Source organism: Aulonocara stuartgranti (assembly GCF_965226115.1).
Source record: "Aulonocara stuartgranti genome assembly, chromosome: 22".
NCBI lineage: Eukaryota > Metazoa > Chordata > Actinopteri > Cichliformes > Cichlidae > Aulonocara > Aulonocara stuartgranti.
This window is the reverse complement of record NC_138957.1, coordinates 24,216,605-24,357,595: the sequence shown is the minus strand read 5'-3', so window position 1 is coordinate 24,357,595 and position 140,991 is coordinate 24,216,605. Positions and strand designations below refer to the sequence as shown.

At 41.1% G+C, this 140,991-nt stretch overlaps 10 protein-coding genes and 7 long non-coding RNA genes across 30 annotated transcripts in view; 8 read left to right on the top strand and 9 right to left on the bottom strand.

The window, feature by feature from the left end:
• The window catches only part of chrna11 (cholinergic receptor, nicotinic, alpha 11), a 20,431-nt gene extending 12,978 nt beyond the window's left edge, over window positions 1–7,453 (top strand). For both annotated transcript variants that reach the window (XM_082520980.1, XM_082520981.1), the window contains exons 9-10: window positions 102–211; window positions 1,579–7,453. In XM_082520980.1, coding sequence (XP_082377106.1) covers window positions 102–211; window positions 1,579–2,313 — 845 coding nt within the window. In that variant the 3' untranslated portion in view covers window positions 2,314–7,453. The remainder of the gene's footprint in view (window positions 1–101; window positions 212–1,578) is intronic.
• A 17,014-nt stretch (window positions 7,454–24,467) lies between these two features.
• Window positions 24,468–39,041, bottom strand: snx27a (sorting nexin 27a). The gene is made up of 13 exons (XM_082522504.1): window positions 38,573–39,041; window positions 35,415–35,640; window positions 34,791–34,983; window positions 34,485–34,549; window positions 33,674–33,778; window positions 33,499–33,577; window positions 33,051–33,214; window positions 31,506–31,595; window positions 30,676–30,825; window positions 29,881–30,009; window positions 29,557–29,616; window positions 29,334–29,382; window positions 24,468–28,869 (listed from the first exon to the last, which is right to left on the bottom strand). Exons 1-13 carry the CDS (start codon window positions 38,881–38,883, stop codon window positions 28,799–28,801), a joined length of 1,692 nt encoding a protein of 563 aa, XP_082378630.1. The 5' UTR covers window positions 38,884–39,041; the 3' UTR covers window positions 24,468–28,798.
• Window positions 39,042–45,316: 6,275 nt separating this feature from the next.
• On the bottom strand, window positions 45,317–47,394 carry LOC309699021 (ictacalcin-like). The gene is made up of 3 exons (XM_082521844.1): window positions 47,282–47,394; window positions 45,835–45,980; window positions 45,317–45,624 (listed from the first exon to the last, which is right to left on the bottom strand). Exons 2-3 carry the CDS (start codon window positions 45,970–45,972, stop codon window positions 45,484–45,486), a joined length of 279 nt encoding a protein of 92 aa, XP_082377970.1. The 5' UTR covers window positions 45,973–45,980; window positions 47,282–47,394; the 3' UTR covers window positions 45,317–45,483.
• Window positions 47,395–48,801: 1,407 nt separating this feature from the next.
• LOC309698042 lies at window positions 48,802–51,038 on the top strand. Its single transcript, XR_014273992.1, has 3 exons — window positions 48,802–49,132; window positions 49,865–49,960; window positions 50,217–51,038. It is a non-coding gene; the product is annotated as an uncharacterized lncRNA (long non-coding RNA).
• An 11,515-nt stretch (window positions 51,039–62,553) lies between these two features.
• LOC309698224 (uncharacterized protein) lies at window positions 62,554–70,966 on the top strand. The gene is made up of 16 exons (XM_082520523.1): window positions 62,554–62,717; window positions 62,816–62,928; window positions 63,917–64,020; window positions 65,951–66,025; window positions 66,397–66,613; window positions 66,925–67,000; window positions 67,205–67,516; window positions 67,647–67,728; window positions 67,811–67,905; window positions 68,160–68,357; window positions 68,440–68,526; window positions 68,687–68,940; window positions 69,165–69,293; window positions 69,358–69,495; window positions 70,236–70,338; window positions 70,611–70,966. The coding sequence occupies exons 1-16, from the start codon at window positions 62,669–62,671 to the stop codon at window positions 70,826–70,828; spliced, it is 2,250 nt and encodes a 749-aa protein (XP_082376649.1). The 5' UTR covers window positions 62,554–62,668; the 3' UTR covers window positions 70,829–70,966.
• Window positions 70,967–71,568: 602 nt separating this feature from the next.
• On the bottom strand, window positions 71,569–75,062 carry LOC309698223 (uncharacterized protein; the record flags this gene model as incomplete). Its single annotated transcript, XM_082520522.1, has 6 exons — window positions 74,555–75,062; window positions 74,305–74,350; window positions 74,139–74,230; window positions 72,710–72,820; window positions 71,838–72,114; window positions 71,569–71,763 (listed from the first exon to the last, which is right to left on the bottom strand). The coding sequence occupies exons 1-6, from the start codon at window positions 75,016–75,018 to the stop codon at window positions 71,569–71,571; spliced, it is 1,185 nt and encodes a 394-aa protein (XP_082376648.1). The 5' UTR covers window positions 75,019–75,062.
• A 21-nt stretch (window positions 75,063–75,083) lies between these two features.
• On the bottom strand, window positions 75,084–76,788 carry LOC309698187. Of its 2 annotated transcripts, none has more exons than XR_014274021.1 (3): window positions 76,638–76,788; window positions 76,425–76,537; window positions 75,084–75,192 (listed from the first exon to the last, which is right to left on the bottom strand). It is a non-coding gene; the product is annotated as an uncharacterized lncRNA (long non-coding RNA). The 2 variants fall into 2 exon arrangements; XR_014274022.1 differs by having other exon boundaries at window positions 76,425–76,482.
• A 1,038-nt stretch (window positions 76,789–77,826) lies between these two features.
• Window positions 77,827–79,193, top strand: LOC309698041. Of its 2 annotated transcripts, XR_014273991.1 has the most exons (3): window positions 77,963–78,438; window positions 78,512–78,601; window positions 78,679–79,193. It is a non-coding gene; the product is annotated as an uncharacterized lncRNA (long non-coding RNA). The 2 variants fall into 2 exon arrangements; XR_014273990.1 differs by having other exon boundaries at window positions 77,827–78,601.
• A 3,986-nt stretch (window positions 79,194–83,179) lies between these two features.
• LOC309698554 (ictacalcin-like) lies at window positions 83,180–85,253 on the bottom strand. Its single transcript, XM_082521077.1, has 3 exons — window positions 85,133–85,253; window positions 83,701–83,849; window positions 83,180–83,487 (listed from the first exon to the last, which is right to left on the bottom strand). The coding sequence occupies exons 2-3, from the start codon at window positions 83,839–83,841 to the stop codon at window positions 83,347–83,349; spliced, it is 282 nt and encodes a 93-aa protein (XP_082377203.1). The 5' UTR covers window positions 83,842–83,849; window positions 85,133–85,253; the 3' UTR covers window positions 83,180–83,346.
• A 24-nt stretch (window positions 85,254–85,277) lies between these two features.
• On the top strand, window positions 85,278–88,684 carry LOC309698555. Its single transcript, XR_014274127.1, has 3 exons — window positions 85,278–87,008; window positions 87,745–87,840; window positions 88,095–88,684. It is a non-coding gene; the product is annotated as an uncharacterized lncRNA (long non-coding RNA).
• Window positions 88,685–89,304: 620 nt separating this feature from the next.
• LOC309698552 (uncharacterized protein) lies at window positions 89,305–98,151 on the top strand. The gene is made up of 2 exons (XM_082521075.1): window positions 89,305–97,709; window positions 97,964–98,151. The coding sequence occupies exons 1-2, from the start codon at window positions 95,906–95,908 to the stop codon at window positions 98,062–98,064; spliced, it is 1,905 nt and encodes a 634-aa protein (XP_082377201.1). The 5' UTR covers window positions 89,305–95,905; the 3' UTR covers window positions 98,065–98,151.
• A 232-nt stretch (window positions 98,152–98,383) lies between these two features.
• On the bottom strand, window positions 98,384–101,378 carry LOC309699590. 2 transcript variants are annotated; one of them, XR_014274406.1, is made up of 3 exons: window positions 101,228–101,378; window positions 101,015–101,127; window positions 98,384–99,783 (listed from the first exon to the last, which is right to left on the bottom strand). It is a non-coding gene; the product is annotated as an uncharacterized lncRNA (long non-coding RNA). The 2 variants fall into 2 exon arrangements; XR_014274407.1 differs by having other exon boundaries at window positions 98,385–99,783; window positions 101,015–101,072.
• A 1,038-nt stretch (window positions 101,379–102,416) lies between these two features.
• Window positions 102,417–103,781, top strand: LOC309699581. Of its 2 annotated transcripts, XR_014274400.1 has the most exons (3): window positions 102,475–103,028; window positions 103,102–103,191; window positions 103,269–103,781. It is a non-coding gene; the product is annotated as an uncharacterized lncRNA (long non-coding RNA). The 2 variants fall into 2 exon arrangements; XR_014274399.1 differs by having other exon boundaries at window positions 102,417–103,028; window positions 103,102–103,781.
• Window positions 103,782–107,956: 4,175 nt separating this feature from the next.
• LOC309698553 (ictacalcin-like) lies at window positions 107,957–110,032 on the bottom strand. Its single transcript, XM_082521076.1, has 3 exons — window positions 109,927–110,032; window positions 108,478–108,623; window positions 107,957–108,264 (listed from the first exon to the last, which is right to left on the bottom strand). The coding sequence occupies exons 2-3, from the start codon at window positions 108,613–108,615 to the stop codon at window positions 108,124–108,126; spliced, it is 279 nt and encodes a 92-aa protein (XP_082377202.1). The 5' UTR covers window positions 108,616–108,623; window positions 109,927–110,032; the 3' UTR covers window positions 107,957–108,123.
• A 5,408-nt stretch (window positions 110,033–115,440) lies between these two features.
• LOC309699610 (protein S100-A10-like) lies at window positions 115,441–117,031 on the bottom strand. The gene is made up of 3 exons (XM_082522717.1): window positions 116,899–117,031; window positions 115,832–115,981; window positions 115,441–115,697 (listed from the first exon to the last, which is right to left on the bottom strand). Exons 2-3 carry the CDS (start codon window positions 115,958–115,960, stop codon window positions 115,551–115,553), a joined length of 276 nt encoding a protein of 91 aa, XP_082378843.1. The 5' UTR covers window positions 115,961–115,981; window positions 116,899–117,031; the 3' UTR covers window positions 115,441–115,550.
• Window positions 117,032–118,794: 1,763 nt separating this feature from the next.
• LOC309699476 lies at window positions 118,795–136,304 on the bottom strand. 5 transcript variants are annotated; one of them, XR_014274363.1, is made up of 4 exons: window positions 119,852–119,866; window positions 119,621–119,707; window positions 119,378–119,537; window positions 118,795–119,036 (listed from the first exon to the last, which is right to left on the bottom strand). It is a non-coding gene; the product is annotated as an uncharacterized lncRNA (long non-coding RNA). The 5 variants fall into 5 exon arrangements; XR_014274364.1 differs by having other exon boundaries at window positions 119,634–119,707; XR_014274361.1 differs by lacking the exons at window positions 119,621–119,707; window positions 119,852–119,866 and adding an exon at window positions 136,282–136,304.
• trim46b (tripartite motif containing 46b) lies at window positions 121,871–137,484 on the top strand. Of its 5 annotated transcripts, none has more exons than XM_082522500.1 (12): window positions 121,871–122,840; window positions 125,285–125,546; window positions 125,651–125,840; window positions 126,520–126,718; window positions 127,267–127,413; window positions 128,146–128,241; window positions 128,581–128,834; window positions 129,659–129,780; window positions 129,970–130,308; window positions 133,709–133,938; window positions 135,715–135,782; window positions 136,107–137,484. In XM_082522500.1, the coding sequence occupies exons 1-12, from the start codon at window positions 122,748–122,750 to the stop codon at window positions 136,528–136,530; spliced, it is 2,424 nt and encodes an 807-aa protein (XP_082378626.1). In that variant the 5' UTR covers window positions 121,871–122,747; the 3' UTR covers window positions 136,531–137,484. The 5 variants fall into 5 exon arrangements, 4 of the variants coding, with proteins under 4 accessions (XP_082378626.1, XP_082378629.1, XP_082378628.1 ...); XM_082522501.1 differs by lacking the exon at window positions 121,871–122,840 and adding an exon at window positions 122,872–123,640; XR_014274360.1 differs by lacking the exon at window positions 136,107–137,484 and having other exon boundaries at window positions 133,709–135,189; window positions 135,715–135,757.
• The last annotated feature ends 3,507 nt before the right edge of the window (window positions 137,485–140,991 follow it).

Sequence of the window (140,991 nt, the reverse complement as noted above, 5' to 3'; positions counted from 1 at the left end):
AAATAACAAGCTGTAGCAGATACTGTGAAGCTCAGTGAGGCAGTAGGAAATTACGGTGTGACTTAAAAATGAAATATTTTACTCTCTCCCACTCCTCCCAGGTCAGTACTTTGCCAGTATAATGATCATCGTTGGGATGTCAGTCATCGCCACAGTGGTGGTTCTGCAGTATCATCATCACGATCCGACCGGAGGAAAAATGCCCAAATGGGTGAGCCTAACTCCACAAACATCATCACTTACGAGTCTTTCTAATTCACGCAGATATATTCAAATGAATCTTTTTGTTAATCTCTGTTCAAGCTTCAGTATAATTCTTCTGCTCTGCCATTTTCAATAACATGTCATCCATTTGTTAGCTCTATACCTGTGCTCCTCTGCCAGTTTTCTTTCGCTTTTTATTCTCCGACTTCCTCGGCTGTGACTCATCCAGCAGTGTCAGTCTGCCTGAGTGTGTTCATCAAATGCCTCACCACAGACTTCAACAGGAGTGCATTTCAAAGCACTCTGGATGTGTGGGAGGATTTGATTTGCCTCATTCCTTCTTTTTTTATTTTCCTCGCCTTTTTAATGATAAAAAATTCATCAAGCTTTGTTTTAACAAAGGTTTTGTCATAACGTGAATTTTTTAAAACATGAAAAATGTTGAAAGAAGGTGTGAAATGAAAATAAATGTCATGTAATGTAATATTAACCAACATCTTGAGATGTATTTATCCGGTGATTTATGTGTGGACTGCAGAGACGAACTGACAGGCCTGCAGTTTTCAATACATGTGCATCAGCTTTACTGCATGACGGCGCAGATGCTCGATGTATCGACACAATTCAAGGACGCTTTGTTGATGAATGGCTCGTTCAGACAGTCCAATGGCCAATTAACAGGCTAATTGATGTGGTTCAGATGAGGGCATTGAACCAGCGCAGTTCATAATTACAGCCCTTGAAAAAAACCTACGTCAACGGCAGCAGCAACAGAGACGGTTACCTGGCTGGTAAACATACTCTGTCGAGTGTAATTGAGCAGTCATCTGGACATTAGCTGCTCATTAGATGCCAGACACCCATCTGGACTCTGCTGGGCCAGAATGACTTTCAGGGGACTTGGAGTCTTTTTTGTATTTTTTGGGAGAGCAGAAGCGAAGGTTTCAATTTGAATAAGGTCTCTATTTAAACATTGTTTAATGAAACATTACAGCAAACTTGTTAGAGTCATAAAACAGTAATGTGAGCACTGCTCTCAATATTTCCACAGTTTGAATGTATGCCTATTTCTAAGTTTCCTCTCTGTGGGGAATGCAGTCAAAGAAAAAAAAATCTTTTCCTCAGGCGACCCTGGTGAGGATCTCATACTTCTACAAGTGCAGCTGCAGTTTGAAAGAGACAAATAACTGCCTATTAGCCCAGCTTAACTGGCGTTAGGTGCAGGTCAGGATGTGTAGCTGCTTTTAGTGCTTTGTGGCTGCTTTCTTATGTTTTCTTTTACTTCTTTGAGTGCTTTTATGCTCTGTGCTCCCTCGAGTCCCCCGCTCTCATCTCTACATATCTCAGTGTCCCTCTCTCTCTCTCTCTTACTAGGTGCGGCTCGTTTTGCTGCAGTGGGTCGCGTGGTTCCTGCGGATGAAGCGCCCGGGTGAGAGTGACGACCCAGAGCGGCCACCTTGCGCCCCCCACCTGCGCCGCTGCTCCTCGGGGTCACAGAGCGGAAGCATCCCTAACCCTCCGGACTCCCTCCACCCGCTGCACCCACAGAACCTGGCTCCCCTCCAAACAGGGCCGCTTCATGCAGGGCACCCTCACCTCCAGGCTCAGACGAGTGCTAACAACAACGGGAATCTTCTATATATGGGTTTTCAGAGCATGGACGACCCCTCGGTGCTCCCGGAGAGCATCCAGAGAAACAACATCTCCGCTGGGCCTCTGCGAGTGGCGGGAAGCCCACCTCCACACCTGCCGTCACAATTTTGCAGCTCCCCTCCACCGCCTACCCCTAATGTGGAAACTGTAGGATGTCCCAGCACTGTCTCCAGTGGTGGGGGCTTTGGAGGTGGGGCGGGAGGTCTTGGAGGGTGCTCCACTGTAGGGATGGGAGACCCCCAGCTCCAGGCCATCCTGGAGGAGGTGCGTTACATGGCGGACCGCTTCCGGGAGCAAGATGAGAACGAAAGCATGGCGGAGCAGTGGAAATTTGCAGGCGCTGTGATTGACCGCCTCTGTCTGGTGGCATTTAGTGTTTTCAACATCATATGCACCATCTCAATCCTCATGTCTGCTCCCAACTTTGCGGACGCTATTTCAAAAGACTTTGTCTGAAAACAAAGAAAAAGAAAAAAAAAAGAGGAGGAGAAACGTGAAGGAAAGGATGAAAGAAACTAAATATGGGATAAAAGATGAGTGGGCCCCGATCCAAGGAAACCCAATTTCCAGTGGACTGTAGGCTCTATGATTTGTGATTGCAAAGCAATCGGAAACAAAAAAAAAAGGTTTTCTTTGCAATACATTCTGTTTTGGAACTGAAATAAAAGAAGAAAACAGATGAAGAAGGGGATGGAGAGTGAAGGTAAAATGAGATTACGGCAAGCAGGGTGCTTTATCAGATTCTTGAAAAGGTGAAATGGATTCTTCTGGTTAATTCAAAGACTTTCCTCCAAAATTAGGGTGAGCGCTGAGCCAGAAATGGATAAAGAAAGGGAGGATTATCAGTGTAATCCAACCTGGAGTAAGAAAGCTCTTAGAGCAAGAGAGAGAGATTGAAAGAATAAGGGTGGAGAAGAGAGAGGCAGATAGATAAATGAGGCAGACATTTTACTGTTTTATTTTCTTGAAGAGAGAAGACAGCCCCAGACTCCCACATGTTCAGAAAATACTGCATCATTTAGAGTGATGTGAGGACGAGAGGGCGGGGAGAGGAGACAGAGACTTTTACAAGGACAGACAACAAAGAGCAGTCGTGAAGGAACGAGACTGCCTCTCCCACGGCACTGGCACAGTGAGGCGCAGTAAGCGGCTTGTTGCTGGATACGCAAAAGTGGACTGAAGAGCAAGAAAGCACAGAGGAACAGGATCTCATCTATTATTCAATCGCACCCATCTAATGACCGTCAAATTGAAAGACCTCGGATAATCTTCAAGACTAATAAGCTTTTAAAAGATGAAGTCCCTCCACTGCTCGCGAGCCACTTTAAATTTGCGAGGCCTTATCTCTTTGAGACGATTGCCAATCTGCAACAATCAGCAGAGATCAAAGCTCCTCAGCAGTGTGCACAGTGTGCGGCGCTAATCATGACTGGGAAACTGAATTAACTGGTCATCAGTGATGCAGTGGCCGGTAGCTGCACCACAGCGGAGACCTGAACCGATAATAACTTACGAGGCAGTCATCTAAGTGGATCTGGCAGCTCGTAATAGACCAGCGAAACTCATTGGATTTCGTATTAAAAGGTTTAATAACTCAGAGGGGAGGTCAGGGTTTTAAAAGGGCACGAGAGGCAGAAAAATAGGGCTAGGGCATTCTAAATAAAAAATATATATTACAGCAAAAAAACATCCCATCAAATTTCTGTACGATCTATTGAAAGGTTTAGAGTCACCTCAGTGATCTAAAATGAGATAAGAGAATTTAATAGGATCATATTTTCCATGAAATACACTGCAGTGGCATTTTGAAGGTTTATGCCAACACACAGACTACTTATATGGACAAAAGTAATGGAGCACACCTCTTAATCTTTGAATCCAAATGCTTTTAGTCCCATTGCTGCAGGTGTATAACAGCAAGCACTCAGCCATGCAGTCTGCATTCAAAAACATTTGTGAATGGGTGAGCGAGTGAATTACAGCGTGGTACTCATATTCAGTTTGTGAAGCTTATATTGATATTTAAAGATCAGCTGTAGCATTGCTGCTTTCAGCTGCTACCCTGTCACTACAGGGTCGCTGCAGCGGGTAGCTCCACGTTTGCCAGATGTCCCGCAAGGCAAATTAAAAACAACAACAACAGCAAATAGTAAAATGCTGCAAAGGCGACCAATACACAACGGAAATAGAAAAAAAAATGCAATAAAAGCTCACAAAAAACCAAAACAGCTAATCCTGACAGCTAATGATGATAATATCATTAGCAGTTGTCTTTTTCTGCCACACAGCACAGATGAAGCCTCTGCTTCCTTTAAGCGTGTCTCAGTACAGTTTGCATATTTTGGTTTCTGTCACATCTGCAGCTGTTCCATCACACTTCTGTTGGGTTTCGTGTGCTTTTTCCTATTTGCTGGTGGGTTGTTTTTTTTATTTTAGTTGGAGTGCATGTGAACCCTCAGAGGCACCATACGGATGCCATTCCTGAAGTAATTTGTATTATTGTAGTGTAGAAGTGGAAGGAAACACAGCAACTCTGACACATGAAGTTACAGAGCGGTGTTGTTGAACGCTGAGGTGCATAGTCCGTAAAAGTTGCCAATCCTCTGCAGAGAGATAAACCTCCCCTGACGTTAATATCAGCACAATATCTGTTCGCTGGGAGCTTCATAGCATGGGTTTCCATGGCCGAGCAGCTCTTGTAGAGGCAGTGTGCCAGTGCTTTTGTCCATACAGTGCAAGTCCAGTCAAACAAAAAATGAATTGTCTCTGCAGAACGCATATAAAAGATTAATGTAGTAATCGTGATGTCAGCGATGGTTAGCAAAGTCCCCATCCCAGTCCAGAGCCTGAGCTGAGCATGCTGGCTGTTTGCCATCTTGATGATTTAAAACTGGAAACGATGAGGAGGGAGGATGTGACTGAGAAACTGAGGGATGCTGCATGCTCGTAGGGTAGCAACTTGTCAGTCACAGGACAGGCACGCCCTAATGCACACACACCCTGCTTTATCTACCTTTAAGGACAGTGAGGAGATCATATTTTACTAAATAAACATCGTATTATCCAAGAATTGAAAGTAGCAATCACAATCATAAACTCATCAAGAGTGTTTATTGAAATCAAAGATAAAGTGAGTAGGATATTTGTTTTCCCCATAGACTATTTTTGGTCTGAGACAGTTATGTATTGGCTGCACCTTTTAGACTCTGTAGCTTTATCTACCTTTTATATATGCTTTATATTTGGGTGTCTGCAAACAGTTTGAAGGTATGCAGAATGCAAAGTTAGTCCTGTTTACAAATATCTATGGATTAATGGAGCTTCTCCACTCCGGTCTCGACAAAGTTAGACTCGCTTCCCTAACTTTGAGTGTTTCTCAGCAATTTACGGTAAAAAGAGGAGGAAATTGTAAAAAAAAAAGGTCCAATGTGCTTTCATTGTACTTGCACAGGATGTATCTAAAAGTGTTCCCTCGTTGTTATATAACACAACACGAGTGCACTTAACAAGTCCCAGAACTGAATGGAAATGTAACATTGTGAAAAATACTAAAGTCGTGCGACCCTACATTTAGTCAGTGACAGCGGAGATGGGAAAGGAGAATTTATAAGTGTCTGAAATCTCAATTTGATCCTCACTATGGAGTAAGCTATACTGAAATAATGGGAGTTTAATGATGCGGGGATTTTGAGCACAAAGATTATAAGGGAAGGATGAGTCATTGAAACAGCTAGGATAGAGCCCACCTTTAACAGCTCAGAGTCTCCCAGTGTTTCACTGATGCTATTATCTGAGCATTTCAATGTGAATTTCTATGTGAGTACAATTCTAGTGCACAGCTACTAAAAAATGTTCAAACTCCCACACAAATCAGAATTGGATAAGTGGTTAAAAAAGATGGAGGGATGAATGGAAATTGTTCAAACTAGTCTGTGTGTTGCTTTTGAAAGAGATAATACGAGTGGTTGTCTATTAGGATGTAATGCAAATACAGCAAAGTCCATCATTTGATGGTCGAGACACAACTGTTATAGTTTTGCGTCTATACACCACTACAGAGGATTTCAAATCAAACAATTACAATGTGACAACCACTTTTATACGTATTCCCCCATTTTTAGACTGGACGTGAGTCTGCAGCATCCTAGAGAAAAAAAACATCTTTGAACAGATGAAACTAAGATGAATTTGTACCAGAATGATGGGAAGAAGGAGAAAAGCAGCTCATAATTTGAAGCCTACCACATTTTCTGCCAAACTCAGTCGAGCGCTTCACAGTGCAAATGGCCAAAGGCAAACTGCAAAAGTCAGTGACCTGATCTCAGCCCCAAAAAGCATGCTTTTCACTTATTAAATACAAAACTGAAGAAAGTGAGACTCATTTCAAGAGAGGAAGCCCAGCATTTGGTGATATCCATGGGTTCTAGACTTCAGGCAGTGACTACAAAAAACTTTCATACAAGTGCTTAAAAATAAGTCCATATATATTTAATAATATGTTAGTAAGTCCAATTAATTTTGAGCCTCTGGAAATGGGGGAGTGCGGATGAAAAAGGCAGTAATTACTAAGCAGTAAATTCAAGCAACACTTGAATTAAAACTGCACTTTAATCACATATTCAGTGTTTGCTTTAAAATCCACTTTGCCGGCGTGCAGAAGTACAAAATATGCCGTGTCTTTCCAAACACGGAGCCTTAAACAGCCCACAGAGGTCTGTTTTAACATTAAACTGTGGATAACGTGTGTTTTCTTCAACTATGTGGCAGGTGTTGGATCTCACTAAGCTCACTATTGGACCATACCTTTAAACTGTAAGCAGAGACATAAATCACTTTCATTCAGTTTACCTGACTGCTGTGTGGGAGAATATCCTCAGATACTAAACAACCCACTGAAGGATAAAAGCAGAGTTTCTCTGTATTTTTCAACAAATCCCAAGGTTGATGCTATTTTTCTTCTTTTAATTTGAAAAAACAGCTAAGCAGTGCACTTTCTAGCAAGCGTTTTACACCGTCAGACGCACATTTGTTGCTGTTCTTGCAGCAACAGAACAATGGCTGAGGGATTTACCCTGATAAAATACAACAGAGCCCGTGTTCATCATAACAGAGGAGCATGACACTCAGTGTGAAGTGTGGCTCATTAATGCGTTCCTCAAAATTTTATGACACAAAGGAAAAGGAAGCTTTGACCACACAGGCAGTCATTTCAGCAGATTTGTTTTAGTTTTAATGGGACTTGATGATAATAAACAAAAATCTCCTACTTTACTCCTCTAGGACAAAATATGTTTACTGCATTACATTCCTGACCAGCACTGTCTGTGCACATGTATTTTCTCACTGTGAACTGATAGAGTGTAGAGACAGCTGTACAAGTCCTTTATAACTCCTCTCTACTTGCCTTCATCTTTTGTCTTCTCTCTCTTCCTCTTTAAAGCAAAGTCCTCTAGCAAGGCAGAAGGTAAACTTCCTGCCAGAGGGTTTACGAAAGGATGTTTTCCTTCGAGCACATACTGACACCTGAACACTCACATCTCTGTACAGAGCATTTCTCATCCTGAAAATAAAAGATTCTCTCTTTTTGTTTTTCCTACTGCCTTTGGTCTTTTCTGCTCCCTATCCTGTCGTGTTGGTGGTGGCTGGCCCAACACCCGAAAAGAAGAAAAAAATGACAGGGAGGGGATAAGAGGAGGAGAGAAAGTGCTGACGTGCACTGAGCGCTGGACAGGGCCTTAATTGATCACTCGTTCAGGAGGGAGAGAAGAGGGAGGTGGGCAGTAGGGGAGGGTTAATGGAGGAAAGAGGGGGGATACTGGGTAATTCATTGGATTTATGAAGGACAGCGGCAGGGGAAATAGGCTCGCAGACAAGTATAGCTCAGTCACAGACATTAGACGAAAGGCCATGCACTATATCACACCGCAAGGGAAAATATATACATATTTAAATTGAAGATTCACGGTTCACAACTAAAGACAAACACTTTCTCACTAAAATCTATTTATATAGCACTTTTTAAGACAGGAATCTATTACAAAGTGCTTTACAGGGAATATAATAATATCTTTATCGACACTAATCGTTGTCGGTAGAAATATTAAGAGGAATTCTTTACAAACGACCTCTCCAGATCTCCAGCCAGGAATTCCAGTAAAAGTGTCTGTTTCAAAGCTGTCAATCTTTAAAGGCACAGTGTTTAAAATCTCACCACTAGATGTCAGTAGATTACAGTCAACTGATTCCTGTTTTCTTACCACTCCTCCTAGCGACGGTGGTCGCTATAGGACAAACAACTCTGACTATCATTCCTCTGTAGTTCAAGTGTAGGCTCTCAATCTGCTGTTTAGCTGGTGTACACGCCGAGGCTGTAAAACTGTGTGAAAGGCGTTCAATACAAAGTCAATGAGTCTGTGAAGCTCACTTCTGTCCAACGACAGCGATACTGAAAGAAGTTGTTGTGCATATCCTGAACTTTTCTATTGGTAACGCCTGCTGTTAGCCTCTGTTAGCTGCTATTAGCCGGTGTAAGTGAAACTTTCTTTGAGGTAGACTTTGACACTTAGTGAATAAACTCTCATACAATATGAGAATTTAATCAAACTGTTAATCAGAGGGAAAGTGTAATTGTTAGGACACTGGAGCCTAACACTAGCTGGCATAATGTTAGCATATAGCCAGCTGTTTTTACTGTTTAGCCAGTTTGTTGTCAGCTGTCCAGAGACAGGAGGTCACATGTCCAGTCCGCTGACAATAAGTAATTGTGATAATATTGGGAATAAATGAGCAATCTGCCCAGGTTTTTTTTGTATTAAGTGTCCTGACATCGATTGAAGAGATCAGGCTTGAAGTGAGGAGGAAGACAATGTGTTATCTAAATACTGGTTGCATTCTCTCTTTCCTTCATGTTTTTGCCTCTTTGGTGAAGTGGACCCCATCTTACGTGACAAAAAATTATCCCTCATATGGGTAAATTTAAATTTACCTCCATGGCGTCTGAACGCCTCCAAGTTCCCTCCTCCTCCTGTCACGGTTAGTGGTCAGAAGGACTCATAATGCAGACTCTCGAATCCTCCGTACAGTGCATTTATTTACAGCGACAAATGATTACACAGAAGAGCAACAATTTGGTGTCTGGGTTCTGAGCCAGCTGGAAGTCCTGAAGGCTCCAAGCCTCATTCCAAGCCAGAAGCAACAGCAGAAACAGGTCCACAACCCTTGACTCAAAGTCCAGAACACTCACTCTTAAGTCCACTCTTACCAGGGTCCGGGACTCAAATTCAAATTCAAATTTTATTTGTCACGTACACAGTCATACACAGTACGATATGTAGTGAAATGCTTGGACAACTGCTCGTGACCTAAAGAAAACAAAAAAGGAAAAGGCTATGAATAAGATAGGAAATAAATATGAAAAATTAAAAAGGGTAAATTTAACTAGGAAGGAATAAAATATAAATTAAGGTTAAAAATGAAATAACTGTACAACACAAATTAGAATGAAGGGTAAATTTAACTGGGAGAATAAGATAAAATATATAAATTAAAGTTGAAAATAAAATAACTGTACAACAAATACACAATATAGAACTATATAAGAATGTATGAAGAAATATAAATAAATATATACACAATAACAGCAGCGTGATTTAAGTAATGAAGTGAAAACAATGTCCAGAATGTCCAGTGTGTGTGTGTGTAAGAACTGTATGTGTGGGTCAGTACTGTGTGGTGGTGTGATTGAGAGACCGTATCGCCTGCGGGAAGAAGCTCCTCCTCAGTCTCTCTGTGTTGGTCTTCAGGGAGCGGAATCGCTTTCCTGACCTCAACAGAGAGAACAGTCCGTTGTTGGGATGGCTGAGGTCCTTCACGATCTTCCTGGCCTTGGTCCAGCACCGCCTGCTGTAGATTGAGTGCAGGTCAGGGAGCTCGGAGCGGATGGTGCGCTCAGCTGACCGCACAACCCTCTGTAGAGCTCGTCTGTCCTGCATGGTGCTGTTCCCGAACCAGGTTAAGATGTTTCCCGCCAGGATGCTCTCTATGGTGCAGGAGTAAAAGTTCCTGAGCACCTTGGAGGGCAGTTGGAAGTCTCTCAAGCGTCTGAGGTGGTAGAGACGCTGACGGGCCTTTTTCACCACGGTGTTGATGTGACAGGACCATGACAGGTCCTGCGTGATGTGAACTCCGAGGTATTTGAAGCTGTCCACTCTCTCCACTGGGCACTCGTTGATGACGGGGGTCTGGTAGTTCCTCTCCTGCTTAGTGCTGAAGTCCACTATCAGCTCCTTTGTCTTACTGACGTTTAGAAGGAGGTTGTTCCTCTGGCACCAGTTCTCCAGATTCCTAATCTCCTTCAGGTAGGCCGTCTCGTTGTTATCAGAGATCAGGCCCACCACGACGGTGTCGTCAGCAAACTTGATGATGGTGGTGGAGCTGGTAGTGGCCACACAGTCATATGTGTACAAAGAGTACAGCAGGGGGCTCAGAACACACCCCTGGGGGGCTCCAGTGCTGAGAGTGGTGGAGGCTGAGACATGTCCGCCCATCCTTACTGCCTGTGGTCTGCCAGTTAGGAAGTTGGAGATCCACTGACACATAGATGAGCTGAGTCCCAGATGCTCCAGCTTGGTGGTGAGTGTGGAGGGAATTATGGTGTTAAATGCAGAGCTGTAGTCTATGAAGAGCATTTTAACATAATTCCCCCTTCTAGTGTCCAAGTGAGTGAGTGATGTGTGGAGGAGATGAGAGATGGCATCGTCTGTGGAACGATTTGGACGGTAAGCGAACTGTAGTGGGTCCAGTGTGTCTGGTAGTGAAGAAATGATGAAGTCTCTGACCAGGCGTTCAAAGCACTTCATCACTACTGAGGTGAGGGCTACAGGGCGACAGGACTCTAGCTTAGTCAACATTCTGGCAGTTAATGAATATCTTCTTCTGCTTTAAATGGAAACTGGCTGAAGACCAAATCCCTGGCAGGTGTGGTATTTAGCCCAGGTGCAGATAGGCTGGGACCGGTGGAAGACACACCTCCACAAAGCAAGGTATGTTTAGTGACAACAGACAGAGAGCGAGAGAGTGAGAGATATGCAAGGAAACCAGTAGACTGGAGGACCTTCACACCTCTGCCTTTGGTGTACTACATATGTGGCTGGTCTCAAGCAACATACATAAAACACAGTTAGGCAGATGTTAAGATGTTCATCTTGGCCACCGTATTCATGATGGCAGGGAAACATGGGAGCTCCAAATAAACTGAACCTGCTCTTTTTTATGTTTGCTAGAATAGTTAGAAATCTGTGAGAACACATCAGGTGATGGAAAACATAATTACATGCTAATCAGTGTATATTTATGAGCACAATATTCTGTTTTTCTGTCAAATAACCTCAAAGCAAAAAATAAAAGGACTGACTTTGCCTTCAAAGTCTGCTCTGCTCCTGGAAGACTGTTCGTGTGAATCAATGCTCTATCACAGCAACTTTCACAGGACCTTGGTATTGTACAGATGAACAAAGCAGGAAAATGCTACGAAAACATTTCTAAAAACAAACAGAGGAAAGTGTGAGCTGCTGCTGTTGTCGCTCAGAGTGGGCATCCTGCAGAGATCACGCCAGGACCATGTGCACTCCTCTTAGCCAGGAATAACAGCAAAGCACCTGCAGAAGTTCCAAAACCCAGCTAAATCCTGTGTTCATGTGTCCACTTTGAGGAATACCAAAGGAAAAAGCTGCTTGTGTTAACTTTGTGAAAGACCACCTAGATCACAGATGTCAAACTCATTTTAGATTGTGGGCCAGACATCAGCCCACTTTGATCTTGTGGGCTGGAGCAGCAAAAACCATCTTTCTCTCAGTGTTAAGAAGTTTAACTAGACATATAATCCTTGAGATATCTTAATACAGCATAAAAAAGTGCAATTTCAACAGAATGTCTCAAATTTTCTATGAAGAAAATGAATGAAATCTGCCAGCACGACTCTGAAATGACATCAAAATACAGTTAAACGTCTCAAATTTATGTCCTCTGGGTTCTGGTCCTTATGCTTGACACCCCTGACCCAGATGTGTCCTGGATTGAAGCATTTTAGGAATAAAATAAATAAATAAATCAACAACATAATGTTTGCAAAATACACAAATTCATGTTTTGGAAAAGGCAAGCCAAATTCTTTACTTTACCCGAATTGAGATGCTGTGGCCTGAACTGAAGACTGCTGTTCAGTCAATACATGCTCAAAATATTGATGAAATCAGACAGTTTTTTTGGGAGGAATGATCCAATATCCTCCCTCATCTCCTCAGACATCTCATTAGCAGCTACAGGACAGCTACAGGGAATATCTGCTAAATAAGATCACAAGTTACTGAATTTCTGCCTGGATTTAGACCTCGAATCAGTCCACTCCACTGGGTTAATGATTCATCTGCCATCCTGACATTAAACAGAGGCTTTTCGATCAAAGCGTTAATCGGTCCTATGAGCACAGCAGGAAGACTAAAACTCGGCGCCACGGGTGGGATTATCATCATTGTCAAGCTGTGGTCAAACGATGGAGTGAGACAGGCATCTTTTAAACAGCCAGTGCTCCCCCTCCACACGACAAATGAAGGAACAGGCTGTACAGCTTTTACTTCTTCTTTGCTAAACCCTTTAACGCCTGCTAAATCCAGCTTTTTTCTTTTTTTTTTTTAGCTTATTAGTGCATCAGTATAGACTTTAAACGATATTAGACTCTTGTAAATATGTTTGTTCTCTAGTAATTATCTGGGAAACCTCTATAGGCAGCAAATTGGAGTGAATGTAATATCAAACTGAAGACAGAAGAGAGGATCTGAAGGATTATTTTGCAGAAATCCTAGTAATTCAAAGGATAGTGCACCAAAAAACAAAACCAAAAACCACTATGTATTTTAACACATCGATAAACCCATCAAAGGGGACTCTGAGTGTTTATGTGTGGCCTTCACTGTCACTCAGTCAGTGTGTCAGACTGAGTAAAGAGTCAGGGAGTGTATTTATAGTAGTATTCTGGTCCTTATTCAGCCAAGGCAAGGCTCCCTGCTTGATGAGCCAACTTGAGGGTCGAAAAATGTGCAGCGCTAGCAATCTGGCAGCACTTAGATTTACTGTGTTCACTCAGATGGAATAAAAGAAGAGCGAGTGTGCGAGGACTGTGTGTGTCCATGGGGAAGATGAGCCTCAGGGTTCGGGTATATGCACAGAATCAATCGTGTTTTTTCCCCCGCTTTTTGTTTTTTTCTCTCCTGATTCTCATTTAATAAGGGCGCACAGACCTAAAGGTTTCTCTCAGGCTTCAGATTTTATCAAATGGATGAGTCAACTAAACCTCACTAGAGGCACATGCAGCCAGCTTTATGTAAGCTAAAAAGATGCAATTACTGCAATGTTTATAAATCAAACAGAAAGAAAACAAGTTAAGCTAGAAAAAAAGGACTTAAAGCATAAGGACATCTATTGCATGAGCTAAAAGCAAACTACAACAAAACTACTGACATTTGCGTGGCTATAACACATTAATTACATGTGTAAACACATGCAAATGCACCCACACATGAACAACCACACCTGTTCTTTCTGAGCATCCCACTGCGCTGTGCTGCTTGACTGCATCCCAGCATCTTGCGGCTGAAGCCAATCAATGCCTTTTAATTACCAAGGGCCCAAAGCACTGGTCGATGCAGCAGAGAGAGAGAGAGATGCTCCAGACTTTGATTGATGCTCACTCTTCCCAGTGAGCCTACCTACAGATGTGTCGTTAGACTTGATTAATCCTGCCAAGCCACATCCACTCACTTTACAGACCGCCGTTTAACCAGCCTGGGCTGCTGCGGTCACAAGGTTAAGTGGACATGAGGTGTCTGCACGAGGAACACGGACCCCTAACAAATAAGGCAGGGGTGGCTGACTGCGCTTTACATTACTGGCTAGTTGCCTGCTATATTCTAAGCTCACTGACTAGCGGGAGATACTCTCAGCATGCCAAAACAAAAATCCTTCCAACAAATATATACTCAGTGATCATAGAGCACTGGCAAAGACATGAATCCTTAGAAGTTTTTACTCCACTTTTAAACAGAAATAATGGACTGAGACTAATCTCTTCAGTCATCTTTTTCAGTGTGCTCTCCATTGATGTGACATTTCACTTTGATAAAGTTGGGAAACCAATACAGAAAAGAAATTAAACTTAAAGCAGCAGAAGCAGAAATATTCTGACCTAATGTTATATGATTAGATCTCCCACCTATTCGACAGCTCCTGGCTTTTTAATCTCATTTGAAAAAAAACCCCTACAATGCATGATTCCTGTTTAAAAATATCCTGCATTTAAGTTTTGAGTTAAATCTTCAGAAGACCACTGTAAGCATTGGCGTCTTTTTGTGACATGTAAACTAAATAATGGTGTGATTTGTGGGATATATTTATGCAATAACAGACTGTCTTATGTTTAGTTGTTGCTCTCTGGAAAATCTGCAATTCACTGCAAACCCAAAGCAGTGTGTAGTGACCTGATACTCCAACTACTTTTAATTATGCATTTCGTTATTATATAACACTATTTACGATGTCAAACTACAAAATAAGAAGAGAACACTTAAATTAAAAAAGCTATTTGCTTCACACATTGAAAAAAATACACCAGAAAGGACACAGAAAGAATCAATCAAGGAGTAAAGATCCTCTCAGATGGCTCTGTGTTAAACTGAGAATGGCACATCGAAAAGACTCCCACACTGTTTCACTGTGACTTCGACACAAGTGGACATTAAGTGGACTCAACACATTTTCCCTCAGGTGTGACCACAAGATAAGCAGCCACTCTGTGGGTCTGAGGACATTGTTCCAACCTGACAGATAAAGTGGCTTGACTGTTCGGCAGACAGGCCTTCTTGTTCCTCCTCCTCCTCCTCACCACCACCACCACATCTGATCGATCAAACAGTTGCTGTAGCTCCATCTTAGCCCTCAACTCTGGTCTGACTCTGGACTGTTTATACTACTTATTGATTGGTGAATTTCAGTAAACAATGGTGGAAGCAATACTGTAATATTGTACTTGAGGATCAATGGTCAGTGTAAAAATACTGCACTATTAAAGGTCAACTGCTAGCCTTTTATTAAATATACTTAAAGGAGACTCCCTTGCTCACTTAAGGAGTCCCCACAGTGGCTCAGTCTGGCTCCATCCTCTTTTCTTGTGTGAAACCAGCCCTCTACATCCATTAATCTTCTCTGTGGTCTTTTCCTCCTGCCTTGCAGCTCCATTTTCAACATAATATCCCCAGTATATCCACTATCCCTCCCCTGCACATGTCCAAACCATCTCAGCCTGGATTCTCCAATTTTGTCTCCATCCTGTGCTGTCCTTCTGATGTACTCATCTCTAATCTTGTCCATTCTGGTCACTACCAATGAAAATCTTAGCATCTTCAACTCTGCCACCTCCAGCTCAGCCTCCTTGTTTTTTTGTTTTTTTTGTTTGTGCCACCGTCTCCAAATCACACATCGTAACAGGTCTCACTACCATTTTTTAAAACTTTCCTTTCACTCTTGCTGATGCTCGTCTCCACCCTGCCTGCGCTCTCTTTCTCTCTCATGAGTCTGTTGCCTTACATGTTTGACCACATCGGCCTTCACTAGCTCTACTCCTCGCATCTTTACCTGTCTCCATCTTCATGCATCATGTATTCTGTCTTGCTTCTCCTGACTTTTACTCTTGTCTTCAGGGCATACCTCCACCTCTCCAGGCTCACTTCCACCTGCTCACTACAGATCACAACATCATCTGCAAACTCCACAGAGCAGAGGTGGGACCAAGTCATTGTTTTGCAAGTCTCAAGTAAGTCTCAAGTCTTTATCCTCAAGTCTCAAGTCAAGTCTCAAGTAATGTCAGGCAAGTCAGAGTCGAGTCTCAAGTCACTGGTGTAAAAGTCCGAGTCAAGTCACAAGTCTGAAACTTTGAATTTCAAGTCCTTTCGAGTCTTTAAAAAAAACAAACGAAAAAAAGCATGTTGCAGTTATATGCTAAATGTAAATATTAGACCATGTAATTTTAAAATCTGTGTTTTTCTCAACACATGACAAAATAGTGAACTTAGAAAATATACACAAATTGTGAAATTGCACCTCTTTAAAATGCAGCTCAATTAAACCTAGCTCCAAGAATAATTTTCACCGACAGTTCTGAGATAAGCTGCATGTTATTCTTGGATGCGGTTGTAGGACCAGCTTTAAAATCGCATGACAAAAATATCATACACATTAAAAAAAAACTGTATCACCAACGTAGCCTGGACAACATTTGCTAGTTAGATGAAGTCAGCTATCTCATCTTAGCATATTTATATGCATATTTATAATCATACGGTTCTTGGAGTGAGCGCACACACTCATGAAGTTTAGTAACTTCAGGTCACTGCAACAAGCCCAGGTACAGTTTACCGACGGATGGGTGCAGGACCTTGAAATGCACCGTGTAGAACGAAAGACCATCGTACGTATCATAAGTTTACCAGTCTCACAAATCGTCGTCATAAATACACATTCCTTAACCGTTATTAATAGGACCTTTGAGCTCAACGGTAATTAATTAGCAGTGGAAATAATTTCTGGTAGCATCACAGAAATGTAGCAGTGACAATAATACTGTATGCTGTAATCGTACTGGGCAATTAGTGATACAAAAAACCTGTTTTATCCTGTGAATAAAAGTATATGTTTTTGTCAATGTACCATAATAACAGAAGCGAAACGCAATATTGTGTCAGGACAATTCACTATTTATGCACAATAAATAAAGGAGCATAGCGCGACAATTTCTGTTCAGCGCCAGACTTGCTTGTAACCTATATCACTAATTATGTTGTGAAAATGACGTATTAACTACAACAACAGACTGACCTTCGTGTAAATGCTTGGAGCAGACTAACCTGTGAGCTGGAGTGTTCTGGGACGTTATATTTGATCTTTGAATGGCTGCAATCCAGACCATCCGTCGCCTCTTTGTTACTTCGGAAACATGGCTCGAACAATTTCTCTTCAACGACGTAATCCGGTAACAACCGATCTCTTTACCCGTCGGCTTCCCGTGGCTGTCATGTGACCGGCTATTGTAGTTAATAATACAACAGCTTCTTGACATTTTTGTGTTTCTTTTTATCGCTGTATAACTGATTTTAATTGAAAGCCTGCGTGCGCTAGTACCGCTTGCCACGAGTTCCCAGAATCCTTTGCGGTTCTACCCGTGAATGACGTCACATTTTCAATCTCTATATAATATGCATGTTAAATTTTATATTTGGGGTGAAATATCAAGTCTTTTCAAGTAAACCGGTTCAAGTCCAATTCAAGTCCCAAGTCATTGGTGTAAAAGTCCAAGTCAAGTCACAAGTCTTAGAACATTTTTTCAAGTCAAGTCTAAAGTCATAAAAATTAATGACTCGAGTCTGACTCGAGTCCAAGTCATGTGACTCGAGTCCACACCTCTGCCACAGAGACTCATTTGTTAACCTATCGTCACTACAAACAGTAGCAACTGTACACAATTATACCATACAACATTTATAGCTATAAACACAGATGCCAAACCCAGCAGCAGTTTAAACTTGGCTTAATCGGGGAGGAGCTAAACTGCTTATTTCACACAGTAGATGAAATGAAGGTCCACAAAAGGCCCATAAATGATGATGTACCATGAATAAAGCAAAGCTTCTTTGGCAGAGTAAAATATATAGAGAAAAATATCGAAATTGTTCTAGACTCTTTTGAGTTTGTGTTAAGCTAAAGACCAGTACATACAGCCGTGCATTTGTTTATATCAAAATATTATTTGCTCACCTAAAGCGGAGTTTTTAATGGTCAAATGCAGACCTTATTATCTCCCCAGAGAACTCACTTCTATCATACTCACTGCAGTGTATATCCCCCCTGACTCTAATGCTAGGTTGGCCATGAAAGAACTTTCTGCAGCCATTAACAAACACCAGAACAAACACCCCGAGGCTGCTTTTATAGAGATTGAAAATGTGACGTCATTTCCGGGGTAAAACCGCAAAGAATTGTGGGTACGAGTGGCGAGCGGTACTAGCGCACGCGGGCTTTCACATGAAAACAGTCACGCAGCGATAAAAAGAAACACAAAGAATGGCAAGAAGCTGTTGTATTATTAACTGCAATAGCCGGTCGCATGACAGCCACGGGAAGCCGACGGGCAAAGTGATCGTTTTTTATCGGATTCCGTCGTGGAAAAGAAATTGTTCAAGCCGTGTTTCCGAAATAACAAAGATTGCAGCCATTCGAAGACCAAATATAACGTTTCAGAACACTTCAGCTCACATGTTAGTCTGCTCCAAGCATTTCCACAAAGGTAAGTCTTCTGTTGTAGTTATTACATAATTTATCACAACATAATTGTTGATGTAGGTTACAAATAAGTCTTAATTTTAATTGAATTTGTTGCACTATGCTGCTTTGTTCGCGGTGGCTTTGCGGGCTAATGTTTGTTGTGTTTTGTAGGACAACCAGCCTACAAAATGCTGGAATGCAATCCAGACTGGACGCCCTCTATCAACCTGGGTCATACCGAGTTTAAAGCTGCTACCACAGTGAGATTTAATCGGTTAAGAGAGAGAGCGAGATCAAAACAGACACGAAAAGTCCCGCATATATGTGCTCAAGTGTTGTATTGAAGCAATCAGCTGAAGAATAACTGTTTTCCAGTATGCTGTTTTGCAATGTTGTTGGGGTTTTTTTGTTGCATTGTTGATTTGTTTTTCACCGAAGCAGCTAATAAAGCACAATGGAATACAATTTTGCGTCTTTCCTGTAAGATTCTATAATAGAATGAAATAATAATGCCAGTTATAAATAAAGACAATAATTGAATGAATTACGAAACTCTTTTTTTTTTTATTAGATCCGAAAATGTTGTGTAACACTACAACCTGAAACGACAATTAGATTGCGTTGGCCTGTACAGGAGATAAAGAAAAAAAATCTAACAACAGCTGTGAAATGGAATAGTCCAAATCACCAAAGTAAACTGGACCTGGGCTTGTTGCAGGGATCTGAAGTTACTAAACATTTTGTGAGTGTATGCACTCACACTTAGGACCATATAATAATAATAATGTGCGTGATGAAAGTTGGGCAGCACGCTAACGTCCTTACTCCACTCTGTATGCTTGTATGGGTCTGACCCTTTCACTCCTTTGATTTTTTTCCTCATACTTTTTTTTGCCTTTTCGTCAAGTCTGTCTTTGTATGGACCTGCCGTGCATCGTTTTGTACATAACTGTTTTTGGGGTAAATAAAATGCAAGTAGGGATTAAAACTGCAGAATTAATGATTACCGGTGCTGGAAATGCTAGCGCTTGATGCAGTGTTTTGATTTTGTTGCCACTTGTACCTACAATGCAATGCGCGAAAGTCACGTTGTCTGTCAATCTCTATTGTTGCTGGCGACTTCAACCACACAAACTTAAAGACAGTCCTCCCCAGATTCCACCAACATGTCTCCTGTCACACCAGAGGGGACAAGACTGTAGACCATGTTTATTCCAACCTGGCTGGAGCCTACAAAGCAACACCCCTCCCCTACATTGGACAATCGGACCATCTCTCCCTGTTCCTCACACCTTGGTATTCACCACTCATCCAACGTGTGAAACCTGCTGTGAGGACAATTAGAGTGTGGCCAGAGGGGACAGACGCAGTTCTCCAGGACAGATTCAAAAACACGGACTGGAATACGTTCACCCACACAGACCTGGACCAGTATGCCTCATCTGTACTGGATTACATCTCCAAAACTACAGACAGTGTCAGTGTCTAGCGCCTGGCTAGCTCAGTCGGTAGAGCATGAGACTCTTAATCTCAGGGTCGTGGGTTCGAGCCCCACGTTGGGCGGTGAAATTTTTTTGAGGGTGGCTGTAGCTCAGGTGGTAGAGCAGGTCATCTACTGATTGGAAAGTTGGTGGTTCGATTCCTGGCTTCCCCTAGTCTGCATGCCAAATATCCTTGGGCAAGATACTAACCCCAAATTGCTCTCCGATGCATCCATCGGAGTATGAGTGTGTGTGAATGTTAGCTATAAAGCACTTAGAAAAATGTGCTTGTGTGAATGGGTGAACGCCCAAGTTGTATAAAGCGCTTTGAGTGCTCAGATGAGTAGAAAACAAATTTCCCACCTGTTGGACTAATAAAGCTTATCTTATCTTAAAAGCACTATATAAGAACCAGTCCATTTACCATTACCATTTACCACCCAGAAACGGATCACCATGTACCCCAACCAGAAGCCTTGGATGAACCGGGATGTTTGTCTCCTCCTGAAGGCCCGCAACACCACCATTAGGTCAGGAGATGCACACGCCTACAGCACAGCCAGGGCTAATCTAAAGAAGGGCATCAAAAAAGCCAAACACCATTACAAAAAGAAGGTAGAAGAACACTTCTCCCACTCCAACCCCCGACGCATGTGGCAAGGACTCCAGACCATTACAGACTACAGGACCACCAAACCCTCCCCCGCATCCTCTGATGTCTCCTTTCTCAGCGAGCTCAACAACTTTTATGCTCGTTTTGAGCGAGGGAACCCCACAACCACAACCAAAGCAGACATGACACCAGGCCACCAACCTCTGACTCTCTCCCCCACCGATGTAGGAGCGGTGCTGAGCAGGATCAATGTCCACAAGGCTGCAGGTCCTGATGGCATCCCCGGGCGTGTTCTCAGAGCGTGTTCTGGGGAGCTTGCAGGAGTGCTGACAGACATATTCAACCTGTCCTTGGCCCATGCTGTGGTACCGGCCTGCTTCAAATCCACCTCCATCGTCCCGATACCCAAAAACTCCAACCCATCTAGCCTCAATGACTACCGCCCAGTAGCACTCACCCCCATCATCACAAAGTGCTTAGAGCAGCTGGTCCTAGCACACTTCAAATCCTGTCTCCCCCCCACCCTGGACCGCCACCAATTCACATACTGTCAGAACAGGAGCACAGAGGATGCAGTCTCCATCGCAATGCACTCTGTCCTCTCACACCTGGACAACAACAACACATACGCCAGAATGCTGTTTATAGACTTCAGTTCAGCGTTCAGTACAATCCATCCCTCGCAACGCATCAGGAAACTGACAGACCTGGCCATCAGTTCCCTCATCTGCAAATGGATACTGGACTTCCTGACCAACCGCCCCCAACATGTCCGGCTGGATAACCGCTGCTCATCTACAATCCCACCTGTCCTCAGACATCCTGGTGAAATCGCTGCACTATCGAGAGCATCCTGACCAACTGTATAACAGTCTGGTACGGGAACTGCTCTGCCTCGGACTGGAAGGCGTTGCAGAGGGTTGTGAAAACTGCCCAGCACATCGCCGGAGAACCACTTCCTGCCATAAAGGACATCTACAGGAAGCGGTGTCTGAAAACGGCTGGGAAAATCATCAAAGACCCCAGTCACCCATCACATGGACTCTTCACCCTCCTGCCCTCTGGGAGGCGCTACAGGAGCCTCCAGACTAAGACCACCAGGTACCGGAACAGCTTCTTCCCCACAGCTGTCAGACTCCTGACATCTGACTCACATTAAACACATGGACTGGACATACAAACACCCACAACCACCTACACACACACACACACACACAATGGACAACTGTACCCTCATACACACAATAATAACATGGACTGAACCACCACTCACAACCACTCTGTAGAAATTATCCACATATCTCACTTATCTTAACTGCACTACTGTATAATTCTGTATAAATAATCATTCTGTACAATACGATAATTTTTAATTCTACAACTGTTTATAACTTGCATAGTTCACATTTCTGTATAGTTTTTCATATTTATATCCTGTTCATAGCCTGTACCCACTACAGCCTGTACATACTTATAGCATATTCACAACATACCTTCATACCGTGTACATTATAACATACCATAATAGACCCATTTCTGTAATATACTTACTTACTAATATATTATTATTGCTAATATATATTGTAATATATCTGTATCATGGCTAAAGCACTTTCTGGATGGATGCAAACTGCATTTCGTTGCCTTGTACCTGTGACATGTGCAGTGACAATAAAGTTGAATTCTATTCTATTTAAAATTCTTAATATTCTAAATAACTATCTGTATATGTCTTTGTGCTACAACACAGCAATATAAAAAGTCATAAAACAGAAATAATATCAACAGAGAACGCTGTACTTTCATACAGTCTTTGAGCACATGTTTTTACCTTTGACTGTCAAACTAGAGAATTTTCTTGACAAAATATCAACTCAGTGTTTGTTTTTAAGGAATCTTCACCATCATTAACTTCAGGTACCGCATATTACTCTCAATAAACTTTGACCTTCAAAAACCTCATAATACTGCTTGCTAGGGAGTCAGTTCCAACACTTAATTAATTATCAGATGAGGCCTATAATAAAGACAATTATTCAGATTAGAAGAAGGAAATCAGAGGCTACGGAGCTAAATGACAAGCACAGTTGGTAACTTTGGCTACAGATAATCATCTTTTTAAGTATTAAATATTCTGTGTAAACTGCCAGTAGCAGTTCATATATTCTTAATTAGGATTAATGGCAGGCCAGCATTAAAATGTGATAGATAACGAGCATTACCAACTGGGGAGGTGGACATAAGAAAAATGAAGTCGTGAGGGCAGGTGGTAAAGTAGGGGTGGCAGCCTGCAGTCAGCACGTAGCGCCCCCGTGAGATGGCTCTAATGAGATGAGTATTTTCACCTCAGCAGTGCCAGTACACACAACATTTTATGGGCTCCGTTCCACGGGGTGCATTAAGAGACCTTGTATTTTTTGGTCTGAATAATGCCTCACCTCAAGTCTCCCCCTGCCTCCCAACGGACCTCGACAGCTCCTGTTGAGCACAGTGAACAACATTAAGATCTGAGCAGCATGTGACCATCAAAATGTCACTGTGCTCGTTTCTCTGCCAGAATAATGTGCCTGTGGACTTGTTAGTGGCTGCCTTGGGACTTGTAACATGCTGCACAGGGCCTCTCCTGTTCCTACAAACCTGAGGCTAATTTGGAGGCAAATGTGTGGTTTTTTTTGTTTGTTTTTTTAAAGATGAGGACAAACACACAAGACAGTTATAAATAAATCCAAAAAGTTGTGACATTATACTTCCTATTCATCCGAGACCTCCTTAGCTGTTGAAATGTTTCCTGCCAGCAAACTGTCACATTTGTTCCTCGTCGTGAACAGCCTGCCTTCACTTTGTAACCACTGCAGCATATAAAGACAAAAATTGCTGTCAGATCAGCTTCAGCCCCTTAACTCAGTCATTCTGTGCCAAACTGTTTTGCTCTGAACTTACCACTTACAATCAGCGGCTCAGTTTGAACTGAATTTGCATAAATGTCACCCACACACGCAAAAAAATTACAGGTTTTATTCCTCCAAATGGGGCAGTTAATGTAAGCCTGAGAGATGAATAAAAGGCATGAATGAAATGTACCTGAAACAGCAGCATGCTGGGCAGCTCAGGAAAGAAACGCTTATAGATGTGGTTAATATATCCTGAATAATATTTTGACTAATCTAAATATGAAGACATTTAAAGCCTCTCAAGTGGTCTCATATTTTTCCTCAACAAGTTAATCGGTCTGAGATGAGCACTGCTGTGTCTTTATAGGTGGACAGTCTTCACATTAGCGAGGTCTTACCAGACAGGAAGAGTCTGTACACTGCTAGAACGGTCTGAGAGCCATTTCATTTAACAGCAAGTGAAAATACTCCATGAAGCTAATTTATCCTCTCACCAGCCACTTTATTAGGTATACCTGTTCAACTACTCTTTATTATAAATCACATCAGCCAGTCTTGTGGCATCCACTATGTGCATGTAGGCATATAGACATGGTGAAGACAATCTACTGAAGTCCAAACGGATCATCAGAATGGGGAAGAAAGGTGATATTAGGGCCTCTGAATGTGGCATGGTTGTTGGTGCCAGTCTGATCTCAGTACCTCAGAAACTGCTGATCTGCTGGGATTTTCCCACACAACATCTCCAGGATTTACAGAGAATGATCTGAAAAACAGAAAATATCCAGTAAGCGGCGGTGAAAATGCCTTGTTGAGGCCACTCGTCACAGGAGATTGTCCAGACTGCTTCAAGTTAGTAGGAAGGCAACGGGAACTCTAATAACCACGTGATACAAACAAGGTACGCAGAATAGCATCTATGAACGCACGGTATGTCAAACTTTGAAGCAGATGGCTAATAGAAGATTAGAAAAATGTTGTCTGGTGTGCTGAACCTTGATTTCTTCTGTGACATTCAGATGGTAGGATCAGAATTAGGTACACACATTAAAGCATGGATGCATCCTGCTTTGTATCAATAGCTCAGGCTACTGCAAATCTGAAGCAACTGTGTGATGCTATCATGTCAGGAATGTTTCCAGCGCCTTACTGAAACTGTGCCATGAAAAAGAAGGGGGTCCAAGCCAGCACCAGCGGGGCACAGTTGATGCTGATGAGTGTACGTTTTGAGGGGAGTAAAAGAAAGCAGATCAATAGGATATTTTCCCAATATATAACTTTATTTAAAATATTGTTACAATTTATTACTCTACACAACATTTTCAAAACTTTTCTCTTTTTCTTACACTGGTTAGTAAACCTTCCTGGATAATTTTAGATATAAAACTCTCCATTTTTCCTTTTTTTTTAAGCCTCAGGTGTTAATGTCTTTATACAGTAAATGAGACACCGCTTCTCTTTTAAACACCTTTTCTCTGTGTGTTTCACAAACGTTCCCCTCCTCGACACACACTCACACACGCGCACACAAACACACACACAAAAAAAAGATCACTGGTGGCTCTAACATTGTACACTATAATTTCCCCAATCTTTATAGTTTCTTTTTTTTTTTTAATAAATAAAAAGTTCTGAGTTGGAGAAACAAGAGTGCATTATTATTATTTTTTTGTCAGAAGAATATTCTTTTACTTTTTAAAACAGCTATTTACAGGTTATGCTGGAGATAGCAACAAGGCTTAGATTTGTAATCAACGTCGGTGTCAGCTTGCAATGGGAAAGCCCCCGTCTCTGTAAGCAATGAAGAGAAATTAATCACATGGAGGCCAGCACTTTTTGAACACCAATTACATCCACCCTTCAGATTAGTCATAGGGAGGACACATCAGCTAAAAACAGACAAGCCTACAGCTAATGTGCTCTGACCCAGATGTGCATTCCAGAGGTCCAAAGACATCAAGTTTACAGAAAAATGCTGCTGACGACACCAACATAACCTCTGGACGAAGTCAAAAAAACAAAAAATAAATCAAAACTTCAAACAGATTAATCGAAACGCTGCAGCGTTCAAACAAACAGGCCTTCATATATTATCTGCCACTGAAAGATGTTATGAAAATCAGCACTGATTTGGCACACAAGACTCAGAAAACTGATGTGTTACTATAGCAACAGTATCATGTAGATGAGCGTTTCAGTGCTGGTTAGTGATGAAGACAAACTTTCTGAGCCCTCGTGTGCAGTCCACGCATGGACATTTTTTATTCTGCCATCACCACGTTTGCATTCACATCATCTGTTAACCTCTTACAATCCACCCCGGTTGCTGGTGACCTAGTGCTAGGACAACGGGGACAACAGCATAGCCAAATGGCGGGGAAAAAAGCAGATTGGGAGAACCGTGAGGACAAAAATGACGTATGAGGATTAATCTGAATGTTAATGGTTCTGGAAATGTGCTCGTTTAACATGCAGATAAATCGCAACCAGGTCCCCGGTGACCTGCTGGATGTTAAAAGCTTAAGCACTGTGTGAAAATTTTATCTCATCTTCATAATTAAATACTCACTTTGAAGCCCAGGTGGGCCACGGCACCGCAAATACGCTGACAAACAGAAAGTAACACAGATCGACTGTACAAAGACATGCTTCTTAACATTCCCTTCATCTCTTAGCTGTCACCTACGCGCTGCTTTCTATGACATTTAGCTCGCAGAAGAAACGTCTCCAACGGACAACAGCTCACAGGGTACACACACCTGCCTGTGACTGAGCTTAAGATGGCATCTGGTGCAGACAAGACAAACCGAACCAGCGAGAAAAGAAAAGGAAAAAAACAAAAACAAAAAAACAACTAAACAAAAAACACAAAAAAACCACAGGGAAAACAGCAGCTTTCTAAAAGCCTATTCACAGCAGCACGAGCCACGGGGACAGAGAACAAACATCAAACAGTAAAAACACACCGCTTTGAATACATTATTGGGAGGACCGAGTCAGTTGGCTGACAGGAATAAAAGGAACAGAGGCTGCACTGAGCGTGTGGAGACAACGTGGTGCTGCCACGGCAACCGCATCTCCTGCGCTGACGGGAGACCAACCTGGAGAGAGTACGAGCAGAGGACAGACAAACCTGCACGCAAGCACACAATCTAGCTTATACCCCCCACCCCAAAATAAATAAAAAAAAAACCCCATCATGGTTGAATAGCTTTGATTCTTATGTCATCCATCTCTAAATTGCCTATTACTCTGCCTGTCAAAATGCCCATCCTGCATTGCAGTTTTTCCCCCCTCTTATTCCAGCTACTTGTGATGTGTTGCAAAGAACAAACAAACATGATACTACACTGAGGTATGTATTTCTATAAACTCCTGTATAACTGAGGCCTGTGCTCAGAAGCAACAATTGGGCTGCAATTAAAATATTTTGTGCGGCTGCAACAGTTTTGTGAGAGTAGCAGGGAGCTGGACTGGTGGCATTGGGGGTGGGGGGGTGCGCGTATGTGCGCTACGCTGAAAAAGCATGTGAGCGGCAAGGAATGTTTGCTAGACAATAGGAGACGCTTCCCCATTTGTCTCCATCTGTCTGGCGTCTCTGCTGTCGTACAGATACAAAACCCCCATCTTCATTTGCTGGCTCTGACACCGGCAGCTCATCAGACGCGGCCAATCAGAGCCTAAAAGCTTATCAGCAATGTCAATGATAAACACAGAGGACACACTCTGGCACAGCACACAAACATGCCCCAAGGTAACCGACTGAGAACAAATATACGGCTAAAACCTAGGCCTAAAATGAACAATTATATAGCCGAAACCTAATTTGAACTGTTTCAACTAATTTCAACTTCAGCGTAAAGGAAAACTTGGACCTGCGCTCCAAAAATTAGTGTCAGTTTCAGGGGTTTTTTTGGCTTTTTTTTCCCCACCCAATGCCAAGATAAACTAGTAGCCCTTGGTAAGATTAAACAAAACTTAAATCAATACATGTATGGAAAGAATCTGTGATTTTTCTTTCTTGTCAACATGTAAATCTGCTTTCTACATATTTCAGGTGAGAGAAGAGTAAAATCCGACTTTGACAGAGATAAAGAGAAACACAAGTAAACCTGAACTGTAAAATAATCACGAAATTATATTATATTACATTGACACATACACAACTAATACTGTATTCATTTAGGTGCAGCAGGAGGGGGACAGATGACTGCACTGCTATGTATGCTGATGGCTCACACAACCTTATGCACCATCTACTTTCTGCAGCACACGTGCACGCACACACCCCATCTATCCTCCTGACTCTTGGTTAATGGACAAATTGCAGTGGAGTGATACTTTTGGGTGAGTTACAGAGCCAGAGGCATCGGTCTTTAGGAAAGTCTGAGAAGACTCCTCATACGTATGCTCTGCTGCTCCCTGCTGCCTGCTCAGGTAACTGCAGGCATTACAATCAAAACTCCCTGTTCGCCTTGACAATCTGTCGACAAGACAGCCCACATATAAAGGTGTGAAATTTAAAACAAACAAACAAACGCTTTGGCCCGTCAACCTTTTCTTCCAGAAATTACTCCTGCACAGAGCTAAAAATGAGAACGCCTCCTCTCCTCAGCTTCCAAGCCCTGCAAAATTCACCACAACAAAACACACACTGGGGGGGGGGGGGGGGTAGCCATACTAACATTAACGGGCTGACTGCCAACAGATGTTGCTCTGTAGTCAAGGTGAAAAATGGAAATTAGTTATAGCATCTCGAATGAAATTCAGTTAGCGTTTCACTGTGTTATCTCAAGAAACCAGTTATTACAGCTCTTATATTAATCTATATTTTATCAGAAGTAAGATTGTTAAACATACAAATAATTACAAACACATTCTCTCAACATCCGTTTCATGTAGTTACATTTGTGCCGTTTATGATTTCTGATGAAACAGAGGACTCCAGAGACATAAAACACAACTTCTGTGTTAATGTCCAGCATCGGCGTAAAGGATGATTTTACTTTCGTCCTTTATCACAACCGTGAAAGAACCACCGAACTTTTTTCTGTTTCCCTCCATTATTATTTTCATCTCAGCTCAGTTCAGCAGACAAGGTCACCGCCGCGGGATCTGGATGGGTCCTGTTGGAAAAACCGAACGTCGCAACCTCAATTCTGGACTGTCAGCTCTCTCGACAAGCGGCGTTTCACTGCGGCGCTCCCTTCGCGCTGTGGTGACCCTGACCAATCACACGCTGTGGTGAGAATTCTCTCATGTCTTGCCTCACATCATGGGGCAGATGCATGGAGGAAAACAACAGTTACACTATGGAGGATCTAATAAGTGACGTGAAAGTTGGCTCTTGTTTATCTTCTTTCGATGCTCTTCCTACTGTTTTCATGTGTGTGTCTACATGTGTGTGTCCCCCTGGGTTCGGCAAGTGTTAATAATCCAATTTCCCAAGTCGGTCACTTCCAGTTTGTTTTTGGGGCAGGGTTCGCCTCGAGTCTGTCACTCAGTACTGTGTTTGTCGATGGGCTCTCTCTGGGGTGGCTGTGATGATGCAAGTGGACCAGTTTTAGTTCAAGTGATGACAAGTGACGGCTTTAGGAAGTTGCAATCTCTCCCCCTAGGTGGCGCCATCCCTTCTGCTGCGTCTCCAGAGGAGGCAGAAACTCTGCAACATAGATAAGACGATTCAGAATAGGAGGAAGTTTGAAGACGGTGTGAATTAATTACTGCACAGTCCCCGTGCAGCATCCTGAAGGCCTCTTATCTGAATGTCCTCAGCTTTCTCAGGCCTCAGCTGTCTGTTATCCTCCTGCCTTTGTGGTCTCTTGTCCATATTTCATTACATTTCACGTAAACTTTTACCATAATGCACAAAAATAAAAGCATGCATTAAATCTTATCCCTGCCCTTGACATTTTAACTTCTGTCATATTGGATTCCTTTGTTTTTTGCATAATTCATGCCGCCTGATGTGTGCCATCAATCAAAACATAACTCTGTACCAGATCTGAATGCAAATTTCTTTATGATTTGCCTCTGATCAAATTGGAGGCTCTAATCTTTCAGTGATGCTGTTTATCTCTTTGAATTGAGGGCAAAAAGGAGCACAAACAAACGCTTACTGCTTACCGTTGTTGCTGCAGTTTTTGTTGTCTTTATCAGACGCTTCTTCCTCAACCTGAGAGCAAAGAAATCAATACACCAGAAATATAAGACTAATCATTTTAAAGCAAAGACTAAAGAAAGGCTCCTGGATTTAAATAGAATACAAGAACAGGCTATGTTTAGAAAACCGAAGCTGGCATAGAGTTGCATGCTTCCCAGAATGAAAGAGGAAAGGAGTGGTTCTTACCTGTTTCCTCCACTTCAGCTCACAAAAGATCCGCTCAAAGCACTCGTGCATGTAGTTGAACTGGGAGGAAAAAGTAGACGTTATTGTAATCCAGGCTTCTAATACACCACAATTAGGAGAGTCACTGTGTAAAAGTCATGTTTCTGTTTACTTTTCCTGCTTCTCATTACTAAAGATTTTATTACACGTGAAGGAAAGTGGGTTGATTAATAAATCGGGGATTTTCCTATTTATTAAGCGTTTGTTCCCATCAAGGTGTGTCACTCTAAAAGCTGCTAACACAACAAAAAAACCAGAGAATGGCACACTTGAGTGTACACTTACATACGGAGTGAAGATCTTGACCCAGCGAGGTTTCTTTTCTCCTCTGGCATACTCAAAGCAGAAAGCCATCCCCTCCTCGTCCGTGTCCCAGCGCTGCATCTCCCCCCACTCAAAAGCTATTACCTGGTTCTGAGAGAGAAACAAGAGATGATAGAAGTTAAGCTCCATGCACAGAAATCTATACAGTGGTCCCTCGTTTATCGCGGGAGTTGCGTTCTAAAAATAACCCGCAATAAGTGAAATCCGCGAAGTAGCCAACTTTATTTTTTACAATAATTATAGATGTTATAAGGCTGTAAAAAACCCCACTACACACTTTATACACTTTTCTCAGACAGGCATGAACATGTTCACATTTCTATCTCTTGTTTAAACACTCTCAAAGTTCAAACCTTGTAGAAAAATAAGTCCAGTATTATAGAATGAAACCAAAGGCACCCGAAGGTGACAACATTTCGTCGACAGTGTTGCGTGTTGGGGAGAAAACTTACAAACATACAGTACAACACTTCAGAGTCACACTGCTAGCGATCGAAGATGTATGTAAATTTGACATTCTGTACTGTGCAGGAGATACGGCACGAGATTGACTGACAATGCTCTACAGCCAATCAGGACGCAGAACACAATGCGCTGTAAAAAAACAAACAAACAAAAAAAACAAAGCATGCAAAATTGCACCAAAAAAAATCTGCGAAACAGCGAGGCCGCAAAAGGTGAACCGCGTACTAGCGAGGGAGCACTGCATTGACGTTTAGCTTAAAAATATAAAACGTTATCTATTTAAATGCTCACCTCCAGCGTGCCGTCCTCAGTGCAAGCATGCAACTTGAAGTGATTGATGCTGATCGCTGTGATGACGTGGCCCTTCCTTCTGGAGTCACAAGAGCAGTGGGGGAAGACCACCTCGTTGTAGCCCTCGCATGTCCGCAATAGACTCAGGTACTACGGTATTATAGAGGAAAAGTAACAGTCAACTTTATTTTCCTCCACAGAACACACTAAGGAAAGAAGTTAACTTATGAGAAATCTCATTACTGATGTGACAATGCTATTTTTTTATTGTTAACACATTTGAGCTGACGGTCTCAGAAGAGCTTGCAGTTTGAGCTGTGAAGACTGACTCACAATGTGGATGAACTATAACACTGCACTCACGTCCACGTGTCTCTGTCATACAAACACGGCTGTAGATCCAAGTAAAGTATATGTAATTTTTCTGCTTTTTATTTCGTTTTAAGTTTAGAAAACCATGCTGAATACTTCCTAACATTTGGAGCTATTAGATAGCTTGTCGACACGTGAATGAACAAATAAATGAACCTTTTTCCTTCTAAGGCTGACATTCAAAGCCTCAGAAATGCTGCGTGAAAGCAGTAACATAGCTGCGAATGTCATCCAAATTTACACACATGCCACTTTCAGTTAATGTTCAACAAATATTCGAATACACCCAATTCCTTTATCTCTCTTTACACCACAGAGGGAAGAATTCTGAAGTGTGAAAGGCTTCTGAGACTGTCCATTTTTATTTGGTAGTGTTTTGGTGATAGCGCTGGTCAGCAGGCACAAAGTGTACTTATTCCAATCCCCTTCCTGAACAAAGACTGGTCTGTGGTACTGACCGTGGCCATCTTGCGCTGCTCTGCCAGTTTCTGCAGCTGGTAGGATTTGTCCTCTGTTTTTATGAATCCCTTCTTCACATCATCCAGTGCCTACACGAACAGGGAGAGGGGATGGGGAGACACAACATTTATCATTTAAGGTCATAAAATATAAACACATATATACATTAAGGCCATTCATCATGAAGGCATTCTCCCTTGTGTGAGAAAATTCAAACAATGACCGTAAAAATTACGTATGTGCATTTTTAGGCAGTCACAATGCATTTCTATATATTTTATTGAATGACTTTCAGCCTCCTAGCCCATAACTTTAATGCTTTGGTTCACTCTCGTCTCACAGCGTCATTTCTGGCTGCAGCAGGCAGCTGTGCACCAACTGTTCAGCCTCTCTCTCAGCTGTCTTCTGAGAGTGTGAGAATATTAGAGTTATATTTGCCAGGTACAAATAAATGAAAGTGTACTTCATAACTGTGTGTGTAAAAAACAGCTTTTCACTGATATAACAATCTTTACCAGCTTAGTGGGTGATATGTCACCATTGTGTTCCCAGCTTTGCCCCCTTGGACAAACCCCACAAAAGTCATGGAGTTATTGCAGGTTCGCACACACTGGTGTGATTCTTTTTCATGAGGCACGCTTTAATGGGTCACTGCTGAACTTTGCATGCTTATCATGCTTCAGCTAGTGACCTTTACTGGTCAGTGGACAGCCTGTAGGTGGGTACTGAAGCTAATTTTAGTGAATTTAAATGAGGAGTATTTTTCTCAAGTTCACCTCTTCTACTTGAAAAACTGGAGGTTTTTGTGGATGTATTTGCATGAAAACTGACCCGAGGTGGGGCTTTGACCAGCTGAGAAATTATTAATTTTGGGTGTCGACCCAGATCTGGATCCAGACATTTTAATAACATTGTAAAACAAGGCAAAAATGGACATTTCACATCGTATCTACATAAACGCATATTTAGCTGAAAGAAGAAGAACCTGGGGATCATCTTGATGTCCTCGGGAAAAGGAAAAAAGACAGAGACTCTATTCACCCATCTTGTGAAGGGAATTTTTCAGCCTCGGAAGAAGTATGATATCTCCGAGCGCTCTTTTATTAGGGTGACATTATAGGTAAAGGCTTCTGTTATAGTCTGTGTCCAGAATTATAACAGAAAATACTCCTAAGCTAGAAATAATTCAGTCATCACAAAGTGAGAAAGCAGCTAGCAGGTGCCACAGTAGCTCACCTGGTTGAGCAAGTGACCTTTATGCTAAAGGCTGCAGCAGGGATCCAGGCTCAAGTCTGGCCCTGAACATTCCCTGCATGTCAGGACTGATCCAGGGATCTTTTGCTCGTTAGGCCAATGTGTAAACCACTACACTATGAAGCCACTGAGACCAGTATGATCAGTTTAGTGTAAATCAGCAGTGTAATTGACCAACTTTCCCTCAATATGTTTAAGCATTTTCAGCTCAGAAGAATAAACTCTGAATCAAATCACTGTGTTCAGCTCCCCGAAATCCACGGCAAGAGGAATCCAATTACTGTTATTACCTGGTGAAAGCAGTAGTGCAGTGCCAGCGGATTGTCTCTGAGCAACTCCTCCTCCTGGAAGCTGAACAACCATTTGCGGAGTGCTAAGCAGGTCCCCGGGACGGCCGACGTGTAGTTCTGCACATATAGCTTGTGGGGAAACTCGTTAGGCGCCAGCTTCCGCACTGCAACAAAAACCGAGTAGAAGGAGAAGGGTGATGAACGGGGTTTGTTACTTAAAAACCCCCCCAACATACTAGTAACCTATACCAAAATACCTGCCCTTGCTGCCCATGATTACTCATATACCCAGAGGCCCAGTGATTTAAATTCAGAGGGTTTTATTTATTTTTAGTGGTCATGTCATAAACCCCCGAAACAGGATGTGCAAATTAAACAGGAGAGAATGTGAAAAAAAGGTCAGACATCTTTCCATGTGAAGTGCAACAAACACACGTGCAGCTCTTACCAAAGGAGTGGTTGATAACTTCAAACAGAGCAAAGTAGCTCGCCATAATACTGTCCATCCCAACCTTCATCACTAATGCCTACAGAAGATCAACACAACATCAGTTAGTTGTGGGGAAAAAAACACTGATGGAAAATATTGTACAATATAGCTGTACAACTGGGAGTGGTCTTACCTGATACACCTGGTCTGTGGTACTGTTCTTACGGACTCTGACGGAGATGGTGGTCTTGTCTGGTAGGGCTATCCGCAGTTCTACATCTGACACGCCGTTGTAGTTCTGTACAGTGAAGCCAAACAGAATGAGAACAGCTGTAGAGCTGTGTTTACCCCAGTGGATTAATGAGGCTTTGTACGTGCTTGTTTGAATATGCAAGCCTTTGTTTGTTCTAAGTTACCACTAAGTACTTGTGGATTAAAAAACACAAACAAAAAACCAACAAGCCATAGCCAAACAAGACTTACAATCGGCAAGAAGTCTTAATCCCCCAAATTGCGCTTCTTTAAATGTGGGATTACATCAGTGCATTGGTATTTGTTTTGCTGCTGCACTTCCTTAAAACACCAGCAAGGTAACCAATTTCCAGCCTGCGTCACTGGCCAACACAGCTCTCAACTAAGCTCCCTTTAACCAGTGAAAGCTAAATGATACTAAATGATTCTCAAAATAGGCCAGAACAGTTTAAATACAGCTTAAGAGACTTGGAGTCAGATCCAATGCTGAAACCCCCCCTCCATTTTTGAGTTTGAATTCCTATAATTATGGAATACAAACAATAACATCTTCGGAAATTAAATCTCTAACTAAGATAGTACATATCTGATAATATAATATAATAAACAAAAAATGGACTGTTGAGCACTGTGCCAATTCAGAAAGTCACAAGTCCTAACAGTTTGGTAGGAAAAGAAAGTTCAACCCACAATATTTCAACACCCAGAATAAAAAGTCGCATTGCTACAACAATAATGCACGAGATGCATACCTCATCTGATTCCGAGAGAAACTCCTGCATGATGTCACTCTCCCCAATCACCCGCACAGAGCACACTAGAGACGAATAGGAAGGGAAAAGAAAAATGGCGAGCAATATATTAAATCAAGGTAAATAAAATAAACAAAGGGCAGCTAAATAACACTATGAATCCAGTGTTTAGATTTACTGTGTAATTTAGAAAACTAATAACAGTGGGTGCATGGTGTATTTTCCATCCTAACTACATATTCAATATTTAAATACATTTAATTCTTCTGGGACAGAAGAGCTAGTGATCTGTCCAAATCATCTTACCTCGCTCGAGATATTCCTCCAAGCCTCTACGTCGTGCATCCAGCTGCTGTTCTGATAGGGAGAAGGGCCATTTACCAGGAAGCTTTGGGAAGTTGAAGTTGGAGAATTCCCTTTTCAGGTTCTGGTGCAGGATGGCAAACTCACGATAGCGTTTTGAACACAGCTGCCTCCCTGACATATACACATTGTATACCTAGATGCATTAAAAAAAACAAAACATGAAGCAACTTTAGAGAAGACCGAGAGAAGGAAATGATTGCATCAGAGGGTTAAAAGTTTTCTTTCTACCACAGCATTAAAAAACATGTTTAGAGCAACCACAGGAAGCCGTTTCTTCTGTTTTGTTTTTTTCAAGAAAGAATTTAAGGTAACAGTGTTGCCTCTACAGCTGCCTTGGGAGGACGGACCACCTCCTGAGGTGAGATGGGTTGAAAGATCTTTAAGAACTGTCTTTAGATCGAACGCTTAAGCTCAAACATGTTATTCCACTTAAAACTGAAGACGGACAGGTCCAAAAGTATTTTAAAAATCAGGCAAACACACACACTCGTGGCCGCCCTCTCCACCCTTCCAGAGAAGCCCAGTCCCAGGCGGAAACATGTCAACTGTCAAATCAGCACTTACCACAAACCTCTCGGAGTGCTGTTCTACGTGCTTGTATGTGGGAATAGAAATGGGCACGGCCTGCTTGTCACTGTAGTCGTAGTTGGGCTGGACTTCCTCTCCTCCTTCCAAACCGTCAGCCTCCTGAGGTGGAACAGACAGCACAGCCAGAACCAGCTCCTTCTCCCCAGCACGGATCAGGTCCACCACCTGCTTATGAGTTGCACCTTCCACGTTCACGCCATTACTAGAAAAAAGAGAGAAAGAGCGCAGGAGAAACATGAGGCAAAGGGGAGGAACAAGCAGCTCTGACTTGTTCTCACACATTCAGACTATATTTGAATTGGAAGTTCATTCAACTCTCTACAAAAAAGGGAATGACGGATACAATTCAAAGCATTTAAAAATACCTCTGGAGAGATATTAAACTCTCTCCAGATTCCAATTCTATACAATAAATCAATGCATCTTCCAAAAGAAAAAAAGGACCTGTCACTATTATAAGCAGTTAAATTTAAAGCTAGACTGGTACGAAACAAACTTTAAAAAAAGCTTTGACCGAAGGGATTTGGAATGTGAGAAACGACCACACTGATAGATAAACTGCACTTGGTGCGGGCTGGTTATGTCGCAGCTGATAACTGATGCACTTAATGCAGTCACTACTGCTACAGATCAATGCAGCTGGGATTACAGTAACACAGTATAATCTATACATCATTCGAATAAAACTGGTACTCTTTTAGCTGCTAATGTACGCACTGTCCTAACATACTGTCTGGTAATATTAGCCCATTGTTCCCCATTTACTAACACAAGGCTGTGAGGCTTAAGCAATTAGGTTGGCTCCCATGTCCTTTTTCTCCTGGTGCCTTTTTGACTTCGCTGAGAGCAGATGGCACAAGCATCAGGTGTCTTTGCTAATCTTCCAATGAGAAACTGTGGGACAGACACTGAAAAGGAGGGGGCGAAGAAAAGTGTAGGCGTAGGCCTGCCCATTGATTGCCATGTTAGACGTAGCATTTATCTGTGTAGTGTCACTGACTTAAAATAGGAAGTTAAACATACAGAAAAAGAAGGGGTGTACATAATAGTTAACAGAAGAAGATTTGGAGTGGGGTGATGGGGGGCGCTGATCTGAGTTGTTTGAGTGAAAAGCCAAATTAAGGGTGGGACAGAACCAAAAGGGTGAAACTGTCGTCATGACTACAATGTAAATTTGGCTAAGGCAGAAATAAAAACAGTATTAATACTTTTAATTGCTTAGTGAAACTGTTTGATGAAATATTACTCAGAGCTAAAAATAATACTAACAATAATAAAGAAATAATAATATAAAATAATTATATGCGAGCAGATATGTGTGTCTTGCAGGCTTTTACTGTTATTAATTATATTTTTTATCAGCCATTCCACTTGTTACTCTTTACTGTAAAATAAAGTCGCTGGTGAAAACTGATAAAAGCTCACTGATTAACAGTCAACTGATCCCCTAATTTGGCAGCTGGGAGGCACAGTGGTTTACACTCTGAGTACAGAGTCATAGGTTCAAACCCGTGGGGAGTTTTCATGTTCTGCCCATGATTCTGTGGGTTTTTCCCCAGCTGCTCTGGTTTCTCCCACCTCAGAAAACCGTACCAGGTTAACGGTGCTTATGTGGGCCCAGGATGCTCTCGCAAAAGAGGTTGTCGATCACTAGTTTCACTTCCTGGTTATATAATGTTTTACAAGTTGAACTTTACTGAACACAGCATTATCTTCTAAAAACACACACAAGGGCGAAGCAAGGTCATTTTTATTTGTTTCCCCTTTTTCTTGTCTTTTAAGGAAATCATGAAAAAAACAAAACAACTATGCTCACTCAGGCAGTAGTGATACACTCAGACAAGAAACACCACCTGAGCTGCTTACTGTAAATAAAGTACATTGCTGGCTTTCTTTGTTTGCTAAGTAAAATGCTGACAACTAACATATTTAACCGGCTGAAGTCCAGTTATGAGGCTTTTTTTTTTGCAAAATGGTCAAACGGGTTAACAGGTCACATGATAAGTATTGCCGCTATCATATGACAGCAGAAAGAACTAATGAGTAAAAAAAACAAAAAAAATAAAAAAACCCAACGGAAAACAACATGCTGATGCCTCAGCAAATGGAAGTGAGAGCAGTGTTCCTTCTTTACCGTTTCTGTTCTTCCTTTTTCTAAGACAGCTTTATTGCTCCACTGTCAAGTGACATCAACACTACTCACACTAACTAAACACTGATTTTAAACGTAAGCAAAAAAGTTTGTAAGAACTGCTCTATTACCATTAACACTTCAGGTTTTACTGAAGGCCAGGGCTTTACATTCCTGCTTGTAGATTTGTTCACTTGGCTGACATTATTACAGGTTCTGTGTATGGACACATTTCCTGTTACATTTAAATGCCAGCTATGACTCAAAGGGAAGCAGTGTTTCACCGAACGCTAATAAATGGAAAGAGACTTGAAAGCAGACTTGACGAATGCTGGCACGATAGATAACATAAAAGCACTTCTAAAATGATCTCTTCACGTATATCAAACCCACTCGAGGTTACATATAGCGATAGAACAAAAGCAAACCCTAAAAATCAATAGAAAGCACCTCAAACTTCCCATGTAAACAGCACGGCTGGTGCGAATGCTAGCTAGTGAAAGCAAGTAAGACCACACACTCCTGTCATATGATGCTGAATTTGAGTGACAACACTGCCATCCTCTGTCATTTCACAGGCTAAGAATACATATCAACACTATTATGCATATGACAACGCAGTGGAAAGTGGACTGTCGTCTAAATGTCGTCCTACATCTCCCGCTGGAGCTGACACTGAGCAAGGAGCTAGCCAAACACATTAGCTACCTGGCTCGCTAGCGAGCTACAGCTAATCAACATGCACAGGCTGTTGTCCAACTTATGTAAGCTGGTTAGCTTTCTAGTTATCTCACCGGAGCTAAAGCCTTAAATATTTACTCAGGTCAAAACGCTCCAAAGCTGAATAATTAATAAACTAGTGAGTTACTTTAATGGCAACAAGAAGCAAACCTCGAAAACGGAATAACACATGCTTGAAACTGGATCCACACAGGCTAAACTGGGTAGCTAGCTCCAATTGCTAACTCCGCGTCCTAACTGGAAGGGACAGAAGCTGACTTACACCTCCAGGATCCTGTCACCCTTCACTATCCCGGCTCGGTCCGCAGCACCTCCGGGTAAAACAGCGCTGACATGCTGAAGAGGGGCGTACAGCTCCCCGTTGATGCTCCGAAGCTGTCCTCCTTCGCTCACTTGACCGCGGACATTAAACCCGTAGCCGGACTCCGACTTGACGATCCTGACCATCCGCGGTCCCGATGTGACCATTGCTGCGCCGTGGCCCGCGGTGCCAGCCGACGAACCGACAACCGGACCGTTACGGGATGCCGAAGGGAGAACGGGCCGAGTTTCATCGCCTCCTACATCCGCCATCTTATTCACAGGCACTACCCCTCTCCAAATCGGCGTCTTCCAGCAAATTCAAAACAACACTCGGGCTCCGATCCTCTCTGTGAGGTTAGCTCCACAGACCGACTCTGTTGGTGATAACCCGCCCCCTGGCAGCGTCACGGGACACGGCCATGCAACGTGACCTGCCGGAGGCGTCACCGAAAGTGTGTTGTTTACTCTCGTTTCCATTCAACGCATTGAATGAAACAATGTCGTTGTTGATTAAAACGCATTCTTAATCCCTTTATTTTCTACTAAACCCTTTCTGTTTTATCTTAACAGACAAAGAGTGCCAGTGATTGCATTTAAATGATGCTGCAAACTTTGCAAACGGCAGGAGTTAAAGGATGAGAGGCACTGGACCCAACCACTATTGAGAAATATAAATGTATTTTTTTCCCACAATTTTAGTTATGATTCTACAGAGGAATCCAGAAATAAAGACATTATAATTATAAATACGTACAGCATTTTATCAGACATGTACACATATAGTGCTGTAAAAATATTTAGCTTTTTTCTGATTTCTTCTATTATTTTAATATTACAGATAACCTCGAGTAGACACAAAATGCAAGTTTTAAATAATTATTTCATTTATTACCAGAAAAAATAAACACACCTACCTTACCCTGCACTCACCCCCTAAACCTAATACTGGTTTTGCCACCCTTGGTAGCAAGAACTGCAATTTTGTGAGTCTTTCACAAAAGCATTGGATTGGAGTCCAATCTGTCCACTCTTCTTTGCAGAAATGTTTTTATTCACCCACATTGGAGGGTTTGTGAGCTTAAACGACCCGTTTAAAGTCATGCCAAAGCATCTCAAATGGTTTTAAGTTGAGACTTTGACTAGGCCACTCCAAAATCTCAATTTTGTCCTTTTTGAGCCATTCAGAGCTGAACTTGTTGGTGTGTTTTATGCTTGTCCTGCTGCAAAACCCAGCTGCACTTCAGAGCATGATCTGATGGCTGGACATTCTCCCTCAGGATTTACTGGTAGTGAGCAGAATTCATTGCATCAATTACAGCAAATCGTCCAGGTCCTGAAGCAGCAAATCACCCCAGACTGCCATGCTACCACCACCATGTTTGACTGCTTTGACTGATATTCTTTTTATTAAATGCTGTTGTAGCTTTACACCAGATGTAATGAGTCCTAGTATCACTGTGGTTCACCAGAGTCCCAAAGCCTTAGAAATGTCTTTGTGATCCTTTGCAGACTGATGGATGTTTATTACTTTTTTCCTCTGGTGTTCTTGCTACCGAGGGTGGTAAAACAAAGGCCGACGACTTTATCACATAGGACCAGGTTTGTTTAGTCTTTCCCCTTAATAAATAAAATCATCATTTAAAAACTGCATTTTGTATTTACTCGGGTTATCTTTGTCTAATATTAAAATTTGTTTGATGATCTGCAACATGCAAGAGTGACAAAAAGGCAAATAAATAAATAAATAAATAAAATAAATCAAGAAGGGAGCAAATACTTTTCACAACCTTGTCTTATTTTAATGTTCAACATTTCTTTCTCATTTATGCTGAACAGCTGATTGTTTTATGTTATCTTGTGTAAGCCTGCTAAACAAGATTGCACAACACATTTGCTGATTCCTTGTTTTAGAGTACTGAGGGAGAGATAAGCTGTCACTTCCTGTCTTATTTGATTGGAATGAAAACTTGCAGGTTGTAAACCACTAAACCACATGACTTGTCTTTATTGCCAACAATGCACTACGGTAGAATAATATGCAGTCATGTTAAAAAAGTTTTTGCAGACATATAAAACTTAAGTAAACTCTTACCGTTTCCAGAGGGCAAGTATTAGCTAGTTGCTGCTAATCAAATGCGGTTGATTAAATGATCATCAGCAAGTGTGAGCACCTCTATAAAAGCAGATATTTTGGCAGTTTCCTGGTCTGGAGCATTCAGGTGTGTGTTAAAAGAATGCCACATTCTTGCCAAAGTGCAATGCTCAGAGAAACTGCAACAGTCCATCAACTACATCTCAGACTCTGCCTAGTTAGCATGAACAAATGTTAAAGTTCATGACAGTACAAATAGAAAAAGAATGAACAAGTACAGCTTGTTTAGAAGTGTTGCCATGAGAAGGTCTCACAAATTCAAAGTGGCGATGTTAGGCCATGATACTCAGATATGGCAAAAAACAAACAAATCATATCAGCACAAATAACTCGCACCAACTATCAAGCACAACGGTGGCAGAGTGAGGGTTTGGTGATGACTGAAAAAAAATAGGTGCTAGTGTAGGCCAGAATCTTTGTAAAACTCTGCTGGAAAACCATGTGGACCTGGGGCTTTGTTGTTTGGGAGATGCTGTGGGGCTTCTGGGAATTTTGGACATTGAAAGAGGTGAATCCAGATCCACAATCTGTCATGTAGTTTCGGTAGATTTATCTTCTGCAATGTCAGCGCTGGAAGGATTCATCTGTGTGGAGTATAAAGCTTCATAAAAGACTACAAGATTTATTTATTTGTTGTGGATCATGAGTAATGTTCCCAGTGGAATCCTTCATAGAATAAATAGTTGTAGTTGTTTTTTCTTTATTTAGTTTTAACTGTTCTCTTGTTTTTGTTCTACTTCTAATAAAAGCGTTTAATCCCTGCTTTATCTTATATGAACAGTAAGATATTATTTTCCTCGCATTACTATCTTTCCTGTTTCACACAGAAGACACGGTGAAACTGCTGATAGTGATTGGGCTTGTTTTGCAGCCACAAGACTTGGCCACCTTGCAGTCATTAAGTTGACTAAGAACTCGTCTGTATACCAAAGTATTCTCGAGTCAATTGAGAAGCCAATTGTCTGACAGCTGAAGCTTGGCTGAAACCGGATCATGCAACAGGACAATAAATATAAGAACAGCAGCAAATCTCCAACAGAATAAATGAAAAAAAAAAAAGACTCAAAGTGTTACAATGACACAGTCAAAGTCCAGACCTCAGCCAGATAAAAATATTGTAGTGGCACTTTGAGAAGGCTGTGCAAAAACAAATGCCCACAAACCTCAATGCACTGAATTCAATTTCAATTCAATTTTATTTATATAGCGCCAAATCACAACAAAAGTCGCCTCAAGGCGACTTTTACAATGAACCAACATTGTAAAGATGAGTAGGCCAAAATTCCTCCACAGCAATGCAAGAAACCGATAAAGTCATACAGAAAGTGATTACTTCAAGTTATTGCTGCTAAATGTGGTTTTACAAGTACTGAATCATGGGTTGTAGGTATTTTTTCACAGGACTGCATAGAAGCCTGTGAGAAATTATTTTTCACATGACTCAAATATCCATCGTATTAGTACTGCGAACGATTGCCTAGAATTCCAAAGATTCATTCATTGATTAATTTTCAAGAAAAAATGTACAATTAAAGTAGCAAAAGTGGGAGATGGATAACTTTTTGAAAATACTATATGCAGCAGTGCAACACACACTCTAACTATGCAACAAAAGCTATGAAATAAACAGGAATGCTATATTATGCCCCAAGTATTAATTCATTTTCAGTCTTACAGGAGTTACTTAAATGTTACACATGCAAAGTCATGTGCAGTCATGTGCTGTTGTCATGGTTTTCTAGGAAAATGGGAAATAGATGCAGTGATTTATGGAGACCTGGACAAAGCTACATGGAAATACAGCACAAACAACAAAAACAGAATTTGAATGATCCAAAAATCTTTGGTATGACCGCCTATTCTTTGACATGTTAGAGTAGCCAATTCTTTAAGTAGTCTTCAGGATTAGCTCTCCAGGTTTCTTTAATGACCTAAAAAACATTTTTTGTGTTGTTTTTTTTTCTGTTGTCTGTCACAGTTTTGTTGCAATATACCTTCACCTTATAATATTTGTGTAATTTAGTACATAGCAGTCTTTTCTCCTTGCTTTCCTATCTTAAGAATGACTTCTTTATAGCTTCCTTACGCTGAGACTATTTCTAATGAGACTTTGGAGCCACTCAAAGTCCAGGGACACCTTCAGAAAGTCTGAAGCACTATTGCTCAAGACAGCACCCTATTTTTGGAGGATAACAAGCGAACAAGGCAGAGTAGCTAATTTTCAAACAATCAAAAAAAGTACAGCGGTTAAAATAGGTTTTGAACACGTCACCACTTTTCTAAGTAAACATATTTCTAAAGGTGTTATTGATGTGAAATTCTCACCAGATGTCAGTAACAACTGATCACATCCACACATGCAAAGAAATGAAACCACAGATATCCTTAAACTGTGTATAAAACTGAGAAATGACACAGGGAAAAAGTATTGAACACGCTTACTGAAATTTATTCAACACTTTGCACAAAAGTCTTTGTTGGTGATGACAGCTTCTTGATGCCTCCTGTATGGAGAAACTAGTCGTATGCTGTGCTCAGGTGTGATTTTGGCCCATTGTTCCACACAAACAGTCTTCATATCCCGAAGGTTCCGTGAGCCCCTTCTGAACTCTGATCTTTAGTTCTTTCTATAGATTTCCAATTGAATTCAGGTCAGGTGATTGGCTGAGTCATTCTAGCAGCTTTATTTTCTTCCTCTGAAACAAACTGAGAGTTTCCTTGGCTGTGTAGTTGGGATCATTGTCTGCATTTCATCTTCATCAGATGGCAGCAGATCTTTATCAAAAATGTCTCGGTATATTTTTCCATCCTTCCTTTGATTATATGAAACGTGCCAGTACCGTACGATAAAAAACAGTCCCACATCACGGCGATTTTCACAGATTTTCTTCCAGTATTTCACAGGCTTATCTAAATGTTGTTCAGTAAACTTTAAACATGCTTTAACATGCTTTTTCTTCAGCAATGAGCATGGATACAGGGCAACGTGGTTGAGTGCATTAACTATTGTTTCCTTTCAACTCTTCAGATAATTCTTTTCACTCCTCTGTGTCACGGTACTGGGTCGTGTGACCCAGTGTTTGAGTTTTATGTATTTTTTGTATTCATTGTCAAACTAGTTAATTTCTAGGTTGCTGTTCAGACCTTATTTCTTAGTTATTTCTGTCATCTCCCCCCGTACTCAGTAAATTCATGTCATGTTTCATGTCTGTGGTTAAGTTCATCTCATGTTTTATCTCCATGTCTATGTCTCCGTGTTTCCTGTTTTATTTTGTAAGAGTCTGGTGTTCTTTGTTCATTGTAGTTAGTGTTACTCTCCCCTGTATTGTCATTATGTTTCATTCGAGTCAGCTGTGTTCTCATGTGTCTCCACTTCCCCTGATCACCTCATGTGTGTATTTAAGTCCTCAGTCTTCCTTTGTTTGCTGTTGTGTCGTCTGTGTACCGCCCCCTGGTCAAGTTAAGTGTTTTTCAGGAGTCTGTGCAGTTCATGTTTGCCATTTGGTTTATGTTGTTTTTCATGCAGCCGCACGATGAGGTTCCGTGCAGGTCGTGTTCATGTCTGTTTCGTCACGCTATTTGGTTCACAGTTACCATGCATCTGCACAGCATTCTGTTCACAGTGATCATAGTTATTCTTTTCAGTCAGGTTAGTGTTTCTCCTGTTTAGGTTTTTGGTTAGTTGCAGTCTCTGTCCCTGTTATGTTTTGTCCACTCCCCTCTGCATCAGCCTGAATAAAGGCTCACTCTCAGTTTAAGTTCACTCCCATCTCCTCAACTGTGTTCGCGCCTGGGTCCACCACACACACTCTCCACACGGTCTGCCCCCACTGACCATGACACTCTGCTTGAAATCTTGCGAGGAGTACCTGGTCGTGGCCGGTTTATGCTGCAATTATGTTCTTTCCACTTTCGGATTATGGCCCCAACACTGAAACCTTCAGTAGTTTAGAAATTCTTCTTTAACCAATGAAATCAGTATGTTTTGCAACAATAAAGTTGCAAAGGGCCCGAGAGAGCTCGCTAGTTTTGCCCATCATTAAATGTTTCTTGTTTCTTCATGCATTCAGTACTTTTTCCCCTGTGTCATTTCCGAATATTACACATCTTAATTCATTGTGTGGAAATGGGTTCCAAATTGAAACCCAGAGTGTGTTAAATTTAAGGATGTATGATATAAGGATGTTTTGCTTAAGAAGTTCACTTTTTATTAGTGAGATCAGGCTTGTGTTCTTGCTTCTTTCAAAAGTTTCTTCAGTGCAACTTCAAAAAGCCTGCTCTGGTAGATATTTTCAGTTCTGCATCTCTGTCAGCGTTGGTGACATCCTTCCTGTCAGAACTTGCAGTGGTATTGCTCCTTTCCTGAAGACACTTCAGGAAACTTAGACGATACTTCAGCTGCAAAGCATGAACTCTGCTGATAGAAACATTTTGATTTTCGAGGCAAACATTCTTGTTATCATAAGCCTTCCAAAGATTCTGCAATTGCTCAATACTGGAACAAATAGTTCTCCCAGTTAATGTAAGAATGCACAAAATGCAACTCAAGTCTTTCAGAGAGGAAAAAAAAAAGATTTATTTCATTTTGGATTTCAGTACAAGTTTGAATTCAGTGTCATATATTTGTGTTTATATCTTCTTCAAAACAGCTGTCAAGGGACACTTCCTGTCACCGAACGGCAGCTCTCTCAGTTGGCCGCAAGGTGGCGCTTGGATCCTTATTTTTCGGTGAAGAAATCGTTGCAGAGCATAGTGAGGCAGGTGACCAGCGTGACATACTCTTCAAAATCCACAGTGCCGTCCACGTTTGTGTCCAGATCCTTGAAGATCTTGTCCAGTTTTGCCTGGTCAGTGGATTTCTGCAGTGGAGAAAAGTGTTAGCTTAAATTTAGACACTAAGTGATCATAAAACAAAGAACTGCTCAGCCTACTTCTGCTCAAATAGTTACGCAAACCACAGGGGAAAATCTGTGTATTTTCCACTCTCTCAAAGTAAAAGCTCTGCATCAGTATGCCAGTGTTTTCAGGCAACCTACTGGGTGTCAGATAGGAGGATAGAGACCACTCACGCCAAATATGTCTCCAAGCTCATTTTGAAGAAGTTCCTTCAGCTCTCCCTTGCTTAGGGTGAATTTGTCTCCCTCCTTGCCAGAGTATTTATGAAAGGCGGCAATGAGCAGTGCCATAGCCTGCTGGATGTCAGACATGATTAGGGCTAGTTTAGGGAGACAGAAGGAAAACAAAATGTTACGTCTGAAACTGCAGTGGTATTTGTTTATACAGGAAATCCACACTGATTAAAGAAAGATGCCTCCTCTGAAAAACGTTTACACATAATTCTGCTATGACTCATTATCTGGTGCAGATTAGGCTGAATCACGTGGTATTGTGGTCAAATGTAGGATCTTAACAAAGGACATCATTGATATTTGGAACACGAGGAATTATTTAGAACTAAACGAGGGGGGAAAAGGGGAATAGGCAGGGCCTGCTTGGTAAAACCAGAGTGAAAGAGATTGAGTCGTTTAACCCTGTGAGGTCCATTTTAGGTTTGCCTAAAATAATGATGCAATGAAGCTCCTTTCAGTTACTTTTGAACCACTTCTGCAAATTACATTGCTAATATATTTAAATTCTGGAATTATATATGTAAACATGCAGTAAAACATATGCATGTGCAAGTGCATACTGGAGTTCATAGCAGAAAACAGTGGCTGATATTACTGTTTGTCTTTGCCAAAGTTTCTCTGGGTTCTCAGTGGAGCTTGATAAAAATAAACTCAAGATATCCACCTGGGCCCCACCACTCTTATTTCCCTTTTCAGCGGTCTCTAATGTAGCGTCTCTGCCAAGTGACACAGGACATTGTTATGGCAACAGCAGAAGGAGATAAGGAAGCAGGTTGCAGCTTAATTAAAGTCCCCAAAGCAACATCAGATGTCTGTTCTTCTAACATAGTATATCTAAATTATGCGTTCTTTCCACTTGACTGTATAAACCCAAGAGATTTGCTAGTGGTTATGTTGTGAATCATACAGTGCTTTCCCCTCTCTAGGGTGCGCTAAGCTGAAGAAACTTTGGCATCAGAGAGTTTGGAAACCGAAGGGAGTTACAAGGAAAGAGAGCACAAAACCTGTACCGCATCATTCCTCAATTAGGTTGCAGTTAAAGGTGAGAATCGCTCCTAACCCCCCAAAAACTTTAATGCATCCGTAAAAATGAGTTTCCAAACAAGTTAGTGGGATTTAGACAAAATGAGCTCAGTCTTTTGCAGCATCAAGTTTCATAAGCAAGAAGAGAAGTTTAAGCATTAAAGTCCACATGGATGTGACAAACTTTGCAGTTCATCAATACTTTTCTGCTAATGCTTAATGTGCATTCATACAAAACTAACTATAATGAGCATTGCTGGATTAAAACAAACAAACAAACAAACAAACCTGGAAAAGTTTTTAGAGTGAGTAAATAAAAGCAGATAACAAACAAAAAAAAGCACTTGTAGGATTTTCTACTCACCAGTGCTGAGGTTTAAGACAATTGGAGGCTACTGTTGATCTTGGTAGAGCTGTTGTGATGAACCAATGGGTGGCAAAGCTGCTTTATACATCACCACACCCAGTACCCCTCCCCCCTCCCTCTAGAATGCTCCTTTCATCTCCAACCACTCCTCCTTCCTTCATTTTTTAAAACATATTCTTTAACAAACACGACACTCGTGTGCTGTTACAGTGAATGTTTGCATTTGAGGATTTGGAGAATTCTAAAAACTTGCAGCATGTTTTACAAAATGTTTCTTACGTTATGATCTCAGGACTGCTTTTGAATCTGGAATTGCTGCAGAACAAAAGACAATAAAATATGAAATGTAAAGTTTGGGGTCCTGTGTCTTTTAAGAGGACTCTTTGCATGAGACTATTAAAGTAAATTAAATAAATAATGGTCATGTAACAATCTTGCATGACCGCATGCATGACCTGTAACGGTCATGCATCAGGGATTTGACGGCCGCTCTCGCCGAGCGTCCCGCTTCGCTCACCCAGGCTGGAGGGGGCACGGCAGAAACGAGGCGAGGCACTGGCTGCTCAAGTGGCGGAGAGACGTGGCTTGTTGGAGCACGCTGGGCTCATGTTGAAAGAAACAGATCAGCCCTGTTTTGTGCAGGCTTCTCGCCAGACTCATAACAGGTTTCCTTTTTGTTTACGTTAAGTAATCACTCTCTGATTTGAATAGATCTTAGATTAGCGCTTTCTTTCTTTTTTTGAGGAGAAATCTTCAGAGGCTTCTCTTCCTGCATTCTTCTCTGCTTTGTTTGGCTTCAGGAGAGAGGAAGCAGGCTTAGAATGTATAGGAATCATAACTTCATTGGTTCCAATATAGGATTCATGTTTTATAATTGACTTGTTTTTCAGCTGATCATCTTGCCAAATAAAGAAACAGCATAAGCAGTGTTGTCAGTAAATCCAAAGAATAGCACAAAATGTGTGTATTGTCAAAGTTTCCAGTACCATATTTTTATTCTTGGAGTTGCTTTGCATGAGTCTTATTTATATAATAATAAGCCCCTTTGTTATTTTCTTTCTGTAACAAGCTGTTTTAGCTCCCTTGCACCTTTGGGCCTACATTCTTATGATTGGCTGCCCAATTTATTACATACTGGGACTATTTGTGCATACCCTTAACTCATTATTTGAAAGTTCAGTTTATTGTTGCATCTGTTATTGTAAAAGTAAATATCCATCAGAGAGGAGGCAGCAGACATGAAGTCTTTTCTTACACTTAACAAGACATGCTTTGTTTATAAGTATTAATTGTATATGTTGTTAAATAAGTGGTAAACTGAGTGTAGTTATATTGCACTGCATTATATAGAAAGTGTGATTGCCATGTGAGGCACAGTTCAAGTTGCATAAAGGACAGTAATTCTACATTACTGTAAGACTGCATGGATGGAACAGTTATGGTTTCTTTCCATGTGCAAAATATGGATTTCTGACCCACTTAAATTGTAACAACAGAAAGAAGAAAATACAGAGACCCCTTTACATTTACTTTACTTTGGTTTTTCAGAGCCCTCCACTGGCTCTTGGCTGCTTAGCAAAAGGCAAAGCAATAAATTACCCAGGCATACTCACACTTGTGTGCTACATTCCTGTTTTCTTCTACTCAGTAAAATGTGCCTCAGATTAAATTGTTCTCATCTATTTTGCCTGTCTCGCTCAGGTGCTGACTTGTCCAGAACACGACCAGGAGAAGCTGCAGTTCTATTGTCGGTCATGTCAGCGGCTGCTCTGCCCCCTCTGCAAACTGCGCCGCATTCACACCGGACATAAAATCCTCCCAGTGGCCCAGGCGTACCAAGCGCTGAAGGTTTGACTCACAATCTGACATCTATCTCCGTCCTGCACAGTGAAAGGTTTACTAGAGGCAGGAATACACACAAAGAATGTAGTATTGAAGCCAGCATATATGTGAATAGTGTGAAACCCTCCATTTCACAGGTTAAAATAATATATTATAGTAGTCAAAGACTGCTTCACTGCTTCCTCTGACAAACAAACCGAAATCAGCTGATTGTTGCACAAGTGCAAATGCAACCGATAAACAGGATCGATCGGCAGGCAGACTAACAATTCCAAGGAATTGGACTAGAGAACCGGTTCTTGATTCCTGTCCCTATCTATCCTTCCATCTTCTTTCACTTGTCTGGAACACCTCACCCAGGTGCCATCTGACAAGGTCAGATAAACAACCTCAACTCGCTCCTTTTTATTTGGAGAAGTAGCGACTCTGCTCCAAGTCTTTCACGCAAGACTGCAGAGATGAGATTCTGAGCTATCATGGAGGAATTGTTGCACCACTTAGACTAAGTCCAGATCTCTAAAATAGTTTTGCACTTCACTAACATTTGAAATGCAACCACCAAATGCAATGAAGGTAAAGATAAAAATGATGCAGTGCTGTTTAAAAAGCTACAGTAATGCAGCTTTAACTGTTAGACAAGCATAGTGTGCAAGATAATGCAGATGTGTGGCTGTGTGAAACTGATAATCTGCGTGCATTTGTTGTTTCTGTGTCGCTTATTTGGTGTTAATTTGACAGGAGAAGATTACAAAGGAGATGAACTACATTCTGTCCAACCAGGACACAGTTTTGGCTCAGATTACCCAGCTGGAGAGTTCCATCACACAGACTGAGGTGATTAATACTTCTGGCCCACAAAATCTCCCTGAACATGGGATTAAAATCAGTCAGCAGCTACTGCAAGTATTTGTTCAGCTTGGCTGTTTAGGATTGGATACTATGTACAACTGCTGCATGTTTCATATATAACTCCAAAAATGTGTTTTTTCTCAAAGTGTTTTATAATGTTATTTGGACCCTTTTTAAGAATGTACCAGCAGAAGCCTGGTGTTAGTTCTCCAAACTTGTCTTTGTGCTTTTTCCTCACCAGGTAAACAGCGTGTCGGCCAGAGAGCAGCTGGCTCAGAGCATCAGGGATTTGACGGCCGCTCTCGCCGAGCGTCACGCTTCGCTCACCCAGGCTCTGGAGGGGGCATGGCAAAAACGAGGCGAGGCACTGGCTGCTCAAGTGGCGGAGAGACGTGGCTTGTTGGAACACGCTGGGCTCATGGCATTCACGCAGGAACTGCTGAAAGAAACAGATCAGCCCTGTTTTGTGCAGGCTTCTCGCCAGACTCATAACAGGTTTCCTTTTTGTTTACGTTAAGTAATCACTCTCTGATTTGAATAGATCTTAGATTAGCGCTTTCTTTCTTTTTTTGAGGGGAAATCTTCAGAGGCTTCTCTTCGCGCATTCTTCTCTGTGTTGTTTGGCTTCAGGGGAGAGGAAGCAGGCTTAGAATGTATAGGAATCATAACTTCATTGGTTCCAATATAGGATTCATGTTTTATAATTGACTTGTTTTTCAGCTGATCATCTTGCCAAATAAAGAAACAGCATAAGCAGTGTTGTCAGTAAATCCAAAGAATAGCACAAAATGTGTGTATTGTCAAAGTTTCCAGTACCATATTTGTTATTTTCTTTCTGTAACAAGCTGTTTTAGCTCCCTTGCACCTTTGGGCCTACATTCTTATGACTGGCTGCCCAATTTATTACATACTGGGACTATTTGTGCATACCCTTAACTCATTATTTGAAAGTTCAGTTTATTGTTGCATCTGTTATTGTAAAAGTAAATATCCATCAGAGAGGAGGCAGGGAACACCCTGGCTAGGTTCAAATGTAAATATGTGAAAGGAAATAAAGAAAGCCCCACATACAGCACAGTATCTGGAAATAAAAACTGAAGGGATGTCACTAATGTGCTGTTTATATATTTTTTTATTATAATAGCAATAAAGATTAAAAACAGTCTTATCTTTTATTCATTAATTTTTCTTTTTCATACGTCCTTAAAAAACTGTGAGTCTTCCTCACTGTCCCTCCTGAAAGCCTTTGTTGATTCCTTCCTTGCCCTCTGCCCCCGGAGTCTGCACCATCCTGGCACTTTTCTGTAGAGTATCGCCGTCGTGGTGTAGTACCAGGAGGAGCGTCTAGAGGTGGGATCAGAGGAGGACTGGCTGCTGCACGCTGGGGCTGGCAGCGATTGGACGAAGTGAGTGGAAGCAGCGCTGTGATTGACAGGTTGGAAATGGACAGCGTGTACGTGCTGCGGGTGAGAGGCTGCAACAAGGCGGGCTACGGAGAGTACAGTGAGGAGGTGCACCTGCACACCCCGCCTGCACCAGGTGAGGGTACACACCGAGCTTCTTAGTTGTCCTTATTAACAACTGAACAGGACGACTTTGTCACAGTGTAAACACACCCAAACAACATGGCTGTTTGAGGAAAAAACAAAACAAACCAGAAACATGTCAAACTAGTTTGACGTGAGGTTGTTTACATGCATGTCACAGATTACCGTGGGAAAGCAACCACACCTTGAAACTGGACTACAACCAGTTTTATACCATATATATTTTTGGGAGTCAATGTTTTATTTATGAGATCTTATCTGCCGACTCAACATTTACCCCAATTAATAATCATGACTATGACACCAAGCAATTGCACCCCAGTTTAAAGTGCAGTGACTTTCAGGCATTGCTTCAAAAAGGTTCAGATGGTTTCCTGCATAAAGTTTTTTAAATTTTCTGCACAAGCAGCCTCTGTAAGCACTGTGACTTTGTCAGAATTATCACCTTATGATCTCTCTTTCACCAAGCTAACTGATAATAAACATGCTGTGTATAAACACTGTTGTGTAAAAGTATTCGCCCCATCTGTCTTAGTTTTCTTCATATGTCACACTTACATGTTTGAGATCATCAAACTAATTTTAGTATTAGACGAAGATGATGCAAATACAAAAAGCATGTTTTTGTATGATGATTTAAAGTTCTTAAATGATGATTTCAATTATTAGCAAGGGGGAGAATAAGCTATTCAAGCCCACCCGGCCATGTGTGAACAAATAATTGCCCCCTGTTACGCCCCAGTCTAGGGGTACAAGAACATAACATAAGAGTTGAAGAGGATTGACCCTGCCCTGGTCCCCAAAACTATACACAGAGGGAAAACCAATTGCTTCATGAACAGTGGTTTATTGTCTGAAGTGTGACTCTGGGGTGAACAAAGGCCAAAATAACAAACAAAACCAGCTTAATCAGTCAAGGAGGTGCTACCTAAACCCTACGTGATGAAAAGAACAAACAAAAGACAAATGCTACGCCTAACTCCCTAACTGAATAAACAGGAGGGAACAATACAGAAAACAACAAGGCAGCTCACCCTTTCGGCTTCAGTGACTATTTACAAGGTGCTATTTACAAGTGAAGGCTAAATTACACACTATATACAAACTCAATAGGTCAAGAGAATCACAAATATCACAGAGTTTGGAGGCCAGGGTCAGGTCTGCTGTAGTGATGGGTCGTTCGCGAACGAAATGGCTCTTAGAGCCGACTCTTTGACGTGAACGACGCGAGCCGGCTCCTTATCGCGAGCCGTCACGTGGGGTTTTTTTTTTTCTTTCTCTCAGCCTCTCTCTCGCACTTTTTTTCCGCTTCACTCTGCACGCGAGCCTTGTGCTTTACGCTGGGCAGAGGGGGGAGGGGCGGTAGTTACACTCAGTAGCACAGGAACAGAGCCAGAGAGAGAAAGAGAGGCAGGGACAACAACATTAGAAAGATATAGTAATCATCCACAACTATTTTCGGTTGCAGATGATAAAGGATTCAGAAAGTTTATTCATGCAGGTCCATATGACAGAGAATGTGCATCTTCTGTTTGTTTTCACATGTGTTGTGGTTTGCAGTGTTTTGTGTTCTTTTCACTTTAAATTTGTAAAAGGAAAAAGCTTAAAATTTAAATAGTTAAAACTTGAAATGTGAATAGTTGATTTTTGTATTATATGATTTATTTATTACATTTTATGTGGAGTGAATAAATAAAAGTATATTTACGGTGGCCCCTAGAGACAAAGCATATACAAACTTCAAATCACGTACGAACTCTGAAGCATGTACAAACTCCAAAACACGTAAAAACTCCAAAACACGTAAAAACTCCAAAGCACGTAAAAACACGTACAAACTCCGAAGCACGTAAAAACTCAGAAGCATATAAAAACTCAGAAGCACATAAAAACTCAAAACACGTACAAAAGACAACAGAAGTGCTCCAGGATGCTGGGCACAGTGTTGAGCCTTTGTTATCTTGTGGCTACACAAGCCAGCAAGTACCAACGACTGGATTTGGTGTGTGGTAATAACAGGTAAATGAACTTTTTTTTTAAATTATTTGAATATATATGAGTGCCTGTGTATAAATACACAAACAATACACACATGCTTTCAATTGTGTAATTTAAGTGATCTAGTAGCTCTGCTTTGGAAGTTCAGTTCATGCTAGAAATGTGTTTTGGAGTTTGTACGTGTTTTGTCTCTAGGGGCCACCGCATATATCTATATATAAACATATATAAATAAAACCACTTTTTTTTTACGTTAGTAATTCCTTTTGTGCATAATTTTATATTATTGTTAATAATAAATTAATTAAAGCAACAAAACAACCTGAAGAGCCGGTTCGGAGCCGAAAGCGCCGGCTCTTTTTAGTGAGCCGAACCGAAAGAGCCGGATCTCTAAAAAGAGCCGGAAATCCCATCACTAGTCTGCTGCTGCTGTCAGTTGCTGCCCCAGGACAACTGCTGGTGAGGGATTTTGAAAGCGACCACATGATCAGGGGACCAATCAGCAGCTGTCAGCTTATCCAGTCAGGGACCTGCAAAGACTTAAAGACACAGAAAAAGAAACAGCCACCAAAACACATTATGGCCTGGGCCATAACACCCCCTAAACCTAGTCATTGGTTGTGATGGCAGCAAGAACTGCAATCCAGCTTTTGCAATGCCTGCCAGTGAGTGATTCTCCCAGTCAGTCCTGCTCTGAAGGACCTTTGTGGCCGCCCAACGTAACATTTTGTTACGTTCCCAAATGTTATGATCCAGTGATGTGTTTGTTTTGTGTTACTCCTCCCACCAGAGGATGGCTGTGGGTATCTTTCCCCTTTTCTCTCCTAGGAGGTGGACACCTGGGCGTGGCTGCTAGGTATCTGGGTGGAATCTCTGCCTATCCTCGGATTGGATAATTGATGGATCACCTCCAGTACTTAACTACCGAATAACATCCACCTGGTTCCCGGACGAGCCCCCACTTGTTACGTTCCCCTGAGGGGTCTAGGCGGGGAGGGGGAAGTAACAAAAAGTGACCGGGTCAGAAAAAGGAGTCAAGGAGGCAAAAGGGTTAAATTAAAGAGTTTTATTAAAGTTTCAATTTATACTAACTAAAAGAGACGGACAAGCCGCTATCACCATTTAAGAAAACAAACAAAACTCAGGCGTGGTCAATAAAGTAAAACGTAAGCCAAAAAGAAAGAGAGCAGCTCACTAGCTGCAAACCACAATAACACAGCTCACTAGCTGTAACCACCAGGCACGTGCAGAGAGGGGGGGCTAGAGGGGCTTGAGCACCCGCCCCTTTCCTGATGGGTGCCCAAAGTGCCCTTTTGTTGAGGCAACTTTTTTAAAAAAAATAATTTTTTTTATGTGTGTGTGTGTGCGTGCGTGTGGAGTCCTGTCTGTGCCCCTCAACAATAATATATACTATTAATCACAGTTTTGCTAAATAAAAGGATCTGGCTTGCATCAGTCACATGATCACATTTAACCAATGATCGCCCTTGACGGCAGAACGCGCTGGTTACGAGCCGGGAACGAGCTCACAAAAAGCACGCACATTTTTAGCGGTCCGGAGCTGTAGGAGAAACACGAGTTAACTCAGAGACACAGACTGATGCGACAAAACCAGTAAGTAGGTGTACAGCGTACACTGTAGTGTATAGCACACAGGAGTATTGGCTTATTACGTACACGTTGATAAGTTGTCTTGTGGCAACTGACGAACTGAAACAAACGAGCGTGCTGTGTGTGCAACAGCGCGACAAACATTACCTGTCCTTTTATTAACTGCACAAGTAGTGCTGGTCATAGCTGCTGGCTGTGTAAGGCTGTCATGGGTCTGTAGCTCTGTCACCGTTTTAGGGAACATATTTAGTTTTAAAGCAAGTTACAGGGCTTTTCCTGCCTTTCTGGAGGGATTATATTTCACTAAAAAACGATCTAATATGCATGTCCACATAATTATGCATTATTATAATTATAATATATTAAAAAACACACGCTGTATTTTAAAGAACATACATTAAGAAGCAGATTATATTAGATTTATATTTTAAATAAGACAAAATTTGGATTTTACAGCAGCAAAATTATTGTATCTCTACAGTTTAAAAATGTAATAAGCTTTGCCCCTGCACAGAGTGGATAGTGAAACAAATGGAATCATCATCAATACATTATTTCATATTTATTACTTCCCCCTCCTCATTGCTTTATTGTTGTAGCTCTAGTAATAAATAATAATGTAAGGATTCTGGATCAGCACCATGATGCCCATAGTATATACAGTATTCTGAAGAAGGTCTAAAATGTCACAGTGTGCGCGTACATGTGTGTGTTTTATTTAGATGGATTTTTAAAAAAAATATTACTCATGATATAACATTGTGCAGACATGCCTGGTAAGGACATGAGGAGGAAACAGTAGGAGCTGTGTGAGGCTACTAAAGGCAGGGGCTATAACATTTTTCTGTCATCATTTTATTATAGATTAAGTGCTGGAGTTGTTAAGTGTGGATAATTAGATTATAGTTTATTGCAATAGCAAGTTGTGCCTTGTTCTCACATAGCAAGTGGAGAGTGATATATGAAATGATGGGATGGAAGGAAGAAGAGAAGCAAAGAGTGATTCACAGGCAGAGCCTAAATTATTTCTCAGTTTTTTGTTGCCTTATGGTTCCAAGCGCTGTCACCAATCTTTGCATTTTGTTATTATCTCATGACACTTGTTTAATCAGCTACCATCTCTCCTATGGACTTTTTAATGTCTACAGTCTCAGATCAACACAGCCCCGCCCTTCCCATATTAGATTCTTGATGAATGTGTGTTGTTGTTATTCAGCCTGGTTCAATGTGCCCCTTTTTAACTTTGAGCACCCGCCCCTTTAAACCTCTCTGCATGGCCCTCGTAACCACTCACAAACACACTCCGCTCACTAGCTGTAACCACACTCATGGCACTCTGGCCCAGAGCTCACCTACCAAAAAGCTTCGCCTTGTCCCTAGCGAAGTCAAGATAGGACTGACCCTGTTCCAACCGTCGTGTTCTCTGACCACAACCCTCTCCAGTTCCTAACTCGGATGCAGAACAGCAACCAGCGCCTTATGCGCTGGTCCTTACTCCTCCAGGACTTCAACATTGAAATTCGATACAAAAAGGGCTTAGAGAATGTCATGGCTGATGCCCTCTCTAGGTTTTGAATCAAACATTTTTGTGTGGGGTTAAATGTTTGATTTTTTTTGGGTGGGGGGAAATGTTATGATCCAGTGATGTGTTTGTTTTGTGTTACTCCTCCCACCAGAGGATGGCTGTGGGTATCTTTCCCCTTTTCTCTCCTAGGAGGTGGACACCTGGGCGTGGCTGCTAGGTATCTGGGTGGAATCTCTGCCTATCCTCGGATTGGATAATTAATAGATCACCTCCAGTACTTAACTACCGGATGACAGCCACCTGGCCCCCTCTCTCCACCACTCAACCAAGAACCTGTGTGTTGATTTATTGCAGTGTAGAGTTTTCGTGTGTATGCCTGGCGTTATTATGTCCATTTTGTAAATAGCTGTAAATAGATTTGTCAAGTAGCGATCGTACGCTTTGTTCACCTTGTATATATCCTTCACTGCAGCAGCGTAGTAGGCGTGAGAAGCCATTTTTGTTGAATAAGTTTTCTCCTGTTTTTTCATTAGAAAGCTAGGTAAGTGAATTGTCTTTTGTTTGTTTTTGTTTTTTTCATTTTTGTGTAGGGAAGCGTAGGGACCACTAGGGAGTTTTGTTTATTATTTTTGGCATTGCTCACTGCCGAAGTAAATAAATGGCTGCTTAGCACTTTAAAAGGTATCGTTGTTGGTGTTCTTGCTTGGGTGGGGTGTGAGTGGGCAAACTTCTTGTTGCGTTTAATTACTCGCCCAGACAAAAAAAACGTAACACTCTCCTTCCTTTCTTCAAAAACCTTATTACAAATACAAATGAATTACAATATCACAATTTTTTGGAGCATTTATTTGTACTGGGGCAAGTCGTCACATGTGACAACTTGCCCCAAAGTTAATGAGACAACTTGCCCCAAACTGACATTTATGCTAATTTTGGCTAAATGTCAGGGTTAGCTCAACATAGCAACTGAAGTATCAAAAGACACGTTAATGTCTCCTCTATTTTGTGTAAAATAATAATTTGTAACATCTATACCTAACAAAATTGTACTGAAGAAAATTTAAAGTGATTTATTTTTCCTTTTAGGTCAAAAAAATAAAAAAGATGTGCTCACCTCAGATTAGAACAGTCTTGACCACATGTGAACAGGAGGTTGACTATAGAAGAAGAAGTCACACAAAGTGGCTATTTCATTTTTGAGATAGAGCCTCTAGTGTTGGAGTTATGAACAGTGTGACAACTTACCCCACTCTCCCCTACAGACACACAAAACATGTTTGATTAGCTGATGGGCACAGAGTGTAATAAGTGCTTAGTGGACACATGTCCAACACCAGTTTTATGTAGGCTACTCTTCATTTGTTTATTAATGTGTGAAACTGTATGCTAAAGCGGAATGCTAATGGGATGTTCTGCTGTAGTGTGCTGTGCGGAGTGGTGTGTGGTGAGCCTGTGCACTGATAATACACCGTTGTTTCCATTCAGGAAATAAAGTGGCAACGATCGATCAGAGACTCCTTGTCTTTTTAAAAACACAACGCAGAGTTGAGGAGTCTGTTTGGGCCGAACTGTTGCAGCGGCATGAAGCAGAAACCGGTTACACTAGCCTGTTTGGCGCCCTGGGCGAACACTCCCTGGAACCATACTGAATTTCACCAGAGAAACACGCACATACATGAAGAGAGAGAGAGTATGCATAGTATGCAAACGGCTACCAAACAGCCATCATCATTCGCCATACAATGAGAACAGGACAAATAAAGAATTGACAATGACTAATTAATATTGTGCTGAACACACGCTCTTTTCTACTCTGGAATATTCTCACTAATTTTCTTGATATTTATTTATAATCACCTCTGTTAATCCTTGATATTTATAATTGAGTGATCTGTATATATTAGTGCTATTTCGTAAATGTGTAAAATCTGTAACATAATGTATTGTTTGAAGTTGTTAGGTGACGGCTGTGTGCGGACAGGGATAGGACCCAAGATGCAGACTCCAGAGAGAAACTTAAACCAAAACAGCTTTAATGCTGAACTCAAACATAACATAACTGGAAAAAGGTCAAAAATAAACTAACACCGGCGGATTGACAAAACACACAGCAAAATAAACGGTAGATCGCAACATGGACACAGAGAAACACAGGGCTTAAATACACAGAGGGAGCAATCAGGGAATGAGTAACAGGAGGGAAACACAGCTGGGGCAAATCAGGCCTAACGAGACAAGGGGAAGCAAAACCAGACACATTAACATCAGACATGGACTTCCAAAGTAAAACAGGAAACATAACACAGACTCACAGGCAAGCACTAAAACAAAGGGAACAGAGACGTGGGACCAGGGCAGACACAGACACTGACTGGACGTGGAAATACAGCAGACAGGGGAGACAGCAACAAAGGAACACAGACAGAAAACCAAAACACTAAAATTCTAATCAAACCCCACCCAGAGGACCTTAACTAAGAAAAACCCGTAAAGCAAAGCTAGAATATAATGAAATACCAAAATCAAATAACCAAAAACACAAAACACCGGGTCACTGACCCAGGAACCCTAACAGAAGTTTAGTCTGTTACTGTTACTATTTTTACCATTTCTTCTTGGAGCAACTGTAACCCACATGATTTCCTTAGGGATTAATAGTATTCTGATTCTGATTGTTTCAGGATACATGACCTGCCATTATCCAATGACACATCTGCTTACCTGTATCTTTTGCTCGTTTCTCCTCTTCTTTTCTCTTTTTTCTAAACTGAGGACCTGATGGCTTTGAACCCAGGATTCAAATCATGAATACATAATGGGCTTGGATTTACAACATTCTAAATGAAATGTGCTCTATTTGGAAGCAGCAGGTCTCCCTCCCCTTTCCACTGGTTGCGTGTAAGACATTAAATCATCAAAATATAAATTTTAAATTGTTATTGATCCCTTTACCTCGAGTCCTAAAGTGTATATTTATTTTTGTTGTAGTTGTAAAGAAAGACTTGGGGATGAAGACTGGTAAAGATTGAAATAAGTATAAGAATTTAGGAAGGATATTCATTTTAATTGAATTAAGTCGTCCGACCAGAGTTGTGTTCAGGGGTGACCACTGTTGAAGGCTTTGTCTGACATTCTTCAATAGTGTAAAAAGTTGGCTTTGAGAAGTTGCTTATACTTTCTTGTAATTGTAATACCCAGGTAGGGTAGGTGAACTGCTCTTTAACCACTTTAAAGGGGAAACCCGACAAATCTATTGGGAATGCTTCTTCATTTAATAGACAAAGTTAGCTCTTGGACAGATTTAATTTATAACCAGAGACTTGACTGAGACGCGCGAGTAGAGACAATATAGATGGTAGGGAAGTATTTGGGTTTGAAATAAAAAGCAATAAATCGTCAGCATAGAGAGAGACATGTGCTGTGTCCGAATTCAGGGGAAGGATGCTCATAAGGACACTACCTACCTACGTCACAAGGTAGTGTCCTTAGACAGACGGGTAGTCAGGAAGTGAGCGGCTGTGGACAGCCCCCTTTTTTCTCCATAGAAACTTTATTGAACAAACAATGAGTATCCAACATAACAGATGGGCTGTGGACAGCCTCCTAGCCTTCAACTCCGCCCTTACTTGCGTGTTTTTCCGGTCGCTAGCGCCACAGCGCGAAAACTTTAAAATGGACCCAGAAATTTTGCTCCGTTGTTTGGACAATTTTAATTCTTTTTTGTACCTTAGGCTCATCAGAGACAATCATGTCCAGGTAAAATAATTTCCTTTAATCTACACGCATTTAGGAATTACTTAGCTAACTACACGAATAATTGAATTATTGCCAGCGTTGTGCCAGTGTAACCGGTGTGATTCTGCGTTGTGTCTGATAAAAAAGGTAAAAGAAAGAAAGACCTTCAAGTAAATAATTTGCCCACTCCAGCTCCTCTCCCACAGGGGAATTGTAGAAAAAGGGGCTGGCATTTATTTTTACATTAAACATAAAATATTTATTTACACGTAACATATTTGACATAAGATAAAACAAAAACAACAACATGAAATCCGACATACCTGATAAAAAAGGTAAAAGAAAGAAAGACCTCCAAGTAAATAATTTGCCCACTCCAGCTCCTAGACCAAATACAAACAGTGGGGAAGAGGGTTAGCTCAACCCACCACAGCTCCCAAGCTAGCAAGGAGTATATATTCATGCTAGCATTTATGGCGCCTAAAACACATTTATGATACACACATACTACACACTTATCACATCTTACAAAAACAGGCTTAATAATGACAATAACTGAACTAACATCGCAATCATAAACATCAGGGTGGCTAAATATGAATTATGTGTGTTTTTAAGGTGTTGGAAAGAAATGACACCCACCTCTCCCACAGGGGAATTGTAGAAAAAGGGGAGAGGCAAAAGGGGTACACTGTATTTATAGTATTGCACCAAAGAAGAAGAAGAAAAGAATGAGGAGGGGCTATAACTGATAATGAACACAACTACAGGCTTGGAGGTCCTAAAAGTCAGGTATAAAAGGAGCAGTTCTGGGGTTTAGAACACATTTTGTGTAATTATAACAATGTGATTTATGACCCTGTTACACCAAAAAAGTGTTCGCCTGCCAAGACTGATTTCCAATGTTTCTGTGTGTAATATCTTTATGTATGTTAGTAAATAGACTTCGGTGAACATGGTTTACAAAGGGGTTTTATATATACAATAATTACCTGTTGTTCAAGTATAACTCTGGTTATAATGTAGGTACAATTGATATATTTGTTGCGCTGTCTGCTGTCCTCTTGGCCAGATTACTCTTAAAAAATTAATTTCTAATGTTAACAAGATTTTTTTTTAACTGGATAAATAAAGCAGATATAAAAGTCACTGCCAAAAACTGATTGCAGCTTCTACCTTGTTACAGGAATGTTGCTGGTGGCTCAAAGTGACTTGATATCATTAATGAGGGAAACATTTGACATATGTTTCACGTATTATAGACCAGCAAGTTATTCATAGCAGGCAGGTTAAATACGAGCAATCAGTTTAGGGCAAAAACCGGAAATCAGTTTTGGCAGACGATCATTTTTTGACACAACATCGGTCATTCTTACACATGTACTGTATCATATAAAATATATAAACTAAATATCTTTGAAACGCATAGAATCTAATCTTTTGGGTTTTTTTGTACATAGCACTTTATTAAACTGTTGTCTGCTACAGAGTTACAAGTATTATACTAATAATAAAGCATCCACCATCTCCTGTTTGCATATTTCTGAAAACATCTTAGTGGTGTGGCAGCCATTGATTGAGCCAGCCCTGCAAACCCTGTGGATGGATGATGCAGTGGACAGTGAGAGGAAGCATTCTAAAGCTCTTTGCAGACCACCCTGTGTGATTCTCCACTCGCAGACCAGAAAAGACAAACCTCAGTTGCAGCACCCCATCCACGTCTGATCTTGCTCGGGCAGATTCAACAACACTGCCAGAGACTTCCTGTAATCTATTACAGTTCAAGAAACGGTCCAGGAACAGGTCACTCAGGTTAATCCTGTGTGAACAACTGAAAATATTGTTTTTTCACCTTTACATATTGTGTATTTGAAATATTCTTGTTTAATTGTTATTGTTATTTACTTTATTGCTATCAAATAAATATCCAAGTAATATTGCTCAAAGTTAGCGTTATGTTCATACATGTTAAAAATGTATGGAAGAAATATAGTATCATCAGAATTCAAGTATTTTTAGACATTGAATTTATGACACTGAATTTTTATCCTCCAAATTTCCCTGCAAAAATATTCACCTGCAAAAATTCACCTGCAAAAAATTCACCTGCAAAAATTCACCTGAAAAAAAATTCACCTGAAAAAAATTCACCTGCCAAAAATTCACCTGCAAAAATTCAACTGCAAAAGTGATGAACTTTAATGACCCAAGCCAGAGCAATCAGCACCAGATCGAGTCGAGTGGCTCTCGGCCAATTAAATTACGCTGTTTGATCACATGACACCGTTAGCCAGCAGTTTGTCTCCTAAAAGAGAGCTGTTTAGAGGTGAGTGATTAAGTTTTTCTCCTAAATAGAGATCATTACAGAACGCCTAGTCCTACTTAAAATCCCATTTATTTTTTTTATCATCTACTCGAACTAAGGAAAACGTTTGACTAACTCAAAGACAATTTCCACGCCTCCCATGCCTGTCTGCAGAAGCAGTTTTGAATTTAGGAGCGCCAAGATGGCAGCGGCAAACCCTGGCGGCTCTCCGGTGAGTATATATATTTTTTTATCTTCAAGTTTGTCTTTTGAAACCTTAATTTTATTTAAATCCGTTGCTCACGTATAAAGTACACAGACGGGGTCTTTGCTCAACTCGTCTGAGGCGTGTCTCACTAAGCGCTACATGCTAGCATCCTGCTAACCGAGCTACCCTTTACATGCTGTGCTTTAGAAAATAGGATACTCGTTAAAAAAAATACTCCGCAGATATTGATAGATAGACGAACACTGCAAATATAATGTTGGAAACGAGAACGGCCTTTGGTGAAGGGGTAAAATACACCATGAATAAAGCCATAGAGTGAATGGCTGCCATGGTTGCAGAACAGCCTGATTTAATGACAAGAATGGGGAAGAGTGAGGTGAAGTGAACCAAAGCCACAAAACACGGTCAGACAAGGCGGCAAAAGGGCAGTGATCTGTCCGTCAGTATGAAGTTGGTGTGTGCTTTGGTGAACAAAAACTCCAGACCGGTAGCAGGAAGATGGGAGACTCGTGTTTCACTGGAATAGTGGTGAATTAAAACATCCTTTGTTGGGGACATTTCGGTGTAAATGCATCCATACAGGCAAGACAGAGGCAGACCAGACAGTGAAGAAAACAAGGCAAACATTAGAAATATTAAAACGGAAATATAGGATTAATATAACATACAATTTGGGAAAATGTAAGGAACGCAATGTAAATGATATTGTAAAGTCATTAAAACAGCATACTCTGATTAAAAGAAACATGTAATTGGGTAGGATAATAATAATTATAATAATAAACATGTACAAGATGGGTATGTATACTTGTACCCAGAATTTAACAACTATAAAGTTGTAGCATGCCAGACCATCTTGATTGAATGTAACTTCGCTCCACACAAGTTTTTTGTTAGACATATTCATATTGTTATCTAATAAATGATACATTCTTAGATTTTATCGAACGTTAATTTATAAATTGTTTCTGTCTTTATGTGTTTGTTTCAGATTATGCAGGATGAAATTATTCGGTCAGCAAGACACTTGCTGCAGTTGCTTACATCATCCAACCAAACTCCTGCTGTTGCTGCTGCGATGAATCAGAATACAAGGTACTTTACCAAGACTTATGAGTCAATCCTACATTCAACTAAATTGATATATATATATATATATATATATATATATATATATATATATATATATATATATATATACATACACACACACACACATACTAGGGGTGCAACGATATTCGTATCGATATTGAACCGTTCGATACAGTGCTTTCGGTTCGGTACGCATATGTATCGAACAATACAAAATTTTTGATTTATTTTATCAACTTTCCTTCTGACGATGCTGTCTGTGTTGAGCGCTCAGTGAATCTGCGTTCGACTACTCCGCCTAGGCTCGACAGTGCAGCCTAGGCGGAGTAGTCGAACGCAGATTCACTGAGCGCTCAACACAGACAGCATCGTCAGAAGGAAGAGCGCAGGGCACTCAGATCTGGCGTTTGGAATTATTTTGGTTTTCATGTGACGTATGACCCTGAAGGTAAGCGAGTCATGGACTAAAGTAAAACAGTATGTTTGCCATGCAATGCTCAATTACATGGGTGGGAGCTAGTGTGTTAGCGCAGTTAGCTCGTTAACATGTTGGCCATCTAGCCCCATGCACGGGGCGATCGGCGGTAGCTCGTTAACGGAGATTTGCCGTGTTGTGGCGTTAAGGTCATTTCAACGAGATTAACCTGAAAGCACTAGTGGGAACACAACGAATATGACTCCACATTTACGCCGACATCATCCTAGTGCAAAGACAAGTGGAAGCAGAAAAAAACAAGCAAGCATGCTACTAACTTTAGCCGAGTCATTTAGACAGCTGTTGGCACATGATTCTCCTTATGTGTTTAATATGCTGCTGAGAATATAGCCCAGAAGAAGCATATAGTATAGCTTTTATTTTGGAAAGAGCCATTTCTCTGTAATAAACTCTCTTTTCCAAAGATGAGTGATTCCTCAATCAGATACAGGGCTTGCAATATCGCTAGCCCGACGTCCCGGGGCTAGCGATATTTTCAGTCGGGCTACCAAAATCTATCTCTTCCCTGCCCGTCGGGCTATTGTAGGAAAAATATATGTCAATGCTTTTGCATTCTTTCAGAAATGTAGCTGGGTAATTATGTCATTGGCATCGGTGAGCCACTGTCAATATGTGACATATTGAAATCGCGTTTGAATTTGCGCTTGTTTTTTTGCTTTCACTTTGCAATCATGCGAACTGTGTATAGAGAGCGACAGCACTGATCTGTGAGTGATGATAATTTGTGCACCAATTCCTCTGACATCGTCTTATTAATTGTTAGCTTACTATGCAAACATGACAAGTGAAATCTCCCGCAGCAAGCTTAAACATGTGAGAGGTTGATCGCGCAGAGAATCGCTGAGCTTATGTGAGTGCGCGTGTAAAAGCAGCAGGATATATATTTGACTACGATGACCTGGATGACTGAGAACCTTCACAGACAGATATATATTTTAGTTCTGCTGAGCCAAATAAGACAGGTCAGGGTGAAGAAGTGACAGCCAAAGAAAAGTTATGACAAATCAGACTATAAGGCAAAAAGAAAGTGCAGCTTTATGGTTTTATGGACAAAAGAATTTCTGTGGCTGCAATATGACGAGCTAAATAACCAGGGCTGCACATAAGTGGTCCGCAGGTGCGCATTCGCTGTCAAAATAAAAAACACGCACAAGGGTTAGGGTTAAATTTAAAAACTGTACTTTTGAGTTAAAATATATATTTATAATTTTAATAAATGACAAATTAAAAAGGCATGAACATTTTTTTTGTATCGAAAAAATATCGAACCGTGACACCAAAGTATCGAACTGAACCGTGAATTTTGTGTATCGTTGCACCCCTAATATATACACACACATATACATATATATGTGTGTGTGTGTGTGTGTGTGTGTGTGTACACACACACACACACACACACACACACACACGAGAATATGATTTTATTTCTTGCAGAGAACAGAGTCAAGGTGGCCAGGGTACCAGCTTGGTCAACCCTGAAAGACCATCCCTTCAGCAAGAAATGACCAGGTGAAAAAGTCATAAACTAAACACTCAGCATGAGCATGGAATTTAGGATGGAACTTTATATCTTACCTGCTCTACACTCAGGGCTTGAATTACAACAACAGTCAATCACATAAAAATATACTTTTGGTAGTTCTGAGTCTGTCACGGATCTGGTTTGTTTCGACCCAGTATTTTGAGTTCTGATGTTTTGGTTTATTTTTGAATGTTTGTGTTTTTCGGGTGCTGCTATTATTATTATTATTATTTTTATTATATTTCCGTGTTTCTGTGTATACTGCAGTGTTAGTGCTGTGTTGAATTTGTATAAACAAACTAAAAAAGCATTTCATAATAGTCGCTTTTAAATAATTTTGTTAAAATGTTTGGGACAGGTCTTTTCCTGGTATTTTCTCAAGAGGAAAGGGGAAAAGGCGATTCCCTGCTACATCTCTGGTGCCTGCTAAGAAGCCTAAACCTCTTGAAGTGGTATTTTATTTGCTCCCAAAACAAATGGAGAAGACCCCAACAGAACATGAAAAATATATCCACACACAGGCAGGGATGGGTCAAAGAACAGCACATCTTGATGAGAGCACAACACATGAAGAGGTATAAACTTATTCTTTTTATTCACTGATCAAAACTGAGAAGTTTTCGCTTAATAAAAGTGTTATTGAAGGTGACCATCACTGCAAGTCACAGGTGGCATTTACAAAAAATAATATTATTATTGGATATTCATCATTAATCATGAAAATGTAACTGTAAATTTTGGATTGAAAAAGATTTTTTTATTATATCCAGTTTGCACTGTAAATGCATGGTTCTTTTACCGTTTCTTAGTATATACAGGGGTATAATTAATGTTAAATGTGTAATTTCTTTGGACTCAGAGATTGTATTTGTATTATTGCTTTCAGTTAAGGGACGCCCTGAATGATTTGTTTCCCAAACTGAAGGAGGTAACAGGTGGCTGGCTGCTGTTCAAACCTGGGGGTGTGTATGAATTCTGCACTGTGTAATTAAACTAGAAACTGATCCTGCTGTTTAATAAGTACTTTTAAGACAAGTTCCTTTTCACCGCATGTTGTGAATTCCTAATTCTGAGTAGTTTTGAAGATACTTTTCTTTTTCACTTTTCTTGAGGCATTGGATATATTTCATGATCAGAATAATCTGCTGCAATTTGCTTTTATACAGGTGGTTGGGGAAGCCGAAAACTCTCTCTGGTTCCTCCAGCTGATATTGGCTATACAGGGACAATCCTAAAGGCTGCCAGTCGTGGGGGTAAAAATGTATATATTGCTCCTATTCAAGAGGAACTTAGCAATGACCCTGTACCACTAAGCGATGAGTCCTTCAGATGCATGCCAAAAGCAAAATGCCAGAAGTGTGGCATAGGTGTTCCACTGCAACTTCTGTCAGAACACCTAAAATCCTGTCCTCCTTTGGAAACTCCCAGTGAAAGTACTGTGGTGAATTTAGATGGTGATGAACCTACAGAAAAGGAATGTAGGTTTTTTTTTTGACAATTTCATACTAACATATTACCCAAAAACATAAAGTGTTAAGAGCTAGCTAGAAGGAAAAATTAAATGTTAAAAAAATTAAACTTTGTCCTTTAAAATTTATTGCACAACAGCACCATTGCAGCAGTGTCCTGTCTGCACAGATATGTTTCACTCTGACCTCATTGAGCTGCATGCCTCTTCATGTGGAGAAAGGTATTTAGCAACAAAAATTGCAATTTTTGTCGTCATTGGATTTAAGCCTTGAATGAAATTTAACAACATATTTTGATAGTAGCTCACGAAATGAAAAGGGGCATGAAGATACAATAATTGAGGAAGGGCTAGCAGATATGCCAGGACCATCTGGAGCTACTTGTGAAGTCAGGGATGGTAGGTCAATCATTTAGTCACAGGTTATGTAAGGAAGGTGTTGATTAGTAACAATCAACAGCTAATGTGAACAATTCCTGGAAATCAAACCATTAGTTTGTATCCATTCAATGGATTTCTTATTTTTGATAGCCTCATATTCAAACTACTTTAGACAATCCTTCAAAGGATAAAACAATCTTTTTGTAATAGTATCTAGATAGAACTTGATATACAGACTATATCCAATTATAATCACCTCTATTTTCTTTTAGGCTGGTTAACTGTTTTGGACTCTTCAAAGGCCATATATGAATGTGCAAAGAATGCTTTGGACATGCATGAAATGGAGAGCCCATTACGTCTCACAATGGACATCAGACAAAGTGTAGCTGATCAGGACATGGCCCTCATCTCATTCTACAAGAGACCCAATGTTGAATGGGCACGTCCCTTGGAGTGCAGGCTTGAGGGTAAATTTTCTGAAAATGATACATAAATATATCTTGAAATAATTATTTGTATTATTTGTATTTTATTTTGGTGATCTAACAGGGGATACAGCTATCGGACAAGGAGTAATACGTTTTTTCTTATCAACATGCATGGAGAAGCTGATGTCTGGTTTTTGCATCAATTTTGGTTAGTTTGTTTTGGTTGACCGTACCTATGTTTGATGATCATTATATTGTATAACTTTTCACAAGTTAATTGTCTCTTTATTTTGTGAAAACCTCTGTATTGTGTGTAAGTAATCTTCTTTTTTTTTTTTTTTTTTCCTTTCTTTTCATTTATCTCATAGCAAACTCTAATGTTACTCCACTTTTTGAGGGAGAGCCAGGCCATTACATACCATCAGCAGCTCACTTTCTTGTGGAGAGTGATATGTTCCTTATGGCAGGGAGGATGGTAGGGCACTCCTTTCTTCATGGAGGCCCATGCCTATCTGGACTTAGCCCAGCCGTTGTGCATGTCCTACTTGGTGGTAGTCCTGAAACTGCCACCGTTACACCCGAGGACTGTCCAGATCTAGACCTGAGAGGGACAATTCAGCTTGTAGGTTTTTATGTTTAAATGAGGGAACGTTTATACATTGCCCCGTATGAGTTATAAACATGTCTAACCTGGACTAATCCTTTAAAATTGTTCTAGATCAAAAACTCTGCCATTGAGACATGGTCTGAGACTTTAAACTTGTCTTTTTTAAAAAATTTTATGTATGAGGAATTAGGAATTTATAGTTCTTGTTTCTGTCTGAATTACTGTCTTATGGGTTACAGCTTGAAGGGCAATCCAAGCTGTCGGATGAAGAGAGAAAACGTGTTCAGGATCTGGCATATGCATGGGACCTCCCCCCCTTGACAGAGAACAACAGGAGATGGCTGTTTGAGAAATTATTACTCCATTCTGTGAGTGAATTGAAAAGTAAGTAAAATATTTCTGTGTTACTGTTTAGTTAACGTTTTTCCTTAGGTCATTGGAAGAGTGACGAGGTCGATAAAACAGCTGAGAAGGGGACTTAAAGAAACCCATATGTGGACCCTGCTGACCCAGCGACCTGACACGGTGCCCTTACTCTTTCCACAAGAGTTGGCTGCTGTGAATCCTGAGGTAAATTTTGTGTTCCTAAATACTGTATTCATTAATAACATTTTACTGTGCGTTGTAGAAAATGTAGTCCAAAGCAAACTATGAAGACTTGAGTCATTCTACAAAGTGAAAAAATTGCAATTTTAATTTGGCATTTACCAAGAATTATGTATCAAATAATAAACTTACCATAACAAAGCTGTATTCATTTTTACAAATAAAATGCACAAATACTAAAAATGAACATATTCTTGTGGACCATACATCTTTACAGCAGTTTTTCTTTAGTCCTGTAAAAATAAAACTGCTCAAAAAGCATGATTTACATATAGAAAACGATTTTGTAGATTTGAAAAAGACATGACTAAAATACATTAGTAATTATTTGGTAATACACATTTTCTAATTATATATTTAGCCATTACTGTTGTTTGAATTTGAAAAAAAAAAATTAATTTCTATTTTCATTTTTTGTTTGAGACAGTTTCTTCTTTTAAGATACAGTCAAAACTATGTAGAGGTTTGGGGATCCAAGTGAACACAAAAAGCACAAAACATGGATTATTATAGAAATTTATTCAAGAAATCAAGTCATGGACCATAAGGCTAAGTGGGTGATAGTGAGCTAAGAACAGGTGTGACTAATTAGATAAAATATGGCTATAGGGAAGGGAACTCCCCAAAACAAGAAGAGACAAAATCCATGGAAATCTGAAAAATGTGCAGCAGTATTTTTAAGGGTATACTTTGTTCTGTTACAGGTCCTTCTTCAGTGGATCGTGTGGCCAGAAGATGAAGATGATGACTGTCCTCTTCAAAATAAATGCCGAATCACAGGCTACATGAGGCATTTTATTCTAAATGGTAGGTTTGCCATTTTGCAGGAGGGGAATACTACGGAGCCCCGCAGGGGACATGGGAGAAAAAAAAATCAAGACGGACTTTTGCGAGATCTCGCAATACTTTTGCGAGATCCCGAGTTTGTTTTTGCGAGATCTCGCAAAAGTCCGTCTTAATTTTTTTTTTTTCTCCCGTGTCCCCTGCGGGGCTCCGTAGAATACCAATATTATTGTAATGTTAAAAATATATTGGTTGGATTTTTTTCAAGGTTGTTAAACCTCTTTTTTTCTTCACAGCAACACCAAGTGAGCTGACAAATGTCCTAAAATTCTGGACTGGATGGGAGATTGTGCCAAAAAGTCTCACAGTGGAGCTAGTGGATGGCAGACATCCAACTGCTGCCACCTGCTATGAGACCTTGCGCATTCCATACCACTACAAGGACTATTTAACTTTTAAGGAAGACCTCATTGCCTGCTCTGAAACCTGCCACTCAGGGTTTGGACTCATTTGAGTCATTCCCATAATGCAAGGTAGTGGTGTACAAGTCTCTGTTTAAGATTTGGAATATAAATGTTCACATCTACTGGGCCTCTCTGATGCCATTTACTCTGTGCAGGCAACATTGGTTCTTGGTTCAGTTCTCAGTTGAAAATGCCTTTAAGTAGTTTTTAAAACTGTTAATGTCTTGAAAGTTTACCTTGTCAATGACATCTTGCATGCATCTTGATCAAAATAAAAGGACAAGATTGACTTACATTGCTGTTTTAATTTTGAAACATTCCAACCATCAGCCTTCAGTCAAATATTGCTTTACAACATAACATTCAAACTGACAAGCAGTTTCTATTTAGTTTTCTGAGTGAATCAATATTTTTAAGTTCCCTCTCTCCTAATTCTTCAGTGTTTACATTACGAAGCTTTACTAAAAATTGTTACTTATAGTGAAGTTTTATAGCTTGAAACAGTTGGTGAACCCTGTGTAATCTCAGATTTCAGCACAATTTGAAGATCAGATCCCATTTCATGACATAAGTCACAATAATCAGAACTGCTTATACACAATTATGTTAATGAAAAAATCCTTGAAAATTCTTTGAGTTGGTTTAGTTTAAGCAGACTGATTGTCCAGATGTCCGTGATGAAGATCCAATTACATTTCATGACCAAATTGTGCAGAAATTAATGAAATTCAACAAGATACACAAACTTTTTCCTGCAACTGTATGTAGCTTTCCTATTCTAAATGAATTGCTAACAAAACTGAACAGCCATAATGTACATGTCCGCACCAAAGGACTGGGATGCCGCTCTTGGATTAACAACGCCCTGTAAAGTTGTCATTTGTTCTTCTGTCAATGGACAGTCAGTGTTCGGAACAACAATGCTTGAATGGTTATGGCAAGATAGGCCACTGTCCTCCCAGTCAATGTCTGGAATCTGGAAGCCCTGCAACGAACAAGCAAAATTAGGAAAGAATAATTGTATATAGGAATCAGAGTACTAAAAATGTGCACCTTTACCTGTGTGTTTTCTGGAACAGGAACAGGGTGATATCTGTGACCCAACTCCCACAGCTGGTTGGGACTCATGTTGTTTTCTGTTCGCAGTGGATGGTTGTCCCATCCACTGCAAAATGTATTCAAATCATCCTCCAGTCGAGGAAGAAAGACGTAATGGCAGCAAAAGAGGTGTGCAACATTTGAAATGTCAAGAAGGCCCTCTTCCTCAAGGTTGTGAAGAACATCGTAGTAAATGCATGTAACGGCCACCCAGAGGTCTCTCCACAGTCGCTCTATTCTGAAATAATATATAAAAAATATTTAATTAGGTATGGCTTTTCTTGGTGTGTATGACAAATTCCCTGCTTGTTTCTAACCCTACATGAAATGTGTGCATGACAACAGTAATAATACATTATCAGGGCATGTAGGAAGGACCCAGGCATATCACTTAAAAGGTGCCAAAAGGGTTGTAATGATCAGTGGCAACATGAGATGACAACCAGACCATTAACACAGAATGAACATTCATGGAAGGAAGGAACAGACTGGAAAAGGTGCGTGAATAACTAAAAAATAGGGCACATTCCTGAAGGCTCTTTGGGGTTTGTAGGACCTGTCCAATATTTTCTTCCTTGAGGGGTAAGTAATGGAAATTGAAAGAAAAAAACAACAAAAACTGCCAAAAAAAAAAAAAAAGGGAACACCTGATACATATCAGAAAGTATATCATGCTGGATAGGGCACTGTTCTCTAAAGACATTTTACTGTAAAACTTTCATAAAACTATACCCTTTAAATGTATGTATTTTTAAATAATGGAAATAAAGATGCAACACCTTCCATCTTATGTCAGAAACATTTGAGGTGGACAGTATTTTATGAGAACAAACCTTTGATTGTGCACACTCTTTCCTGAAATGAAACTGCCTCTTCCTGTGCCACGAACAGTAAACATCAGCCGTGCAACCTCCACATTTTCCCCTCTGTGGTCGCCACGAACCCTGAAAACAAAGAATCGTACCCCAAAACATTCGAAGCTTTAAACAAACTTAGATCTGATAATAAAGAACAGTATATGCCTTAAGCAAAGTTTGAAAAACAAATTGTAAAAGAATCCTTAAAATCTTTCATTGCTACTGCTCTTGAATGCATCAGAAAAATTGTCTCATGAATGCACTTTCCAGCATGTGTCAGTATGAAGTTTAATTTAACACAGCTGTTAAAACATTTTTTAGGATTTCACAGGTTAGTAGTAATTACTTAGATTTATTGTATTTGTTGGAAATTACGCAAGTGCCATCTTGTATCATTATGATCTGTGTAAGGAGACAATTTTTAGAATATTTTTGCAAAAATATTTACATCAAATTAAACAAATAAGTAGTCTATGGCATTTAAAAGTGGTTACCTACAACTCTGAAATGATAATACTAATTCTTATTGATGATGATATTGAATTTGAAATCATGGTGTAACACTGAACCCGACATCATAAAATGATTACCCTTGTAATGTCAGGGAGTTACAGCCAAGGAGGCAAAATATTACTATCTCACCCCTTGTATCCAATTACATAACAGCAGTGTTTGGTAAAGGTGTTGAATTAATTTTTTTTTATTCTTAAATATCCCCAAGTCACCATAACAATCATTTGAAATTAGAGATATATATATAAGATAACCTTTATTAGTCCCACACGTGGGAAATTTGTTTTGTCACAGCAGGAAGTGGACAGTGCAAAAGTTATGAGGCAAAAATTAGAATACAATAAGAATAAATACAGTACACAACTGTACAGAATAGAATAAAATAAAATACTATATACAGTAGAATAAAATAAAATAAATATACAATAAGATAAAAATAGAATACAAATACAAATACTATATACAACTGAGTAAAAATACAACGATGACAGAAAGGATTATTGCACTTGGTATTATTGCATATGTATGGATGTGTGTGCTTGATCAGTTAAAGTCTTTATTATGGAGTCTGACAGCAGTGGGGAGGAAAGACCTGCGAAATCTCTCCGTCCCACACCGTGGGTGCCGCAGTCTCCCACTGAAGGAGCTGCTCAGTGCTGTCACAGTCTGCTGCATGGGGTGGGAGATGTTGTCCAACAGGGATGACAGCTTAGCCGCCGTTCTCCTGTCACTCACCACCTCCACTGGGTCCAGAGGGCATCCTAGAACAGAGCTGGCCTGTTGAGGCAAGTTAGAATCATCTTAAACAAATTTTAATGAAATATCCAAATGTAGTCTTACAAAAGGTATGTAAGAAAATACCTAACCCATAATAAAATGCATCACTTATTACCTGAGAGGAAAACCAAACTTCTCGATTGATTTTTGGAAGAATGCCAGTGTTGTTGATGCCAGATTGTTGGAAGCAGCACCGAGATACATAATCTTTATAGGAAAAAGAACAATGGGAAACTTCCATGTAAATATTACATTTGATTTACTTACTAAACTAAACTTACCTTACGAGAAAAGCCATCAATACCTCCAAAGATCACAATGTTATAGCTGAATGGGGAAAACAATGTTTTTTTTTTATCAGTTTTTGAATTATCACTTTGAAGTGTTTAAATGTAAGCAATGCAAGATGTAATTTATGTATGTCCAGATGCAAATATAGTAACGAGTAAGATAACAAAATACAGTTCTGAACATTTGCAGATGAAAAAATTCTCAGGAATATCTTTCACTTCAAAAGATCAAATAATTTACCGTATCAGTTTGTGATTTGTGTCAATATGCATTAGAGACTGTGGTCCTGGGACGGAATAAGCACGTCGAGCAATGCATCCCAAGGAAAACATCCTTGACACAACACCAGCTGTGTCAACACGGTGCATAGAACTTCTAACCCTTTGGTACTGGACTCTGTGTCCTCTGGCCTGAAGAAGTGCTTTCACCATCCGGTATCCAGCGTGAGGCTGCCTGGATTTTATGTCTGTAATGCATTGGTCCAACTCTTCATCTGACAGGCTGCTATAGAGTGCTTTGACTGAAAGATTGAACTCATTCATGCGTCGGAATACTGTGCTTCTTGACATTCCCAAAATTTTAGCAATGGCTGGGATGGACAAGTTCAGTTCCAGAAGACTGTTAAGATGATGGGGGGAAAGAGCCATTCTTAGTCGCCCAGTAGGTCCCCACTCAAACTGAATGACAGCACTATGTAGATTCATTTTATCCTTTTCTCTGTTTATCAGAGTATGTAAACTACATAATGCATCTACTTGTAGAGAAACTAGTTCTTGGGTGCAAATGAAATCTAAAAAGTCCAGATCCAGGGGAAGGTGTTCAAGACAATGTTCTAAACGTGAACGCAGTCTCAGAAGAATATGATGTAGGAGAAGATCCTAAAGGAGAGGAAAAAGTAGAATTATTTTTGTAATTTTTAAATCACCAACAAAAAGTGAGTTAAAAACACAAGGTTAGTTACGTTAACTGAATATTCTTAGGCTATAAGATTCCAATGTTTATTTTATCATATTTCCTTATGGTTCTTTGAAAAAAGTATATTTTTAATTCATGCCATTTGTTGCAGTATTTTGATTTTCTGGTTAGGATTTTATTTATTATTTTCTTACATCTTTTGTTTTAATAGCACAGTAAAAATTGAGCTCGCAAGAGAAAAAGCTTTATTTTCTATTTTATCTGTTTTATTTAAATGTTTTTGAGAACAAAGCCAAACCAAAACTTAATGAAGAAAGCTGGAAATGATTATTGAGTTCAGTGTTCCCAACGAATACTCTGAATGGATGAAAAAAAACGAAAACAGATTGCCTGGCAGCGTGTTTCATTTATGAAAAGGTCAGAAAATTAAATTTGATATTGTCAAATGTAATCCCTTTTGTTTATGAAACAGTGAGAATGAATTTCTTAATGGGTGGCTCAGTTTGGGGAAATTGTGGGTAGCCTGCAAGGGCCTCAACTCAATCCTATATTTCCGTTTTAATATTTCTAATGTTTGCCTTGTTTTCTTCACTGTCTGGTCTGCCTCTGTCTTGCCTGTATGGATGCATTTACACCGAAATGTCCCCAACAAAGGATGTTTTAATTCACCACTATTCCAGTGAAACACGAGTCTCCCATCTTCCTGCTACCGGTCTGGAGTTTTTGTTCACCAAAGCACACACCAACTTCATACTGACGGACAGATCACTGCCCTTTTGCCGCCTTGTCTGACCGTGTTTTGTGGCTTTGGTTCACTTCACCTCACTCTTCCCCATTCTTGTCATTAAATCAGGCTGTTCTGCAACCATGGCAGCCATTCACTCTATGGCTTTATTCATGGTGTATTTTACCCCTTCACCAAAGGCCGTTCTCGTTTCCAACATTATATTTGCAGTGTTCGTCTATCTATCAATATCTGCGGAGTATTTTTTTTTAACGAGTATCCTATTTTCTAAAGCACAGCATGTAAAGGGTAGCTCGGTTAGCAGGATGCTAGCATGTAGCGCTTAGTGAGACACGCCTCAGACGAGTTGAGCAAAGACCCCGTCTGTGTACTTTATACGTGAGCAACGGATTTAAATAAAATTAAGGTTTCAAAAGACAAACTTGAAGATAAAAAAAAATATATACTCACCGGAGAGCCGCCAGGGTTTGCCGCTGCCATCTTGGCGCTCCTAAATTCAAAACTGCTTCTGCAGACAGGCATGGGAGGCGTGGAAATTGTCTTTGAGTTAGTCAAACGTTTTCCTTAGTTCGAGTAGATGATAAAAAATAAATAAATGGGATTTTAAGTAGGACTAGGCGTTCTGTAATGATCTCTATTTAGGAGAAAAACTTAATCACTCACCTCTAAACAGCTCTCTTTTAGGAGACAAACTGCTGGCTAACGGTGTCATGTGATCAAACAGCGTAATTTAATTGGCCGAGAGCCACTCGACTCGATCTGGTGCTGATTGCTCTGGCTTGGGTCATTAAAGTTCATCACTTTTGCAGTTGAATTTTTGCAGGTGAATTTTTGCAGGTGAATTTTTTTCAGGTGAATTTTTGCAGGTGAATTTTTTGCAGGTGAATTTTTGCAGGTGAATATTTTTGGAGGGAAATTTGGAGGATAAAAATTCAGTGTCATAAATTCAATGTCTAAAAATACTTGAATTCTGATGATACTATATTTCTTCCATAAAAATGCCTGTAAATCAAATTGAGTTCAGTGACAATTACTGTTTGTTTGAATCAATTTATTAATAACATAAAACCTTTAAACCAATGCAACACATATAACAATGTAACAAATATATTCAAATAAATACATTTCTCAATACATAACTCATTTGGGAACTAGTCTTTCTAGAAGTGAAAACAGTCTGTCCATCCTCTCCCTGCTCTCCTCTCCTCAGCCTCTCTTTGCTGCCTCATGTCCTCTCTGATGAGGTCTAGCAGCTCATCATCTCTTTTCCTCTTTCTCCCTGTCGTAAGTGGCTGACTCGCTTCGTCATCGCTGTCGTTTTGGTCACCCACTGCTGTGCTTGGCCCTGGATTGTCCTTAGGGAGAGAGGACATTAGGACAGGAGGCTTAATGGAAGGCATCTGTCCTATCACCTCATGCATGAGGTGGCAAACCAGGGCCAAGTAGCATCAGTGGGCTTCCCACTGACCCCCTCTCCTGAGCCTGGATACTTGCAATCCTAAAGGCAGAGGAAATCAAAAATGACAGCAAGCAAATAACAACACTACAACAACTCTTAGTAATTGCACATTTATTAACTTGTGTTCATAAGAATTATCTTCTTGATAACACACATACATACTTTGTATTCTTTAAACTTATCTCATGTCTTCTGGCCTGCAAGGGGGTGACTTTCCCCTGCAGGCCCATCTTCCCCAGAATTGTCCTGATCACACACAACAAATAAGAGAAGAAAGGAAACCATGGCAACTATGTTAATCACTAAACCCAAAAGTTTTCAACACCAGAGGAATACCGTCTGGACATCACAGGTTCTGTACAGCAGCGGTCTGTGAGTCGTTTGGTACCAGGCCACGAGAGTGGAGGCTCCGCGGTGAAATTTATGGTTTTCAGGGTTTTTAATTGTTAACTCGATTTCCCTGGGTCTTTTCCCTTGTTGTAGTTGTGCGTCTTATTTTGAAAGAAATATTTACACGTTACCATAGCGACAAGAGAGCATTAAGCGGCAGAGAGGAGGATGTTACTCTCAATTTGGCACATTTTCAGGAGGACGCTGCTAATAAAGTTACACAATTACACAGTACATTCACGATGCCACAGTTTTTGTCTTGGTCGGATCATTTTATGTGGTTGTATTTATCCGCGATACCTTAAAGGCCGCTCCGTGTCTGACATAAACTGATCTGTGGCGCAAAAAGGTTGGGGACCGCTGCTGTACAGCATGGTGGTTAATAGAACCGTACTCATATGAATATGATGTGTATGTGACAGGTGAGACCTGGAGACTTGGGACCGCCCCTGGTGGGCGGAGCTGGTCTTCGCTCCTTTCATAAGCGCAGGTGTGGGCAATTGGGTATTCCTTTGCAAACCTGAAGCTGCGAGTGCTTGGTCCGAGTTGGGCAAGTTGGTGTTTCTTAACTATGAAAGTCTGATACGCGTCCTCCCCTAAACTTCTGTTAGAAGGGTAGGTTACACAAAAATGTACCACTTGAGCTCTGGCTGTTGGCAGAGGTTTACAGTTATTTGCACCCTTGTAGGTGGGAAACATTGCTCCCGTGAGAACGGTATAGTGGACTTCATCGCCACTGACCCACATTTATTAGGGTGTGACACGAACTTGTGGACAGGTAACAAAACCAATTCAGTGGAGGAATATTCCTGTGTTTTATTGTCCAGCTAGTGATCTCCTGCCTTTTATTCACAGAGTACCGAGCTGCTGCTTTGCCAGGTGGATTTCTGGCTGCGGGCAAAGGACCCGACACATCAGTGTGTTTTAATTTGTTTTAAACTGGTGTAAGCCGACAGACTGCTGCGGCTGTCGATGGTTTTGTTTTTTTGTTTTACTTTTTCTGTATCAGTAGGCACCACAGATTGATTCGCAGGCGGTGAAGGCGCTGCAGGGAAAACAAATCCTTTTTTTTTGTCTCCCCGCTCTTGCATGCACAGCGGGGGGCCCGAGTGAAGACGGCACCGAAGATTTGCCTTTTTTTCTATAGTGTTTTACCCATTTGGGGTCATGTGTGAGTTGCCGTCCATTTTTAACCTGTGTGCTATGTCGATTTGTTTTTAAACTGTTCCCCGCAGCGCTTGTCCTGCCTCACGGGCAATCGTACAGTTTTATCGGTTTTTTTAATAAGGTAACGTTTTTAATTGTTTTTAGGTGCTGCTGTTACACTGTTTCTTTTATTTTGTATTAAAAATTAAACTCTTTTAAACTGACTGTGCGCCTACGGCTCTGTCCTATTTTAAATAGGTACCTACCACGGGTCACATGTACATTGATTTATTCTTGTACCTCCATGCCCCAGCAGCCCAAATTCTTCACCCCAGTGAAGAGGTGATCAGCCGCAGTGTTCACAGTGTGGAAAAAAGTAGTGGCTTATTACCCGAAAACTACTATAATTTTGGCGACATTTTCCCCTCTTTTCAGGCCTCATACTTTGACTAACTCTTCCTTGGGATTTCATCAAAATGACGTGATCTCTGGTGCATGGAACCTAAAGACCTTTGTGGTGCTAAATTGCAAAGCTTTTTATGTTTAGGGAAACGGGGTGGTCATGGCAGCACGTGGAGTTTCAATCACTCACCAAAGAGCAGTAATCTGCTGTCACTCAAAAACACAATGTCCAATCTCTCCCAAACGTCGCAGACATGAGTCAAGAGTCAAGCTCAGAAATGTTTAAAAAAAGCAATTTCACAAAGCAGGAACTCCAGCAACACTTGAGGGAAGATGAACAACTTTAATAATAGGTCTATTATTAAAGTTGTTCATCTTCCCTCAAGTGTTGCTGGAGTTCCTGCTTTGTGAATTCTTTTGTCCTCTCCATGCACCTTGGAAGCAGGTGAAGTTGTGCCAGAAAATTCTTTTTGCTGCTAAAAAAGCGATTTGTCAGTAATGGTTAGAGCGCCACCTAGTGGGACGACTATAATCAGCATTGAATGAGATGAAATCTTAGCTCGTGGTTCTACGCATGAATTCCATCAATGTGACATCAGATTGGACGTGATGGGTGGAGGTGTTGGGCGTGGCTCGATGCGCTGGGGTGCGAGGGCCCTCATAACGTTGCTTATATTGTATTGCCTCCTGCAGGACAGGCTGCACATGTGAATTTGTCACTGTTTTTTCCTCCTTCTCCTTTTCGTTGCATTTTTCTCCTAAGTTGGTTTTAGAGTAGGGTCATCCTTTAAAACCGATTTTTTTATGCTGGGTTTGTTTTTATTTCTACTGGGCTGGTGCAATATTAGTCCGGCAATGTGCAATCCCTGAGCTGGGCTCTTACCTTAGGGGAATTAGATCTTTTAGAGGTGCTCTGTGTGGATTTGCGGTGAATAAGTTTTATTAAGAGTGATTTTAGTGCCACCAATTATTGCCTGAACTAAAACACTTAGTGCATGCGATAAGTGCTCTGTTGGGCTCGTATTTATTTGGGGTGGATTTGTTTCTTTTAAAGCAGCGAACATCTGGGACCGCCGGGGAGAGCAAGCCCTCGGGTGATAGTTGCATTGCTGGCAGGTTGCACCAATAAGACTATATTGTGGTCTTTAGTGACCTTTTTATTGTGATGTTTTAGGCCTATTGCAAACCCTTTGTGTTTTCTTTTAAAATAATAAACTGTAACGTATCTCGCTTATACTTACCCTCTTGTCCCGTTTATTCTGGGTTCGTTCCTGTAAGAGCTTTGGGGCTGAAAGTTTGCACGAGTAGTACAGAGGCCCTTAGTGGTTACTCGGTGGCTTTTACTCGCTACATTTATCTTATGTGAACAGTAAGATATTATTTTCCTCGCATTACTATCTTTCCTGTTATCGAAATACATTGCCCATTGCTTTTTAAAATAATTAATGAAGTCTTGTTTTTCAAGTAATGATGTTTGAAATCTCCAGCTTCTAATTAGTGGTGTGACTCTTTTTTTTTTTTTGTGTTAGAGAGACAGACGCAGGTGCATAACCACTGATTGTGATGATTGTGATTGGGCTTGTTTTACAGCCACAAGACTTGGCCACCTTGCAGTCATTAAGTTGACTAAGAACTCGTCTGTATACCAAAGTATTCTCGAGTCAATTGAGAAGCCAATTGTCTGACAGCTGAAGCTTGGCTGAAACTGGATCATGCAACAGGACAATAAATATAAGAACAGCAGCAAATCTCCAACAGAATAAATGAAAAAGAAAAGACTCAAAGTGTTACAATGACACAGTCAAAGTCCAGACCTCAGCCAGATAAAAATATTGTAGTGGCACTTTAAGAAGGCTGTGCAAAAACAAATGCCCACAAACCTCAATGCACTGAAGCAACATTGTAAAGATGAGTAGGCCAAAATTCCTCCACAGCAGTGCAAGAAACCGATGAAGTCATACTAAATAGATAAAGTGATTACTTCAAGTTATTGCTGCTAAATGTGGTTTTACAAATACTGAATCATGGGTTTGTATATGCAGCAGTGCAACACACACTATGCAACTATGAAACAAAAGCTATGAAATAAACAGGAATGCTATATTATGCCCCAAGTATTAATTCATTCTCAGTCTTACAGGAGTTACTTAAATGTTACACATGCAATGTGTCATGTGGAGTCATGTGCTGTATGTCCATGTCCTTTATGTTTTTTCTAAGACAATACATCACATACAACAAAAACAGAGTTTGAATGATAAAAAAAACCCTTTGGTATGACCACCTTTATTCTTTGGCATATTAGGGAAGCTTTCTAGTCAATTCTTTAAGTAGTCTTCAGGATTAGCTCTCCAGGTCTCTTTAATAACATTAAAAATATTTTGTGTGTTGTTTTTCTCTCTATTGTCCATCACAGTTTTGTTGCAAGATACCGTCCCCCTCTAATATTTGTGTAATTTAGTATATAGCAGTCTTTTCTCCTTGTTTTCCTATCTTAAGAATGACTTCTTTATAGCTTCCTTCCACTGAGAATATTTCTAATGAGGCTTTGGAGCCACTCAAAGGCCAGGGACACTTTCAGAAAGTCTGAAGCACTATTGTTCAAGACTGAAAAAAGTCTGGCTGTTTGGAAGCAAAATATGAAGAAATGGAGGTTGACTTAAGACTTTTGCACAGCACCCTATTTTTGAAGAATAACTAGTGACCAAGGCAGAGTAGCTAATTCAAACAATCAAAAAAGTACAGTGGTTAAAATAAGTGTTGAACATGTCACCACTTTTCTAAGTAAACATATTTCTAAAGGTGTTATTGATGTGAAATTCTCACCAGATGTCAGTAACAACCGATCACATCCACACATGAAATGTTTCTTCATGCATTCAATACTTCCCCCCTGTGTCATTTCTGAAGATTACACATATCTTAATTCATTGTGTGATTTTTTTTTTTTGTTGCGCATGTGAACTGAATGGGTTGTTACCAACATCTGGTGGGCAGAAAAACGCCTTTAGAAATATATTTACTTAGAAAACCGGGGATGTGCTCTGTACTTATTTTACCTGCTGTGTCTCTGTAAAGTTATTGCAGACGACTTTGAAACCTGAGTTAAAGCAAGAATATGTGACTTCAAACTACAATTACAGGGTAATGGAGTTGGCTAAAATGTAACATAATAGCAGCACAAGCAGAAACGTGTCATAAAGTCAATAAACTGATTCAACAATGGCCATGGGTATCGTAACATCACTTTAGGCCCTCAGACTATTAAAGCTTCAGAAGGAAAAAAAACCCCTAAAAAAACAAACCTAAAGTTTTCTGAGACCCCAAATGATTCAAGGCTTGGGGCTCAAATGAGTTGCTAGTATTAAAGTAACTTCATGCAACATGTGTTTTGCCAAACTGAAACCCAGAGTGTGTTAAATTTAAGGATGTATGATATAAGGATGTTTTGCTTAAGAAGTTCACTTTTTATTAGTGAGATCAGGCTTGTGTTCTTGCTTCTTTCAAAAGTTTCTTCAGTGCAACTTCAAAAAGCCTGCTCTGGTAGATATTTTCAGTTCTGCATCTCTGTCAGCGTTGGTGACATCCTTCCTGTCAGAACTTGCAGTGGTATTGCTCCTTTCCTGAAGACACTTTAGGAAACTTAGACGATACTTCAGCTGCAAAGCATGAACTCTGCTGATAGAAAGATTTTGATTTCCGAGGCAAACATTCTTGTTATCATAAGCCTTCCAAAGATTCTGCAATTGCTCAATACTGGAACAAATAGTTCTCCCAGTTAAAGAATGCACAAAATGCAACTCTAGTCTTTCAGAGAGAGAAAAAAAAAGATTTATTTCATTTTGGATTTCAGTACAAGTTTGAATTCACTGTCATATATTTGTGTTTATATCTTTTTCAAAAAAGCTGTCAAGGGACACTTCCTGTCACCGAACGGCAGCTCTCTCAGTTGGCCGCAAGGTGGCGCTTGGATCCTTATTTTTGGGTGAAGAAATCGTTGCAGAGCATAGTGAGGCAGGCGACCAGCGTGACATACTCTGGAAAATCCACAGTGCCGTCCCTGTCTGCGTCCAGATCCTTGAAGATCTTGTCCAGTTTTGCCTGGTCAGTGGATTTCTGCAATGGAGAAAAGTGTTAGCTTGAATTTAGACACTAAGTGATCATAAAACAAAGAACTGCTCAGCCTACTTCTGCCCAAATAGTTGCGCAAACCACAGGGGAAAATCTGTGTATTTTCCACTCTCTCAAAGTAAAAGCTCTGCATCAGTATGGCAGTGTTTTCAGGCAACCTACTGGGTGTGAGATAGAGGGAGGATAGAGACCACTCACGCCAAATATGTCTCCAAGCTCATTTTGAAGAAGTTCCTTCAGCTCTTCCTTGCTTAGGGTGAGTTTGTCTCCCTCCTTGCCAGAGTATTTATGAAAGGCGCCAATGAGCAGTCCCATAGCCTGCTGGATGCTAGAAGACATGCTTGGGGCTAGTTTAGGGAGACAGAAGGAAAACAAAATGTTACGTCTGAGACTGCAGTGGTATTTGTTTATACAGGAAATCCACACTGATTAAAGAAAGATGCCTCCTCTGAATAACGTTTACACATAATTCTGCTATGACTCATTATCTGGTGCAGATTAGGCTGAATCACGTGGTATTGTGGTCAAATGTAGGATCTTAACAAAGGACATCATTGATATTTGGAACACGAGGAATTATTTAGAAGTAAACGAGGGAGAAAAAGGGGAATAGGCAGGGCCTGCTTGGTAAAACCAGAGTGAAAGAGATTGAGTCGTTTAACCCTGTGAGGTCCATTTTAGGTTTGCCTAAAATAATGATGCAGTGAAGCTACTCAGTTACTTTTGAACCACTTCTACAAATTACATTGCTAATATATTTAAATTCTGGAATTATACATGTATACATGCAGTAAAACATATGCATGTGCAAGTGCATACTGGAGGTCATAGCAGAAAACAGTGGCTGATATTACTGTTTGTCTTTGCCAAAGTTTCTCTGGGTTCTCAGTGGAGCTTGATAAAAATAAACTCAAGATTTCCACCTGGGCCCCACCACTCTTATTTCCCTTTTCAGCGGTCTCTAATGTAGCGTCTCTGCCAAGTGACACAGGACATTGTTATGGCAACAGCAGAAGGAGATAAGGAAGCAGGTTGCAGCTTAATTAAAGTCCCCAAAGCAACATCAGATGTCTGTTCTTCTAACATAGTATATCTAAATTATGCGTTCTTTCCACTTGACTGTATAAACCCAAGAGATTTGCTAGTGGTTATGTTGTGAGTCATACAATGTTTTTCCCTCTCTAGGGTGCGCTAAGCTGAAGAAACTTTGGCATCAGAGAGTTTGGAAACCGAAGGGAGTTACAAGGAAAGAGAGCACAAAACCTGTACCGCATCATTCCTCAATTAGGTTGCAGTTAAAGGTGAGAATCGCTCCTAACCCCCCCAAAAACTTTAATGCATTCGTAAAAATGAGTTTCCAAACAAGTTAGTTGGATTCAGACAAAATGAGCTCAGTCTTTTGCAGCATCAAGTTTCATAAGCAAGAAGAGAAGTTTAAGCATTAAAGTCCACATGGATGTGATAAACTTTGCAGTTCATCAATACTTTTCTGCTAATTCTTAATGTGCATTCATACAAAACTAACTGTAATGAGCATTGCTTGATCAAAACGAACAAACAAACAATCAAGAAAACCCAGGAAAAGTTTCCAGAGCGAGCAAAAAAAGCACTTGTAGGATTTTCTACTCACCAGTGCTGAGGTTTAAGACAATTGGAGGCTACTGTTGATCTTGGTAGAGCTGTTGTGATGAACCAGTGGGTGGCAAAGATGCTTTATACATCACCACACCCAGTATCCCTCCCCCCTCCCTCTAGAATGCTCCTTTCATCTCCAACCACTCCTCCTTCCTTCACTTTTTTAAAACATATTCTTTAACAAACACGACACTCGTGTGCTGTTACAGTGAATGTTTGCATTTGAGGATTTGGAGAATTCTAAAAACTTGCTGCATGTTTTACAAAATGTTTCTGATGTTATGATCTCAGGACTGCTTTTGAATCTGGAATTGCTGCAGAACAAAAGACAATAAAATATGAAATGTAAAGTTTGGGGTGTTGTGTCTTTAAGAGGACTCTTTGCATGAGACTATTAAAGTAAATTAAATAAATAATGGTCATGTAACAGTCTTGCATGACCGCATGCATGACATGTAACAGTCATGCATCAGGGATTTGACGGCCGCTCTCGCCGAGCGTCACGCTTCGCTCACCCAGGCTGGAGGGGGCACGGCAGAAACGAGGCGAGGCACTGGCTGCTCAAGTGGCGGAGAGACGTGGCTTGTTGGAGCACGCTGGGCTCATGGTGTTCACGCAGGAACTGTTGAAAGAAACAGATCCGCCCTGTTTTGTGCAGGCTTCTTGCCAGACTCATAACAGGTTTCCTTTTTGTTTACACTGAGTAATCACTCTCTGATTTGATAGAATAGATCTTAGATTAGCGCTTTCTTTCTTTTTTTGAGGGGAAATCTTCAGAGACTTCTCTTCGTGCATTCTTCTCCGTGTTGTTTGGCTTCAGGGTAGAAGAAGCAGCCTTAGAATGTATAGGAATCATAACTTCCAATATAGGATTCATGTTTTATAATTGACTTGCTTTTCAGCTGATCATCTTGCCAAATAAAGAAACAGCATAAGCAGTGTTGTCAGTAAATCCAAAGAATAGCACAAAATGTGTGTATTGTCAAAGTTTCCAGTACCATATTTTTATTCTTGGAGTTGCTTTGCATGAGTCTTATTTATATAATAATAAGCCCCTTTGTTATTTTCTTACTGTAACAAGCTGTTTTACCTCCCGTGCACCTTTGGGCCTACATTCTTATGACTGGCTGCCTATTTTATTACATTTACTGGGACTATTTGTGCATACCCTTAACTCATTATTAGAAAGTTCAGTTTATTGTTGCATCTGTTATTATAAAAGTAAATATCCATCAGAGAGGAGGCAGCAGACATGAAGTCTTTTGTTACACTTTTCAACAAGACATGCTTTGCTGAGGGTTTATAAGTATTAATGGTATATGTTGTTAAATAAGTGGTAAACTGGGTGTAGTTATATTGCACTGCATTATATAGAAAGTGTGATTGCCATGCGAGGCACAGTTCAAGTTGCATAAAGGATAGTAATTCTACATTATCATAAGACTGCATGGATGGAACAGTTATGGTTTCTTTCCATGTGCAAAATATGGATTTCTGACCCACTTAAATTGCAACAACACAAGAAGAAAATACAGAGACCCCTTTACATTTACTTTACTTTTGTTTTTCAGAGCCCTCCACTGGCTCTTGGCTGCTTAGCAAAAGGCAAAGCAATAAATTACCCAGGCATACTCACACTTGTGTGCTACATTCCTGTTTTCTTCTACTCAGTAAAATGTGCCTCAGATTAAATTGTTCTCATCTGTTTTGCCTGTCTCGCTCAGGTGCTGACTTGTCCAGAACACGACCAGGAGAAGCTGCAGTTCTATTGTCGGTCATGTCAGTGGCTGCTCTGCCCCCTCTGCAAACTGCGCCGCATTCACACCGGACATAAAATCCTCCCAGTGGCCCAGGCGTACCAAGCGCTGAAGGTTTGACTCACAATCTGACATCTATCTCTGTCCCGCACAGTGAAAGGTTTACTAGAGGCAGGAATACACACAAAGCAAACATGTAGTAGTGAAGCCAGCATATATGTGAATAGTGTGAAACCCTCCATTTCACAGTTTAAAATAATATATTATAGTAGTCAAAGACTGCTTCACTGCTTCCTCTGACAAACAAACTGAAATCAGCTGATTGTTGCACAAGTGCAAATGCAACCGATAAACAGGATCGATCGGCAGGCAGACTAACAATTCCAAGGAATTGGACTAGAGAACCGGTTCTTGATTCCCGTCCCTATCTATCCTTCCATCTTCTTTCACTTGTCTGGAACACCTCACCCAGGTGCCATCTGACAAGGTCAGATAAACAACCTCAACTAGCTCCTTTTTATTTGGAGAAGTAGCGACTCTGCTCCAAGTCTTTCACGCAAGACTGCAGAGATGAGATTCTGAGCTATCATGGAGGAATTGTTGCACCACTTAGACTAAGTCCAGATCTCTAAAATAGTTTTGCACTTCACTAACATTTGAAATACAACCAGCAAATGCAATGAAGGTGAAGATAAAAATGATGCAGTGCTGTTTAAAAAGCTACAGTAATGCAGCTTTAACTGTTAGACAAGCATAGTGTGCAAGATAATGCAGATGTGTGGCTGTGTGAAACTGATAATCTGTGTGCATTTGTTGTTTCTGTGTCACATATTCGGTGTTAATTTGACAGGAGAAGATTACAAAGGAGATGAACTACATTCTGTCCAACCAGGACACAGTTTTGGCTCAGATTACCCAGCTGGAGAGTTCCATCACACAGACTGAGGTGATTAATACTTCTGGCCCACAAAATCTCCCAGAACATGGGATTAAAATCAGTCAGCAGCTACTGCAAGTATTTGTTCAGCTTGACTGTTTAGGATTGGATACTATGCAACTGCTGCATGTTTCATACATAACTCCAAACATGTGTCTTTTCTCAAAGTGTTTTATAATGTTATTTGGACCCTTTTTAAGAATGTACCAGCAGAAGCCTGGTGTTAGTTCTCCAAACTTGTCTTTGTGCTTTTTCCTCACCAGGTAAACAGTGTATCGGCCAGAGAGCAGCTGGCTCAGAGCATCAGGGATTTGACGGCCGCTCTCGCCGAGCGTCACACTTCGCTCACCCAGGCTGGAGGGGGCACGGCAGAAATGAGGCGAGGCACTGGCTGCTCAAGTGGCGGAGAGACGTGGCTTGTTGGAACACGCTGGGCTCATGGCATTCACGCAGGAACTGTTGAAAGAAACAGATCAGCCCTGTTTTGTGCAGGCTTCTTGCCAGACTCATAACAGGTTTCCTTTTTGTTTACGTTGAGTAATCACTCTCTGATTTGATAGAGAGTCTCTTTTATCCCTACTGCGTCTTGTCTCCTTAATGGCAAATAATTGTCCTTGAATTTTCTATCATTATTATTGTTATTATTGTTTTATAGTATTGTTCTGTTGTTCTTATCCTCCTGCTGCTAAACTAATTTCCCCTTGTGGGACAATAAAGAAAATTGAATTTGAATTGAATTGAGAATAGATCTTAGATTAGCGCTTTCTTTCTTTCTTTCTTTTTTTGAGGGGAAATCTTCAGAGACTTCTCTTCGTGCATTCTTCTCTGTGTTGTTTGGCTTCAGGGTAGAAGAAGCAGCCTTAGAATGTATAGGAATCATAACTTCATTGGTTCCAATATAGGATTCATGTTTTATAATTGACTTGTTTTTCAGCTGATCATCTTGCCAAATAAAGAAACAGCATAAGCAGTGTTGTCAGTAAATCCAAAGAATAGCACAAAATGTGTGTATTGCCAAAGTTTCCAGTACCATATTTGTTATTTTTTTTCTGTAACAAGCTATTTTAGCTCCCTTGCACCTTTGGGCCTACATTCTTATGATTGGCTGCCCAATTTATTACATACTGGGACTATTTGTGCATACCCATAACTCATTATTTGAAAGTTCAGTTTATTGTTGCATCTGTTATTATAAAAGTAAATATCCATCAGAGAGGAGGCAGGGAACACCCTGGCTAGGTTCAAATGTAAATATGTGAAAGGAAATATGGAAAGCCCCACATACAGCACAGTATCTGGAAATAAAAACTGAAGGGATGTCACTAATGTGCTGTTTATATTCTTTTTATTACAATAGCAATATAGATTAAAAACAGTCTTATCTTTTATTCATTAATTTTTCTTTTTCATACGTCCTTAAAAAACTGTGAGTCTTCCTCACTGTCCCTCCTGAAAGCGTTTGTTGATTCCTTCCTTGCCCTCTGCCCCCTGAGTCTTCACCATCCTGGCACTTTTCTGTAGAGTATCGCCGTCGTGGTGTAGTACCAGGAGGAGCGTCCAGAGGTGGGATCAGAGGAGGACTGGCTGCTGCACGCTGGGGCTGGCAGCGAATGGACGAAGTGAGTGGAAGCAGCGCTGTGATTGACAGGTTGGAAATGGACAGCGTGTACGTGCTGCGGGTGAGAGGCTGCAACAAGGCGGGCTACGGAGAGTACAGTGAGGAGGTGTACCTGCACACCCCGCCTGCACCAGGTGAGGGTACACACCGAGCTTCTTAGTTGTCCTTATTAACAACTGAACAGGAACACTTTGTCACAGTGTAAACACACCCAAACAACATGGCTGTTTGAGGAAAAAAAAAAAAAACAGAAACATGTCAAACTAGTTTGACATGAGGTTGTTTACATGCATGTCACAGATTATCGTGGGAAAGCAACCACACCTTGAAACTGGACTACAACCAGTTTTATACCATATATATTTTTGGGAGTCAATGTTTTATTTATGAGATCTTATCTGCCGACTCAACATTTACCCCAATTAATAATCATGACTATGACACCAAGCAATTGCATCCCAGTTTAAAGTGCAGTGACTTTCAGGCATTGCTTCAAAAAGGTTCAGATGGTTTCCTGCATAAAGTTTTTTAAATTTTCTGCACAGGCGGCCTCTGTAAGCACTGTGACTTTGTCAGAATTATCACCTTATGATTGTATCTCTCTTTCACCAAGCTAACTGATAATAAACATGCTGTGTATAAACACTGTTGTGTAAAAGTATTCGCCCCATCTGTCTTAGTTTTCTTCATATGTCACACTTACATGTTTCAGATCATCAAACTAATTTTAGTATTAGACGAAGATAATACAAATACAAAAAGCACGTTTTTGTATGATGATTTAAAGTTCTTAAATGATGATTTCAATTATTAGCAAGGGGGAGAAAAAGCTATTCAAGCCCACCCGGCCATGTGTGAACAAACAATTGCCCCCTGTTACGCCCCAGTCTAGGGGTACAAGAACATAACATAAGAGTTGAAAAGGATTGACCCTGCCCTGGTCCCCAAAACCATACACAGAGGGAAAACCAATTGCTTCATGAACAGTGGTTTATTGTCTGAAGCGTGACTCCGGGGTGAACAAAGGCCAAAATAACAAACAAAACCAGCTTAATCAGTCAAGGAGGTGCTACCTAAACCCTACGTGATGAAAAGAACAAACAAAAGACAAATGCTACGCCTAACTCCCTAACTGAATAAACAGGAGGGAACAATACAGAAAACAACAAGGCAGCTCACCCTTTCGGCTTCAGTGACTATTTACAAGGTGCTATTTACAAGTGAAGGCTAAATTACACACTATATACAAACTCAATAGGTCAAGAGAATCACAAATATCACAGAGTTTGGAGGCCAGGGTCAGGTCTGCTGCTGCTGTCAGTTGCTGCCCCGGGACAACTGCTGGTGAGGGATTTTGAAAGCGACCACATGATCAGGGGACCAATCAGCAGCTGTCAGCTTATCCAGTCAGGGACCTGCAAAGACTTAAAGACACAGAAAAAGAAACAGCCACCAAAACACATTATGGCCTGGGCCATAACACCCCCTAAACCTAGTCATTGGTTGTGATGGCAGCAAGAACTGCAATCCAGCTTTTGCAATGCCTGCCAGTGAGTGATTCTCCCAGTCAGTCCTGCTCTGAAGGACCTTTGTGGCCGCCCAACTGACTTTTTCGCCGCTGCCCTCTGTGAAATCTTTGGCGATGACATACTTCCATCTCCTCCAGAACTTGACAGAGCTCACAATACATTAGCCCCAAAGCCGAAACCGGGCGACCGACCACGATCAGTGATTCTACGCTTCCACAGGTTTCAGACCAAAGAGCTCATTATCAGGGAGACGCGTCGGAGGGGTGTTCTAAACTACCGGACCAGCCGATTCGCATCGTGGAGGATTACAGCCCCAAAATCTTAAACCAGAGGGCCGAGTACAGAGAGGTAATGGCAGAGCTTTACAATCGAGGCCTGAGGCCCTCATTGGCATACCCTGCCCGTCTCCGTATCACCTTAGCCGGAGGAGAGAGGAGGTGGCTATGTTCCGTTGAAGAGGCCTGGCGATACATCGACAACCACCCTACTGTGCAGCCCACACAGTAACTGAGACAGACTGACTTTTGGATCAACACAGCACCCTTACACAGACGACAAACCCCCTTTTTTTTTCTCCTCCCTTTTGTTTTTTAAGCACCCTACAACCTTTTCAAAGGGCCTGGACTCACCGTCAGCGCCTGAGTTACGGTCAGGTGACATAGCGTTTTAATTCCATACCCTCCTGTTCCATCTTAACTCAGAGGTAGAAGTGTTTATATATTTACATTTATATTTATTTTATTTTTATTTAATTTATTCACTTGTGTTGCCTTAAGTCAGAGCTTGTTAGTTTTTACTTCCAATAGTGTTAACCAGTGTTGGGTAAGTTACTTTAAATTAGTAACTTAGTTACAGTACTAGTTACTTCTATCAAAAGTAACTCAGCCACTTCAAGTTACTCGTTACTTTCAAAGTAACTAGGGAAAGTAACTTTGGTTTTACTCAGAATTCTCTTGTTAATGTGTTGCTTCCATAACTTTACCAGTCTTCTAGCTTGCTTACTTGCCACAAATGCACTGTGCCACCTACCAATAGAAAATAAAATAAAATAATGTGCATATTTCCACGAGAGAAATCCCACGCCTGGACCGTCATTGACCACTGCCATGATTCTAGCCTACGTTACAGCGTCATGTGCGCTTTTTACATCGAACACAAAAACTGCAGTCGTGGTGCTTTTGATTGTACTCAGAACTCTGAAATTCTGCACTCCGAGTAGGAAGATGTAGGCAACACCAGACTGCAGATGAGCTGCATACAGGGCTGGACTGGGACAAAAAATTGGCCCGCCATTATAGGAAAAATCATAAAGCCTTTGAATGAAAACAAACGCTGTTGTGACAGTGATGTACACTGTCTTGATGGTATATATGTATCAATCTATCAATCGCTTGTTGTAAGATTCAGATAATTATTTTTTAAAAGCTAGACATTTTAAATGAGAATAAGAAAGAAAAGTATTTCCTTGTGCCCCCCTCTCCCTGTTAATGCCCTACCTGGCTCCCTGGCAACACTTTGCTAGACCCGCCCCTGCACAGTTACCAGCTGTCAGCTACTTAAAAAAGGATCCTGGTGTTATTTGTCTCTCAGAAACAGTTCATAACTTCCCTTCAACTCATTCATGTCACCTAAAAGGTAAACCTGTTTCTCCATCACATGCTCAGCTCTGATGACTCGGTAAGAACATTTCCTGGTTTCATCTTCATGTTTCCCTCTCACCAGATAACCAAACCGATATCATGACCAGCAGCTTTTACGGCTGTGGCTCCAGCAAACATCAGCTGATAGTAGAAAGTAATATTAAATAAATTCTAACAACAGCTGATCAAGTTTAAACGTGCTGCTGTTGTTTAACGCGACATCGGCATGGTTTCTTTCGATAAACAAACAAGAAAGAAAAGCCGATCAGCTGATCATTGATCAGTTTTCATGATTGAAGTAGAAACAGGAGAGAGAGGGTGAGAGAAGAAGAGGCAGCTGTGCAGCAAACACGGAATAACTCCAGCTTTGTGTCTTTTCCATTGTAGCTGAAATCCGGGACAAACTGCATTACTTTTTACATCAATACAGGGAGTGCAGAATTATTAGGCAAGTTGTATTTTTGAGGAATAATTTTATTATTGAACAACAACCATGTTCTCAATGAACCCAAGAAACTCATTAATATCAAAGCTGAATGTTTTTGGAAGTAGTTTTTAGTTTGTTTTTAGTTTTAGCTATTTTAGGGGGATATCTGTGTGTGCAGGTGACTATTACTGTGCATAATTATTAGGCAACTCAACAAAAAACAAATATTTACCCATTTCAATTATTTATTTTTACCAGTGAAACCAATATAACATCTCCACATTCACAAATATACATTTCTGACATTCAAAAACAAAACAAAAACAAATCAGCGACCAATATAGCCACCTTTCTTTGCAAGGACACTCAAAAGCCTGCCATCCATGGATTCTGTCAGTGTTTTGATCTGTTCACCATCAACATTGCGTGCAGCAGCAACCACAGCCTCCCAGACACTGTTCAGAGAGGTGTACTGTTTTCCCTCCTTGTAAATCTCACATTTGATGATGGACCACAGGTTCTCAATGGGGTTCAGATCAGGTGAACAAGGTGGCCATGTCATTAGTTTTTCTTCTTTTATACCCTTTCTTGCCAGCCACGCTGTGGAGTGCTTGGACGCGTGTGATGGAGCATTGTCCTGCATGAAAATCATGTTTTTCTTGAAGGATGCAGACTTCTTCCTGTACCACTGCTTGAAGAAGGTGTCTTCCAGAAACTGGCAGTAGGACTGGGAGTTGAGCTTGACTCCATCCTCAACCCGAAAAGGCCCCACAAGCTCATCTTTGATGATACCAGCCCAAACCAGTACTCCACCTCCACCTTGCTGGCGTCTGAGTCGGACTGGAGCTCTCTGCCCTTTACCAATCCAGCCACGGGCCCATCCATCTGGCCCATCAAGACTCACTCTCATTTCATCAGTCCATAAAACCTTAGAAAAATCAGTCTTGAGATATTTCTTGGCCCAGTCTTGACGTTTCAGCTTGTGTGTCTTGTTCAGTGGTGGTCGTCTTTCAGCCTTTCTTACCTTGGCCATGTCTCTGAGTATTGCACACCTTGTGCTTTTGGGCACTCCAGTGATGTTGCAGCTCTGAAATATGGCCAAACTGGTGGCAAGTGGCATCTTGGCAGCTGCACGCTTGACTTTTCTCAGTTCATGGGCAGTTATTTTGCGCCTTGGTTTTTCCACACGCTTCTTGCGACCCTGTTGACTATTTTGAATGAAAAGCTTGATTGTTCAATGATCACGCTTCAGAAGCTTTGCAATTTTGAGACTGCTGCATCCCTCTGAAAGATATCTCACTATTTTTGACTTTTCTGAGCCTGTCAAGTCCCTCTTTTGACCCATTTTGCCAAAGGAAAGGAAGTTGCCTAATAATTATGCACACCTGATATAGGGTGTTGATGTCATTAGACCACACCCCTTCTCATTACAGAGATGCACATCACCTAATATGCTTAATTGGTAGTAGGCTTTCAAGCCTATACAGCTTGGAGTGAGACAACATGCATGAAGAGGATGATGTGGACAAAATACTCATTTGCCTAATAATTCTGCACTCCCTGTACAAAACTCGTGATATTTTCTCTGAATACGGGACGATTCTGTTTTTTACGGGAGGTTGGCAACTCTAATAATTATCCTTATGAACAAAATAAAGTTCAACATCACTAACATCATAGCACCCACCCAGCTGTATGTCATGCTAGCTAGTACGCAGTATGAAAAAGTCAGAATAACGAAAATAAACTCCACCTAAACTTGGTTTATATCTGACCCAGACAGACTGCAGGTCATAACTTCTTACCTGAAGTTGGGACCGGCGGCCACCTCGGGTCTCTCTTCCTTCTGCGTCCCCTTTCTGTCATCCACCTGCTGGCCTGAATCTGTGGAAGCTCCGCGATAACCCCCACACGAAGTAACGAGTAACGACCCTATCTAAATCCCAGTAACGACTAACGCGTTCCTGATTTTGGCATAATAACTAGTTACCGTGCTCGTTACCACAACAATAATGTGATTACTGTAACGCGAACGCGTTAGTCCCAACACTGGTGTTAACATACTACACAGGTCATGAACAAGATTTTTTTTTCTTTCATTCAAAGCAGTTAATTAAAAGTAGTCTAACATAATGTCATGGTCCTGAGTCTGAGGACTCAGTGTTTTTGTCATGGTCCTGAGTCTGAGGACTCAGTGTTTTGTGTTTCCTTATGCTTTTGTTCATTCCGAGTGTGTATTCTGTTGTGATTTTGCCATTTGTTAGGTTTCTGTTCTTTGCCTGCCTGCTCCCACTTCTCTGTGTTCCCTCTGTCTGTCCATGGTGTTATTGTGTCTGCTCATGAGTCTGCCTGTCAAGTTCAGTGTCCTGTCTGATTCTCTGTGTCTGTTAGTTTCCTGTTTTATTCTGAAAGTTCATGTCTCATGTCAGTGTGTTCAGTTTTACCTCTCCCCTGTCTCGTTAGCCTTATTGCTCCCAGCTGTGTCTCCCTCCTGTGGCCCATTCCCTGATTACTCCCCGTGTATTTAAGCCCTGTGTTTTCCTGTGCTCTCTGTCGCGTCGTCTGTTTAGTTCCATGTCAGTCTGCATTATTCTGTTACCTGGTATTCATTCTGCGTCTCTCTGCCATCTCTCTTTGTGCATTTCGCTCCTCCTCCCGTGAGTGTTTGGTTTAAGTTTTGTTCTTTAGTTTTCCCAGTTTAGGTTTGTTTACTCCCCGCTCTGCTCTTCCTGTTTTGTCACCTTCTCACCGCTGTAAATAAACACTCACTCGCACCCCAGCCGGTACCTGCATTTTGGATCCTTTTTTCAATACACCACACGACTGCTGTGCAGCCGTGACAGTACGACGCGACCACAAGATGGATCCAGCGGTCTTGGCCGGGGAGAGCGACCTCACATGTGCCCTACGCCTGGTGGACTGGGTAACCCACACCTCCAATGCACGAGCGAAGGTTGTGGGGATAAATGCCGTTGAGGCTATCCTGGCCGGAAATCCTTATCTCCACCAGGTCCGGGGATTTACAGACTTAATCGCTGAGCTGCATAAAGCCCGGGAAGCGGTGCAAGCTCGGGAAGTAGCGGATTCTGCCCAGCAACAATGGACTATGACCGCCACAAAGCATCCGTCTCAGATTCACCCACCGGAGGTTTCACGGCCCGACCCCCCAGAGGTTTTTCCCTGCCTGTCGGAGCCGTCAGCGGTGGGGAGGAAACATTCGCGCCACCGGCGCTTCACCCCACAGCCGGATTCAGGGACTCCTGTGCAACCAGCTGTGGTGAGTTTTAAGGACGCTGGTGCTTCTGGGACTGTGTTTTCTGGGGCTGTTCATGGGGAGGGTAAAGACAGTACACGGTGTTTACCTACCTTCGTGGTAACTAACCTCTCACAAGTAACTGACTGTGTTTCATCCACTCCACCACCAATTCCAGTCTCACTTCAACCTGTACATCAGCCTTTAGCCAGTTCATTAGCCCAGCCTGCATCTATTCCATTAGCCCGGTCACCCGCTCCCTCCATACTGGACGCTGTGTCTGTGCCACCCATTTTGAACCCCGTTCCTAGCACCCATTTTGAGCGGAGAGACAAACGCATTAAAACCACTCTAGTTTCTCAGAAACTGGCTAATTTAGAGACTGTTACTCGCCCCAGGGCCTCCCCAGAGGCTGGGTCTCAGCCCCCAGCAGACTCTGGACCCCTGGCGGTTAAGAAGCCAGCTGAGGACCGCACCCAGCCGTCGCTGCCTGAGCAGACTCAATGCTCTGTGCAGCTGCAGTCTGCCATGTGTTTGCCAGAGGCCCGTGTGCCTGCTGGTTCTGTTCTGTCTCTGCCAGAGGTCTCCGCACCTGCTGGTTCTGTTCTGTCTCTGCCAGAGGCCCGTGCGCCTGCTGGTTCTGTTCCATCCCTGCCAGAGGCCCGTGTGCCTGCTGGTTCTGTTCCGTCCCTGCCAGAGGCCCGTGCGCCTGCTGGTTCTGTTCCGTCCCTGCCAGAGGCCCGTGCGCCTGCTGGTTCTGTTCCGTCCCTGCCAGAGGTCCCCGCGCCTGCTGGTTCTGTCCTGTGTGTGCCAGGGGCTCCGGTGCCCACTGGTTCTGAGACTGTTTTCGCTGGGGGGCCCGAGGAGCCCGTCCAGCTTCCTGCCTCGTCAGCTGGAGGGCCCGAGGAGCCCGTCCAGCTTCCTGCCTCGTCAGCTGGAGGGCCCGAGGAGCCCGCCCAGCTTCCTGTGTCGTCAGCTGGAGGGCCCGAGGAGCCCGTCCAGCCTAAAGACTCGTCAGCTGGAGGTTCAGGAGAACCTAGCCAGCTTGCTGCCTCGTCAGCTGGAGGGCCCGAGGAGCCCGTCCAGCCTCAAGACTCGTCAGCTGGAGGTTCAGGAGAACCTAGCCAGCTTGCTGCCTCGTCAGCTGGAGGGCCCGAGGAGCCCGTCCAGCCCCAAGACTCATCATCCTCGCCAGCTGCAGTCTCATCATCCTCGCCCGCAGCAGCCTCCTCATCAGCCTCTGCCTCAGCTTCGCCTGATCCGGCTTCAGCATCATCGGCTTCGTCCGGTCCGGCTTCAGCATCATCGGCTTCGTCCGGTCCGGCTTCAGCATCATCGGCTTCGCCCGGTCCAGCATCTGCTTCAGCTTCACCCGCTTCGCCTGGTCCGGCTTCAGCTTTGCCTCCGCCTGGTCCGGCTTCAGCATCCTCACCGCCTGGCCCAGCATCTGCTTCAGCATCCTCATCTGCCTCGCCTGGTCCAGCATCTGCTTCAGCATCCTCATCTGCCTCGCCTGGTCCGGCCTCTGCTTCCCCATCTGCCTCGCCTGGTCCGGCCTCTGCTTCCCCATCTGCCTCGCCTGGTCCGGCCTCTGCCTCTGCCTCGTCTGGTCCGGCCTCCTTCTCACCTGGTACTGCGGGGGCCACGCAGCCTTCTGGTCCCCAGCTGCCGCCTCAACATCGTCGGTCATCTGCCAGGCCGCATGTTGGGAGTCTTCGCCACCGTGGCCGGCCTCCGGACTTGCATTGTCGCCACTGCTGTCGTGAGCACGGTCGGCCCCCAGAACTGTTTCCACGCCGCTGTTGCTGTCCGCACGGTCGGCCCCCAGAACTGTTTCCACACCACTGCCTACTGCGTGGCCGGCCTCCGGACCTGCCCCACTGCCGCTGCCTTTCACACGGTCGGCCCCCGGAACTGAACTGTTTTGGCCTCCGGGTCGGCCCCCTGACCTTGTCCGTCTGGGCCTTTTTGGACTATGTCCCTCCGTCCTGGGCCCCCACCGCCCGCCCTGGTCGGGTCGTTTTCTGTTTTTTTTTGGTTTTGGGGGGGGGTTGGGGCTGTTTTTGTGTTTCTGTTGGGCTGTCTGGTGCCAGCCCTTGAGGGGGGGGGGGGTACTGTCATGGTCCTGAGTCTGAGGACTCAGTGTTTTTGTCATGGTCCTGAGTCTGAGGACTCAGTGTTTTGTGTTTCCTTATGCTTTTGTTCATTCCGAGTGTGTATTCTGTTGTGATTTTGCCATTTGTTAGGTTTCTGTTCTTTGCCTGCCTGCTCCCACTTCTCTGTGTTCCCTCTGTCTGTCCATGGTGTTATTGTGTCTGCTCATGAGTCTGCCTGTCAAGTTCAGTGTCCTGTCTGATTCTCTGTGTCTGTTAGTTTCCTGTTTTATTCTGAAAGTTCATGTCTCATGTCAGTGTGTTCAGTTTTACCTCTCCCCTGTCTCGTTAGCCTTATTGCTCCCAGCTGTGTCTCCCTCCTGTGGCCCATTCCCTGATTACTCCCCGTGTATTTAAGCCCTGTGTTTTCCTGTGCTCTCTGTCGCGTCGTCTGTTTAGTTCCATGTCAGTCTGCATTATTCTGTTACCTGGTATTCATTCTGCGTCTCTCTGCCATCTCTCTTTGTGCATTTCGCTCCTCCTCCCGTGAGTGTTTGGTTTAAGTTTTGTTCTTTAGTTTTCCCAGTTTAGGTTTGTTTACTCCCCGCTCTGCTCTTCCTGTTTTGTCACCTTCTCACTGCTGTAAATAAACACTCACTCGCACCCCAGCCGGTACCTGCATTTTGGATCCTTTTTTCAATACACCACACGACTGCTGTGCAGCCGTGACACATAAATGTAAATGCTGTGTGCACTAACATGGACTCGAATCAACCAGCGCCACCTCTGGCCAAGTGCCACAGCCTACAGCCAGATCAACTTGTGACACACATCTGCACCACGTTTGAATTCGTTTCATGCACAACACATTTGTACCTTTCAATTGTGTCTGTTTGTGCGTCATGCAAATAAACATTTGAAATCCGGTATCTGGTATCCAGCGTGAGGCTGCCTGGATTTTATGTCTGTAATGCATTGGTCCAACTCTTCATCTGACAGGCTGCTATAGAGTGCTTTGACTGAAAGATTGAACTCATTCATGCGTCGGAATACTGTGCTTCTTGACATTCCCAAAATTTTAGCAATGGCTGGGATGGACAAGTTCAGTTCCAGAAGACTGTTAAGATGATGGGGGGAAAGAGCCATTCTTAGTCGCCCAGTAGGTCCCCACTCAAACTGAATGACAGCACTATGTAGATTCATTTTATCCTTTTCTCTGTTTATCAGAGTATGTAAACTACATAATGCATCTACTTGACCAGACAAAGCTTGTAGAGAAACTAGTTCCTGGGTGCAAATGAAATCTAAAAAGTCCAGATCCAGGGGAAGGTGTTCAAGACAATGTTCTAAACGTGAACGCAGTCTCAGAAGAATATGATGTAGGAGAAGATCCTAAAGGAGAGGAAAAAGTAGAATTATTTTTGTAATTTTTAAATCACCAACAAAAAGTGAGTTAAAAACACAAGGTTAGTTACGTTAACTGAATATTCTTAGGCTATAAGATTCCAATGTTTATTTTATCATATTTCCTTATGGTTCTTTGAAAAAAGTATATTTTTTAATTCATGCCATTTGTTGCAGTATTTTGATTTTCTGGTTAGGATTTTATTTATTATTTTCTTACATCTTTTGTTTTAATAGCACAGTAAAAATTGAGCTCGCAAGAGAAAAAGCTTTATTTTCTATTTTATCTGTTTTATTTAAATGTTTTTGAGAACAAAGCCAAACCAAAACTTAATGAAGAAAGCTGGAAATGATTGAGTTCAGTGTTCCCAACGAATACTCTGAATGGATGAAAAAAAAACGAAAACAGATTGCCTGGCAGCGTGTTTCATTTATGAAAAGGTCAGAAAATTAAATTTGATATTGTCAAATTTAATCCCTTTTGTTTATGAAACAGTGAGAATGAATTTCTTAATGGGTGGCTCAGTTTGGGGAAATTGTGGGTAGCCTGCAAGGGCCTCAACTCAATCCTATATTTCCGTTTTAATATTTCTAATGTTTGCCTTGTTTTCTTCACTGTCTGGTCTGCCTCTGTCTTGCCTGTATGGATGCATTTACACCGAAATGTCCCCAACAAAGGATGTTTTAATTCACCACTATTCCAGTGAAACACGAGTCTCCCATCTTCCTGCTACCGGTCTGGAGTTTTTGTTCACCAAAGCACACACCAACTTCATACTGACGGACAGATCACTGCCCTTTTGCCGCCTTGTCTGACCGTGTTTTGTGGCTTTGGTTCACTTCACCTCACTCTTCCCCATTCTTGTCATTAAATCAGGCTGTTCTGCAATCATGGCAGCCATTCACTCTATGGCTTTATTCATGGTGTATTTTACCCCTTCACCAAAGGCCGTTCTCGTTTCCAACATTATATTTGCAGTGTTCGTCTATCTATCAATATCTGCGGAGTATTTTTTTTTAACGAGTATCCTATTTTCTAAAGCACAGCATGTAAAGGGTAGCTCGGTTAGCAGGATGCTAGCATGTAGCGCTTAGTGAGACACGCCTCAGACGAGTTGAGCAAAGACCCCGTCTGTGTACTTTATACGTGAGCAACGGATTTAAATAAAATTAAGGTTTCAAAAGACAAACTTGAAGATAAAAAAAAATATATACTCACCGGAGAGCCGCCAGGGTTTGCCGCTGCCATCTTGGTGCTCCTAAATTCAAAACTGCTTCTGCAGACAGGCATGGGAGGCGTGGAAATTGTCTTTGAGTTAGTCAAACGTTTTCCTTAGTTCGAGTAGATGATAAAAAATAAATAAATGGGATTTTAAGTAGGACTAGGCGTTCTGTAATGATCTCTATTTAGGAGAAAAACTTAATCACTCACCTCTAAACAGCTCTCTTTTAGGAGACAAACTGCTGGCTAACGGTGTCATGTGATCAAACAGCGTAATTTAATTGGCCGAGAGCCACTCGACTCGATCTGGTGCTGATTGCTCTGGCTTGGGTCATTAAAGTTCATCACTTTTGCAGTTGAATTTTTGCAGGTGAATTTTTGCAGGTGAATTTTTTTCAGGTGAATTTTTGCAGGTGAATTTTTTGCAGGTGAATTTTTGCAGGTGAATATTTTTGGAGGGAAATTTGGAGGATAAAAATTCAGTGTCATAAATTCAATGTCTAAAAATACTTGAATTCTGATGATACTATATTTCTTCCATAAAAATGCCTGTAAATCAAATTGAGTTCAGTGACAATTACTGTTTGTTTGAATCAATTTATTAATAACATAAAACCTTTAAACCAATGCAACACATATAACAATGTAACAAATATATTCAAATAAATACATTTCTCAATACATAACTCATTTGGGAACTAGTCTTTCTAGAAGTGAAAACAGTCTGTCCATCCTCTCCCTGCTCTCCTCTCCTCAGCCTCTCTTTGCTGCCTCATGTCCTCTCTGATGAGGTCTAGCAGCTCATCATCTCTTTTCCTCTTTCTCCCTGTCGTAAGTGGCTGACTCGCTTCGTCATCGCTGTCGTTTTGGTCACCCACTGCTGTGCTTGGCCCTGGATTGTCCTTAGGGAGAGAGGACATTAGGACAGGAGGCTTAATGGAAGGCATCTGTCCTATCACCTCATGCATGAGGTGGCAAACCAGGGCCAAGTAGCATCAGTGGGCTTCCCACTGACCCCCTCTCCTGAGCCTGGATACTTGCAATCCTAAAGGCAGAGGAAATCAAAAATGACAGCAAGCAAATAACAACACTACAACAACTCTTAGTAATTGCACATTTATTAACTTGTGTTCATAAGAATTATCTTCTTGATAACACACATACATACTTTGTATTCTTTAAACTTATCTCATGTCTTCTGGCCTGCAAGGGGGTGACTTTCCCCTGCAGGCCCATCTTCCCCAGAATTGTCCTGATCACACACAACAAATAAGAGAAGAAAGGAAACCATGGCAACTATGTTAATCACTAAACCCAAAAGTTTTCAACACCAGAGGAATACCGTCTGGACATCACAGGTTCTGTACAGCAGCGGTCTGTGAGTCGTTTGGTACCAGGCCACGAGAGTGGAGGCTCCGCGGTGAAATTTATGGTTTTCAGGGTTTTTAATTGTTAACTCGATTTCCCTGGGTCTTTTCCCTTGTTGTAGTTGTGCGTCTTATTTTGAAAGAAATATTTACACGTTACCATAGCGACAAGAGAGCATTAAGCGGCAGAGAGGAGGATGTTACTCTCAATTTGGCACATTTTCAGGAGGACGCTGCTAATAAAGTTACACAATTACACAGTACATTCACGATGCCACAGTTTTTGTCTTGGTCGGATCATTTTATGTGGTTGTATTTATCCGCGATACCTTAAAGGCCGCTCCGTGTCTGACATAAACTGATCTGTGGCGCAAAAAGGTTGGGGACCGCTGCTGTACAGCATGGTGGTTAATAGAACCGTACTCATATGAATATGATGTGTATGTGACAGGTGAGACCTGGAGACTTGGGACCGCCCCTGGTGGGCGGAGCTGGTCTTCGCTCCTTTCATAAGCGCAGGTGTGGGCAATTGGGTATTCCTTTGCAAACCTGAAGCTGCGAGTGCTTGGTCCGAGTTGGGCAAGTTGGTGTTTCTTAACTATGAAAGTCTGATACGCGTCCTCCCCTAAACTTCTGTTAGAAGGGTAGGTTACACAAAAATGTACCACTTGAGCTCTGGCTGTTGGCAGAGGTTTACAGTTATTTGCACCCTTGTAGGTGGGAAACATTGCTCCCGTGAGAACGGTATAGTGGACTTCATCGCCACTGACCCACATTTATTAGGGTGTGACACGAACTTGTGGACAGGTAACAAAACCAATTCAGTGGAGGAATATTCCTGTGTTTTATTGTCCAGCTAGTGATCTCCTGCCTTTTATTCACAGAGTACCGAGCTGCTGCTTTGCCAGGTGGATTTCTGGCTGCGGGCAAAGGACCCGACACATCAGTGTTTTAATTTGTTTTAAACTGGTGTAAGCCGACAGACTGCTGCGGCTGTCGATGGTTTTGTTTTTTTGTTTTACTTTTTCTGTATCAGTAGGCACCACAGATTGATTCGCAGGCGGTGAAGGCGCTGCAGGGAAAACAAATCCTTTTTTTTTGTCTCCCCGCTCTTGCATGCACAGCGGGGGGCCCGAGTGAAGACGGCACCGAAGATTTGCCTTTTTTTCTATAGTGTTTTACCCATTTGGGGTCATGTGTGAGTTGCCGTCCATTTTTAACCTGTGTGCTATGTCGATTTGTTTTTAAACTGTTCCCCGCAGCGCTTGTCCTGCCTCACGGGCAATCGTACAGTTTTATCGGTTTTTTTAATAAGGTAACGTTTTTAATTGTTTTTAGGTGCTGCTGTTACACTGTTTCTTTTATTTTGTATTAAAAATTAAACTCTTTTAAACTGACTGTGCGCCTACGGCTCTGTCCTATTTTAAATAGGTACCTACCACGGGTCACATGTACATTGATTTATTCTTGTACCTCCATGCCCCAGCAGCCCAAATTCTTCACCCCAGTGAAGAGGTGATCAGCCGCAGTGTTCACAGTGTGGGAAAAAAGTAGTGGCTTATTACCCGAAAACTACTATAATTTTGGCGACATTTTCCCCTCTTTTCAGGCCTCATACTTTGACTAACTCTTCCTTGGGATTTCATCAAAATGACGTGATCTCTGGTGCATGGAACCTAAAGACCTTTGTGGTGCTAAATTGCAAAGCTTTTTATGTTTAGGGAAACGGGGTGGTCATGGCAGCACGTGGAGTTTCAATCACTCACCAAAGAGCAGTAATCTGCTGTCACTCAAAAACACAATGTCCAATCTCTCCCAAACGTCGCAGACATGAGTCAAGAGTCAAGCTCAGAAATGTTTAAAAAAAGCAATTTCACAAAGCAGGAACTCCAGCAACACTTGAGGGAAGATGAACAACTTTAATAATAGGTCTATTATTAAAGTTGTTCATCTTCCCTCAAGTGTTGCTGGAGTTCCTGCTTTGTGAATTCTTTTGTCCTCTCCATGCACCTTGGAAGCAGGTGAAGTTGTGCCAGAAAATTCTTTTTGCTGCTAAAAAAGCGATTTGTCAGTAATGGTTAGAGCGCCACCTAGTGGGACGACTATAATCAGCATTGAATGAGATGAAATCTTAGCTCGTGGTTCTACGCATGAATTCCATCAATGTGACATCAGATTGGACGTGATGGGTGGAGGTGTTGGGCGTGGCTCGATGCGCTGGGGTGCGAGGGCCCTCATAACGTTGCTTATATTGTATTGCCTCCTGCAGGACAGGCTGCACATGTGAATTTGTCACTGTTTTTTCCTCCTCCTCCTTTTCGTTGCATTTTTCTCCTAAGTTGGTTTTAGAGTAGGGTCATCCTTTAAAACCGATTTTTTTATGCTGGGTTTGTTTTTATTTCTACTGGGCTGGTGCAATATTAGTCCGGCAATGTGCAATCCCTGAGCTGGGCTCTTACCTTAGGGGAATTAGATCTTTTAGAGGTGCTCTGTGTGGATTTGCGGTGAATAAGTTTTATTAAGAGTGATTTTAGTGCCACCAATTATTGCCTGAACTAAAACACTTAGTGCATGCGATAAGTGCTCTGTTGGGCTCGTATTTATTTGGGGTGGATTTGTTTCTTTTAAAGCAGCGAACATCTGGGACCGCCGGGGAGAGCAAGCCCTCGGGTGATAGTTGCATTGCTGGCAGGTTGCACCAATAAGACTATATTGTGGTCTTTAGTGACCTTTTTATTGTGATGTTTTAGGCCTATTGCAAACCCTTTGTGTTTTCTTTTAAAATAATAAACTGTAACGTATCTCGCTTATACTTACCCTCTTGTCCCGTTTATTCTGGGTTCGTTCCTGTAAGAGCTTTGGGGCTGAAAGTTTGCACGAGTAGTACAGAGGCCCTTAGTGGTTACTCGGTGGCTTTTACTCGCTACATTTATCTTATGTGAACAGTAAGATATTTTCCTCGCATTACTATCTTTCCTGTTATCGAAATACATTGCCCATTGCTTTTTAAAATAATTAATGAAGTCTTGTTTTTCAAGTAATGATGTTTGAAATCTCCAGCTTCTAATTAGTGGTGTGACTCTTTTTTTTTTTTGTGTTAGAGAGACAGACGCAGGTGCATAACCACTGATTGTGATGATTGTGATTGGGCTTGTTTTACAGCCACAAGACTTGGCCACCTTGCAGTCATTAAGTTGACTAAGAACTCGTCTGTATACCAAAGTATTCTCGAGTCAATTGAGAAGCCAATTGTCTGACAGCTGAAGCTTGGCTGAAACTGGATCATGCAACAGGACAATAAATATAAGAACAGCAGCAAATCTCCAACAGAATAAATGAAAAAGAAAAGACTCAAAGTGTTACAATGACACAGTCAAAGTCCAGACCTCAGCCAGATAAAAATATTGTAGTGGCACTTTAAGAAGGCTGTGCAAAAACAAATGCCCACAAACCTCAATGCACTGAAGCAACATTGTAAAGATGAGTAGGCCAAAATTCCTCCACAGCAGTGCAAGAAACCGATGAAGTCATACTAAATAGATAAAGTGATTACTTCAAGTTATTGCTGCTAAATGTGGTTTTACAAATACTGAATCATGGGTTTGTATATGCAGCAGTGCAACACACACTATGCAACTATGAAACAAAAGCTATGAAATAAACAGGAATGCTATATTATGCCCCAAGTATTAATTCATTCTCAGTCTTACAGGAGTTACTTAAATGTTACACATGCAATGTGTCATGTGGAGTCATGTGCTGTATGTCCATGTCCTTTATGTTTTTTCTAAGACAATACATCACATACAACAAAAACAGAGTTTGAATGATAAAAAAAACCCTTTGGTATGACCACCTTTATTCTTTGGCATATTAGGGAAGCTTTCTAGTCAATTCTTTAAGTAGTCTTCAGGATTAGCTCTCCAGGTCTCTTTAATAACATTAAAAATATTTTGTGTGTTGTTTTTCTCTCTATTGTCCATCACAGTTTTGTTGCAAGATACCGTCCCCCTCTAATATTTGTGTAATTTAGTATATAGCAGTCTTTTCTCCTTGTTTTCCTATCTTAAGAATGACTTCTTTATAGCTTCCTTCCACTGAGAATATTTCTAATGAGGCTTTGGAGCCACTCAAAGGCCAGGGACACTTTCAGAAAGTCTGAAGCACTATTGTTCAAGACTGAAAAAAGTCTGGCTGTTTGGAAGCAAAATATGAAGAAATGGAGGTTGACTTAAGACTTTTGCACAGCACCCTATTTTTGAAGAATAACTAGTGACCAAGGCAGAGTAGCTAATTCAAACAATCAAAAAAGTACAGTGGTTAAAATAAGTGTTGAACATGTCACCACTTTTCTAAGTAAACATATTTCTAAAGGTGTTATTGATGTGAAATTCTCACCAGATGTCAGTAACAACCGATCACATCCACACATGAAATGTTTCTTCATGCATTCAATACTTCCCCCCTGTGTCATTTCTGAAGATTACACATATCTTAATTCATTGTGTGATTTTTTTTTTTTTGTTGCGCATGTGAACTGAATGGGTTGTTACCAACATCTGGTGGGCAGAAAAACGCCTTTAGAAATATATTTACTTAGAAAACCGGGGATGTGCTCTGTACTTATTTTACCTGCTGTGTCTCTGTAAAGTTATTGCAGACGACTTTGAAACCTGAGTTAAAGCAAGAATATGTGACTTCAAACTACAATTACAGAGTAATGGAGTTGGCTAAAATGTAACATAATAGCAGCACAAGCAGAAACGTGTCATAAAGTCAATAAACTGATTCAACAATGGCCATGGGTATCGTAACATCACTTTAGGCCCTCAGACTATTAAAGCTTCAGAAGGAAAAAAAACCCCTAAAAAAACAAACCTAAAGTTTTCTGAGACCCCAAATGATTCAAGGCTTGGGGCTCAAATGAGTTGCTAGTATTAAAGTAACTTCATGCAACATGTGTTTTGCCAAACTGAAACCCAGAGTGTGTTAAATTTAAGCATTTATTTCATTAAATGCTTTTAAGTCCAGATTGAGAGAGCCGGAGAAAAATGTTTTTAAAATGTAATTGTTATTTATAATATGTATGTAACTTTGTAATTTTAACGTGTTGTCGCCTCTTGGCCAGGACTCCCTTGCAAAAGAGGTTTTTAATCTCAATGGGACTTTTCCTGGTTAAATAAAGGTTAATAATAATAATAATAAGGATGTTTTGCTTAAGAAGTTCACTTTTTATTAGTGAGATCAGGCTTGTGTTCTTGCTTCTTTCAAAAGTTTCTTCAGTGCAACTTCAAAAAGCCTGCTCTGGTAGATATTTTCAGTTCTGCATCTCTGTCAGCGTTGGTGACATCCTTCCTGTCAGAACTTGCAGTGGTATTGCTCCTTTCCTGAAGACACTTTAGGAAACTTAGACGATACTTCAGCTGCAAAGCATGAACTCTGCTGATAGAAAGATTTTGATTTCCGAGGCAAACATTCTTGTTATCATAAGCCTTCCAAAGATTCTGCAATTGCTCAATACTGGAACAAATAGTTCTCCCAGTTAAAGAATGCACAAAATGCAACTCTAGTCTTTCAGAGAGAGAAAAAAAAAGATTTATTTCATTTTGGATTTCAGTACAAGTTTGAATTCAGTGTCATATATTTGTGTTTATATCTTTTTCAAAAAAGCTGTCAAGGGACACTTCCTGTCACCGAACGGCAGCTCTCTCAGTTGGCCGCAAGGTGGCGCTTGGATCCTTATTTTTCGGTGAAGAAATCGTTGCAGAGCATAGTGAGGCAGGCGACCAGCGTGACATACTCTTGAAAATCCACAGTGCCGTCCGCGTTTGCGTCCAGATCCTTGAAGATCTTGTCCAGTTTTGCCTTGTCAGTGGATTTCTGCAATGGAGAAAAGTGTTAGCTTGAATTTAGACACTAAGTGATCATAAAACAAAGAACTGCTCAGCCTACTTCTGCCCAAATAGTTGCGCAAACCACAGGGGAAAATCTGTGTATTTTCCACTCTCTCAAAGTAAAAGCTCTGCATCAGTATGGCAGTGTTTTCAGGCAACCTACTGGGTGTGAGATAGAGGGAGGATAGAGACCACTCACGCCAAATATGTCTCCAAGCTCATTTTGAAGAAGTTCCTTCAGCTCTCCCTTGCTTAGGGTGAGTTTGTCTCCCTCCTTGCCAGAGTATTTATGAAAGGCGCCAATGAGCAGTGCCATAGCCTTCTGGATGTCAGACATGATTAGGGCTAGTTTAGGGAGACAGAAGGAAAACAAAATGTTACGTCTGAGACTGCAGTGGTATTTGTTTATACAGGAAATCCACACTGATTAAAGAAAGATGCCTCCTCTGAATAACGTTTACACATAATTCTGCTATGACTCATTATCTGGTGCAGATTAGGCTGAATCACGTGGTATTGTGGTCAAATGTAGGATCTTAACAAAGGACATCATTGATATTTGGAACACGAGGAATTATTTAGAAGTAAACGAGGGAGAAAAAGGGGAATAGGCAGGGCCTGTTTGGTAAAACCAGAGTGAAAGAGATTGAGTCGTTTAACCCTGTGAGGTCCATTTTAGGTTTGCCTAAAATAATGATGCAATGAAGCTCCTTTCAGTTACTTTTGAACCACTTCTGCAAATTAAATTGCTAATATATTTAAATTCTGGAATTATATATGTAAACATGCAGTAAAACATATGCATGTGCAAGTGCATACTGGAGGTCATAGCAGAAAACAGTGGCTGATATTACTGTTTGTCTTTGCCAAAGTTTCTCTGGGTTCTCAGTGGAGCTTGATAAAAATAAACTCAAGATATCCACCTGGGCCCCACCACTCTTATTTCCCTTTTCAGCGGTCTCTAATGTAGCGTCTCTGCCAAGTGACACAGGACATTGTTATGGCAACAGCAGAAGGAGATAAGGAAGCAGGTTGCAGCTTAATTAAAGTCCCCAAAGCAACATCAGATGTCTGTTCTTCTAACATAGTATATCTAAATTATGCGTTCTTTCCACTTGACTGTATAAACCCAAGAGATTTGCTAGTGGTTATGTTGTGAGTCATACAGTGCTTTCCCCTCTTTAGGGAACACTAAGCTGAGGAAACTTTGGCATCAGAGAGTTTGGAAACCGAAGGGAGTTACAAGGAAAGAGAGCACAAAACCTCATTCCTCAATTAGGTTGCAGTTAAAGGTGAGAATCGAGGGGTGCTGCTAACCAAAAAAACCCTTTAATGCATCCGTAAAAATGAGTTTCCAAACAAGTTAGTGGGATTCAGACAAAATGAGCTCAGTCTTTTGCAGCATCAAGTTTCATAAGCAAGAAGAGAAGTTTAAACATTAAAGTCCACATGGATGTGACAAACTTTGCAGTTCATCAATACTTTTCTGCTAATTCTTAATGTGCATTCATACAAAACTAACTGTAATGAGCATTGCTTGATCAAAATGAACAAACAAACAATCAAGAAAACCCAGGAAAGGTTTCCAGAGCGAGCAAATAAAAGCAGATAACAAACAAAAAAAGCACTTGTAGGATTTTCTACTCACCAGTGCTGAGGTTTAAGACAATTGGAGGCTACTGTTGATCTTGGTAGAGCTGTTGTGATGAACCAATGGGTGGCAAAGATGCTTTATACATCACCACACCCAGTATCCCTCCCCCCTCCCTCTAGAATGCTCCTTTCATCTCCAACCACTCCTCCTTCCTTCATTTTTTAAAACATATTCTTTAACAAACACGACACTCGTGTGCTGTTACAGTGAATGTTTGAATTTGAGGATTTGGAGAATTCTAAAAACTTGCAGCATGTCTTACAAAATGTTTCTGACGTTATGATCTCAGGACTGCTTTTGAATCTGGAATTGCTGCAGAACAAAAGACAATAAAATATGAAATGTAAAGTTTGGGGTGCTGTGTCTTTAAGAGGACTCTTTGCATGAGACTATTAAAGTAAATTAAATAAATAATGGTCATGTAACAGTCTTACAAAATACCCTTTTTGCAGTGATGGATTCAAGACTATAAAAATGTTATGTTTATTGTTGATTTACAGTTTTTTATTTCACCCATTTGATTGACTTTATGTGACTATATTTTGGGGAAACCCCATGAGCAGCATTTTGTGACATCTCTCTTCGAGGCTTTTGCTGATGAAAGGAGGGAAGCAGCATTTACATGTGAACTGAATCACGTTTTGTGCTCCATTTGAAAGTCACTTTTGTTAATTCTGTAAAAGAAAGTCCACAGTTTGGTTCGTACATTTCATTCCGTCATAAACGAGTTTCTTGTGACTTTTGGTGGTGGAGTCATGGGACAAATGTTTGATCTGCTTTTAGAGATTTTAGAAGTAATTTTGCCCCGAATAAGAAACTTTGATCTTTACAAGATTTCATACATGATTTTGAAGCATTTGTGCTATTATGTAAATGCCGTTTTTCTACAAATGCATTAAAATTCTTTTTGACTTTTCTAACAGGATGACCAAACCCACTTCCTCTTTTTAAAAACTTACCGCTTGGCACAATAGGACCAAAGAAATGAACAGTTACGTATCTTTTAAGCAAAACGTGCATCGCAGGAACCCTTAATTGTACCAACTAATTTCTGGTGTGTTTCTTTTGTATGTAATTAAAAATTTTCTTTTTTATTGACTTGTTTGAGATGCACATTATGTTAAAGTAAAAACACGGGGACAGTGACTCACTAGCACTGATTGTTATGGTTGTGAGTGGATCCACTCTTCTTTACAATTTTGCAGAGAGGCTGTGACTCATAGTCATGTCCCCAAAACCAAAGTCACAGAGTCCAAAAAAAAAGCAAAGGAAGGAAGGAAGAAAAGAAAAAAAGCTGCACTGTGGCAACTCTGTTTGCATGTTTGTTTCTCCCTGTCCGTGTGGCCTGTTGCATAACTTGAATTAGATATTTCTGGCATTGGTCTGGGCGTTGTTTAGTCCTGTAATTAACAACTTCAAAGCGCAGCTGAAAGCAGATGATAGGTTAGAATTCACTGTCACCATCATTCACAGCATTTTTAAACATTGTGCCATCCTTCTTCACTGTGTGGAAATCATGAGTCACACATCTTCCTGTCGCCTTTTTCTCGATCTTATTCACTCACTCACATTTACCAAATAATGGAGGGAGTATCCATGGTCACCACATCCTGTGTCATATCCAGCTGTGATACACACAAAACTGTTTGTTCAGTACAACTGGAGTGGATTTAATCACACTCACTCAGACCAATTTTTAACACTATAATTACAGATATGTGCCATCTAGTGGTTACAAACAGACATTTTTAGTGTCCAGCTCCAGCCATGTGTGCTCTAATGTAAGTTGTTTCTTCAGAAAGACATACGTCATGCAAATGCTGCATAGTGAATGTCACCCTAGAACCTTGTAGCTAGGATTATAGAAATAATGAAGTCATGCATCTACAAGGAAACTATTTGGAGGTATGCAGCAGAGACAGTTTAAGATACAAATCACAGGAAATGACTGGAGGAAGTATTCAAGAGTTTTATTAAGGTAACACTAATAATAGAAAAAAAAGACCTCAACAGAACTGCACTAAAAGATGCTCTAAAATTATGTACGCATATGTGCATCTATCATCTTCATTGTATCAGCTGAAGTATCAAAAGTAAAAACTGAAGTGAAAGGCTACAAGACATGCATAATATTATCATTCATATGTCATGACTTTAGCTGGAGGGAGTAAATTAATGTTTCCATGTATTGATGTTCAAGGCCTTTACAGCCAGTCTGGTTGTTGTTTATTCAATTAATAAGTTTAGTGCCTCATTTGTAAAACACTCAACTTCATGCACTAAATTTATTATAACATAAAAAACTGCATACAACACTGCGCTAGAAAACCTTGCCTTGTAAACAAGGTTTTTTTAAGGTGGGTGAAAACTTGCAAATTCTTCAAAACATACTTAACTAGAAGTACATGGTTAGATTTTACCACTGTCTCATGTTTGCAGTTTGCATGTATGCACCTAAACCTTTAGGTCATAGGCTCTTTATGTCACGGTCTGGCTGGCAGACCATGGGGATATGGGGGAATGAGGACCCAAAACGCATGGTTCTGCAATACAAACAGTGCACTTTATTTACAGCGAAGGCTGTAAACACAATAACTCCCCGTTGCTCCCTTGAATCCTGTGTGTGTGTGCTCCCCTCCAATGTCTGTGCTCGTGCTACCCGCTGTTGTGTTCTCGCACACCCTGTGTGTGCTGCCGTTCTGGTCCACTCTTCCACCTGGGGGGAAAACCACAAAAACAGCCATCAACACCAACCCCGGCAGGCATACACGAACAGCACCGTTGTACGCTGACAGAGACACACTAACTTGGGTAGACAACTCAATGATCCCACGCCGGTGGGAGCTCCAACACTCTCCTAAGTAGCTCCCCCAACGAGCCCTGATCACCAACAGGTGTGTGGCAGGAACTTCCGGTGTGGCCAGTCCTCCTGCAGGGGCACACCCATCAGGCCTGCATGTGGCTGTTCTCCATCCTCCAGCCACACATGTACACACCCACACCCTGCCTATACATATAATGAGTGGAACACAGACTAACACAGCATTGTGCAGAAAGACACACACATCACCAAATAACAACAATAATAATAATAATCATAATAATAATAACAACAACAGTCCAAACTGCTCACGGACCCCCGAGTCCTCCAGAGCCGGGTCCGTGACACTTTATTTTGGTAACCTGTTTTGGTGTCAACTTCTGTCAGTTCAACTGGTTCAAAGCTCCCTCTCTGTGTGTCTATCAATAAAAGAACAGAAGAGAAGTGAAACAGAAGAATCAGGTTATAAAATACACATTTTGGGGCGATCGTGGTTCAAGAGTTGGGAGTTCGCCTTGTAATTGGAAAGTTGCCGGTTCGAGCCCCGACTTGGACAGTTTTGGTCGTTGTGTCCTTGGGCAAGACACTTCACCCGTTGCCTACTGGTGGTGGTCAGAGGGCCCGGTGGTGCCAGTGTCCGGCATCCTCGCCTCTGTCAGTGCGCCCCAGGGTGGCTGTGGCTACAATGTAGCTTGTCATCACCAGTGTGTGAATGTGCGTGTGGATGACTGGATGTGTAAAGCGCTTTGGGGTCCTTAGGGACTAGTAAAGCGCTATACAAATACAGGCCATTTACCATTTTTACATAGCAGCAGCAACAACATTAAAACCACTGACAGGTGAAATGTATTGACCCTGCCTTTTTCAATATAACCTTCTACCCCCTCTTCTGCCTTCACTCCCTGAAGACAGAAGAGGGGGTACAACTCCAAAACCCAGATTGCAATTTGAACAAGCTTGATTCATCGAAGCCCAGCCCTGCTGTGGATACTTTGTGTCCTGTGGGCTGCAGGGCTGGGCTTCGATGAATCAAGCAGGACACAAAGTTTCCTCTCCCAAACACGCAGGTCCAATGGGACAGAGCTGTGTTGGCAGCTTGAGTAGGACCTACAAAACAATAAGCAGGTGATATTAATGTTTTGGATAAAGTGCCAAGTATAGGTTTTAAACTGTGGGATTTAAATGTCTATTGGTTTCAAATGCTCACATTTGAACACTGGGAATAAAAAAAACATACAACTAAATGTAACTGTGAATTGAATCAGTATCAGGTTCACAATAGTTATTTCCCATGGCAACATCTGCATGCAGACTGGACGTTGGGGATGGTTGGTATGTTTTGGACATTAATGTTATTGTTTAACAAGTTTCCACAGAGAGGGGATTTTTTTTTTTTTTGGTGTGTCCAAGATGGGCGTGGCATGCCACAGTGAATATTTGGTACACCCCGAACTCACACCACAGAACGCCCCCGCCAGGAATGACTTGAGCAACTTTAAAACCAAAAGCATGCAGGATTATTTCAGTGAGAAAAATGTTGCGACAAATTTCATTATTACTATATTAGAAAGTCTGTGTTAGAAAACTAGACATGACACATACAGTGGTGTCACCGATCAGCGTCTGGTAAGATCAAAGAGTAATTCATCTAGACAAATGATGATTTTCTTTTCTTTTAGGCAACATGATAAACATATAGCCTGCAGGAGGCACTAAACACAAGGAAATGCACTGAAAAAGCAGCAGTCTCGGAATCTCAGCTGTGGGTCACATGGGTGTGGTGCTTCTGTAAACCAAGTGGTGCAAACTTTAGCTACACACACACGCACACACTTAAGACTCATCACATAGTCACATAGCAACTTCAGTGTTTTCCCAGTATCCATGAACACTGACAAACCAGTAGTTAAGCCCTGCCCAAAGCGGTGTTTGCCAAGAGCTCAAGAAGACCTCTTCCTCCTGGGCTTAGCCTTTCAGGCAGGCTTTTCTCAGGCAGTAAAAGCTTTGATGACTTCACTGGGATCGGCAGGCCATCATAGTAAACAGTGGCTCACAGTCTACCAATAACAGATTTGATTGTTGGAGCATTCCTGAGAGGTAGGGCTGCCTGGAAGACTTCGTTTTAGAGAAAAGATATTTGTTCTGTTCAGTAAGAATAATGAGAGACGGGTGGTGAAGGGGTTATCTTGTTCCTCTTTCTCTGGTGTTATTCAACTTTCACCAGACATGAAACATGGTGGGATTTTTGTGATCTGCACAAGAACAGTGATGTGCTGTTCTTGTGAGTCAGTTGAGGGCTTGCAAAATACAAATCAAACTGACTAGGCAATGTTATCACCCGTTTTATTCATAGAGTTGCAACATCCTCTGAGAGTTTATGCCTCACTGAGAGAGGTGTGTTCATGCCTACAACATTCAGCAGATTCCTCAGAGCAGTGATAAAGCAGGGACTTTGTCTGGGAGGGAGTGGCTCATCTGCCCTTTAACACTCGGGGAAACATAAAGTACTCACTCAGTTACAAAGCCAACAGAGAAAGCTGTCTGGATTAAGCTTTACCAGCTTCTCAAATGGAAATGGTTCTGGTGCTTGCTTAAAAAAAACACATGTATAAAAAGTTGAAGGGGATTTATGGACAAATCTGTCTAACTTAAAGATTAGATAGTTAGGAAACACAAGACACAAGAGATTTAAAATGATTCAGCACTTTTAATGAACAAAACTTTACAAAAAAAAAACAAAAAGCAATGCTTTTTGGTCGCTTCTCTTCCACTGTTGTACTTCCTACTTCTTTCCAGTCTATTTCATGTGCAGCTGATAGCACTGCTCACATGCAACAGACAGTCCAACAACCAGAGAAACAAACTCCTCAAAGTTCACAAGACCATCACCGTTGGCGTCCAAGTCTTTCATGATCTTGTCTACAGCAGCAGGATCTTTTTGACACTGTGTTTAAAAAAAGGGTGTGTGAGGATACATCAGCAACAGTGAGATTGCACAAGAAGTGGCATAGTATTGGATTACAGTGTGTAAATGATGCGCAGTGTGATTGCACAATTTACGTTTTGGTCTCATCTCACCTTAAGGAAGCTGGAAAGCTCAGCCTCCATTAGCTGTCTGAGGTTTTGCCGGGTGAGCGAACCGTCCTTGGCGTAACGGTGGAACACCTTGATGATTCCTTCCATGCAGTTTTCCAGTTCTGAAGGCATGGTTGCTGGAATGTGTTTAGACTGAAAAACAATGTTCAGAAAATGTTGACTATGACAACTGATAGCAAGTCAGTTTAACTTCAGCTGACATTTTCCAAACAAGTCCATAGAAAGCATTTATGAAAGCTGCTTTGGTTGAGATGCTGTTAAACTCATCCATTATTGATGGAACTGACACATTTGGGTCTTTGTTTTACTTCTCACTGATGAGTGATGCTCGTGGGAAGACAGTAAAGGTATGTCATTGAAATTTTAGTAAACCACTGTGCAAAATACAGAAAATCTCAACATTTGAGTTACTGTCTTTGTAGCTGTAAGAGTTAAAAGAAAGGAGAAGTAGGAGGGAGGGTGTGTTATTTGTGCGCAAGAGAATGGAAAATGTGAACAACTTGAACTGAAAAAAGTTAGACCCAAAATGGTGGGATTCAATGTGAGTAATGAGATAGGACACTGCAGGAACAAGCACATGTGTGTACATGCCCACAGTCCAACCACACCCTTACAAAGGCTTATATTTACTATATGGAGACCTAGTTAACTGTCTTAAATGTGAATCAGAGCTTAATGTAAAAATGTTAATTATATATTTTATTAATAAAAATAATCATAACACTGGAAAAACAATTAAAGTGTAATTATAGTGAAAGATTGAAAACAAGAGAAAGAAACAAGATAAACTAACTAAAAGTTGGAGCCTAACTTAGTTAACAGCAGAGGAAATACACGGATCCGTTAGATACCGTTAGAAATTCACAGAGGGAGCTTCAGTAAATACAAAGCAGTGACTGGGAGCGGATTAAAGTAGGTTAAACAGTATGAAACACTATTCTCACACCTCCTAGCTGTATATCTGTATGTTTTAGCAACTAAAGTTTATATTTAAAAAAAAACATCGTGGCAAAGCCACACCTGTAGGACAAGAGCAGAAAGTTTCTTACCGTACAGTTGCTGGGACGTGGCAACAGAAGAGGTGCAAATGTTCAGACGTCTGCAACAAGCAACAGAGATTTTATAGTCAGGCGCCGCCCTGGCTGTGCGCACTGACTCACACTGTGGCTCTGCAGACGCTGGACTCTCTGAACAGTTAATACACTGGAAAGGTTTGTAATAGGACAGTAAATATATTAGTACGACTTTAGCTTAAGTTCAGTCATCTGATTTAAAAACAAGGAAAAAGTTACTATTGCTGCTGATAGAAGAGCTAAAAGCCGTTTTTGTGGAATTTAAGATAAAGTTTCATTAAAGTTTAGGCTACCGGTTTAACTGACCCTCCGCCCCTCTCCACCGCCCACCTCCCACACACACGCTCTACCTTTTTATGTTAATCTCTCATAATAAACACACCTTAGGTTTAAGGGATTTTAAAAAGTATTTACTGTAATTTCGAAAATCTGTAATTTACCTGTAAGACTAACTGATACCTAAAGAAGAGCCAATCAGCAGCATTCTGCTGAGTACAAGATCAATTCTGCAAACTAGAGCTATCATCCACAACAGAGGCAATCCAGCCAGTGTGGCTTCAAGGACTGTTTTGTCTCATATTATCTGCATTTATATTCCTATCATAACCTGAACCTTTACTCCTATTATCCTGAAAAGCGTTTTATATCAAAGATGGACGACAGATAGCTAGGTGGATACAGTGTGCCACATTGTGGTGAAAACAGGGTATTACAAATGGCACGCTTTGCAGCCAAGTGTTAAAGCTGTATTTGAATAACAACTCGATCCGTTCTGTCTTTTTTTTCTTTTTTTTAGAGGTTTGTGTCTCATTTTACTAACAAAGGAGAAAAAGGACACAATTGAACATAAAAATCACCAAAATACCTCATTGCAATTTTTCCTGCACTCAACTTTTGTTATTTTAACCTATTTGATCACGCTATGTATCAATGATCGGTATTTTTCTTGCTGTTATCCATAAATACATAATTTTAACTGAAAGAGCTACAAGTACAGTGCTCGTCAGTCCAGATTTCCAGAGTTTTGTTTCTTGGTTAAAGCAGTTCTCTTCTTATTATCAGACTCCCTTAGTAGTGATTTCTTGTATCAGTTTTACCAATGTAGTCATATGTCTGTTCTGCTACTCAGGGAAGCATTGATGTGGGCTGTAAACTGAGTTTCCATCAAACTGAAAACATGTCAGACCACAATGAAATATTCCTCACCAGCAGAGGGAACTCTTGAGCATCTATTCCCATGTCTGTCATCATTATCAAAGTTTCCTCATTCTACTACTGTAACTTTCAATGTTGTATAAGCTTTTCCAAATAAAGAAAGCTTTGTGTTTTGAAGACTTATCCTTGTTCATTTATTGATTTATTTTCTTAAAGATAATAGCACCTCAAGGCCATTTGCTGCACACTGAGACTACCTGGTTACTGTGCAACTAATGGTAATAAACAATTTAGAAGGCAACTAATTTATTGCCTTCTAGTGTCTGATGAAGCGTACCTATTAACTGAAGACCATTTAAAATGTTTGTTCAGATAAAGAGACAGTTAATTTCTTTTAATCTCCAATTTTTCTGAAAACGTGAACATTTGCAGGCAGGGTTTGTAAACATATTATGGCAGAAGCACATCTATATCAGTTATTGCTGTATAGAGTGGAAGAGAACAGGGAAGTAACCGTAATCTAATTACCTTTTTGCAAAGTAATCCTTTACATTAACCTTATAATAGGGTTTATTTCAAACCCTATGATAAGGGTAAAGTGAGAAAAGCAGACAATAAGGGTATATCCTAACATGAAACAACTAGTTCAGAGGTGTGAATAGACAACTAGCAAACATTTCTATGCATCCTTAAGTTAAAGAAAAAACAAGCACAATCTTTGACTTTGACAAACTTTATTGTTTTAATGTGAATCCAGGGAAGGCCTATATTGGGTTTCTTTCCACATCAGCAGTGCTTTACTTTGGGCAGCCTTTTGTGTCCAGTTCTTTCATGACCTCTTGGAGGGCGTCATGGCTTGCACAGGCACAACCAGCAACCAGTGAGGCGAACTCTTCAAAGTCCACACGTTTATCATCATTGTGGTCGACACACTGGAAGAGCTCATCTTCACTTTTTCCCTGCAAAGGTGAAACAAACATTTAATAACTTGGAAAGTGAAACAAGTGCAAAGTTTTTTTGTTGTGCAAAAAAAACCTTTGCACTTTTTTTGCACAACAAAAAAAGTGCCAAGTTTAATAATACTTTGTTTTTTTTTAATTAGTTATTTAAAAAAAATTATCTCTTGGTCCATGCTTTTAGTCAGGCTGTTATGATACATTTGCAAACTCAATAGATTTGTAGGGCTAGATTTTAATGCTAAACTATGCCTTAAACATTTACATTGCACTTTAAAAGTGTCTGGATGTCACCAAAGTTATTGTGATCATTTGCAGTTAATTAGTACAATGTTTTCCCTTACCTGAGAAAGTAAGGGTAGTTCATTCTTCACTAATTTTAGAAATTGTTCTTTGGTCAGTTTATTGTCATCTCCTTGGTAGGACATGTAGGCACTGAACATTGCAGCCAATGCCATTTCCAGTCTTGTTGGGTCTGACATGTTTGCAGTGCTGTACAAGAATCTGGACAAGAAATAAAATGGATCATAAAATATTACTTGGCATGCATCGGCAGAGGGACAGAAATGTAGATAGACTGTACTTACAATAATTCTTTACTTTTTAAAAATGTGATTCTTAACTAAAAGTTTTACATATGTCAAACGGAAGAGCAGCTTCACTGAAGCAAATACCTTAAAACAAAATACATGCAGTCAGAGTAGAACCAAAAACCAGCCAGTTTAACATAATTACAGATCAATCTTCAACCACAAGAAACAAAATTTGTCTAGTTTCTATCTAAACAATAAAAAAGTCACAGAAGAATCTGCTCCTACCTGGATTCAGCAGAGTCAATAGAGCGAAGAGAAAACCACCTCCACGAGGTTCAAAAGGGTGTTCGTGACACTCCCATTGTCTGTTTCCTGATTAGCAACTTTGTTTGCATTTTTTTAAAAATATGTAACCGCTTCCATCCTGGAGGCCCTCGCATACAGGCAAATTCAAGAGGCCACCTTATACTGCAATCACTAAAATAGGTATAGCTTTCTTATACTTGATTTCTGTTGGAGGACTGGTAGCTTCAGTTTCAGAACTGGTTTACTTATAGTGTGCCTACTTATTTTAGTATGGTTGATTTTCCTTTTTGCCATTTTGACCAGGTGTGGGTAATAATGGTCTTTCTTTGTTGCAGTTATAATTCTTCCCCTGGCCTAGTGTTGATGAGCATACTTGCACAGTTCAATAAAAGATCTGACGAAAGACAAAAAGAAACACTTTCTGATTGCTAGCGACAGCTTGAAGTAAAGCGGCAGTTTTGTAATGAAACACATTGACCGAGTCAAACACAGCTGAGGCATGCATATCTCATGTTCATTGTTCAAACAGGAATTTTAATATAAGGAAGTAGTCTACACACCCAACAGAGAGCTGGTTAGGTCATTATTGAACACACCTGTCAGGAAACTTTCCACCTGTGGAGGAAACACTGAGACATGTGAATAGCTATGGCAGTCTTTTTGAAGAACAATCCAGTTTTTGCTTATTGCATTTGTTAGATTTGTATTGTTGGATTGTCATTTATTCCACAATAGTTATTAGAACTGTATAGACAAGCAGGGGCCACAGGATTCGGGGCAGGATGGAATGCTGGTAGATCCAGGCTTTAAATCTTCCAGGCAGGCCGGACTTATCCACCTTAATGAGCCACACTCCCAGCTCCTCATTTGCCTTCTGAATGGCATTAGAGTCTTTCAGGCTGGAGTCGAAGAGTTTCCCCAAGCTCTTGACTGGTTGTTCCGTTATGGATGGAATAATGGTTCCTGAGAGCTTGCCCTTCTTCAGTACCATAGATCTTGACTTGGAAGGTTTAAAACTCATCCTTGCCCATGAGATGAGTTTCTCAAGTCCTTGCAAGCTCCGCCTACATCCTGGGACTGATGATGTTGTAATGGTGAGGTCATCCATATAGGCTCTGATAGGGGGCTGACGAACACCTGACCTTGTTAGCGGCCCTCTGCACTCCACCTCAGCAGCCTTTACCACCATGTTCATTGCAAGGGCAAAGAGCGTAACTGAGATGGTACAGCCTGTTATTATACCTTTCCCGAGGCGGTGCCAGCATGAAGTAACTGCCCCAGAAGTGACCCTAAGCCTGAAATTGGCGCAATAGTCCAGAATCAGGTCCTTGATCTTATTGTTTCATGGTTGGATAAACATATCTATATCTGTTTTAGTCTGAGTGCCTTTTGTTTAGATGAACTGCTGGACTTCCAGACCAGCAGGTTTAGGGAGGTCGTTTATGGGGTCACATTCTGCCCCCCCCCCCACACACACACACACCCACACATTTACACAACGCACAGGCAAGGTACTCTTTGTTTGTATGTATACGTCATATGTTAATGAACTTATGTATCTTCATGTAACCTCAATAAAAGAACATTGTTGCAAGGGAGCAGACGAGGGCAACTGGGGTCAAGCGAAGGAACGGCGTTTGTAACATAGCTGTAGGACGATTCATTCTGGCTACTTTCTGAAGTAGCGTATTTTAGCCTACAGATTCCAGACTTTGGTCATTATATACTGTATTTTGCAGACAGTAGGTAAAACAACACAAAGTCATACTTGGGAAAGCAGCTACTTTTTGTGTTTTGTATACAAACTCTTTCATAACTCCTGTTGACCAGAGGCTATTTACTAACGTAAGCAAAGATATAGTACATAAAAATAAATTTATGTATCCTCAGAAAATTCAACAACTAAACTTGATCTGAGGATCCTAAAACTTGAAAAAAAAGTGATTTCTGATGTTTGTCCTTTTTAATTTATTTTTATGTACTATATCTTTGCTTACGTTAGTAAATAGCCTCTGGTCAACAGGAGTTATGAAAGAGTTTGTATACAAAACACAAAAAGTAGCTGCTTTCCCGAGTATATTTATGACTTTGTGTTGTTTTACCTACTCTGTGTCTGCATTGCCGTCAGCATATATCTTTATTTATATTATCATTGTAGAACTGTTAAATTTGTTGCAATTTCTGCTATCCTCTTGGCGTGATCGCTCCTGAAAAATACATTTTTATAAGTCAGTGAGAGTTTTTGCCCTGATCAATAAAAGATATATAAAACTCCCTTTGCCAAAAGCTGGTTGCAGCTTCTATCTTATGATATGATTGTTTTTTTCTGGCTCAAACTGACATCATCCGCGAGAGATGTGTTCGACAGAGTCTAGGCCAACGACTCCTTTACAACATTTTAAATCCCGGAAATCAGTTTTAAACCGACAAATACTGTTTTTCCCCCCACTACGTTCTTGAGTTATTAAGGAATGGGTTCCTGGATTTACAGCGATTTTCCCTGTGTTCCGCATCAGCTGAGGGCATCCGGTGCAGGATGGGAAACGTAGGGGGAGGGATGCCTGCGTGAGGAATAAAGCCACAGGCATCTTTTAGTAGTAGCTATTCGGCGTGGATGTACTCGTAAATTAAGAACAAATTCAGATTTTTTTTTTTTCCAGAAAGCGTTTTGTTTTTATGCCTAAAAGCAGCACAAGGTGCTTATTATCAGTCGGTAATTAACGCGCGTAAAAATGTCCAAATTAAACATCTAATAGAAAAAAATAATATTAATATCCAAAACGCTTCTATATTCGAGACATATTTTCGGCATATTTCGCGTTCTTAATATGTGTTACATGGCCATCGGCCTGGACACACCACAATCTATTTCCAGATGATGAAAACAGGGGGAAGCTATGCTCTTAAAATGGCAGAGATGGATTTAAAAACAGCCACATCAGCGATGGAAGCCTTGGTTCGCGCCACCGTAAGTGTATATCTGTGACATTGTGCTGTTAGTTGATATACGCTGAATATAACGTGGAGTATGAATTTGTATTTATTTATTTCTTTTAAATAAAGAGTAGCTATCATGTTTTATCATGTTTTAAAGGGAAAAAGCGAATTATCGGCGGAGTGTCTCTATCACATGGGCCCAATCCGTGTGCTATCTGTTTCTGAACCTCAATTAAAGTCCACTGAAATAAAATAAAACTAAAACATATTTTTCTTATCATCTTTAGCCAATTAAATATTGATCTTCTTCGATTTTTGCTTTACCGACATTAATGAGCTATAGTCGGTAGCCTACATATCGGACTTGAGCTTAACCTCCATTCAAATGTGGCAATTATAATGTCATTAAAAAAAATAATAGCATGGGTGCAGACCCAAATGACACGTTTCTTTTTTCGGCACTCTGGATGCTCGTTTCCATGGAGACGAGATGCAGGACTCGGGGCTGCTGCTGAGACAAATAAAAAAAACGTGTATCGATGCATCTGGGAGCATCAAGCATTGCAGGGTTAAAACCTAGAGGTAATTTTTAGACACGGCTCCAACAGAGCGTGGTGGAGTGGTCTTAGAGGTGCACACAGAGCACGTTCAGCAGTCAAAGGCAGTCACGTGCGTTATCTTTTCCGTCGCCATAGCCCGCTTCCTCCAGAGCCCATCGTACCTGCGCTAGGAGAGGTCGTTGTAATCGCTCAAACCCCTCCCCTCTTTGCACTACACAGACACTGCTCTGATCCTGGAAATGCTGTCATGGCGCCTAGATTCCAGGTGAAGGTAAGGATGCGCTGCTTGTTTTTCCCCGCCGGCCTCAGCAGCAGTGCGGACTGTGCGTGTGAGATGGAGGTAGAGAGCCACAGTTTGTAGCTGTGCGCTCAGCCTGCAGGAATCGGAGGTGCTTGAAAATGCGATAGGCTAAGCTGCTAGAGGATGAGGAAAAAGATAGGCCAGAGTTGACATTGGAGAAAATGACTGAGGTGGACTGAGGGAGGAAGGAGGTTATTAGCATTAATCCAGTTTCATACTTCAGTGCAGGTCGTCGCTATCCGCCAGTTCTCTCCGTGTAATTCTAATTTGACTAAGGTGGTGCTATCTGCAAATTGGGTAGATGGTGCGCTATCAGCCAGTATCTGCACAGATTTTTTCATCCGGCTATATTGTATGAATGTAGACCTTTCCTTTTTATATTCCCTTCATAATATTCCAATTGTTCTGCAACCCTATGCATGATCTTTGTGTTTAAATAGCCCTGATGGTGGCATCATATCACATCACAGTGACACAATCCCCAAATCCCCTATGCAGCACTGTCAGTCTGTTTGCTTTGTCCTGGTTTTGAAGTTAACTCATAATGTCTGTGATGCCCTGCAACCAGTTTGGTAGTAGGTTCTGTGTCAAGGGCATCCACAAAGCAAAGGGGGGGGGGGGGGTCTCATGACTGGGAAAAGGACAACAAATAAAATATATTATTATTCTTAACATCACTGGACATAAAATCTGTGTATTTTTCACACAGACCAGGATGTAATGAGAGTGGAATTAATCTTTTATCAGATCAGAGTGACTGCAGTGGTAAAGTCACAGGTTTATGCAATAGTCAGTGTCCTTTTCTGTCAGATCCATGTCCTTGAGCAGAGCACGCGTTAGGTGCTCCAGAGGTGCGAGTTTTGATTCGCCATCCAGGTCTGTTTGCTGTAGTTTCACAAAGCGAAGGTGCTGCATTGGCAGTAATGTATAAAAAAAGACAAATGCATTATCAAACCTGATTTTGCGTGCTAATATTACACATTACTACACATTTTTACGAAATTTCTTAGAAACAAGTGTGTTATAGAATTTCTGAGTCATAAAGAAATGTGGCTACTGGCTCATGGTCACATGCATGGCTGTGATTTAAGAGATGGGTGGTTGAATAATTAATGCCTCATCTTAATCCATATTTAACAAGATTGGCACCCTGTGTCGCCTGTGTGGCACATCTTTTTCACATTGCTAAGTATTTCTCAGGGTATCTGCTGTGAAGCCGTTTCCCCTCAGTTGTACATCTGCAAGTCGGACTGGTCTAAAACTTGAATGCTGTTCTGGTACTGAGTAAAAATGTATGTATAGAAGTAAGAATCAAAGCTCTTAAGTATAAAACGACATTTGGCTGAGTCATAGTCTTAATTTTGCATCTTTATGCTATAATTGGATAGTTTTAGATTTTAATCAATTCCATTGGCATTCATGTTTGAGAGCTTTTTATGCTGCCGGCAAATTTTAGTTCCATTTATTCAAGTTAAAGTTTTTTTTGTGCACAGTCAGGTGTCTGTGTGCTGCGTTCCTAAACACAATCATCTTCAGGATGTCTGGATACTCAGCCTGTTTTTCTCTACAGCACCATGTGCAGATAGTCATCCTTTGCTTGTTTGCTTCCAACAGTCTAACATGAAGAGCCTGGAGCATGAGTTGCATTGCCCCGTGTGTAAGGAAATAGTTAAACAGCCTGTGGTCCTGCCATGCCTGCACAGCGTCTGTCTCTTGTGTGCCTCCGAGGTCTTGGTAGCAAATGGATACCCGCCTCCAGAGCTTCCACCAGAACCCAACTCACCAGCCTCCACACCCAACACCCGTTCACCTCGTCAGGCACGCAGGCCCACACCTAAAAATGAACAACGGCCCATCGACCGCGTGCTGCGTTCAGGTTTGTAGTACCTCTCTCCATTTATAACCTAAACTAAAAGAAATGGCAACCATGATTTTCCTTAATTTTCTTTGTTTATAACTGGTTTTACTTTTTTGTTTAAGGTCCACACCCCCCTTCACCATCCATGCCACGGTCTCCCGGTTATGGGACGTACCCAGGTAGACGCCGTAAGGAAGGTCCACCCTTGGTGATGATGTTCCCCTGTATCCCCTGCGGCAGAGATGTTGAGCTGGGAGAGAAAGGCCTTACTGACTGTCTGCGCAACCTCACCTTGGAGCGTATAGTGGAGAGGTAAGTATAGACTCAATCTGCAAACAGAAGATTGGGAGCTGTGGCTCAGGTGGTCGAGCAGGCCATCTCAAGGTCAATGGATCGAACCCCAGCTCCTTCAGATGAATGAATATTAGAAAAATGATCGTGTATGTGACTGAGCGAATGAGACTTGCAGTAAAAAGTGCTTTCTGTGTTTAACTTGAGCAGAAAGATGCTATTTGAGTACAGATTCATGACAAAAACAGTTAGATAACCCTACAGATTGCTGATGTCCTTCAGTGCTCATGATGTTTATGGACAAATGTAAATAAGGAGAGGACTTAGACCTGAAAAGCAGAAGGTATGGGAACAGGTCCAAAACTTATTGTCAGTATTCAGCAGCTGAACCAGCACTGAGCGTGCACTGCAACATGCTGTAGCTACCCTGGCTGACCGCATGTTTCCACAGCTTTCCATTCATCACCTGCTCATTACCATTTGTCTCAAGCACACCCAGGGGCTCGACTCACTCTTTGTTATAAACATTTGTGTTCCTTTAATGAGAATTTATTTCATGTCCAAATATTCAACTCATTAATCCTTTATTTGCTTGGTTGCCAGGTCCCACTTCATTTAAAAAAAAAAAAAAAAGGTGGAACGAGCTCAATAACGTGAGGCTAAATCAGTCTGTCTTCTCTTTCTCGCTTACCTTTCTCAGGTACAGACACACGGTGAGTCTGGGCAGTGTGGCTGTGATGTGCCAATTCTGTAAGCCGCCTCAAACTCTGGAAGCCACCAAGGGCTGTGCTGACTGCAGGTCTAATTTCTGCAATGAGTGTTTCAAACTCTATCACCCATGGGGAACGCCACGGGCGCAGCATGAGCACATCCAGCCTACACTCAACTTCAGACCAAAGGTACTGAAACACTGACACACGCATACTGTTCATCCACATCTGCTTGTGCTAAAATAAAGCATAAGTGACAGCAGACATGAAGTCTTTTGTTACACTTTTCAACAAGACATGCTTTGCTGAGGGTTTATAAGTATTAATTGTATATGTTGTTAAATAAGTGGTAAATCGAGTGTAGTTATATTGCACTGCATTATATAGAAAGTGTGATTGCCATGTGAGGCACAGTTCAAGTTGCATAAAGGACAGTAATTCTACATTACTGTAAGACTGCATGGATGGAACAGTTATGGTTTCTTTCCATGTGCAAAATATGGATTTCTGACCCACTTAAATTGTAACAACACAAGAAGAAAATACAGAGACCCCTTTACATTTACTTTACTTTTGTTTTTCAGAGCCCTCCGCTTGCTCTTTGCTGCTTAGTAAAAGGCAAATCAATAAATTACCCAAGCATACTCACACTTGTGTGCTACATTCCTGTTTTCTTCCAATCAGTAAAATGTGCTTCAGATTAAATTGTTCTCATCTGTTTTGCCTGTCTCGCTCAGGTGCTGACTTGTCCAGAACACGACCAGGAGAAGCTGCAGTTCTATTGTCGGTCATGTCAGCGGCTGCTCTGCCCCCTCTGCAAACTGCGCCGCATTCACACCGGACATAAAATCCTCCCAGTGGCCCAGGCGTACCAAGCGCTGAAGGTTTGACTCACAATCTGACATCTATCTCTGTCCCGCACAGTAAAAGGTTTACTAGAGGCAGGAATACACACAAAGAATGTAGTAGTGAAGCCAGCATATATGTGAATAGTGTGAAACCCTCCATTTCACAGGTTAAAATAATATATTATAGTAGTCAAAGACTGCTTCACTGCTTCCTCTGACAAACAAACCGAAATCAGCTGATTGTTGCACAAGTGCAAATGCAACCGATAAACAGGATCGATCGGCAGGCAGACTAACAATTCCAAGGAACTGGACTAGAGAACCGGTTCTTGATTCCTGTCCCTATCTATCCTTCCATCTTCTTTCACTTGTCTGGAACACCTCACCCAGGTGCCATCTGACAAGGTCAGATAAACAACCTCAACTCGCTCCTTTTTATTTGGAGAAGTAGCGACTCTGCTCCAAGTCTTTCACGCAAGACTGCAGAGATGAGATTCTGAGCTATCATGGAGGAATTGTTGCACCACTTAGACTTAGTCTAGATCTCTAAAATAGTTTTGCACTTCACTAACATTTGAAATGCAACCACCAAATGCAATGAAGGTAAAGATAAAAATGATGCAGTGCTGTTTAAAAAGCTACAGTAATGCAGCTTTAACTGTTAGACAAGCATAGTGTGCAAGATAATGCAGATGTGTGGCTGTGTGAAACTGATAATCTGTGTGCATTTGTTGTTTCTGTGTCACGTATTCGGTGTTAATTTGACAGGAGAAGATTACAAAGGAGATGAACTACATTCTGTCCAACCAGGACACAGTTTTGGCTCAGATTACCCAGCTGGAGAGTTCCATCACACAGACTGAGGTGATTAATACTTCTGGCCCACAAAATCTCCCAGAACATGGGATTAAAATCAGTCAGCAGCTACTGCAAGTATTTGTTCAGCTTGGCTGTTTAGGATTGGATACTATGTACAACTGCTGCATGTTTCATGCATGATCCAACCTGTTTGACTCTTTTACAGTAAACCTGTTACCTACTATAGCTGGCATCCCTAATCATATCATTACAAACCTATATAACTCCAAAAATGTGTTTTTTCTCAAAGTGTTTTATAATGTTATTTGGACCCTTTTTAAGAATGTACCAGCAGAAGCCTGGTGTTAGTTCTCCAAACTTGTCTTTGTGCTTTTTCCTCACCAGGTAAACAGCGTGTCGGCCAGAGAGCAGCTGGCTCAGAGCATCAGGGATTTGACGGCCACTCTCGCCGAGCGTCACGCTTCGCTCACCCAGGCTCTGGAGGGGGCACGGCAGAAACGAGGCGAGGCACTGGCTGCTCAAGTGGCGGAGAGACGTGGCTTGTTGGAGCACGCTGGGCTCATGGCGTACACGCAGGAACTGCTGAAAGAAACAGATCAGCCCTGTTTTGTGCAGGCTTCTCGCCAGACTCATAACAGGTTTCCTTTTTGTTTACGTTAAGTAATCACTCTCTGATTTGAATAGATCTTAGATTAGCGCTTTCTTTCTTTTTTTGAGGGGAAATCTTCAGAGACTTCTCTTCCTGCATTCTTCTCTGTGTTGTTTGGCTTCAGGGTAGAAGAAGCAGCCTTAGAATGTATAGGAATCATAACTTCATTGGTTCCAATATAGGATTCATGTTGATCATCTTGCCAAATAAAGAAACAGCATAAGCAGTGTTGTCAGTAAATCCAAAGAATAGCACAAAATGTGTGTATTGTCAAAGTTTCCAGTACCATATTTTTATTCTTGGAGTTGCTTTGCATGAGTCTTATTTATATAATAATAAGCCCCTTTGTTATTTTCTTTCTGTAACAAGCTGTTTTACCTCCCGTGCACCTTTGAGCCTACATTCTTATGACTGGCTGCCTATTTTATTACATTTACTGGGACTATTTGTGCATACCCTTAACTCATTATTTGAAAGTTCAGTTTATTGTTGCATCTGTTATTATAAAAGTAAATATCCATCAGAGAGGAGGCAGGGAACACCCTGGCTAGGTTCAAATGTAAATATGTGAAAGGAAATATGGAAAGCCCCACATACAGCACAGTATCTGGAAATAAAAACTGAAGGGATGTCACTAATGTGCTGCTTATGTTTTTTATTATAATAGAAATATAGATTAAAAGCAGTCTTATCTTTTATTTATTAATGTATTTTCTTTTTCATACATCCTTTTAAACTGTGAGTCTTCCTCACTGTCCCTCCTGAAAGCCTTTGATTCCTCTGACGCCGCTCTCCCTGTTTTCACTGCACTAGGCTGAGTAAAGCAATTGAGAATCTGCAACATTTCACACTAGCGGCCGATCCATCATTCAGACACTTCCAGCTGGACGTCTCCAAAGAACTTAAACTCCTGACAGAGTTGAACTTCATCCAGGGTGAGGAGGGTTCTAGTTGAAGGTTAAAAAAAAAGATACGAATGAAATAGCGTAAGAGCAAGTTTTCTATTAACTTTCTAATTAAACATTCACTGTCTAAATAATTTCATACCAACTACATGCGAGTGGGTTATAGAATTATTATTATTACATATATAACATAACTTCATCATTATGTTATTGCCATAGTGCCCTTGGCTCCAGTGATCGATACCCAGCGTAGTCTGGCCTACGACCAGCTGTTCTTGTGCTGGCGACTGCCCCCGGAGTCTGCACCATCCTGGCACTTTTCTGTAGAGTATCGCCGTCGTGGTGTAGTACCAGGAGGAGCGTCCAGAGGTGGGATCAGAGGAGGACTGGCTGCTGCACGCTGGGGCTGGCAGCGAATGGACGAAGTGAGTGGAAGCAGCGCTGTGATTGACAGGTTGGAAATGGACAGCGTGTACGTGCTGCGGGTGAGAGGCTGCAACAAGGCGGGCTACGGAGAGTACAGTGAGGAGGTGTACCTGCACACCCCGCCTGCACCAGGTGAGGGTACACACCGAGCTTCTTAGTTGTCCTTATTAACAACTGAACAGGACGACTTTGTCACAGTGTAAACACACCCAAACAACATGGCTGTTTGAGGAAAAAACAAAACAAACCAGAAACATGTCAAACTAGTTTGACGTGAGGTTGTTTACATGAGGTTGTTTACATGCATGTCACAGATTGTCCTGGGAAAGCAACCACACCTTGAAACTGGACTACAACCAGTTTTATACCATATATATTTTTGGGAGTCAATGTTTTATTTATGAGATCTTATCTGACGACTCAACATTTACCCCAATTAATAATCATGACTATGACACCAAGCAATTGCATCCCAGTTTAAAGTGCAGTGACTTTCAGGCATTGCTTCAAAAAGGTTCAGATGGTTTCCTGCATAAAGTTTTTTAAATTTTCTGCACAAGCAGCCTCTGTAAGCACTGTGACTTTGTCAGAATTATCACCTTATGATTGTATCTCTCTTTCACCAAGCTAACTGATAATAAACATGCTGTGTATGAACACTGTTGTGTAAAAGTATTCGCCCCATCTGTCTTAGTTTTCTTCATATGTCACACTTACATGTTTGAGATCATCAAACTAATTTTAGTATTAGACGAAGATGATGCAAATACAAAAAGCATGTTTTTGTATGATGATTTTAATTCTCAGCAAGGGGGGGGGGGAAGCTATCCAAGCCTACACGGCCATGTGTGAACAAATAATTGCCCCCTAAACCTAGTCATTGGTTGTGATGGCAGCAAGAACTGCAATCCAGCTTTTGCAACACCTGCCAGTGAGTGATTCTCCCAGTCAGTCCAGCTCTGGAGGACTTTTGTTTCAATTCTGCCAAATTGGAGGGTTTTGCGTGTCACACTACCACAACCATATTTGACTGTTGCACGAGTGCTTTTATGTTAGTTTTATCTTGGATTTTATGAGCAGCAAACCTTCAAAACCTTCCAAAAGGTTCAACTTTAGTCTCAGTCATCAGTCCACTGAATATTTTCTCAAAAGTCTTTGGGATTATCAGTATGTTTTTTGGCTTTTTTTTTTGGCTGGCCACCCCTGGTTAAAGAGTGGAGGAGGACTCTGTGGTTTGTTGATGGCCCAAAGTCTTAGAAATGGCCTTGGTAACCCTTTCAAGACTGAGAGATGTCACTCATTTTGTTTCTCATCTTTTCCTTTAGATTGTGGCATAATGTGTTGCTTTTTCAGATCTTTTAGCTTACTTCACTATCAGACAGCTTCTTTTTAAGTGATTCTTGATTCAATCGGGCCTGGGTGTGACATGTTAAATTAAATTCATCTGTCCAAAAAAATGTTGTTAATCACAGTTAATTAAGGATTTAACAAGGGAGATAATTACTTTTTCCATACAGGTCCAGGTAACTTTTTCCACTTTAATTAATGAAATCACTATTTAAAAACAGCATTTTGTATTTACTCTGGTAATATTTTTCTAATATTAGAATTCAATTGATGATCTGAAACATTACATTTGGGATAAATATGCATGAAACTAAGAAATCAGGAAGGTGGAAAATACTTCAACAGTACAATCACAGCACTGTACAGAAACTGTAAATTTGTTAGACAAGAGTCACATTTTAAGTCACTTGAAAAGCCATAATGTGATAAAAATTTGCTTGTTATGTACATTCCACGAGTAGTTTAATTTAACTGACCTGCGATCAGATTCCCTTGAACACCTTTAGGTTAGACTCTTATGCAGAGCTGGTTTAAAGGAGCAGTCCAACCTGATTTTAGTCCCAGCTCCCAACATGGAAGAATCGTCAGGAGACTCTTAGCACACCTTAATGAACTGCATGTGTTTTAGTGTCATTCACATCTTGCAGGGTTAACAATGTGCACTGTACAAACCATAATCCTCAAAAGTATGAAAATATTAATACCTGAAACAAAAGCAACTGCAGAAAATAAATAAACAAGAAAAACGGTGTAAACACGCAGCCCACTTTTCTTGGTGAAAGCTTTATTACTTGGACTTTATTTTCTGATTTATTTTGTCTGTTTCTCTCGCCATGCAGGCACGTTGCTTGTAACAGAAACACAGAAACTGGCACCAACATTAACTTAGCTCACAGTAACTGTGCATGCTGGAGGTAAAACTGTAAGAAAACATACCCAGAGTAAACACCCAGTAAACAGTTCTTGGCTCACAACGTCTTTTGTGTTTTTTTTTTGTTTTTTTTAAACTAGCGTAGCTAAATACAGCAGGCATCTCTGTTACTCTTCCAAATACATTTGCTGTACCTCAAGACCCCAAGGTCTTTAGACAGTATCAAATATGTTATAATTACTATGAAAGGAGATATGAATTTGGATGGTTTATCCCTCTGTTGAGTGTAAAATGCATCACACACACTTGACACGTTCACCACATCGCACCCATTTTTTGTTTTTTCATTTAAAATGAAAGCATTGGAATGCTTGCTGTGGTGAAATGCTTAAAAATCCATTCTCTTTTCTTTTCTGTCATTCCAATTTTTCCTTTCTCACTTATTTCCACTTGTCTCTCTCTCTTCACTTTTGAATCATCTTCACTTTCTTACTCTTTATTTCCTCATCTTTCTCTCATGTATTATTTCCATTTCACAGCTTTCTACTTGTCATCCTCAACTGTGCTACTTCCACGCTGCCAAACTACGTGCCTCCTACAGAACGTAAGAAGTGCACTCATACGTATCCTCTCACCAAATCTCTGTACCCCATACCACTAAATTATTTGGTCTTTTCCCTGTTTCTCTTTACGGTCATCCCACACATCCTCTGTTCTTCCACCCCTGCTTAGACACCCACTCATCCCTCCGCCTCCCACTTTAGCTCCTGTAACGAAATCTCTCTGAGTGCTGATGAGGTTTGCGGTTTGTTAAGACCTGAGGCTTAACAACATGGATCTGATTCAGATCTAGGGCTTTTTAACCATCGATTTGAGTGATTGTTGAATTCCTCGTGTCCTTGTTGGCTGTTGTTTCCTTCCTGCTATTGCATATCTTCCCACTGTACTTCCTGTGGAAATACTGCACTTAACGCTGCCAAAGCTTCTGTATTTTACTTCCTGAGTCATCAGTGCATTGTGTGGACCAGTGTCCTTTTCTCTTCCAGTGCTGGTGGAAGGAGGTGCATGCCTACTCTGTGGTCCTCTCCCTCTTGGCTCTCCTCTCAGCTGCTTCTTATTCTCCTCACTGTTTTTCTCTTTGCCGTTTTCTGATTGTAAATCTGTCTGTCACCTCCTGTCACTTCTAAAACCCCCATGTGTCATCTCTGTATGCACCTGTCCCTTTGTTTTCTCAATTTTCCCTCTTTCTTGCCTCCATTCTCTTCTTCTCTCCCCTCCCTCTGCTGTGTCCTCTGTCACACTCTCTCCTCTCAGTGCTTAACTTCTACCTGGACTCTCGCTGGGGTCTCCACGCCGACCGCCTGGTGGTCAGCAAAGAGCAGCGTTGTGCCCGCAGCGTTCCTGGTCTCTCTCTGCTGCAGGCTGCCGACCACGCCCTAACTTCCTGTCACCTGACTTCTGACCTACTTGTAGGGGATGTAGCCATTACACAAGGACGGCACTACTGGGCATGCTCAGTGGAGCCTGGGTCTTACCTTGTGAAGGCAAGTGAATTCATGTGCACACATTTCAACAATCATTGGTTATTATTAATCTTTGCCTTTTTTTCCGCAAAGTGTCTCTGTTCTGTCTTCCTCCCCTCAGCCCCCCACCGCCCCCCCACTGTTGACAAAGTGCTTGCTCATAGGGTTTAATCTGATTGTTGGGGTTTTCTGTTTTCTCCATATTATTGCAGGATTTATACTTATAATATAAAGTGCCTTAAGTCCTTGTGATTTGGCACCATTTAAATAAAACTGAATTGAACTGAGCATTTCATGAAAACGTACTGCCAGGTCAATATTCCCATTACTGTGTGTAGAGTATAGTATAGACTTTTTTAAAAAAAAAACCTAAATATTCCAGATTAAAAATGCTTTAATCTTCTTAAAAAAAGTACCAAATTTGAGCACTGCTTAAGGCCACAGGTCATCAGATTAAGAAAGACTAATAAAAACAAATGTGGTCGGTGAAACTCAAGGAAAATAAAATTTGTGTTTTTATGTTTATGTTTTTGTGTCGTGACTGCAAACTACCTTTTAACAGTTTCTATTTTAGTTTGAAGAAGAGCACTAGAACAGACAAATGGCCTCTTTGTCCAAACAATCTCAAAGTACAAACTGGCCTGTGTGATACCCAGAGGTCCGAGATGTACGGCTTTAAGGGTATTAAAAAAATCATAAAATCTAAATTTAAAATGTCCTCAGAGTTGGTGTGAGGAAGGTTCAATGGGAATGATATGTTAATGAAGTTAAAGTGTGATTTCATCATATTTGGTACAATGTAAGATCAGCCTTCTGTCATTTCATTCAACCAAAATGAAATGTTTGAATGAAATGACAAAGTGTGTGTGAATGTGTGTGAATTTAAACACACTGTCTGCCGCCTTCCTTTTTAAAATGAGCCCTAATCCACTTATAATAGTGACACGAACCCAGAGAACACATAAACCCACCACGCGGACTACAAGCAGTTTGTTCTCATTTCCGTGCCTCACCCTTGCTCCCTTTTCCAATTTATTTACCTCTCATTAGTAGATGGGGATCTGCCTTGTCTAGGAGTCGCAGCCAATCCCCTCTGAGGCTTTCCCCAAAGTGCAGCCTCAATTCATGCTTACGCCATCTGCTGTTATCTATTAGAAATGCTGTCGAATCTAAATGAGGAAATGGTTCCAGCTTGTGAAATAACCCAAACTATACTGAAACTAATATACCTAATAACTGTAATTCTCTTTTTCTCCATGGCTCTATTTAAAGGTAATATAAACTCCAGAGTTTTAACTACATCATTTATTTTCTCAATGCAGATTCCAGCTGCCATAGATTGAGAGGCAGACAACCCTTCACACCTATGGACAAATTAGAATTGCCAATTAACTTAACTTACTTGGGACGACGTCTGAGTACCAGAAAGGCCCCAGCCAATATCAAAAAGGCTGACATATCAAATATGTCACCCTTATTTACCCCAATAAGGGCGACATACAACAGCTTCCCATGTATTCTTAATGATGGGTTTTGATACCTCGTATATATTAATAAAGATATTGTCTGATGAGCATTAGAATAGTTTCCAGGTTTTTAATCAAGGGTAGCTGCTCAGTTCAGAAAAGAGCTTCAATGGTTACTCCTATTGTTTTAAGAAAAAGGCTAATCCATTCTTTAAAATGCATCCACTTAATTAAAATAAGGACAAAATTGGATAACTTAAATGAGGTTTGCTATAAAAATAAGTTCTTTATCAATTACACAATGGTTGTTTCTCTTTTCTTTTTGGAACAGGTGGGAGTGGGCCTGGAATCCAAACTGCAGGAGTGGTTTCACCTTCCACAAGACATGGCCAGTCCCCGGTGAGCAAAGAAAATATGACAGCTCCAGATCCAGCCTAATAGATTTTAACTCCAGCAGTGATGATCATGCAAATTACGATTTACTACAATATTAATGCTTATTTATGTGTATTTAGGATCCACTCTTCAAATAGGATTACAGATTAGGTTTAATTTAGTATAAACAAAATCTTAGGTGTGCAAAAAGTAGGAGGCTCTAAATACTTGACTCCACCTGCCAACATTTGTCACACATGCTGTGACTGCAACACCACAAAAACTAGTTTAAAGAAAGAAAGCCGGTGGTCAGAAAAGAACTTAAGAGCTCGCTCTGTCTCTCTGCAGCTACGACCCAGACAGCGGCCATGACAGCGGCGCAGAGGATGCCCTGGATTCTGCGCCGCCCTTCTGCTTTCTGACTATGGGGATGGGTAAAATCTACCTGCCGCAGCACAGCTACCACCATCAACAGCGGGACACCAACAGCAACGGCCATTCATCGCCCGCTGGCCTCACTTACCCGCTGCCGCCCCGGCTCGGTGTGTGCCTTGACTTTGAGAAAGGGCGCGTCACGTTCTACGATGCCCATTCCTTGCGGCCTCTTTGGGAAGGCCACGTGGATTGCACCGGCCCCGTGTGCCCCGCTTTCTGTTTCATTGGTGGAGGGGCTCTACAGCTTCAAGAGCTGGTAGCCAATCGCAACGCAGATCAGACTCCGGTCAGACGGGTGACCATCCAGCCGCGAGTTTCCAATTTAAATAATGGCTGATCTGAAGTTGGTAATCGGGAATGTATTTGGTTAATTTGTGAAGTATTTACAAAGCTAGAGCGAAAAGTTAGACATCTCAGCGACTTTGGTTTGTATTTAATTTTCTTCTACAAGAAAATGTTTCTATAGCAACAAATATGCAATGTAATTATGTTTCTTACATTTTTGTTACATGCAGTTTTGCAAGAGTTACTGCTTAAGTAGTGTCTGGACTATCCAGCACCTGATATGTAATTATATCTTTGATGCTTGCACTTGTAGCCAGGCTATACTGCATACATTTATAATGCTAATGTATACATAGCTTCACACAGTGTCGTCTTTCATGTAGAAGCTTTTATTCTGTCATTTCGTGTCCTTAATGGTTCTCTTTTGTTTCAGAGATATGAACATTATGTGAATACAAAAGAGCTTTTATTGCATCTATAACTAAATCTGTGTTTAACCACAGCTAATGCTAGTCATTCAGCCATTATGATCCCAACCAAAGTGATTGTTTTTCTGGGATGTAAATGTGGTAAATTAGAGGTAGAGAGGAACAATGAGGCAATACTGTAATTAGAGGCTCCAATTATACCTCTGCTGCACAGCTAATCACTAGTTTCCACACTTCTGTTTGTGCATCGCTGTTTTGGATTTCAAATAGTCTGATGTTTGTCTGTGTGTGTGCGTGAGTGTATGTGTGTGCATTTGGGTGTTTAATTCCCTGTTTTCACGGGGGCGTGTGGCTTGACTGATAACGGCACCGACTGGCAGATAGTGAAAACTTGTTTTCTCGCACACAATACTTTGGATTTTTTTCCCCCAACCTTGCTTGATTGTAAGTTAATGAGCAGCGCTTCTCATGAAAAGAAACCAGAAGATTAACGTGTAAACTTCGTCTGCTGACAGAATGTTTGCAAAAGAAAAATGGATTAAGGAAGGAAACACTGAATAAATTCAAATTGTTTAAATTATTACAGACTCACCTTCTGTTTCATTGTGTTGCCGTGGTTGTTAGAATTCAATCGGCGTCTTTACTGTGCTCCGGCAGTGAAACGTTGGCGCCGTTTCAGCGCTAGGGGGCAGCAGTACTCCGTCTCTGAGCAAAGCACTAGAGACACACGCAGTTACTGTAATGGTCTGAATACATTTATTTGGAAAGGAGAATCACTGAGGATGTTCCCCATATATTATTTGGTATGTGATACTGGTAAACAAATGACTGAAATGTGCTGCTAACCTTATTCTTAAATACAAAGATAAATATTTGCTTTGTCTTTCTTTTTTTTGCCATATAAAGAAAATATTATGATGATGAAGGTGATGAAGAAGAATTAAGGAATTGTCAAACTTAGTTTTAAAAAAAATAGAGAGCCACAGGTTTGATCACTTGAATTAAATAAATAACAAATTAACAAACCAAGTTTGCTCTGCTTTCTTTGTGAGCGATCTCTAAAGTTGACCTATTATACTTTTCCTTTTTTTCCATCATACATGTCCTGTTACAGTTGTGGATGCTTCTATTAAACAAATCAAATTATGAGGCCAGCTTATGTATACAAGTAATTGCTATCAACCAAGTGCAATTCAATGCAGTTTTATTTATATAGCGCCAAATCACAACAACAGTTGCCTCAAGGTGCTTTATATTGTAGAAACCTAGGGAAGAACCAGGCTTTGGGAGGGATGGCCATCTGTATGACCAGTTGGGGTGAGGGGCACAGAACTCTTTCAGAGTTTTTTCTACTCTTGGATCTACATGAAGTGTTTCTAAAATGACCGCTTGTGTGATGGTGAGTTTGAAGGTTGTCTGTCTCAAGTTGCCCTGCAACAAACTGGCGACTTCTCCAAGGTGTACAACCTCTCACTCTCACCCTACTACACCTGAGCTAGGCAACAGCCTCCCACGAACCTGAATTGAATAAGTGGAAGAAGATGGATGGATCTGTATGATGTCAAAAAATGGGGATAATCTCTATAAAATGGTCATCTTGGACGCATTTCTCTGTCTGAACACGGCACCCCACCCACATGGTGTTCAAGCTCTCCATTTTTGAAGGGCAGCCAATCAGAGGAAAGTTGGCATAAAGACAGAGTAGCAGTTTGTTTCAGACCGAGTCTCGGTTTAAGACGGATCGTTTAGAAGTGTAAGTCATGCGAAGCTACTTTAGTAAAGGCAAGGATTTAAATATGAATTTTAAAATGAACATGTTTAAAATTCGCAGCTTACCACATTAGCATACTTGTGGCATATATCTACATGTGGTTGTTTAGCATAATACAAATTATTCATCTATTTGTTAAGGGGCCAAACTGATGCCAACTCACATTCAATGTACACAAGTGGCCTGAAAATCTTGAAACACAAATGCACATGGGAGGACACAACCAGAGAGCAGCCTTTGGACTTTAAACCATTACACCTCTAATGATTTGCTACACTTTGGCCACTGATAGCTGTGGCATTAAATCATTCACTTAACAGCACACAAACCTTTACACGTTGGCTGATCTAACTCATAAAGTCTAACCGGATCACTCATGCCAAGTTCCCGAACTCCACAGAAAAAGCATTCATTGCCAAACGATCTCTTGGAATTATGTGCTGTAAAGGATGTGTAGGATGTACCAGTAAATCAAATTTTACTGTTTACACAAATGCAATAAAAAGTTAACTTATAACAGACATTCTGTACGTGCCCTTTAGACCCAGGCTGCTGCTAACATAGTGACTAAGACAGGAGTTTACTCTGATAAAGCAAAAAAAGACGTCACCTGTTGGTTGAAACAGACTGGTGACTTGGTAGATATTTCCAAATGTTTAGATGTTTGCCCTTTCCTCATAACAAATAATATGCTTATGGTTTTTTTCCATGTTTCGAAAATAACATCCCTGCTCATGAGATTCTTTTGGTCAATGAAACAATCGGGGTGAGAGCAATGAATAGAGATGACCATCTGCTTTTGATAGATGTATTAACACCTCACATGTGCAGGCACTTAGCATTCCTTATGTAAATGTAATGTAAATCACTGCCGTTTACCTTTTATGAGCTTCAATATGAAAATCCACATATGTGTTTAATTGGACCCACATTCAAGGGGAAGCTGTATGGGGATTTGGGATTGCCTCGACCACAAAGGGAAAATAAAAAATGAAGGAGAAAAAGAGAGATTGAGAGAAAAATAATAAAGCGTATAGCCTTGACACAAGCCAAGGTTCTTTCTTTTTTTTTAACGTCCTTATGCACACAGATAAAAATACAACCTCCAAAGGGAGATTTAGCTCTGATCCCCCATGATATAGAAGAAGTGGAATGTACTGTAAAGTATGAATATGGCCTGCGCAACCTTCCACCTACCCCCCTGCTTGCTTGCTGCACCTCTCTTCTTTTAGTCCAAATCTGTAACAGATTGGGTTTAGTCTGACTGGAGGTATGCAGCCACAACACCACATGTAGGGGTCTGCATAATCCCTCCTTTGAGTATTAAGCACACAGCATGGGCATTCTTTTAAAGACCTGGCAGGAATTACTAATACATAATCTCCATGATCATCATTTAGTATAGTTCAAGGGGAGAGGATGGGGGTGGGGAGGAGGCAATCATTTGAATTTATGAGGGATCTCGGGGGTATATACAATCTGTGAGAGACAGTGTGTGGTGCCATCTGGAGAACACATAGGACTCGGTCTGCTGGAATCCCCAAACCCAGCCAACATGGAGCTGAACGTCATGTTCAAGAGGCCTGAGATGTTTGTTTAATGCACAGAGTGGTTTCTATAGCCTGAAGGGGAATACATTGTTTAAGAGGAACCGACTTAATGCTATTCTGCTGAGTCAAAACTATTACCATGGTTCTTTGTGATGGAGGCCGGCACTAAGAATTAAACAGACAGGGGGGTGAATAATTTTTAAAAAGACATCATTATAATGCGCATGTGATTCAAAGTTGATTTTGCCAGCTCCCACTAAAACACAGCAGCAAAACTTTTATGTAATTGAAGAAGTACATTTATTCTTAAATAACCGGACAAACTTTTTATATATATGCAATCACAACAGGCGACGAGTCCTCCTCCATGTGACACAGGTTATTTGCCGAAAGGATTGAATCACACTCAGATCATTCGCTTCTTTTACTGAGTTTGCGCCGCCTTTAAATTTAATAACGCTGCCTGGATATTTTTCTTCCAGACGCAGTGATTGCTGAAACATTTATGTTCCTTTTACCCGTCCATCCATCTCCACATGAGACGAAATGGAATTCATAATATACAACTTCCTGCTTTTATCGCATTGATGATCTAAATCGAGGTAGGAGGGGGAGAAAAAATCAATCAGCTAAATGTTGGCTAAGAGGATTTGAGGGGCATAGCAGGGCCATCTCTCCTCACTATTCTAAATGAGGGGTGACAGTAATGCTTGACAGAGCCCATATGGCCACTGTAACCCACTGCACTGCAATTGTGAGGGAAG

Excerpts from the sequence above, each read along its gene's own strand:
- LOC309698553 (XM_082521076.1), bottom strand. The coding sequence starts at position 108,615 with ATGTCTGACATCCAGAAGGCTATGGCACTGCTCATTGGCGCCTTTCAT. Across the intron at positions 108,265-108,477 it reads AGCTTGGAGACATATTTGGC|AAATCCACTGACAAGGCAAA; the intron begins GTGAGTGGTCTC and ends TCTCCATTGCAG.
- trim46b (XM_082522500.1), top strand. The coding sequence starts at position 122,748 with ATGATGAAAACAGGGGGAAGCTATGCTCTTAAAATGGCAGAGATGGAT. Across the intron at positions 122,841-125,284 it reads AAGCCTTGGTTCGCGCCACC|TCTAACATGAAGAGCCTGGA; the intron begins GTAAGTGTATAT and ends TGCTTCCAACAG. Across the intron at positions 126,719-127,266 it reads CACTCAACTTCAGACCAAAG|GTGCTGACTTGTCCAGAACA; the intron begins GTACTGAAACAC and ends TGTCTCGCTCAG.
- LOC309698224 (XM_082520523.1), top strand. The coding sequence starts at position 62,669 with ATGACACCGTTAGCCAGCAGTTTGTCTCCTAAAAGAGAGCTGTTTAGA. Across the intron at positions 67,001-67,204 it reads GCTGCTGTTCAAACCTGGGG|GTGGTTGGGGAAGCCGAAAA; the intron begins GTGTGTATGAAT and ends GCTTTTATACAG. Across the intron at positions 70,339-70,610 it reads GAGGCATTTTATTCTAAATG|CAACACCAAGTGAGCTGACA; the intron begins GTAGGTTTGCCA and ends TTTTCTTCACAG.
- LOC309698552 (XM_082521075.1), top strand. The coding sequence starts at position 95,906 with ATGGATCCAGCGGTCTTGGCCGGGGAGAGCGACCTCACATGTGCCCTA. Across the intron at positions 97,710-97,963 it reads TTCAGCTTTGCCTCCGCCTG|CTGCCGCCTCAACATCGTCG; the intron begins GTCCGGCTTCAG and ends TCTGGTCCCCAG.
- LOC309698554 (XM_082521077.1), bottom strand. The coding sequence starts at position 83,841 with ATGTCTTCTAGCATCCAGCAGGCTATGGGACTGCTCATTGGCGCCTTT. Across the intron at positions 83,488-83,700 it reads AGCTTGGAGACATATTTGGC|AAATCCACTGACCAGGCAAA; the intron begins GTGAGTGGTCTC and ends TCTCCATTGCAG.
- LOC309699610 (XM_082522717.1), bottom strand. The coding sequence starts at position 115,960 with ATGCCTTCAGAACTGGAAAACTGCATGGAAGGAATCATCAAGGTGTTC. Across the intron at positions 115,698-115,831 it reads AGCTTTCCAGCTTCCTTAAG|TGTCAAAAAGATCCTGCTGC; the intron begins GTGAGATGAGAC and ends TTTTAAACACAG.
- LOC309699021 (XM_082521844.1), bottom strand. The coding sequence starts at position 45,972 with ATGTCTGACATCCAGCAGGCTATGGCACTGCTCATTGCCGCCTTTCAT. Across the intron at positions 45,625-45,834 it reads AGCTTGGAGACATATTTGGC|AAATCCACTGACCAGGCAAA; the intron begins GTGAGTGGTCTC and ends TCTCCACTGCAG.
- snx27a (XM_082522504.1), bottom strand. The coding sequence starts at position 38,883 with ATGGCGGATGTAGGAGGCGATGAAACTCGGCCCGTTCTCCCTTCGGCA. Across the intron at positions 33,215-33,498 it reads AGTTATCAACCACTCCTTTG|TGCGGAAGCTGGCGCCTAAC; the intron begins GTAAGAGCTGCA and ends TTTTTGTTGCAG. Across the intron at positions 31,596-33,050 it reads TGCACTACTGCTTTCACCAG|GCACTGGATGATGTGAAGAA; the intron begins GTAATAACAGTA and ends CTGTTCGTGTAG.